Source organism: Phyllobates terribilis, unplaced genomic scaffold (assembly GCF_046119375.1).
Source record: "Phyllobates terribilis strain yellow unplaced genomic scaffold, ASM4611937v1 Scaffold_1__5_contigs__length_1240528914, whole genome shotgun sequence".
Classification (NCBI taxonomy): domain Eukaryota; kingdom Metazoa; phylum Chordata; class Amphibia; order Anura; family Dendrobatidae; genus Phyllobates; species Phyllobates terribilis.
In genome coordinates this window covers 572,932,804-573,076,982 of record NW_027362761.1, presented here as the reverse complement: position 1 = coordinate 573,076,982, position 144,179 = coordinate 572,932,804, and the positions used below count along the sequence as shown (strand labels likewise).

The 144,179-nt window shown below is 47.4% G+C and overlaps 2 protein-coding genes across 5 annotated transcripts; one reads left to right on the top strand and one right to left on the bottom strand.

The window, feature by feature from the left end:
* Positions 1-32,239: 32,239 nt before the first annotated feature.
* MBD2 (methyl-CpG binding domain protein 2) lies at positions 32,240-92,111 on the bottom strand. Of its 2 annotated transcripts, none has more exons than XM_073681293.1 (7): positions 91,873-92,111; positions 83,172-83,331; positions 77,686-77,823; positions 70,498-70,588; positions 67,961-68,138; positions 61,990-62,119; positions 32,240-32,382 (listed from the first exon to the last, which is right to left on the bottom strand). In XM_073681293.1, exons 1-6 carry the CDS (start codon positions 91,980-91,982, stop codon positions 62,002-62,004), a joined length of 795 nt encoding a protein of 264 aa, XP_073537394.1. In that variant the 5' UTR covers positions 91,983-92,111; the 3' UTR covers positions 32,240-32,382; positions 61,990-62,001. The 2 variants fall into 2 exon arrangements, with proteins under 2 accessions (XP_073537394.1, XP_073537384.1); XM_073681283.1 differs by lacking the exon at positions 32,240-32,382 and adding an exon at positions 60,680-60,911.
* A 25,918-nt stretch (positions 92,112-118,029) lies between these two features.
* On the top strand, positions 118,030-140,111 carry POLI (DNA polymerase iota). Of its 3 annotated transcripts, none has more exons than XM_073681265.1 (10): positions 118,030-118,267; positions 118,525-118,635; positions 121,667-121,831; positions 122,518-122,664; positions 123,348-123,584; positions 123,899-124,077; positions 124,727-124,818; positions 132,512-132,645; positions 137,820-138,037; positions 139,375-140,111. In XM_073681265.1, the coding sequence occupies exons 1-10, from the start codon at positions 118,192-118,194 to the stop codon at positions 140,032-140,034; spliced, it is 2,019 nt and encodes a 672-aa protein (XP_073537366.1). In that variant the 5' UTR covers positions 118,030-118,191; the 3' UTR covers positions 140,035-140,111. The 3 variants fall into 3 exon arrangements, with proteins under 3 accessions (XP_073537366.1, XP_073537374.1, XP_073537378.1); XM_073681273.1 differs by having other exon boundaries at positions 118,031-118,261; XM_073681277.1 differs by lacking the exon at positions 118,030-118,267 and adding an exon at positions 118,316-118,396.
* Positions 140,112-144,179: the final 4,068 nt, after the last annotated feature.

Below are 144,179 nucleotides of genomic sequence, written 5' to 3'. Positions count from 1 at the left end.
TTCCTGCTTTTTTGTACAACACAAAAGAATTGTATGTGGCCACCTGAAACAAATAAATAACCAACTTTTTATACCAGGTATAGGACTTTCTTGATACCTGGTATGGCTGTAGAACCTGGTCTGCAAGGTCCACACCCCCCATGTGTTTGTTGTAGTCAATGACTGACACAGGTTTTTGCTTCGGAGTGGTGGATCCTAGTTCTACAGTGGCCCTTGTGGCATCTGTGTGGATCGAGCTGAGGACAAAAATATCCCTCTTATCCCTATATTTCAGGGCAAGCAGCTCTCCGTTGCGTACAGCCCCTGACTGCCCCTTTTGGAACTTTAGTTGACCAATGGCTGTGGAAACCCCTGACTGTTTTTACGAATGGTCCCACAAGCCCCGATGTTGTGTTCAACCAGACTTTTAAATAGGGGTATGCTGGTGTAATAATTGTCCACATATAGATTGTAGCCTTATTGAAAAAATGGACTTATCAGCTCCCAAACAATTTTTCCAGATGTCCCCAGATAAGTAGGGCATCCTGGTGGGTTTAGTTGGCTATCTTTCCCCTCGTATATGCGAAAAGCGGATGTGTATCCGGTTGAACTTTCGCACATTTTATAGATCATTATTCCAAACCTTGCCCTTTTAGATGGGATAAATTGCTTGAGGTGCAGTCTTCCTGCACCTCTTCCTGAATTTTACAAGGGACTCATCTATAGAAATATTTTGTGTTGGGGTGTAGAGCTTTAAGAATTTTTCTGACAAATTTTCAATGATGGGTCTAATTTTATATAACCTGTCATGTTCTGGGGCATTTCTGGGCAGGCATTGACTATTGTCGTTAAAATGCCAAAACCGCATGAGCATTTCATAACGGGTCCTAGGCAGAACGACTGAAAACATAGGGGTGGCTTGAACAGGGTGGTTGGACCAGTAGGATCGAATGCTCGGTTTTTTAACAAGCCCCATGGCAAATGTAAGTCCTAAAAAAATTTTTATTTCCGGGACATTAGTTGGTGTCCATAAATTTGCCCTAGCATAGTAAGATCGGGGATTCTGGCTTATGAATTGGGATGCATATAAATTTGTTTGCACGACAATATGCTCTAGCAAGCTGTCTGTAAAAAACAAATTAAAAAAATGAATTGGTCCAAAATCTTCCACCTCCACATTTATACCAGGAGTGGCGTTGAAATCAGGGCTGAATGGAGCAGCCGAATCCGAAGCCTCCCATCTGGGAAATGCTAGATCATGTGGCAAAGCCCCTTGTACACTGGCGTGCGCCAATTCACTAGTAGCAGGGACAGCGCTTGTACTGGGCAGTGTTCCCTGATTTGGAGACGTTTCTCCAGTAGAGCTATTTGCCCCTATTGCTGTACTGGTCCTTGGGCTTGAGGATGGACCAGAATCACTGCTCATTTCTGAGCTCTCAGTGTCACCGCTACCAAAGCCCTCAAAATCCATATCTCCATCTGAGATTGCACTGTCATCACTATCAGAACACAGCAGGGCATACACCTCCTCTGCGGTATAAGTCTGACGGGCCATTTTATTTTTATATTTTTTGACTGGACTGAACGGACCGGACTGAACGGACGGGACCGGACTGGACTGACCGGACTGACAGGACTGACCGGACTGACAGGACTGACCAGACTGATAGGACTGACCGGACTGACAGGACTGACTGACTGACAGGACTGACTGACTGACTGACTGGATTGATCTGACAGGACAGACTGATCTGACAGGACAGACTGATCTGACAGGACTGACTGACTGACTGATCTGACAGGACTGACTGACTGGACTGACCGATCTGACAGGACTGACTGATCTGACAGGACTGACTGACTGACAGGACTGACTGATCTGACAGGACTGACTGACTGACAGGACTGACTGATCTGACAGGACTGACTGACTGGACTGACTGATCTGACAAGACTGACTGACTGACAGGACTGACTGACTGACTGATCTGACAGGACTGACTGATCTGACAGGACTGACGGACTGACTGATCTGACAGGACTGACAGGACTGACGGACTGACTGATCTGACAGGACTGACTGACTGACTGACTGATCTGACAGGACTGACTGATCTGACAGGACTGACGGACTGACTGATCTGACAGGACTGACTGATCTGACAGGACTGACGGACTAACTGATCTGACAGGACTGACTGACTGACAGGACTGACTGATCTGACAGGACTGACTGACTGACAGGACTGACTGACCTGACAGGACTGACTGACTGACTGATCTGACAGGACTGACTGACTGACAGGTCTGACAGGACTGACTGATCTGACAGGACTGACTGACTGACTGATCTGACAGGACTGACTGACTGACAGGTCTGACAGGACTGACTGATCTGACAGGACTGACTGACTGACTGATCTGACAGGACTGACAGATCTGACAGGACTGACTGATCTGACAGGACTGACTGATCTGACAGGACTGACTAACCCTAACTCTTACTTTCTTTTTTATTTTATTTTTTTCAATTTTACAGTGGCAATGCTGACAGCTCTTGTCACACTGTTTCTCCTCTGCTCTCTCACTGAGATCGGAGGAGAAACAGTGTTCTATCAGCCAGATCGCCCGGGAAAGTTTGTTGCTAAAACAAACTTCCCTGTTGATCTCTCTGATTGGCTGGTGTGACGCTGACATCATCGAGACCTGAGCCAATCAGGTCTCGATGATGTCAGAGGTCACAGCACCGGGATCCACGCCGCTCCTGAGGTATGTGGGGGGTCCCGATCGCCGACCACCGGCTGTCACTATCTTTTAAATGCTGCGATCGCTATGGATCGCGGCATCTAGAAGATAGGAACAGGTTAACATCATGGGGACCTGATCCAATCAGGTCCCCATGATGCCACATGTCAGAGCTATCGCTCTGAACCGGTACCGCAGCGCTAGCAGGACCCTGGGGGTCCTGAGCGCTGCGGGACCACCCACCGTTTTTAAACGTCGGCGCTGCACAGAGCCCAGCAAGCGCCGATGTTTATGTACAGTGGGCGGTCGGGAACCGGTTAAAGACCTTCAACAAATATGGAGTGTTGATTAGATATGGATTGATGGAGGTTCACAGTGAGATCCCAGAGTAAGTAAAACAAACCACGAAATACAAAATAAAGAATTAGGTACGTACTGTTAGAGAATATGCCGCCTACTTCCTAAAAAGAAACAGAAGATAGATGTAGAGTAAAGAACATAAACAGCAAAGAGATAAACCCTAGCTGGTCTTTCACTAACTGGCATAAATAGTGGCAATATTGCTGGACATCCAAATGAGACTAACACCAGCAGGAAATACCAGCAAGGAGAAAGTATATAAAACCGCATCCGAAAGGTGATAGGGCAGACAAATGTGTAAATGAAAACACCTGTTACCCAAAACAAACTGAAGCAAGGATAACAGAAACTACCCGGAGAAAAGGTGTATCTGCTGTGACTCGGCGACCCCAAAGAACAGGCTAAAGGGTTCGAACCCAGATGCATGACAGTGAGTCTATCTGCTCTTAAAGGGAACCTATCAGCATAGAATGACTGTTCAAACCAAGTACTAGTGACTGGTGCTTTATTGTGGGGCCAAATTTTTAAGTGCAACATCTCACCTGCTTGTTTTCCCTCTCTCTCCACACCACCCCTCTTATTTGATTGACAGCTATGGCTTCTTAGTGACACAGAAGGGAGAAGATAGATGGAAACAAAGCAAATGGGAACGTGCAATGAAATGTTTGGCCACAGCATGATGCACCAGTGTCTGTACTTGGTTTAATCAGACATTCTGTGCTGACAGAGTCCCTTTAAGAAGGTTTCAATGGAGAAGCTTTGCGCTGGCTACTCCAACTATTGGCTCTTACAGATGCCCTTGTCTTTACCCTTTAACTCTTGTATAGGGATGAGTACTTGCACAGGGTCCCTGGGTTGAGTGCTCAAAGTAGTCGCTGGCCGATGGAGGTGGCTGGCAGAAATGGTCAGGTCACCAGGTCAGAAGTAGGAGGGCAGACAAGAAACAAAATGAAAGACAGAAAAATAGTAACAAAACAGGCAGAGATCAGAAAGGAAATAATTTCAATAGGAACTGGAATAGAGAAGTCAACCAGGGCTAGTAAAAGTATAACTGGCAACTCCCAGCAGTAAGCTGAGAGGTTTAGTAGGGTGTGGTGCCATGCCATTTTTTGGTTGTGCGTTTTTGTTGACCTTTTTAATGCCTCTTTATGGGTCAATAACGTTTATTGACATTGTAGGAATAAAATATCAGCTATAAAGTGCTTGATAGCAAACATTATATACCAAAATATAGTATAACTGGCATGACGTTTTCAGGAATGGCAAAATAAGTACATAGGCAGTTATTCATCAACTATATGCTGCAAGTAAGAAAACACAAATGTAGAAATCCCAAAGACATTAAATCAGCTAGTGAAGAAAATCTCCAGATGAAGCAGAAAGTGAAACAAAAAGATAAATATAGTAAAGAGAAGACAAGAAAGAGTAGTGGTCAAACTCTGCAGCTCCGCCAAGACGTGAAGACCTTCTAATAGCTCAGAATTCGGGGGACGGTGAGCAAGATGGTGACTCCAGACCGGAGCTTCACTTCATACCAATCTGCACCTGATTCCACAGATGTTACGACTCCATGAACACAATGCTGCGGCTCTACTAATTAACAGGTGGTAATTAGAAATTCCACATACGTGGTGATTTGCGTGTAATAATGCCAGGCTTTCATATCACCTTTGTGATTAATTATTATTTACTATCACATTAACATTTCCCTGTTCAGAGCTGCACTCGTGGCGCTGCCGTCTTGGAGCGGTCGCTGGTGAATACTCTTTTATTTCCATACTGGCTCGTACTTAATTACATTTTTTACCCTTGATGATATCAGGTGGATATTTTTAGTTTATGTACAAGTGTCTATCACTGTATTGCGGATTCTATTTTAACCCCTTCTTGGTTCCCACGCTGTGCCGTACCGGTTTAGTGCTGCACAGAGCCAGATGTGTACCGCGCAGGCAGGCAGGAGCAGCTCGCTCTCCATGGTGGTGGCTGTCTGCCTAGAAAGAAGTATGTTTATAGCTAAAATTAATATAATAGGTCTGAAAACAGTAACGCTCATTAAAGGGGTTGTCCAGTATAGTTATGTTTTGGTAGATAGGTCATCAATATTATATGGGTGGGGGGTAGGTACCTCCAATGATAAGCTGATACCTGGAGTCAAGTCGTAGTTTCCTACTTGGGTACTCCCAGGATGTCTTGATGGCTGCAGTTCCATTGTACAGCGATGAAGCTTCATCTATATACAGCCAGTAATGTATGAATATATCGTATGGAAATCTGCGGTGATGAAATGCCGCCGTAAACTTTCCTCTCTGCGGCTTGTAATGAGGACAATGAATTTATGGCCGACATCCTGCCCTTGAACTTGGGGTCTATGCAAAACTCTGACAATGATATTGTGCTTCGAGAGTAGATCATGTTTACAGCGTGGTGACATCCCGCTGTGCCAGGAGGGAAAATCCCATCAATAACCTGGATATCGGGTGAAGCAATGCAGCGCAGGCTCAAGGAGCAGATGTAACTCGTGTTATTCATTGCCGCGATGTCTTATACTGCAGGAAGACTGGTATCAGTGCAGGCAGGAGCCAGGTGTACCCAATATTCACAACTTCTCGGAGGTTATAGCAGGGAAATAAGTGTCTAAGGAGTAACATTTCTCTTTGTGGAGAGTGACATGCCTGACATGCCAGTGTAAGGAGACTTGTAGGCTACGCAATGCGCCTCTGGGAAATTACCAGTGTAAGGAGACTTGTTGGCCCATGCAATGCTACTCTGGGAAATTACCAGTGTAAGGAGAATTGTAGGCCATGAAATGCTACTCTGGGAAATTAAATACGTAAATTACCTCTTCAGAGAGTAAGGGGACTGGGACTCTAGTGCCACCTATAAGAAAACGTAGTAGGCAGAGCACAAAGCGCGTTGCAAAACAATGTCACCATATGCCACATGTATTCAAAAATCACTTACGGCACCTCAGTCTCCTTTTATCACACTCCAAAACTAATCTATTCCCCATCATACTGTGTGTGAGGGCGATGGGGAAATCATACTGTGTGTGAGGGTGGTGGAGACATCATACTGTGTGCGAGGGCGGTGGGGACATCATATTTTGTGCGAGGGCGGTGGGGACATCATACTGTGTGCGAGGGCGGTCGGGACATCATACTGTGTGTGAGGGCCATCAGCACATCATACTGTGTGTGAGGGCCATCGGCAAATCATACTGTGTGTGAGAGCTGTAGGGACATCATACTGTGTGTAAGGGCCATCATACTGTGTAGGAGCATCATACTTTGTTGGGGTGCTGTGGGGGGCATTATACAGTGTTGGAGGTACTGTGGGAACATCATACTGTTTTGGGGGCTCTCTGGTAGCATCATAATTTATTGGGGTTACTGTGGGAGCATCATACTTGGTGGGGGAACTGTGGGGACATCATATTGTGCATGTTAGGGGTACCTTTGAGGAATTCAATGTGAGTATGGGATGCATTTTTTTTCAAAAAGGCTATCGTAATAGGTGGGGGGCTGCTATGAGGGTAAAATTACTGTGTCAAAATATATGCCCCTCTCCCTATCTTTAAAGATTGGGAAATGCGTTCCATGATATCCATGATCTTGATGGCTGCACATAAAAGTAGAAATAGATAGTCACTCAGTGGTGAAATATCACAAAGGTCTGCAGTCCAGTCAATGTCCAAATATCCGGTCAGGTTACATCCATTACTTTCTGGTAACCACTTTGAAATACATGGTTACTTTCTGATATGATTCTGTTTCTGCCATTCCTGTCCATCTGACTTCGCAATAAGACCTTTCTGCATAAGACGCCTACTGCTGCTGCAATGTGGTGTTTTCTAGCTGTTATAATGTATATCCTATTGCCTTCCTGTACGGATTGTTATTTGGCAGTAAATTACTTTGGTTGTTCATCGTCTTCAAGTAGTCGGTCCCCATAGGAGACTTCATTGGTTTTGCATCTTTGAATCCGATAGTTTCAATTACTTCTTGTGCTTTTCATTCAGCAGAAAACCGCAGTCTTCCTCTCTCACAATCTGAATTTCCAGGTAATGATTTATGTTTCCAAGATCTTTGGTCACAAAATTCCGGTTTAGGGGTCTGTCGAGTTCCTGTTTCATCACATTGTTTTTCAAAACAGACTAAAAGATTGTACCCAATACATGAGCACAAATATCCATCCATCAGTCTCTTCATGTAGAATTGGGGTCTGTCTTACTCCCCTGAAAGTCCCTATTTGTTAGCACGTCATTTATTTGGATACTGTAGCCTCTCGCTTTAGACCATAGACAATAAAGTTTCCATACTGTCCGGTCTTAATTTATCCTTGACTCTTGGTGGTTGTTCCATGTAAATGTCTTCTGATAAATCACCATTGTTATGGATTAGATGTTTTCTTGCTAGCGAAGAGGTGCTCATATATGCAGGAGAAGATAATGGCCCCTAGCCAGACTGGATGTCTCCAGTCCATACCAGGGACATTACATGGCACAATGCAATAGTTCCATGCCATATCTAGAATAATCCGACGTCAACTTAATCCACGGATATATCTGTGACCGGGGGTCATAATTGCTTCTGTGGTTCCAAGCGCCAGGATTTTCAACCTTGGGAAACCACAAAAATGTAATGTCAACTTTAATGATGGGTATATCATAGTCATGTTTTGTGTGTCTAGGATGGTGAAAGTATGCTTGTGATTATGTCATATTATTACACTAGGAGGTTTCTGTGTGAAAATGTAACACAAATTAGAATTATGTCCTGCACCAATTTTTCATTGTATACAATTAGCCGTTTTCCTCTCACCTGATCATGAGGACGGATGGGGATGGGACCAATTAAAACCTCACATCCAGGAAAAACTCATTGTCAGACCTATGAGACACAAAACAAATTGTAGACCTGTCCAAATTTCTGTGGCGATGCCTGAACAAGTTCCTTTCTTCTCTGATATTTATCTATTAGCTCGGTCCTTACAAATTATAATGTTCGGTCCGCCTCAGGCCTTGACTCTAGTCCAAGTTTTAGCAATTAATTTTCCAGAGCAGCATCATAAGAGACCGTGACTGTTGTGTAGGGATGAACCAACTGGCCAAACTTAATTGTGCTCATTATTATTATTTTCTATTAATTTTTATTGCTTGATAATGTCACAAAAGATGTGGGAAAGACTAGTGCAACACAAAGGGAAGAGGGAAAGGGAGCCCAGACGCTGGGGAAAGGGGGAAGTGGAGACCTCCTAGTCTGGTCTAGTGTCACCCTGTCTCAACTATCGATCCTATATTGGCTTTTCACCAATCACTGCACGCATGCCTCGCCCTGTCTTTCCCTGGCGTATGGTTAAGGCAAGGGAACGGAGGAGATGAGCACTAGTCGATCTCACTAAACACTATAGACAACAAGGGTAGACAAACATGGGGAAATTGCTTAGCTTTAGAAGACTCAGAAAAATGCGCACACGTCCTCAAGCTCCAGAGAGGACGAAGTACTGCTCTTGCTAAGCCTTCACAAGTAGATGAATATCGGTGGCACCTCCCTCTCAGACACACCAGGTATTTATACACCCTGGCCAGGGAGTTAATTAACCAGAGGGAGGTAGCCGCTGGGTCCTAGAGGCAGCCTCTAAGAAGATGTCTGTAATGCCAAACGTAGAGATCTTCTGCAACCATCTGCAGGTTGACTGTCTGTCACCTCTGACACACCGTTGACAGTACCGCCCCTCTACGAGTGGCCTCCAGACACTCCGGACCGGGTTAAGAGGTGGAGAATGAGGAGCGAACCAATTTGGGAGCGTTCACCTCTGATGCTGAAACCCACATCCTCTCCTCTGGACCATAGCCTTTCCAGTGCACCAAGTATTGTAGAGAACGACGTTGGAGATGAGAATCTACAATCCTCGAAATCTGGAACTCCAGATTACCATCAACCATTACTGCAAGAGGGGGTAGAGGTGAGGGCTCAAGAAGTTCCACATACTTTTTAAGTAAGAACCTATGGAAAACGTTGTGAACCTTAAGGGCCTGAGATCATTCAAGCTGAAATGATGCTGGGTTAATAACAGCAGTTATTTTATAGGGACCAATAAACCTAGGTCCTAGCTTCCAAGAAGGAACTTCAATCTTATATTCCTGGTAGACAACCACACAAAGTCATTCACATTCAGGTCCGGACCTGGCAAGCGTTTTCTGTCAGACATATGCTTATACCTGTCTCCCATGGTCTTTAAATTACTCAGAACACCCTGCCATACCGAGGAGAGTGACGAAGCAAACCGTTCCTCCTCAGGAACTCCTGAAGCTCCTCCCTCACTAAAGGTACCAAACTGTGAAGGATAACCGTATGCACTGAAGAAAGATTACCTGTCAGTGAATTCTTGACAATAATTATTAATGGCAAATTCTGCCAGCGGTAAGTAGGATGCCCAATATTCCTGATTTTCAGAGACAAAACACCTCTTCACCAATCGCCGCACGTGTGTCTCGCCCTGTCTCTCTGGAGTATGGCTAAGGCTAGAAAACGGAGTAGATGAGCACTAGTCGATCTCACTAAACACTATAGACAACAAGGGTAGACAAACAGGGGGAAATTTCTTAGCTTTAGACGACTCCAGACAAATGCGCACACGTCCTCAAGCTCCAGAGAGGACGAAGTACTGCTCTTGCTAAGCCTTCACAAGTAGTAATGAATATCGCCGGCACCTCCCTCTCAGACACAACAGGTATTTATACACCCAGGCCAGGGAGTTAATTAGCCAGAGGGAGGTAGCTGCTGGGTCCTAGAGGCAGCCTCCAAGAAGATGTCTGTAATGCCAAATGTAGAGATCTCCTGCAACCAACTGCAGGGCGACTGTCTGTCACCTCTGACACACCCGTGACAGATATTGAGCAGAGCTAAGTATGTCGACCAACAGCTACTGCTAATACAGGTTACGATAGGGCTTATTGTAACTTGTATTCTTATTTTTAGCACATAATCACTAGCATAGAATTTAGTTTTACTTTAATTTACATTTTATACATTTGATAAAAAGCAGTGAATTATACTGCTCCTGCTATTCAGCCCTTGTACCTTGATCAACAGCTCCCATCACCATATAATTCCCCCACAGTCCCCCCACACAGAATGATGTCCCCACACATTATGAGGTCCCTACAAATCCCCCCATGCAGTATGATGTCACCACAAAGCCCCCCGCACAGTATGATGTACCCACAAATCCCCCCCACACAATATTATGTCCCAACTTGTGATACCGCAATTTCCTCCGGGATAAATAAAGTATATCTTATCTTATCTTATCTTATCTTAACTCAGTTCTCCACAGAGTACGTCTCCCCACACAACCCCTCAAACATTATGATGTTCCCAAAAAGCCCACCACAAAGTATGATGTCTCCACAAAGCTCCCCACACTATATGATGTCCCCACAAAGCCTCTCACAGTGTGGTGTTCCCACAAAGCCTCGCACACTGTATAGTGTTCACACAAAGCCTCTTACACAGTATCATGTCCTTATAAAGCCCCCACACAGTATAATGTCCCCACAAAGCTCCCTACACAATATGATGTCCCCACAAAGCCTCGCACACAGTGTGATGGTCCCACAAAGCCTCTCACACAGTATAGTGTTCCCACAAAGCCTCTTTCACAGTATGATGTCCCCACAAAGCCCCCCCACAGTATGATGTCCCCGCAAAGTTCTTTACACAGTATGATAGCCCCAGTTTTTCCCAAAAGTCCTAACAATTTAAAAAAATATAACTACTCACCTAACTCTGTTCCCCCACTACTCCGGTCTCCACTGTGTACTTAGGAGCAGCAGTCGCAATTACTGTTTTTAGACGCACAGGCTCAATGGTGGATGAGGGAGATGATGGCTCATTGTTCCATCATTGTATTCACTGGCATTTACATTCGGTGAACACAATGATACCAGTGAAATACTAAAGTACTGGTGAAATTGAGACAATGGGCAGAAAGTGGTCGCGTGGTGCGGGATGCCACTGTTGCCAGCCCTTTGGCTGTTCTGGTCTGCGGGTCCATGGGCTGCACCATGCCCTTGTGTCACCCCAGGCCTGGATGCCACAAATTATTAAAGGCTGTGTCTGAGAGCAGGAGGGAGGTTCCCTGGTCAGGGACCATTAGCATGCAGCACCTCCTGTCCCAGGCCAGTAGGGGGAGCAGGCTGCCCCTATAAAAGCTGGAACTGGGGCAGGGTTAGGGAGACCAGAACCCACTTCTGAAGTGTCCAGAAGGGTTCTCAGAGAAAAGGGACAGGTCAGCAGCAGCTGAGGAGTCCGTGAGGCAGAGGAGAGACTGCAAGCCAGGGACAGAGGCGACGAGAGCCGGTCCTGGCTGAGAGAAGTACACAACCGGACATTGGGGTCCGAGGCTGCCAGGGTTGCAAGCCCAGCAGCAGAGAACCAACCCACGAGGGATTTCAGGTCCCTTGGCCTAAGAAGCCTGGAGGCTCCGCCATACAGAGGGACCAGTACAGCAGGAGAAAGCAAAAGGTACCTAAGGCCCGAGTCGCAAGCCATACAGGCAAAGTACACGGCCAGCTCAGGGATGTGGGCTATTACACCACGAAGAGGGGGATAGTCAGAAAGAGCATAGAGAGAACAGTAGGCCTACACACTCACCCTGACCAGTGGAGCTCGCCCGAATGCTCTCAGACACCCAGGCCCATTCCTAACCGGTACTCCTGTTGGGTCAGTAATAACATCTGCAATAAAGACCCTGGACTGTTTGAAGCGGACTCTGAACTCTTACTATTGCGGCCTGCACTATCACCCCCAGCATCCACCTACACTGCCCTGAGGCTACACTCATCCCGTGGGGAGTTATCCTACCCCTGTGCTGCACACTAACACCAGCCTCAGCGGTCTGCCTAGCAGCGGCGGTTATCCCTGACCGCAATCCACGGGTGGCGTAGTCAGACATTCAAAACACTGATAAATAGACTGCCACCATTTGGTCTGACCACACTGAGCCACGGGATCGGGTTACCACTACTACCCCTAGCATCGTACAGAAGCCTGGTTCCGGGTACCCCACGGCCCAGGGGGCGAGTCGCCCTACTGTATTTATCATTGCTCGGTATGAGTCCGGTAAACTGCATAGCTATATGGCTGCAACATGGCTGTCTTTTATATCCTGACCCACTGATCTCAGTTGTTCAGTTACTTCCAGCATTGCATTTACAGTAGTCCTCCTGCATATCCTTTTTTTATGGAGTATAATTCGGTACAGTTTCCTTAGCAGATATAACTTTCTATTTAATTGGATTTCTCGTGCAGCTTTTGCAGTGAATCCTAGATGCCTTTAGTTGTGTTCTCACTTCTTATATGGATCCGTTTCTCATCATCTTCTACTAATAAGATTAGAACGTCTCTTGCCGACCTGTGCTTTTTGTCCCTTTGTTGATTCTTAGTCTTAATCTAACTCCTTAATGACCTATTACGTAGGTTTTTATTACAGGCCCGGACCTGAGCGTGCTTCATGTGCAACAGACGCCGACAGTGTTACATAAATGACATCTACTTACAACAGCCGCGATCGACGCTTACTCTGATCGCAGTGGTTTAACCGCTTAAATGCTGCTGTTAGTCTCTGACGGTGGCATTTAAATGACGCCGTTGCTCCCATAGTTTCCCCTCATCGCGACGCTATCATGGGTAAGTTATCGGGGGGCATCCTTAAGGGTCCCGCAACTGCTATTTGTGTCTTCCTAGGAAAATCTCAGCTACAGGCTATGCTCCTTAGGGGAATTGCGAATTTCAACGCAAGTTCAATTTCCCTAAGGAGGCTAAAAATTAAAATTAAAAAAAAAAAAGGTTTTAAAAAGTATAAAAAAAGAATTTAAAAATGTATAACTTTCCCCCTACAAAGAAATTACAAAGTAAGCATATTTGTTTTCATCGTTCTCAAAAAAAAATCAACTTATCAAAGTATAAAATTATTTAAACCATACGATAAACGTCAACAAGTAAAAAGAAAAAATGGAAAGCTAGAATTGCCGTTTTTCGGTTACCACGCTTCAAAATAAAAGGCAATAGAAAGCAATGAAAATGTCATATGTAACCTAAAAATTGTATCAATAAAAACTGTAGCTTAGCATGTAAAAATCAAGCCCTTGTGGACTCAAAATAGAAAAGTTATGGGTCTGAAAAAATAGTGACGCAAACAAATTTATTTTATTTTTTTGTACAAAGTTTGGATTGCAGTAATTGAACTGACCTGGAGAATCATGTTCATGATCAGGCCACTTTTGCTATAGAAAAAAACACTGTAAAAATAAAACCCTCCAAACATAGCGGAATTTTGTTTTTTTAAGTCTCAATTTCACAGCACTTGGATTTTTTTTTACCATTTTTCAGTACATTATATGGTAAAGTGAATGGTCCCATTAGAAACTAAAACTCGTCATGCAAAAAGAAAGCCCTCATGCAGCTATGTCAATAGAAAAATAAATACGTTATGTCTCTTGGAAAAAAAGAAGAAAAAATGAAAAATTCGTACGTAATTAAGAGGTTAATTGTCATTATTCAGTTTTGTCACTGTAAATTTAAGCTCTGAGCTGCTGGCCATTTCCATTCTCTTCTTTGTAGGTATATACAGGAAATGAGAACCTCTGTAAGATTCCTTATTAGTGATGAGCGAGCATTAAAATGCTCGGGTGCTCGTTGCTCGGGTCGAGCACATTGGAATACTCGGGAGCTCGACCCACAGTAACGAGCCCAATGTAAGTCTATGGGAAACTTGAGCATTTTTCCGACGGCTCCCCCCGGCGGTCTGCAGAGGGCCTAAAAATTGCCCAAATCTATGGGAACAACATAGGGAAGACCTCTGGAAGCATTTCTGACTTCCAGGTCACTTCTGTCAACAACGTTGTCAGAGGTATTACGCCACCTTTACCGATTCACAATAAAACATACAAAAACCAAACCAAAATGGATTTTCCTGAGAAAAATGTTAAGGAACATCCTTTCCAGGGTAATGACTTGTATATAAAGCAAATAAATATACAAAAACAAAAATGCTCCTCCACATCTTGGGCTATGTTCAAATGTAGCGTTTTTGATGCGTTTTTGCACTTTTGTATTGCTTTCAACGGTGAAAAATACATTCACCGGTAAATGTCATTTTAACGTTTTACTACCTTATCTGGCCATGTGGTGTGTGAGAAATCATCAGACACATCGTGTTTCATTTATGAACGAGGAACTCTGAAAGTCATAAAGACTATTTTTATAGGGTTATTAGGCGGCCCTTACTATTCTTAAAGGGCCAGCAGTTGGCTATGCTTTGTTGTTCCCATTATTAAAGAGTGTGTCTCCTATACTGTTATTGCATATGCAGTAACTGCAAGGGCTGCCAAAAATTTGGACGCACTCCAATACCCCTTTGAAGAGACATAGATGAGGGCCTTAGTAAAAAAAAATTGCCCATTATAAAGCAGTGGGTTTCCTATAGTGGTAATGCCCATGCAGTGACTGCAAGGGCTGCCAAAATTTAGGAAAAACCCCAATACCAATTTAAAGACACAGAGCTGGGCCACAGTAAAAACATGTTCAAATTAGAAAGGAGCGGGTCTGTTATACAGTTATAGGGTATGCAGGGAGTCCAACGGCTGCCAAAATTTAGGAAAAACCCCAATACCAATTTAAAGACACAGAGCTGGGCTACAGTAACGACATGTTCCCATTAGAAAGGAGGGGGTCTCCCATACTGTTCTTACTTATGAAGTGACTGCAACGGCTGCCAAAAATTTGGAGGAACTGCAATGTCCCTTGCAAGAGATGTAGAGGTCGGAGGGCCTCCTGAAAACAATGTTCTCATTATTAGGAAGTGTGTCTCCCATACTGTTTGCCTATGCAGTGAATGCAACAGCTGCCAAGAATATAGAGGAACTCCAATGCCCATTGCTAGAGACGTAGAGGTCGGAGGGCCTCCTGAAAACAATGTTTCCATTGTTAGGAAGTGGGTCTCCCATACTGTTTGCCTATGCAGTGAATGCAACGGCTGTCAAAAATTTGGAGGAACTCGAATGCCCCTTGCAAGAGACGTAGGTATGGTGATATGGTAGATATGGTCGTGATATGGTGGTGGAGGATGAGGATGAGGAGAAGGAGGAGGACAAGAGCAAATGGACAAAAACAGGAAGCGCATACCCATGTCTAGGTGTGAAGACAGATGTGCATGGGAATAGAATTAGACCTCCCAAAAAAAAGACACTGTATTTGAGTTTATGTTACGCTGCTATCATTCGGTGGTGTTGAGAAGTCTGGCCCAATCCAGCCCTTGTTCATTTTTATAAGAGTCAGCCTATCAGCATTTTCAGTTGACAGGCAGATGCGCCTATCGGTTATAATTCCACAAGCGGCACTAAAAACTCACTCTAACAAAGCGCTAGCGGCAGGGCTGGTCAGGACCTCCAAGACGTAGAGAGCCAGTTCATGCCACCGTATCCAGCTTGGATACCGAATAATTTTAAGGCACAGAGGAATCACGGAGGATGTTGGTACGGTCGGCAAGGTACTCCCTCAGCATCTTCCGAAACTTTTCCCTCCTTGTGAGAATACCCCGCGCCTCAGGGCCTGTGCGATGGGAGGGTCTGAGAAAACTGTCCCAGGTTTCCCCTGCCTCTGCTGGATTCAAGTTGTGTCTCTCTCGCCTGTACTCCTTGGTTGTCCAACGAACTGTGACCTCTGCCATCAGCATTTTCAGATGGGAATTTGTTTAATAATTCCGCAACAAGGACCTTCTGGTACTGCCCCATTAGGCCTGTCCGGCAAGGGAATAAGAGACAGAAAGTTTTCCTAGTAGCATGGGTCTAGAAGTGTCACCAACCAGTAATGACTGTCACCCAAAATTTGGACAATGCGATGGTCTCGGGAAAGGCAGCGTAACATAAACTCAGCCAAGCGTGCCAGACTACTAACAGGCAAGACTTCCATGTCCTCACCAAGAGGACAACTGACCATGCTGTACTCCTAATCCTCCTCCTCCTCCCTGTAATCAGGCCATCCACGCTGAACAAACGGTATGACAGTTACCCAGGCAGTACCGTCTATAGCACAGGAAACTAGCTCCTGTTCTTCCTCCTCCTCCTACTCTTCCTCATTGTCACCCAGTCCACATTGGGATGAAATGAGGCTGGGATTTGTGGAGTCACCCTGTATGGTTCCTTGCTCCATCTCATCGTGCTCCGCCTGCAATACATCCTCTTTAATTGTGAGCAGAGAGCGTTTCAGAAGACAGAGAAGCGGGATGTTGACGCTAAATATGGCGTAATCATCATCTTGGTGGAGTCCTCAAAGTTTTGGAGGATGGTACATAGGTCTGACATCCATGCCCACTCCTGAGGTCTTATGTGTGGAGTCTGACCTGAATACCGACGGCCTTGTTGATGTTGGTAGTCAACAACTGCACTCTTCTGCTCACAAATCCTTCACAACATCTGCAGTGTAGAGTTCCAACGCGTGGGAACATCGCACACCAGTCTGTGAGCTGGAAGCTGCAAATGCTACTGAAGCACGGCAAGGGCGGCGGAAGCTGTAGCTGACTTTCTAAAATGGGCATACACGGCGTACTTTGACAAGCATATCCGGGTAGGTTTGGAGAAACTGCTGAACTACGACGTTAAGCACATGGGCCAGGCATGGTACGTGTGTGAGCTTGCCTCGCCTCAGAGCCGCCACCAGTTTCTGGCCATTGTCACACACAACCATGCCTGGCTGTATGGTCAGCAGTGTCAGCCACAGATCTGCCTGCTCTTTCAGAGCTGTCCACAACTCTTCAGCAATGTGCGGTTTGTCACCTAAGCATATTCATCTGTTGCTACTTGGTAGAGGCAGTGCTGCAGTGCTTCCAGCTTCTGACTGATGTGGTCAATTTGGAGATGGAGGCTGAAGAGGAGGTTCTGGAGCTTTAGAATGTGGGGGCAACCTTGATTGACCCAGGGCCCACAATCCTCGGCGTCGGGAGGATGTGTTCCATCCCAAGGTCCAACTGGGTCCTGTCTTCCACTATATTAACCCAGTGTGCCATCAGCGAGATGTACCGTCCCTGCCCACAAGCACTTGTCCACATGTCCTTTCCCTGTAACTGCGTTGTTGAGTGCATGGCTAATGTTGTGGGACACGTGCGCACACCAGGAGAAATAGTGGCGGCTGGGGACCGACTACCGAGGGGCTGGCCCCCACCATCAGGTTGCGGAAAGCTTCCGTCTCCACGAGACTAAAGTCAACATTTGGAGCGCAAGCATTCTCAAAATGTGTGAATTTAGTAGTGTGGCCTGTGGAGCGTTGGCTGCGTTTTTGCACTTGCATTCCAAGAACTGGGGTAGGGACAACTGAACGCTGCGTTGGGACAAGGACGTGGACGTGCATGCTGATGGTGCTAGTTGAGAATGTGCAATAACACGTGAAGGGCAGGAGGCATCTTCGCATGCGCTGTGGACAGGGGATTGGCGTGCATGCACAACAGCGAAAGAAGCAGTGGTGCTACCTGCAGACAATGGTTCTGGACCTTGGGGTTCGGCCCACTTAGTCGGGTGCTTTGCTGCCATGTGCCTGATCATGCTGGTGGTGGTCAGGCTGCTAGTTTTGCTACCCCTGCTGATGCTGGCCTGGCAGGTGGTGCAAATGGGCATTTTTGGTGTTATCTGCAGAATCTTTAAAAAACAACCAGACTTGGGAAGACCTAACAGTTGTACTGGCAACTTCCGTCGCGCTAGCGTTACGGTAAACACTTTCCCGCCTTGTGTCTGCGGCCACCACACTGCTTCTTCCTACCTGTTGTGGTGCTACGCCTTCCTCCCCATGAATGCTGCTGTCCTCGCTCTGTATGTCCCCCTGCCAGGTTGAGTCAGTTACTATATCATCCACCACCTCGTCTTCCACTTCTGCTCCCTGGTCCTCCTCCTCCTCCTGACTTTCTGGCAATTATGTCTCATCATCATCATCCACCTCCTGCGACAGTAATTGCACTTTCCCACCGTTGCCTTCGTGTGATGGTGGCTGCTCAAATATTTGGACATCGCTACATGCGTTCTCCTCTTGACTTGCTTGAAGCTGGCAGGGCGAGAGGCCCGAATCTACAAATGGAAAAGTGAACAGCTCTTCTGAGTGTTCAAGTGTGGGATCAGTTGTCTCCAGGCCCTTGGCATGATGGGAGGAAGGAGGATCAGAGTGAGGAATATGCGGTCCAGACTACCTATACTAACTAGAAATAAGCAAATCTCTCCCTAGCTCTGCAGCAGCTCTCCCTACACTGTCTGATTCCGGAGTGACTGTGACGAGCATGGCGGCGCCCGGTCTTATATAGACCTGATGACGCTGTGCGGCCAGCCAATCACTGTAATGCCCACAACCAACATGGCTGCGGCATTACAGTATGTGGCAGGCAATCCCTGCATGTTCATTGGCCCTCTAAAGATCGCCAAACATGCAGGGAGGGGACCCGAGCTCCCGCCGAGCAACCCCGGAAATACTCACCAAGCTTGTCGAGCACAGTGATGCTCGGGCGAGTACCGAGTAGTGGCGAGCACGTTCACTCATCACTATTCCTTATATATGTCCATACTTCCCAATTGTCCTGGATGTAATGCGACAGTCACAAATTGGGGGAAATGGCCCACTGACAGGGGGGATGTATCACAATGTACTAGTGCAATGTGACTGTAAAAAAAGAGCATTATGACTGTTTAATACAGTCTGTGGTTCACAATTAAAGCGGCCTACCATGTAACAGGATGTGGGTTTGGTGAGGACCAAACTATAATGTATCTCAAGGATAGGTTGATGCAAATTGTTAAATTAAAAAGTAAAGTCCCCCCCCCCGTCCAAAATATAAGATTTTGTTTCTCAGAAATACTTATTATTACATGTTAAAGGGTTTATCCAGGCTAGGAACAAAAGTCTTCAGGCTCTCTAAGTGACTGGAGACTGCTGAATTGTGACATTGTGCGGTGTGCATCCTGTCACGATTCCCCGGTATCGCTGGTGTGAGCGGGCAGTCACATGCTGCATGTGTGCGCTTTACATACTTAGACATATTTATTCATCACTTTCTAACTTTGTCTTTATGTGGCCAGGGGAGAATTAAATGGTAAAGGGGGGTGCCTAGGGGTGTGGTGAACAGCGTGGCATAACCCCAAACTAGTCCCCTAAATACAATCCCCAGATCCCGAAAATAAATACAATCCCCCAAAATAAATACAAACCCCACACCAGATCCCTAAAATAAATACAATCCCCACACCAGACCCCTAAAATAATTACAAACCCCAGAACAGATCCCTAAAATAAATACAAACCCCAGATCAGACCCTTAAAAAAATTACAAATCCCATACCAGACCCCTAAAATAATTACAAATCCCATACCAGACCCCTAAAATAATTACAAACCCCAGACCAGACCCCTAAAATAATTACAAACCCCAGACCAGACCCCTAAAATAATTACAAATCCCATACCAGACCCCTAAAATAATTGCAAACCCCAGACCAGACCCCTAAAATAATTACAAATCCCAGACCAAACCAAAACCAAAACAGTTTAAAAAAAGTTGTTGGAAGGTGAGGAGGAAAAATCAAACGCAAGGAGGCGCCCAAAGGCCCGCATAAACCTGGAGCCGGTCCTGACTAGAGGCAGACGGGACAGCTGTCATGGAGGCCGTCAGCACAACTTTCTACAGACTCTGAATTGATTATTAATCTGAAATTTTATATAAAGTTAACTTAAATCTCCCCCTCACACCACTCTGCCCCTCCCACCCCCTTTATTCTTTTCTGCCTGTTTGTCACAGTGGGTTTGCAATTGGTTCCAAGAACCAGGAAGCTCAGAATGAACAATTTCCTGCTTCCTAACTCCAAAGGATAGAAAAAAAATGCTGGCACAGCTAATCCAGACTCCTAGCAGTCCTTGTGAAGCTTCTCAGTGACACAAATTAATACCCATTTTATGGCCTTCACACAGTATGATGCCTCATTGCTTCTTCACACAGTATGTTGCCCCCACACATACATATATCCTGATTTTCCCTTTCACACACAGTACTTAGCCCCCCACAATCACCCCCACACAGCATGATGCCCTCACAATGCCGCTCACACAGATAGTATGTTTCTCGCTAAGTCCCCCCACACAATATGATGCCCTACAGTCCCCACACACATAGTATGATGTCCTCACAGTCCCTCCCACACACCCACACATTATAATGCTCACACAATCCCTACACACACAGTATGATGACCCCAACCACTGACAGCATGATTCTCCCACAGTCCCTACACACACACAGTTTGATGACAATAGTCCCCCCACGTAGACAGTATGATGAACCCACACACAGTATGATGTTCCCACAGTCCCCAGATACAGACAGTGTGATGGTCCCATTATCCCTCCACACACAGTATAATTCTCCCATAGTTCACATACGCACACAGTATGATTCCCCCACAGTCCTTCCCACACAGTGTGATGCACCCACACACAGTATGATGCCCCCACTGATACCCCCAGACATACATACATTATGATGCTACCTCAGGCACTACACACAGTATGATGCCAACAGTCCCCCTACACAGTATGATGCCCCCAACCACACACAGTATGATGCTCCTACAGGCCCTATGCACAGAGTATGATGCCAATAGTCCCCCCAAATAGACAGTATGATGCCCCCACACACAGTATGATGTTCCCACAGTCCTCCCATACAGACAGTATGTTGCCCCCCTCCACACAGTATGATGCCTCCATTATCCTCCCACACACAGTATAATGTTCCCATACGCACACAGTATGATGCCCCCACAGTCCCTCCCACACACAGTATGATGCCCCCACAGCCCCCCACACAAACACAATTTGATTTCCCAAAAATGCCCCCCACACGGTGTTATGCCTTAACTATGTTCCCCCACACACAAAAAAAAATAGTCACCTTGCCCAGTTCCCACATAGAGCAAAGCAAATGGCTGTGCTGTGCTGTGGAAATCCTGGTGTGACAAGTGTAATGCAGTGACAGCATAGCACCTCCTGTATGCAATATTCTCACCTTCAGTGATCTTCTGATCAATTCTCATGGAGTCTCTGTCTGCATTAACCCTTTGCACTTGCAGTGTTGCACACTGCATGCACGGTCTCGTACATTGAGCATATGGAACATGTAGAAAAAGTGATGGAAGCAGCCGTCCGTCCCCCTCCCCCATAGGGCAGTATACTATAACCCCTATGTAAATAAGTAATGCAGCATTAAATAATGAACGCCGCATACTCCAGACACATGGAAATAACTCAAATCTTTTTTCTCCACTGTTTGCTCCTTCTCTCCAATGAATTGACAACGTGAATAATTTTTCAAGTGTGTAGAAAGATAAAAAAAAAACGGTCCAAGCGATAAGTTGTATTACATTTTGGATGTGAACCAAAAAAGGAAAATATCATATATCCCCGTAACGGAGTCAGTTCTCTAGACAGTAAATGTGGGATTTTTGTAATACATCCTTGTTACTGTTTTCGCTTATTTTTAGCTCATTTTTAATGGGAAGTGTATAAGATAAATATTTACATTTTTGGAAACCATCAGCAAGCTGCTGTTGGCAGATCTTACCATGGCTTTTTATGGCTTATGTACTGTAATAAGAACTAGTCCTACACATTACCAAGTGTAAAAATAAATAAATAAACACTGATTCTTGGAAACCATCAGCAAGCTGCTGTTCAAAGATCTTAAGCCTTCCTGTGACTTGTGTACCGTAACAAAAAATGTAACCTAATGCATTAAAGGGGTTGTCCACTACTTTATATTACCCCCCCCCCCCCCAATGTATCCCCCCGGGGGCCCTAAGACTTTTTGTAAATGCCTTCCATTGCAGATACTGCCTGTGAGCGGGGCTATCGGTGGCTGCTCACAGACATCACGTGACCCCGCGCTGACGTCACGACAAGTGAGGCATGATTGAGCGCTGGGGTCCCCACCGTGGCTGCTGGGTTGTGGGCGGGGTTACCCCCGCGTCACACCCAGCAACCACCGCGTGCTTTCCCAAATGAATGGGGAGAGGCAGAGCGCTCGGTGGATGCCGGCTGTGATGGGGGGGTAACCTCACCCACAGCCTGGCATCCACCGTGGAACCAGGAAGAAAAAGACCCCCGGCTGCTGCCAGCACTTGTCGTGACATCAGCAGATGTCAGCGCCGGCTGCAGCTGGGGGTCACGTGATGCCTGTGAGTGGCCAGTGATAGCGCCTCTCCCAGGTAGTAAATGCAACACAAGGTATTTACAAAAACCCATAAGGGCCCCGGGGGGGGGGGGGGTAGTCTAAAGTAGTGGACAACCCCTTCAACTTGTAAATAACAGTGATCATCATCTAAATGGTATACGGTAATTAATGCATGATTTCCGAATCCTGGATTGGTTTTCTCTCTGCCCTTTTAAAAGAAAAGATCCATCAACAGCAATTTGCTTATGGTTTAAAAAAATCTATATTTTCCCCGTAATGTGACAACAAACAGATGAAAATTAATAAAAACAAGCTAAATTAAAAAAAAGACATGCTACAACATATATGGTAGGGTTTTTTGTGCCAAAGACCCCCATTTCACCCCCTCCTGTAAAGATTATGAAGGGCTTCATAGGAGACTGATTTTAACTATACACTGCAATACTGTGGTATTACAGTATATAGTATAAACAATCAGACAATTGCCGATTCAAGTAAAAAAATATATATATATATATATATATATATATATATATATATATATATATATATATATATATATATATAATATACTAGATGGTGGCCTGATTCTAACGCATCGGGTATTCTAGAAAATGTATGCGGCCAGCCGCGACCAATCAGCAGAGCGGTGTTTAAATTTGGCGCCAAGATCGCTGATTGGTCGCGGCCGGCGGCCAATCAGCAGAGCGGTGTTTAAGTTTGGCGCCAATATCGCTGATAGTTCGCTGATTGGTGCCGGCCGCGACCAGTATTAGTGAGGAACGGGGAGCGTCGAACCGTGTTAGTGAGGAACGGAGAGCGTGTTTAAATTTGGCGCCAAAATCAGCAAACTGTATTAGTGAGGACCAGGGAGCGGCGCTGCCCTCGCGGGTACTTCCGCTGCGAGTAGCCAGGAGATGACCGGCTAGCGCCAGTCATCTCCCGGCTGCTCGCAGCAGAAGTATCCTGACCGGCGGCGCCGCTCCCCGGTCCTCCCTTCACACTTGCCATCGGGAGATCAGCGGCCCTAGCCCCTGATCTCTCAACGGTAGCCGCATGGAGGTCAGCGGCGCCGCCGGTCGGGGTACTTATGCTGCGAGCAGCCGGGAGATGACCGGCTAGCGCCGGTCATCTCCCGGCTGCATCGCCGCTGACCTCCATGCGGCAGATGAGCCGCTAACGGCCACCATCTTGTTCTGAATTCCGCGTCGCTCATTGGCCGCGGCCGGACCAATCAGCGACGCGGGATTTCCTGGACAGACAGACGGGATAAGACGATTATATATATTAGATATATCTGATCTCATTGATCAGCAAGTTATCTCCTATTCTGCGATTAGTGAACAGCTTCATATTTGGGGAGTAACCATTAAATGATACTCCCCACCACATATTAAAATAAAATCCCACACATGCATCTATGTTGTATAAATATACACAGTTTACCAAAATTAACCGTAACCACCCCCATCCCAAAAAATCTAGAGCACAGCTGCGAGACTTTGCCAAATTAATACATAACCAGTTGATCTTTGCCACAAGTGTAACACAACCAGATTCACACAAACCAGTGGTCGACTGTCAGCCATCTCTCTATGCAATCGCACCCTGAAGTACATCACACCCCAGCAGGGCCGGAGTGGCCATCTGGCAAATGGTAGAAGGGCCTGTCTGGTTGTGGGCCTCCTTGTCTGCAACATTGTTATCAGAATCTGCATCCTCAAGACTAGTGTTGAGCGAATTTGCTCGGCATTTCAAATTCGTGTTCATGTAAGGGGTTCCGACGTATTCGCGACAAAAAAATCGGCTCCGCCCATGAACATCCCTAATTTGCCACGCTGTCACGCAGATGACACATGCTGTTAACAGTTGTGATGTTGCACAAAGTCGCTGGCTCCATCATTTACCCCAGCAGGCCGTGGGTGTCCCTTCTATCTGTGACCTGCCTGAGGCCAGCACCAAGCAGGGAACATCGGTGGTGCAATGACGTCACTGCATCACGCCACCAGCATCCATGGCGAGAATGAATGGAAGAGGAGACGGAGGATGTGGTGTCTGGATTAGGTGAGCATAGGGATTTTTTAATTATTGGGGTGAGGTGGACCATTACACTATATAGGGCGCTGTGAGTTGGACCATCATATTTTTTATTATAGAACCATTTATTCCATGGCGCTTTAAATGTGAAAAGTGGTATACATAATAAAAAAACAGTACAATAATCTTAAAAAATACAATTCACCGACTTGAGCAGGAGGAGCGAGGACCCTGCCCGCGAGGGCTCACAGTCTACAAGGAATGGGTGAGGATACAGTAGGTGAGGGCAGAGCTGGTCGTGCAGCGGTATGGTGGAGCGGTGGTTACTGCAGGTTGTAGGCTTGTCGGAAGAGGTGGGTCTTCAGGTTCCTTTTGATGGTTTCCACGGTAGCAGAGAGTCTGATATGTTGGGGTAGAGAGTTCCAGAGTAGGGGGGGATGCACGGGAGAAATCTTGTATGCGATTGTGGGAAGAGGAGATTAGAGGGAAGTAGAGAAAAAGATCCTGTGAGGATCGGAGGTTGTGTGCAGGTAAATACCGAGAGACTAGGTCACAGATGTATGGAGGAGACAGATTGTGGATTTCTTTGTATGCCAAGGTCAGGGTTTTGAACCAGAGGGAGACCACAGAGCAGGAGGTTGCAGTAGTCGAGGCGGGAGATGATGAGGGCGTGCACTAGTGTTTTTGCAGATTCGTGGTTGAGGAATGTGCGATCCTGGAGATATTTCTTAGTTGGAGTCGGCAGGAAGTGAAAAAGGCTTGGATATGTGGTTTGAAGGAGAGATCAGAGTCCAGGGTTACCCTGAGGCAGAGAGCTTACCGGACTGGGTAGAGTGAGCAGCCATTGACTTTGATAGGTCAGTTGGGGGGGTTGAGTGAGATGGGGAAAAGATTATGAATTCTGTTTTATCCGTGTTAAGTTTTAGAAATCTAGCAGAGAAGGATGAAATAGCAGACAGACATTGTGGGATTCTGGTTAGTAAGGATGAGATATCAGGTCCAGAGAGGTAAATCTGGGAGTCATCAGCATAGAGGTGATACTGAAAGCCGTGAGACTATCAGCTGTCCCAGCCCAATGATGGTACCCCCAACAGCCCCCCCCCCCCCACATAGTATGACGTTTCACCTCAAAGCCCCCTATATAATATGATGGTACCATAGTATATAAGGTGCTGTGGGTTGAACCACCATAATATATAGTTTACTGTTGGGGGGACCACCATACTACATAGGGGGCTGTTGGGAGGTGGTGGACAATATACTGTGTGGAGGTCTATGGGGAACATTATACTATGTTGGGGACTGTGGTGATCATCATACTGTATGGGATAGTTATGGGGGACAATATACTCTATGGGGGTTATGGGGTCCTCGTACAGGGGGCTGTGGTGGACATCACACTTTACATATGGGGCTATGGGGGGACCTTCATATGGTATTGGGGCTATAAGGGATCTTCATAGTGTATGGGGAATCAGGGGCGTACATTGAAATTATGGGGCCCCATAGCAGAAGTTATAATTGGGCCCCCCCAACACCTTCATATTTGGCGAGGTCAAAGAAGAGCATATCTCACAATTTTGCAGCCCTTACAAAGTCATTTTCCTCTGATTGAAGCCCCCTAGACTGCCCCATCATTGTCTCCATAAAATATGATGCCAACTATAGTGTACCCCCGAAACACAGTATGATACCCCCACAGTGAATTCTTCCACAGTTACTCTCCATACGCAAGGTATGATGACCCTATTGTACCCCCCTCCCCCGGCAAAGTATGGTGACCCCAACACAGCATGATGCACCAACTGTGACCGCCACACAGCTCTCCATACAGTATAATGGCCCCCACTCCCCTCCACTCAGTATGATGGCCCCAATACAATCATCCACACTGTACAATGGCCAGCACCCAGCCCTCCAAACAGCATACTGACCCCCACGAAGCCTTCTACACAGTGTTATGGACCCCACAAAAACCTTCACACTGCATAATTGCTTGTATACAATATAATGCCCCCCACATAGACCTGCTGCTGCAAAATTATAATTCCCTTCCCTACACAGTCCTTCAAACAGTATAATGGGCCGCGCGCAGCCCTCCATGCGGAATAATGGGCCCCGCGCAGCCCTCCATGCGGAATAAAGGGCCCCGCGCAGCCCTCCATGCGGAATAAAGGGCCCCGCGCAGCCCTCCATGCGGAATAATGGGCCCCGCGCAGCCCTCCATGGGGAATAATGGGCCCCGCGCAGCCCTCCATGGGGAATAACGGGCCCCGCGCAGCCCTCCATGGGGAATAACGGGCCCCGCGCAGCCCTCCATGGGGAATAACGGGCCCCGCGCAGCCCTCCATGGGGAATAACGGGCCCCGCGCAGCCCTCCATGGGGAATAATGGGCCCCGCGCAGCCCTCCATGGGGAATAATGGGCCCCGCGCAGCCCTCCATGGGGAATAATGGGCCCCGCGCAGCCCTCCATGGGGAATAATGGGCCCCGCGCAGCCCTCCATGGGGAATAATGGGCCCCACGCAGCCCTCCATGGGGAATAATGGGCCCCACGCAGCCCTCCATGGGGAATAATGGGCCCCACGCAGCCCTCCATGGGGAATAATGGGCCCCACGCAGCCCTCCATGGGGAATAATGGGCCCCACGCAGCCCTCCATGGGGAATAACGGGCCCCACGCAGCCCTCCATGGGGAATAACGGGCCCCACGCAGCCCTCCATGCGGCATAACGGGCCCCACGCAGCCCTCCATGCGGCATAACGGGCCCCACGCAGCCCTCCATGCGGCATAACGGGCCCCACGCAGCCCTCCATGCGGCATAACGGGCCCCACGCAGCCCTCCATGCGGCATAACGGGCCCCACGCAGCCCTCCATGCGGCATAACGGGCCCCACGCAGCCCTCCATGCGGCATAACGGGCCCCACGCAGCCCTCCATGCGGCATAACGGGCCCCACGCAGCCCTCCATGCGGCATAACGGGCCCCACGCAGCCCTCCATGCGGCATAACGGGCCCCACGCAGCCCTCCATGCGGCATAACGGGCCCCACGCAGCCCTCCATGCGGCATAACGGGCCCCACGCAGCCCTCCATGCGGCATAACGGGCCCCACGCAGCCCTCCATGCGGCATAACGGGCCCCACGCAGCCCTCCATGCGGCATAACGGGCCCCACGCAGCCCTCCATGCGGCATAACGGGCCCCACGCAGCCCTCCATGCGGCATAACGGGCCCCACGCAGCCCTCCATGCGGCATAACGGGCCCCACACAGCCCTCCATGCGGCATAACGGGCCCCACACAGCCCTCCATGCGGCATAACGGGCCCCACACAGCCCTCCATGCGGCATAACGGGCCCCACACAGCCCTCCATGCGGCATAACGGGCCCCACACAGCCCTCCATGCGGCATAACGGGCCCCACACAGCCCTCCATGCGGCATAACGGGCCCCACACAGCCCTCCATGCGGCATAACGGGCCCCACACAGCCCTCCATGCGGCATAACGGGCCCCACACAGCCCTCCATGCGGCATAACGGGCCCCACACAGCCCTCCATGCGGCATAACGGGCCCCACACAGCCCTCCATGCGGCATAACGGGCCCCACACAGCCCTCCATGCGGCATAACGGGCCCCACACAGCCCTCCATGCGGCATAACGGGCCCCACACAGCCCTCCATGCGGCATAACGGGCCCCACACAGCCCTCCATGCGGCATAACGGGCCCCACACAGCCCTCCATGCGGCATAACGGGCCCCACACAGCCCTCCATGCGGCATAACGGGCCCCACACAGCCCTCCATGCGGCATAACGGGCCCCACACAGCCCTCCATGCGGCATAACGGGCCCCACACAGCCCTCCATGCGGCATAACGGGCCCCACACAGCCCTCCATGCGGCATAACGGGCCCCACACAGCCCTCCATGCGGCATAACGGGCCCCACACAGCCCTCCATGCGGCATAACGGGCCCCACACAGCCCTCCATGCGGCATAACGGGCCCCACACAGCCCTCCATGCGGCATAACGGGCCCCACACAGCCCTCCATGCGGCATAACGGGCCCCACACAGCCCTCCATGCGGCATAACGGGCCCCACACAGCCCTCCATGCGGCATAACGGGCCCCACACAGCCCTCCATGCGGCATAACGGGCCCCACACAGCCCTCCATGCGGCATAACGGGCCCCACACAGCCCTCCATGCGGCATAACGGGCCCCACACAGCCCTCCATGCGGCATAACGGGCCCCACACAGCCCTCCATGCGGCATAACGGGCCCCACACAGCCCTCCATGCGGCATAACGGGCCCCACACAGCCCTCCATGCGGCATAACGGGCCCCACACAGCCCTCCATGCGGCATAACGGGCCCCACACAGCCCTCCATGCGGCATAACGGGCCCCACACAGCCCTCCATGCGGCATAACGGGCCCCACACAGCCCTCCATGCGGCATAACGGGCCCCACACAGCCCTCCATGCGGCATAACGGGCCCCACACAGCCCTCCATGCGGCATAACGGGCCCCACACAGCCCTCCATGCGGCATAACGGGCCCCACACAGCCCTCCATGCGGCATAACGGGCCCCACACAGCCCTCCATGCGGCATAACGGGCCCCACACAGCCCTCCATGCGGCATAACGGGCCCCACACAGCCCTCCATGCGGCATAACGGGCCCCACACAGCCCTCCATGCGGAATAACGGGCCCCACACAGCCCTCCATGCGGAATAACGGGCCCCACACAGCCCTCCATGCGGAATAATGGGCCCCACACAGCCCTCCATGCGGAGTAATGGGCCCCACACAGCCCTCCATGCGGAGTAATGGGCCCCACACAGCCCTCCATGCGGAGTAATGGGCCCCACACAGCCCTCCATGCGGAGTAATGGGCCCCACACAGCCCTCCATACGGAATAATGGGCCCCACACAGCCCTCCATACGGAATAATGGGCCCCACACAGCCCTCCATACAGAATAATGGGCCCCACACAGCCCTCCATACAGAATAATGGGCCCCACACAGCCCTCCATACAGAATAATGGGCCCCACACAGCCCTCCATACAGAATAATGGGCCCCACACAGCCCTCCATACAGAATAATGGGCCCCACACAGCCCTCCATACAGAATAATGGGCCCCACACAGCCCTCCATACAGAATAATGGGCCCCACACAGCCCTCCATACAGAATAATGGGCCCCACACAGCCCTCCATACAGAATAATGGGCCCCACACAGCCCTCCATACAGAATAATGGGCCCCACACAGCCCTCCATACAGAATAATGGGCCCCACACAGCCCTCCATACAGAATAATGGGCCCCACACAGCCCTCCATACAGAATAATGGGCCCCACACAGCCCTCCATACAGAATAATGGGCCCCACACAGCCCTCCATACAGAATAATGGGCCCCACACAGCCCTCCATACAGAATAATGGGCCCCACACAGCCCTCCATACAGAATAATGGGCCCCACACAGCCCTCCATACAGAATAATGGGCCCCACACAGCCCTCCATACAGAATAATGGGCCCCACACAGCCCTCCATACAGAATAATGGGCCCCACACAGCCCTCCATACAGAATAATGGGCCCCACACAGCCCTCCATACAGAATAATGGGCCCCACACAGCCCTCCATACAGAATAATGGGCCCCACACAGCCCTCCATACAGAATAATGGGCCCCACACAGCCCTCCATACAGAATAATGGGCCCCACACAGCCCTCCATACAGAATAATGGGCCCCACACAGCCCTCCATACAGAATAATGGGCCCCAAATAGCCCTCCATACAGAATAATGGGCCCCACATAGCCCTCCATACAGAATAATGGGCCCCACATAGCCCTCCATACAGAATAATGGGCCCCACATAGCCCTCCATACAGAATAATGGGCCCCACATAGCCCTCCATACAGAATAATGGGCCCCACATAGCCCTCCATACAGAATAATGGGCCCACATAGCCCTCCATACAGAATAATGGGCCCCACATAGCCTTCCATATAGAATAATGGGCCCCACATAGCCTTCCATATAGAATAATGGGCCCCACCTAGCCTTCCATATAGAATAATGGGCCCCACATAGCCCTCCATACAGAATAATGGGCCCCACATAGCCCTCCATACAGAATAATGGGCCCCACATAGCCCTCCATACAGAATAATGGGCCCCACATAGCCCTCCATACAGAATAATGGGCCCCACATGGCCCTCCATACAGAATAATGGGCCCCACATGGCCCTCCATACAGAATAATGGGCCCCACATAGCCCTCCATACAGAATAATGGGCCCAACATAGCCCTCCATACAGAATAATGGGCCCAACATAGCCCTCCATACAGAATAATGGGCCCCACATAGCCCTCCATACAGAATAATGGGCCCCACATAGCCCTCCATACAGAATAATGGGCCCAACATAGCCCTCCATACAGAATAATGGGCCCCACATGGCCCTCCATACAGAATAATGGGCCCCACATGGCCCTCCATACAGAATAATGGGCCCCACATGGCCCTCCATACAGAATAATGGGCCCCACATAGCCCTCCATACAGAATAATGGGCCCCACATAGCCCTCCATACAGAATAATGGGCCCACATAGCCCTCCATACAGAATAATGGGCCCCACATAGCCTTCCATATAGAATAATGGGCCCCACCTAGCCTTCCATATAGAATAATGGGCCCCACATAGCCCTCCATACAGAATAATGGGCCCCACATAGCCCTCCATACAGAATAATGGGCCCCACATAGCCCTCCATACAGAATAATGGGCCCCACATAGCCCTCCATACAGAATAATGGGCCCCACATGGCCCTCCATACAGAATAATGGGCCCCACATGGCCCTCCATACAGAATAATGGGCCCCACATAGCCCTCCATACAGAATAATGGGCCCCACATGGCCCTCCATACAGAATAATGGGCCCCACATGGCCCTCCATACAGAATAATGGGCCCCACATAGCCCTCCATACAGAATAATGGGCCCAACATAGCCCTCCATACAGAATAATGGGCCCAACATAGCCCTCCATACAGAATAATGGGCCCCACATAGCCCTCCATACAGAATAATGGGCCCCACATAGCCCTCCATACAGAATAATGGGCCCCACATAGCCCTCCATACAGAATAATGGGCCCCACATAGCCCTCCATACAGAATAATGGGCCCCACATAGCCCTCCATACAGAATAATGGGCCCCACATAGCCCTCCATACAGAATAATGGGCCCCACATAGCCCTCCATACAGAATAATGGGCCCCACATAGCCCTCCATACAGAATAATGGGCCCCACATAGCCCTCCATACAGAATAATGGGCCCCACATAGCCCTCCATACAGAATAATGGCCCTACGTAGTCCTCCATACAGAATAATGGCCCCACATAGTGCTCCATACAGAATAATGGGCCCCACATTGTCCTCCATACAGAAGAATGGGCCAGGACCTGAATGCCGATACAGTTGACTGTACGATGCAGGGGAGCCTGGTGCTGGAGCTGGCACAACGGTACTCCTGACTCATGGGCCCCATTGCGGCTGTGTGGTCTGCCATCATTGCCGGTAAGCCACTGTATCTGTCGGTCTGTCTTGTATCGATCTATCCTCCGCAATCACGGAACATGAAAATAACTATTAAAATCTCTGCAGGATGTCAGACAGTCACAACTAATCAGCAGGGTTCTCTTTGGAAAATCCACTCCCGGTGTGCCAGTGTAGCAGCCGTTGTCCCTTTAATTGTTGCAGGGGGGAGACCCCCTCACACTGATATCTGCCTGTGTCTATAATAAGAATGCCATCATGTAAGATCTGCACTTGATTCCATCCTCTTGTTGTTGATGATGATGGTCTTCAGCTCCTCGAGTGCTTACCATTTCCTGGCTGCTGCACCCACGCTGTCCGATTCTCTGCGGCACTTTCATGAAAAGATCATGGTGGTCTGGAACGAATGCAAAGGAAAAGGGAAAATGAATGACAACAATCCTCGAGAACGTCACTGCTGAGAACCTGCACAGTACATAAAAGGTGCCCCAGCGAGGTAGTCGTGGGCGAGCTGTGGGCCCTGCTCTCTCTGGCACCCTACAGACAATGTGTGTCCTCCCTCTGATGTGTGGCCGTGTATGTGGTGCTCTCCACTTACTTCAGACCATCCGATCGCGGCTGTCTCCAGGCATTTCTCTTCTGGGAAAAGAGCAGCAATAAATTCAGAGGACACAAGGTTTTTAACCATAACTGGTACTTTACTTGGGGAAGAGGAATATGTAAAATATTTACAGGCAGATATAATGGATAAGGCCCGACAGGTTATCATCTCCCTCACAGGTGCTGGCAACATCTTCAGCCTTGGGTCTCTCTTTAAGTGAAGCATCTCTGTGACTCTAATCTCTAGTCCAAGAGAATCTTCCTCACCAGCGACAGTATATCCGGATCCTAGATCTCCTCCACGTCTTAGCCTGGAGTCCTATCTTCCTCCTCTGCTGCCTGCAGACTGAAAGTGCCCTGGGTCCTCAATAACTCCGTTGAGTTTCTCCGGCCGGCTAACAGGACTCTTGCATAGGGAGATATTTACTCTGGTGATCCTACTGCCTGAGGGTACAGAGTTCCCGTCTACCCTAGCAGCCACTATATTAGGCTGTCCGCAAGGTTCACTGTACAAACTGACTTTTTCTGGAAACTCACCACCCTCTATGGGCTGTCCTTTTACTCAATTAACTCCTCACTATCACCCTACTAGCAGACTCTTACTAACAGCTTTATCCGACAGTGGCATCTTGTGGCTGGTTACAAGTACCGCAGCCCACAAGGAATTATGTTAAACTAAGCTCTAGCCATACTCAATGTCTGACCATGGCACCAAGTTCCCCCTCTACTCTACGGACTGGACCACTGCAGCTAATCCCTTAGCTTGGTCTAACAACAGTTCAGAGAGGTCTAACTACGGGAACATTTTTTTTTTAACTACTTCAGTGCCAAAAGGAAGGTTACATCCTTCCTCACTATTATATACACACATATATGGTCTGCATCTATGGTGGTGATATCAATCTTAGTACAGAGTTTTTGGTGAAACTAGTTGCCCAAGCTTGAAGTTAAAAGTCTGCAGTGACTATATGACTGTGGACTTCTGAATCCTCACAGAGCTCAAGTGCTGTGAGGATTCTCCGGCGCTGGCCCTGGGAGTTGGTGATCATGTGCAGTGGCGTAACTTGGACAGCATGGGCCCTAATGCAAAAGCTCTAATGGGGCCCCCAATTATTGCAAGCCGTTATTAGCATTGGTCTTTTCATATAGGCAAAAGGGACTTTTGAGGCCCCCTAGGCTCCAGGGCCCGGGTGTGATTGCAGCCCTCGCACCTACTGGAGTTATGCCCCTAATCATGTGACTGCAAGTATGAAATTTGCATACATGTGGTCACGTGCCAACTAGATGTGCACATCCTCACTCAATACAAGTGAAATTAGCAAAGCGGAATACAATTAGTCAGAATGGGGCCGGAGGTGTGAAAATCGCATACATCTGGTCACAGCATACAGCTTGGACCTCCAGTACATCACTCCTCAGGCCCTGTATACAGCCTCCATCTGCAGTACATTGCTCCTCAGCACCTAAATACAGCCTTCATCTGCAGTACATGCTAATCACAGCCTCCATCTGCAGTACGTCACTGCTTAGCACCTGTACACAGCCTGCATCTTCAGTACATTGCACCTTAGCCCCTATATACAGCCTCCACTTGCAGTAAATCACTCCTCAGACCCAGTATACGGCCTCCATTTGCAGTACATTGGTCCTCAGCACCTAAATACAGCCTCCATCTGCAGTACATCACTCCTCAGACCATCTGTACAGCCTCCATGTGCAGTACATCACTGCTTAGCACCTGTATACTGCCTACATCTTCAGTACATTGCACCTTAGCCCCTATATACAGCCTCCACTTGCAGTACATTGCTCCTCAGCCCATGTATACAGCCTATATTTGCAGTACATTGCACCTTAGCTCCTAAATACACAGCTTTCATCTGCAGTACATCGCTCCTCAGCCTATGTTTACAGCCTCCATCCGCAGTACATCACTCCTCAGCCCATGTTTACAGTCTCCATCTGCAGTACATCACTCCTCAGCCCATGTTTACAGTCTCCATCTGCAGTACATCGCTCCTCAGCCTATGTTTACAGCCTCGATCTGCAGTACATCACTCCTCAGCCCATGTTTACAGTCTCCATCTGCAGTACATCACTCCTCAGCCCATGTTTACAGTCTCCATCTGCAGTACATCACTCCTCAGCCCATGTTTACAGTCTCCATCTGCAGTACATCGCTCCTCAGCCTACGTTTACAGCCTCCATCTGCAGTACATCACTCCTAAGCCCATGTTTAGTCTCCATCAGCATTATATCGCTCCTCAGTCCACGTGTACAGCCTCCATGCGCAGTATATCGCTCCTCAGCCCATGTAAACAGCTTCCTATGCAGTACATGCTCCTTAGCCCCTGTATACAGCCTCTCTCTGTAATATATGCACCTCGGCCCCATTATACAGCCTCGTTCTGCAGTACGTCACTACTCAGTCTCTGTATACAGTCTCCATGTGCAGCTCATTTAATCTCTTCATCCCTCGCTCCTCTACGGCAGATAGGAAGAGGCATGTCATCAGATTTGCGTAGCGTGCGCACACACAACTCTCCCTTATGTGGCCAGAAATGTAAAGGTACAGCACTGGGGAGTCACATGACAGCTACGAGTTGTCACTAGGAGACCGGCTGGGGGTAATTTTACCCTCTACCCCCTGGCAAAGCCCATCACTGGTTGTTAATGGTCATCTGAGGAAAGTTCTGTCATTGAATTAACTCGGGAAAATCATCAAGATCCACTGCTGGCAGCTTCTATGTAATCACCAACCAATGACGTCCCAGACGTGCTCGATGGGAGACAAGTCCGGAGACGCTGCATCCATGGGAGCACGTTAGGCAATGCAGACTGCTCAGTGGCCCAGGCAACATACGGCCTGGTGTTGCTAAAACTAGGTGGCCACTGGTTCCTGGCAGCAGTATTGAGGGGTTGTGTGAGTGCAATAAGTGAGTGTTGTTTTTTTTAATTTTAGCACCACCAGAGACCTATTTTTAATATATTTATAAATAGTGGATAACCCCTTTAATTTTTTATCGCAGCTACTTTATGAAGCGGGCATTGTAGCCTGAGCATCCTTTCTTTCAGACTGCTCTTGCCATGTGAGACTGTTATTTGAATACTCCAGTAGACATTACGTGGCACTGTATAGCAGTATTATGTACATGGAAATTGCAAGAAAATCTACCGAAAGCCCCATTTTCTAGCAAACCAGCTCTGAATTTGGAATACTTCCTTTCGCCAATGGTGGCGCTTCACAGGAATTGAATACAGTCTACTGGGCTCCCCCCACCAATTACCGATGAATACTGGGGACCCTTCTAACAATAAGATTGCATAAAACTTCTAAAATCCCCAGGAACCGGCTTCATGTCGGAGCTCACAAATGCGTCCGCTGACAAGTAGACACATTTTATAGGATTGCAGATGAAGGTTGTAAACGTTATGGCCGCCCGTGAAATCCATACAGATTGAAGATGGCTGTCGTGATACTGACCAGATGTTTCAGAGTCCTATCCGAAGCTGTAAACTAGGCGAGGCTGCAGCGGAGAGGCACGAAACATTAACTCCTTATGGCGTAAGAAAATCTAGAACAAATCTCATTGTATAAAATCAACAATCCATAAGGCTGTTACACTGACTGTCCGCACTCTACGCACAGAAATGAGTACAAGTGACCAGAAAGGGTAAATACCAGTGCCTCTCACTAAATTAGAATATCATCAAAAAGCTAATTTCAGTTCTTCAATACAAAAAGTGAAACTCAAACAATTGTGCTCAAAAGTTTACATACCCCGGCAGAATTTGGGCTTTCTTGGCCTTGTTTCAGAGAAAATGAATGATAACAAAAAAGCTTTTTCTCCACTCATGGTTATTGGTTGGGTGAAGCCATTTATTGTCAAACTATTGTGTTTTCTCTTTTTAAATCTAAATGACAACCAAACACATCCAAATGACCCTGATCAAAAGTTCACATACCCCAGTTCTTAATACCGTGTATTGCCCCCTCTAACATCAATGACAGCTTGAAGTCTTTTGTGGTAGTTGTGGATGAGGTTCTTTATTTTCTCAGATGGTAAAGCTGCCCATTCTTCTTGGCAAAAAGCCTCCAGTTCCTGTAAATTCCTGGCCTGTCTAGCATGAACTGTGCTTGAGATCTCCCCAGAGTGGCTCAATGATATTGAGGTCAGGAGACTGAGACGGCCACTCCAGAACATTCACTTTGTTCTGCTGTAGCCAATGAGAGGTCGACTTGGCCTTGTGTTTTGGATCGTTGTCATGTTGGAACGTCCAAGTACATCCCATGCGCAGCTTCATCACTGATGAGTGCAAATGTGCCTCCAGTATTTGCGGATAACGTGCTGCATTCATCTTTCCTTAAACATTTACCAAGTTTCCTGTGTCTTTGTAGCTCACACATCCCCAAAACATCAGCGATCCACCTGTGTGCTTTACTGTAGGAATGATGTTCCTTTCATCATAGGTCTTGCTGACCTCTCTCCAAATGTAACATTTATGGTTGTGGCCAAAAAGTTAAATTTTGGTCTCATCACTCCAAATTACTTTGTTCCAGAAGTTTTGAGGCTTGTCTCTGTGCTGTTTGGCGTATTGTAGGCGAGATATTTTGTGACATTTGCGCAATAATGGATTTCTTCTGGCGACTCGACCATGCAGCCCATTTTTCTTCAAGTGCCTCCTTATTGTGCATCTTGAAACAGCCACACCGCTAGTTTTCAGAGAGCCCTGAATTTAAGCTGATGTTATTTGTAGGTTTTTCTTGGCATCCCGAACAATTTTCCTGGCAGTTGTGGCCGACATTTTTGTTGGTCTACCTGACCGTGGTTTGGTTTTGACAGAGCCCCTGATTTTCCATTTGTTAATCACTGTTTGAACGCTGCTGACTGGCATTATCAATTCCGTGGATTTTTTTTTATCTCTTTCCTGTGTTATACAGTTCAACTACCTTTTCCCGTAGATACGTTGACAATTCTTTTGCTTTCCCCATGACTCACAATCCAGAAACATCAGTGGCTGGATGAAAGATGCAAGAGTTTGTCTGGATCTCAGAAACTCACTCAGCTTTTATTCACACACTGATTACAAACAAACAGGTCACAGGTGAGGATGTTACCTTTAGTAGCCATTCAAACCCATTTGTGTCAAATTCTGTCCATGTTATCAGGCCATGGTATGTGAACTTTTGATCAGGGTCATTTGGATGTTTTTGGATGTCATTAAGATTTAAAAAGAGAAAACACAGTAGTTTGACAATAAATGGCTTCACCCAACCAATAACCATGAGTGGAGAAAAAGTAATCATTCATATTCTCTGAAACAAGGACAAGAAAGGAAAAATTCTGCCGGGATATGTAAACTTTTGAGCATAACTGTATTATATAAAGTCAGTACAGAGTGATCTATTTCAAGTGTTTATTTCTGTTAATGTTGATGATTATGGCTTACAGCCAATGAAAACACAAAAGTCATTATCTCAGTAAATTATAATAATTAACAAAAAACACCTACAAAACGCTTCCTAAGCGTTTAAAAAGGTCCCTTTGTCTGTTTCAGTAGGCAACCATGGGGAAGACTGCTGACTTGACAGATGTCCAGAAAGCAGTCATTGACACACTCCGCAAGGAGGGTAAGCCACAAAAGCTCATTGCTAAAGAAGCTGGCTGTTCACAGTGCTGTATCCAAGCATATTAATGGAAAGTTAAGTGGTAGAAAAAGGTTCACAAGCAACCGAGATAACCACAGCCTTGAAAGGATTGTTAAGAAAAGGCCATTCAAAAATTTGGGGGAGATTCACAAGGAGTGGACTGCTGCTGGAGTCACTGCTTCAAGAGCCACCACACACTGACGTATCCAGGACACGGGCTACAAGTGTCGCATTCCTTGTGTCAAGTCACTCATGACCAATAGAGAACGGCACAAGCGTCTTACCTGGGCCAAGGAGAAAAAGACCTGGACTGTTCTCAGTGATCCAAGGTGTTTTCAGATGAAAGTAAATTTTGCATTTAATTTGGAAATCAAGGTCCCAGAGTCTGGAGGAAGAGTGGAGAGGCCACAATCCAAGCTACTGGAGGTCTAGTGTGAAGTCTCCACAATCAGTGATGGTTTGGGGAGCCGTGTCATCTGCTGGTGGAGGTCCACAGTGTTTTATCAAGACCAAAGTCAGCGCAGCCGTCTACCAGGAGATTTTTAGAGTAAAGGTATTGTCAAGAGGAAGATGAGATACACCAGACCCAACAATGCAGACGAGCTGAAGGCTGCTATCAAAGCCACCTGGGCTTCCATAACACCTCAGCAGTGCCACAGGCTGATCACCTCCATGCCACATTGCCGCATTGATGCAGTAATTGATGCAAAAGGAGCCCGACCAAGTATTGAGGGCATTTACTGAACATACATTTCAGTAGGACAACATTTCGGATTTTAAAAATATTTTTCAGGCTGTTATAAAGTATTCTAATTTACTGAGATAATGACTTTTGTGTTTTCATTGGCTGTAAGCCATAATCATCAACATTAACAGAAATAATCACATGAAATAGATCACTCTGTGTGTAATGACTCTATATAATATAGGAGCTTCACTTTTTGTATTGAAGAACTGAAATAAATTTAATTATTCTAATTTAGTGAGAAGCACTTGTATGTTCAAAATATGACTAGAGCTTTTATTATTAGACCAGTGGTACAGCCACCTTTACAAAATACCATCAAAACCAGAAATATTGGGCAAAAACCCTTTTTTAACACATTGGGACTCATATCTGTAAGAGGCAGTATTATAGTAGTTATAATCTTGTATATAGGGAGCAGTATTATAGTAGTTATAATCTTGTATATAGGGAGCAGTATTATAGTAGTTATATTCTTGTACATAGGGGCAGTATTATAGTAGTTATATTCTTGTACATAGGGAGCAGTATTATAGTAGTTATATTCTTGTACATAGGGGCAGTATTATAGTAGTTATATTCTTGTACATAGGGGCAGTATTATAGTAGTTATATTCTTGTACATACGGAGCAGTATTATAGTAGTTATATTCTTGTACATAGGGGCAGTATTATAGTAGTTATATTCTTGTACATAGGGAGCAGTATTATAGTAGTTATATTCTTGTACATAGGGAGCAGTATTATAGTAGTTATATTCTTCTACATAGGGGCAGTATTATAGTAGTTATATTCTTGTACATAGGGAGCAGTATTATAGTAGTTATATTCTTGTACATAGGGGCAGTATTATAGTAGTTATATTCTTGTACATAGGAGCAGTATTATAGTAGTTATATTCTTGTACATAGGGGGCAGTATTATACTAGTTATATTCTTGTATATAGGAGCAGTATTATAGTAGTTATATTCTTGTACATAGGGGCAGTATTATAGTAGTTATATTCTTGTACATAGGGGCAGTATTATAGTAGTTATATTCTTGTACATAGGAGCAGCATTATAGTAGTTATATTCTTGTATATAGGGAGCAGTACTATAGTAGTTATATTCTTGTACATAGGTGGCAGTATTATAGTAGTTATATTCTTGTACATAGGAGCAGTATTATAGTGGCTATATTCTTGTACATAGGGGGCAGTATTATAGTAGTTATATTCTTGTACATAGGGGGCAGTATTATAGTAGTTATATTCTTGTACATAGGGAGCAGTATTATAGTAGTTATATTCTTGTACATAGGAGCAGCAGTATTATAGTAGTTATATTCATGTACATAGGAGCAGTATTATAGTAGTTATATTCTTGTACATAGGGAGCAGTATTATAGTAGTTATATTCATGTATATAGGGACAGTATTATAGTAGTTATATTCTTCTACATAGGGGCAGTATTATAGTAGTTATATTCTTGTACATAGGGAGCAGTATTATAGTAGTTATATTCTTGTACATAGGGGCAGTATTATAGTAGTTATATTCTTGTACATAGGGGCAGTATTATAGTAGTTATATTCTTGTACATAGGAGCAGCATTATAGTAGTTATATTCTTGTATATAGGGAGCAGTACTATAGTAGTTATATTCTTGTACATAGGTGGCAGTATTATAGTAGTTATATTCTTGTACATAGGAGCAGTATTATAGTGGCTATATTCTTGTACATAGGGGGCAGTATTATAGTAGTTATATTCTTGTACATAGGGAGCAGTATTATAGTAGTTATATTCTTGTACATAGGGAGCAGTATTATAGTAGTTATATTCTTGTACATAGGAGCAGCAGTATTATAGTAGTTATATTCTTGTACATAGGGGCAGTATTATAGTAGTTATATTCTTGTACATAGGGAGCAGTATTATAGTAGTTATATTCATGTATATAGGGACAGTATTATAGTAGTTATATTCTTCTACATAGGGGCAGTATTATAGTAGTTATATTCTTGTACATAGGGAGCAGTATTATAGTAGTTATATTCTTGTACATAGGGGCAGTATTATAGTAGTTATATTCTTGTACATAGGAGCAGTATTATAGTAGTTATATTCTTGTACATAGGGGGCAGTATTATACTAGTTATATTCTTGTATATAGGAGCAGTATTATAGTAGTTATATTCTTGTACATAGGGGCAGTATTATAGTAGTTATATTCTTGTACATAGGGGCAGTATTATAGTAGTTATATTCTTGTACATAGGAGCAGCATTATAGTAGTTATATTCTTGTATATAGGGAGCAGTACTATAGTAGTTATATTCTTGTACATAGGTGGCAGTATTATAGTAGTTATATTCTTGTACATAGGAGCAGTATTATAGTGGCTATATTCTTGTACATAGGGGGCAGTATTATAGTAGTTATATTCTTGTACATAGGGGGCAGTATTATAGTAGTTATATTCTTGTACATAGGGAGCAGTATTATAGTAGTTATATTCTTGTACATAGGAGCAGCAGTATTATAGTAGTTATATTCATGTACATAGGAGCAGTATTATAGTGGCTATATTCTTGTACATAGGGAGCAGTATTATAGTAGTTATATTCTTGTACATAGGGAGCAGTATTATAGTAGTTATAATCTTGTATATAGGGAGCAGTATTATAGTAGTTATATTCTTGTACATAGGGGCAGTATTATAGTAGTTATATTCTTGTACATAGGAGCAGTATTATAGTAGTTATATTCATGTATATAGGGACAGTATTATAGTAGTTATATTCTTGTACATAGGAGCAGTATTATAGTAGTTATATTCTTGTACATAGGGGGCAGTATTATACTAGCTATATTCTTGTATATAGGAGCAGTATTATAGTAGTTATATTCTTGTACATAGGAGCAGTATTATAGTAGTTATATTCTTGTATATAGGGAGCAGTATTATAGTAGTTATAATCTTGTATATAGGGAGCAGTATTATAGTAGTTATAATCTTGTATATAGGGAGCAGTATTATAGTAGTTATAATCTTGTATATAGGGAGCAGTATTATAGTAGTTATAATCTTGTATATAGGGAGCAGTATTATAGTAGTTATATTCTTGTACATAGGAGCAGTATTATAGTAGTTATATTCTTGTACATAGGGGGCAGTATTATACTAGTTATATTCTTGTATATAGGAGCAGTATTATAGTAGTTATATTCTTGTACATAGGAGCAGTATTATAGTAGTTATATTCTTGTATATAGGGAGCAGTACTATAGTAGTTATATTCTTGTACATAGGTGGCAGTATTATAGTAGTTATATTCTTGTACATAGGAGCAGTATTATAGTGGCTATATTCTTGTACATAGGGGCAGTATTATAGTAGTTATATTCTTGTACATAGGGGGCAGTAATATAGTAGTTATATTCTTGTACATAGGGAGCAGTATTATAGTAGTTATATTCTTGTACATAGGGAGCAGTATTATAGTAGTTATAATCTTGTATATAGGGAGCAGTATTATAGTAGTTATATTCTTGTACATAGGAGCAGTATTATAGTAGTTATATTCATGTATATAGGGACAGTATTATAGTAGCTATATTCTTGTACATAGGGGGCAGTATTCTAGTAATAATATTCTTGTACATAGGGGGCAGTATTATAGTAGTTATATTCTTGTACATAGGGGGCAGTATTATAGTAGTTATATTCTTGTATATAGGGGGCAGTATTATAGTAGTTATATTCTTGTACATATGAGACAGTATTATAGTAGATATATTCTTGTACATAGGGGCAGTATTATAGTAATAATATTCTTGTACATAGGGGGCAGTATTATAGTAGTTATATTCTTGTACATAGGGGGCAGTATTATAGTAGTTATATTCTTGTACATAGGGGGCAGTATTATAGTAGTTATATTCTTGTACATAGGGGGCAGTATTATAGTAGTTATATTCTTGTACATAGGGGGCAGTATTATAGTAGTTATATTCTTGTACATAGGGGGCAGTATTATAGTAGTTATATTCTTGTACATAGGGGGCAGTATTATAGTAATATTCTTGTATATAGGGGCAGTATTATAGTAGTTATATTCTTGTACATAGGGGCAGTATTATAGTAGTTATATTCTTGTACATAGGAGGCAGTATTATAGTAGTTATATTCTTGTACATAGGAGGCAGTATTATAGTAGATATATTCTTGTACATAGGAGGCAGTATTATAGTAGATATATTCTTGTACATAGGAGGCAGTATTATAGTAGATATATTCTTGTACATAGGAGCAGTATTATAGTAGTTATATTCTTGTACATGGGGGGCAGTATTATAGTAGTTATATTCTTGTACATAGGGGCAGTATTATAGTAGTTATATTCTTGTACATAGGGGGCAGTATTATAGTAGTTATATTCTTGTACATAGGGGCAGTATTATAGTAGTTATATTCTTGTACATAGGAGGCAGTATTATAGTAGTTACATTCTTGTACATAGGAGCAGTATTATAGTAGTTATATTCTTGTACATAGGGGCAGTATTATAGTAGTTATATTCTTGTACATAGGGGCAGTATTTTAGTAGTTATATTCTTGTACATAGTGGGCAGTAATATAGTAGTTATATTCTTGTACATAGGAGCAGTATTATAGTAGCTATATTCTTGTACATAGGGGCAGTATTATAGTAGTTATATTCTTGTACATAGGGGCAGTATTATAGTAGTTATATTCTTGTACATAGGGGGCAGTAATATAGTAGTTATATTCTTGTACATAGGGGGCAGTATAATAGTAGTTATATTCTTGTACATAGGAGCAGTATTATAGTAGTTATATTCTTGTAGATAGGAGAAGTGTTATACACTGCTCAAAAAAATAAAGGGAACACTTAAACAACAGAATATAACTCCAAGGAAATCAAACTTCTGTGAAATCAAACTGTCCACTTAGGAAGCAACACTGATTGACAATCAATTTCACATGCTGTTGTGCAAATGGAATAGACAATAGATGGAAATTATTGGCAATTATCAAGACACCCTCAAGAAAGGAGTGGTTCTGCTGGTGGGGACCACAGACCACATCTCAGTACCAATGCTTTCTGGCTGATGTTTTGGTCACTTTTGAATGTTGGTTGTGCTTTCACACTTGTGGTAGCATGAGACGGACTCTACAACCCACAGAAGTTGCTCAGGTAGTGCAGCTCATCCAGGATGGCACATCAATGCGAGCTGTGGCAAGAAGGTTTGCTGTGTCTGTCAGCGTAGTGTCCAGAGGCTGGAGGCGCTACCAGGAGACAGGCCAGTACACCAGGAGACGTGGAGGGGGCCGTAGGAGGGCAACAACCCAACAGCAGGACAGCTACCTCCAACTTTGTGCAAGGAGGAACAGGAGGAGCATGTGGCACCCTGCTACTACAGGTACCACAGGACCCAAAAGGGTGCATGGAAGGACTTCTCCACAAGAGGCCCTCACTACAAACAGACACCTCCACCCTTCCACCTCATACCACCAGAGGGAGCCCTGTTAGGGATATATAAACTGGAGGGTGGAGTTAGTCGGTCAGTTAGCAAGTCAGAGTGTGCTGACACTCAGAGCAGTAAAGACGCAGTACGTCTGCTGCTGTACCGAGGGCCTCCGAGTGTGGCCGAGGCAAGGAGAGAGGAGTTAAGGGGGCAGAGGAGCATCTGAAGCTCGCCCCAGGTCGCAAGCCGGACACCGGGTCCGCGCCTACAGGGTTCTCTACACCCAGTAGGGACAACCAGCATACCAGGAGGCTTCCAGACCCCTGGTCATCCTGAAGCTACCATCAATTACAGGACTAGGAACCATGAAGGCCCGGCGTCCAGGGATAGTGGATGCCAGAGAAAAGTCCTACTACCAAGCAGTCAGGTGAGAGAGCAAAACAACGTAGAAGCTAGGTCAAGTTCCAGGCCGGCCAGAAGCTTAGAGAGAGGAAGACACGGACCAGGAGGCCTACAACCCGCTCACTGGGGAGAGTTCTGAAGTGCACCCTTCCTATTAAGTACCCTGGACCCTACTTGCCGTTACACCAGTAAAGGTACTGAAGCGAATCCCCTGTGTGCGTGTCCGTCATTCCCCCTGACCCGACCACCTCTCACCTGCATCCCTTCCATCAACCCTGCCCCGGGGGCCCGCTCCACCTGTGGGGAGCAGAAACATCCCAGCTGCCATTCCATCACCCCCGGAGGTCTGCAGCAGCGCCGGTAACCATTACCGGAAATCACAGGTGGCGTCACGAGACAAACTGTTAACAAAAACCCCCTTTTTAAAGAGTGACCGCAGAGTACGGGCCCAGGAGCAGACTGCTGTGACATCCTACAAATAAGGTAAAGGCCCAGGTACCGAGTTCCCCCCCATATCAACCCTGGGCGAGTCAAGCACTGCCAGAGCCCTGCAAAATGACCTCCAGCAGGCCACAAATGTGCATGTGTCTGCACAAAAGGTTAGAAACCGACTCCATGAGGGTGGTATGAGGGCCCGACGTCCACAGATGGGGGTTGTGCTCACAGTCCAACACCGTGCAGGACGCTTGGCATTTGCCACAGAACACCAGGATCGGCAAAGTCGCCCCTGGCGCCCTGTGCTCTTCACAGATGAAAGCAGGTTCACACTGAGCACATGTGACAGACGTGACAGAGTCTGGAGAAGTCGTGGAGAGCGATCTGCTGCCTGCAACATCCTTCAGCATGGCCGGTTTGGCAGTGGGTCAGTAATGGTGTGGGGTGGCATTTCTTTGGAGGGCCGCGAAGCCCTCCATGTGCTCGCCAGAGGTAGCCTGACTGCCATTAGGTACCGAGATGAGATCCTCAGACCCCTTGTGAGACCATATGCTGGTGCTGCTGGCCCTGGGTTCCTCCTAATGCAGGACAATGCCAGACCTCATGTGGCTGGAGTGTGTCAGCAGTTCCTGCAATATGAAGGCATTGAAGCTGTGGACTGGCCCGCCCGTTCCCCAGACCTGAATCCGATTGAGCACATCAGGGACATCATGTCTCGCTCCATCCACCAACGTCACGTTGCACCACAGACTGTCCAGGAGTTGGCGGATGCTTTAGTCCAGGTCTGGGAGGAGATCCCACAGGAGACCATCCGCAACCTCATCAGGAGCATGCCCAGGCGTTGTAGGGAGGTCATACAGGCACGTGGAGGCCACACACAATACTGAGCCTCATTGTGACTTGTTTTAAGGACATTACATCAAAGTCGGATCAGCCTGTAGTGTGTTCTTCCACTTTAATTTTGGGGGTGACTCCAAATCCAGGCCTCCATTGGTTAATAAATGTGATTTCCATTGATGATTTTTGTGTGACTTTGTTGTCAGCACATTCAACTTTGTACAGAACAAAGTATTCAATGAGAATATTTCATTCATTCAGATCTAGGATGTGTTATTTGAGTGTTCCCTTTATTTTTTTGAGCAGTGTAGTAAATTAAATCGAGATGACAACTTTTGTCATAAAATACAGGAAGGGACCTTTACAAGTCAAATGATTCTCATCTTCTGATGAAAGCAGCGGAGGACACATTAATGCTTTAACATTATACAATGCTCCCACCTAGAGGACAAATAATGCAATACTGGTAAAAAAAAAAAAGTGAAATAAAAGTGGAGCACTCTGCTAAAAGAAAAGTGATACAACAAATACAGTAGAGCTTTTCTGCAGTACAATGCAGATGGTTCTGTAAAGTAATTGACCCCATCTCAGTCTTGTCCATTATTAAAGGTGGCTTGCAGCATACAGCATATTTTCCCGTCACTGTCCGATTACCTAATTAAATTTCACAGCCAGATTAAACACTAAGCGATGAAGAGCGGACGTTTAGTAGAAGAGTCGCAGGGTTCTGTTTTTACCATCTGTTCCTTACAAGTGTCCACTTTGATAGTGACCTGCAGCCACTCACTAGGAAAACTTTAAAGCATTTATCCCAGTTTTGATGGCGAATAAAAAAAAAAAAAAAAAAAAAAAAGGGAAAAGCTGTACTTTTGATGGTCGATCAAGAGTCGGTGCTTCAGCTTAGAGGGGAAGAGGCTTTGAATGGGCTTTTTCTGTGATGCTGGAGCTCCGTATAATGACTGCAGAGGACAGATGGACCAGTGCAGAACAGGAAAATCTACCGCCACACTCAGTACAGCAAGTTCCATTCTGTACAGAGTTTGTTTGTCAAGATGTCGGAATGATGAAGTGTCCTCCATCATTAGAATAAGATCAATCTAAAAAGTTTTCAACTTTTTTTTTTTTTTGGAGTAAATCCTAATCACCCCCAACTGAGAAGTTCTACAGTTTCTAATATATTCATCATTCTTTTTGAACCTTTTCTTTAAAAGTAAAAAAAAAAAAGTTTGGATTTTAGCCATTTCTATTTTGGGTTTAAATTCATTATGGTATATGCATTTTTTTTTTTTTTGGTTAGTCATTTTTCAGAGGTTCGCCCAACAATGTGGGCGCAGTTTTCATTATTCAGGATGTTCATGAATCGAGACTTTTCAAAATGACTAAATATTTTACGCATCCAGGATTTTAACGTAGAACAAAATCTGTGGGGTTTTTTTTGGGTGCAGCAGAAAAGCAACGCACAACATTTTTAAGCTTAGTGAGTGAAGAAATGATGCAACCTTTTTACTGTAAACAGGTGCAAAACAAAAAGGCATATTAGTTTTCCCTAAATTCAAACATACTGCGGCATTTTCATTAATTTGGTGCAAAATTCACCCACACAAAAAAAATTAATCCATTTTTTTTAAGGCCTTAATGTTTCATTTTCTCATCATCTGCTGGCTGACAGTGAATAGGAACATTAAAATCCAGAGTGTAAAAATGAGTAGACATAATGAGAATAGTGGAGGCTACAGAGCGATTGCATTCAGTGTAGATTATATTCTAACTGCTAAATACTTCAGCAAGACAAATCTCTCTTCTTCACAAATCTAGTTCAGGATTCACAGCTACACTGCTCAGTAATGCTGTACAATGTCCCCCATGCTGCTGCTGCTTCATAGACAGGAGAGCAGGAATCCCTCAGAGGGGAAAAATACAAGTCAGAAGCACCAAGGTTACTTACTGGTAGCTGGTTTTTCCAGAGCCCATGACAGTACACCCGAGAGGAGATCCACCCACGAAGAACAGGAAACTTACTGAAATAAAAGGGCATCACTTCTCCCCTGCATCAGTTGGATCACAGAACATGAGAAAACCTCCAAACATTATAAACATAACCAACACCAATTCACCCAAATTTAAAGTGAACACCAATAGTGTGAAAAAGGGGGGGGGGATATATACAGGTGCTGTCATGGGTTTTGGAAAATCTGGCTACTGGTAGGTAATCTTGGTGTTTTCCCTTCACCCATGATAGCACACCCGAGAGATTTATGGAGAAATTAAACACCTTAAGTAGAGATGACCGCTTGCAGTACCCTTTCACCAAAGGTTAAGTCAGCGGAGGATAGATCTAGTCTGTGGTGCCTAAAGAAAGTAGAGGGTGAGGATCAAGTTGAAACCTTACAAATCTGATCAATAGATACCTCCACTTTCACTGCCCAGAAAGCTGCCACAGCTCTGGTGAAGTGAGTTTTGATGCCCTCAGGAACTGGAGCACCACTAGCAGGGTGGGCTAAACTAATAGCTATGATCCACCCTGCTATAGTACTATTTAATACCTTATACCCCCCTTTCAGGTACCCTGAAAGGCTACAAATAAGGACCGGATTTTCCTCCACTGACTAGTTATAGACATGTACTCTATCAATGTTCTTCTAACACTGAGATGATGAAACTTTTCTTCTCCTGAATTTCTAGGGTTTTTACAGGAGGAGGGCAGGATAATCTGTTGACTTCTATGAAATTTTAAGGCTACCCTTGGGGATGAGGGCTGGATCAGATCGTAATACAATCCTATCCTCATACTTGCGTTTATTGAAAGGGCCTGAATATCACTCCCCCTATGGGTCGACGTTAGTGCTACAAATATTATTGCTTTTCAGTTAAGATCCTTAACAGATAAATCCTGTAAAGGATGGATCAAATGGATCTTTGGTTAATATTTCCAGTACTAAATTTAGGTCCTATGGGGCAACCCTTGGAATTGGGATGGCTCTGGATCTGTCACTGGGTTTTATAAACCACAATATCCATTTATTGGCTGTGAGATAATAATTGTATAATGCACCCAAGGCTGAAACTTAAACCTTGAGGGTATTGGTAGCTAACCCTAGCTTAAACCCCCTCTGGAGAAATTCTAGGATGGAGCTGATTGGAGCATTATTTCCCAAAGACTTTCCTGAAAACTCAAAAAATCTTTCCATGTTCTGCCATAAACCTTTGTTGTTATAGGTTTCCAACTCTTCAATAAAGTAGAAACTAAACCTGGAGAAAAACCGTTTGGCTGTGTGCCCACAATGCGTTTTCTAAGAGTTTCCGCAGCGGCAATTCCGCTGCAGAAAAGCTTAGTCGAAGTACTGCCATGTTCCCCAATGATAATCCACATGTGTTGTGCACATGCTGCGGAAATTTCCGCTGCGGATTATCATTGCGGAAAAAAACGCAGCACTACCAATTATTTTGCGGAACCGCTGCGTTTTCGCCGCCATTGATTTGCATTGGAACTCATGGAATCCGCATCACTGCATCTGTACATGCAGAATCCATGCGTTTCAATGTGCGGATGGTATCCGGGTTTGGAGAAGAGGAGACTCTCCTCCGGACCCGGGTACAATAGAACCTGTAAAAAAAAAATGAATAAAATAAATATTATACTTACCTTCTGATGGCCCCTCCGAGTCCTTGTCTCGGCTTGCCGGCAGCTCGCGGTAGACTAAAGGAAATAGTCTTTTATTGCTGCAGAGACGGGGGCTAATATCTTGTCCTTTTTCACTTTGGGTAAAAGTTTGAAGTTCAGAGTTTAGGATGAGGCCTAGGAATGACTATTTTTACTGGACTTAGTTTTGACATCTTCCAATTGTGTTGCACAGTGCTCCTTTGATTTCACCACTATCGGGAAGTCATCTAGGTAAGGAATAATAATGGTGTTCCGGACTCTAAGGTAGGCAGTCATCTCAGCTATTACCTTGGTGAAGATTCTTGGAGTCACAAACAGAATGGAAGAACTGTGAATTGATAATACCTTATTTCTTCTTGTATGTACAGTGGGAAAATAAGTATTTGATACACTGCTGATTTTGCAAGTTTTCCAACCTACAAAGAATGGAGAGGTCTGTAATTTTTATCGTAGCTATACTTCACCTGTGAGAGACAAAATCTTAAAAAAAAATCCAGAAAATCATTGTATTATTTTTACATAATTTGCATTTTATTGCATGAAATAAGTATTTGATACAATAGAAAAACAGAACTTAATATTTGGTACAGAAACCTTTGTTTGCAATTACAGAGGTCAGACATTTCCTATAGTTCTTGACCAGGTTTGCACACACTGCAGCAGGGATTTTGACCCACTCCTCCATACAGATCTTCTCCAGATTTTTCAGGTTTCGAGGCTCTCACTGGGCAACATTGAGTTTCAGCTCCCTCCTAAGATTTTCTATTGGGTTCAGGTCTGGAGACTGGCTAGGCCACTCCAGGACCTTTAAATACTTCTTACAGAGCCACTCAGTTGCACTGTCTGTGTATTTTGGGTCATCGTCATGCTGAATGACCCAGCCATGACTCGTCCTCAAAGATCTTTCTGAGGAAAGGAGGTTGTTGGCCAAAATCTCATGATACATGACCCCATGCATCCTCCCTTCAATACAGTGCAGTCATCCTGTCCCCTTTGCATAAAAGCACCCACAAAGTATGATGTTTCCCCCACCATGCTTCACGGTTGGGATGGTGTTCTTGAAGTTATTACTTATCCTTCTTCCTCCAAACACAGCGATTGGAGCAGATACCAAAAAGTTCTATTTTAGTCTCATATGACCACATGACCTTCTCCCATGCCTCCTCTGGATCATCCAGATGGTCATTGGTAAACTTCAAACGGGCATGGACATGTGTTGGCATGAGCAGGGGGACCTTGCGTGCCCTGCAGGATTTTAACCCATGACGGCGTAGTATGCTACTAATGCCAATGTTTGAGACTGTTACAAAAACAGGGAACGGAAAGGGAGAGTCAGCTCACCAGTATTCAGTCCATCAAGTTGTCTTCACAAAGTTCTCGCAGGGAGCAGCTCTGGTTCGGGTCAATATAGATGCACACGAAAAAGATATTCTCCAGCGATGGACAAAATAGAAATGATCTTTATTTAGTCCAATAAAAGCATGTAAATTCGAACTAGACAAGTTGTAACCACCATAAATTAATCCCAGTAACCATTATCACCAGTCAAATCGACGCGTTTCGACTCGAGTCTTAATCATGATCTGATTAAGAGTCGAAATGTGTTGACTTGATTGGTGATAATGGTTACAACTTGTCTAGTTCGAATTTACATGCTTTTATTGGACTAAATAAAGATCATTTCGATTTTATCCATCGCTGGAGAATATCTTTTTCATGTTTGAGACTGTGGTCCCAGCTCTCTTCAGGCCATTGACCAGGTCCTCCTGTGTAGTTCTGGGCTGATTTCTGACCTTTCTCAGAATCCTTACCCCACGAAGAGAGATCTTGCATGGAGTCCAAGACTGAAGAAGATTGACAGTCATCTTGTGTTTCTTCCATTTTCAAATAATTGTGCCTTCTCTCCAAGCTGCTTGTCCATTGTCCTGTAACACATGTCTGCAATTTTGTCCCTGGTGTCCTTAGACAGCTCTTTTGTCTTGGTTGGAGTGTGATTGAGTGTGTGGACAGGTGTCTTTAATACAAGTAAAAAGTTCAAACAGGTGCAATTAATACAGGTAATGAGTGCAGAGTAGGAAGGCTTCTTAAAGAAAGACTAACAGGTCTGTGAGAGCCAGAATCCTTGCTGATTGGTAGTTGATCAAATACTTATTTCATGCTATAAAATGAAATTTAATTATTTAAAAATCATACAATGTGATTTTCTAGATTTTAATATTCTGTCTCTCCCAGCTGAAGTGTACCTACGATAAAAATTACAGACCTCTCCATTCTTTGTAGGTGGGAAAACTTGCAAAATCGGCAGTTTATCAAATACTTATTTTCCCCACTGGGAAAGGAGACTCAAGAACAAGTTTTGGTGGTGTCGCCACATAACGCGGGACGTTCTGAGACGTTGCGCCTGCTCCAAATTAAATCTAAATACGTGCACAGTAGAGCCACGCTGATACATTGAGCATCAGGGCAGGTCTCTATTTTCAACATAACAGTCATGCATGGTAACAATATAATTGGCTCAGCTCATCTCGAAATATGTGCTGGCATTAGCATACATACATCTCATCGGCTAAAGGTAATTCTGTCTACACCCTGCTATACAGTCTAGGCGTGTCTCTCACTTAGGTTTCATTTCTCAATTATGTCTTCTCTAAGTCCGTTAGACAAAGATATTCCTAAGGGGGATTCATTATCACAAAACACACATACTGGCTCAAACTCAATCTTGGAAAGCAGGAGAGAATATCCAAAATAAAGTCAAGATAGATAAAATATAAATTCTGCTCCCAGTGGTTTAGATGAATCGGGATGCGATAGTATGCATCCTTTAAGTCTATGACCGCCATGAAGCAATTGTGAAAAAGTTTTATGGCCGTGCTTATTGACTCCATTTTGAAGATCTGGTATTTTATCCATCGGTTTAGGTTCTTCAAGTTGATGATGGTTCTGAACGAGCAGTCTATTTTTATATATAAAAAAAAAAAAGGGGGCGAGGATAAAATCCCCTTCCTTTTTCTTCTCCCGAAACCTTGTACAAGACCTGTTTCCCCATCAAGCCCAAGACCTCAGTCTCTAAAGCTAAATGTTCCTCTGATGGCCTCCTAGGGGCTGTCACTATGAAGGTCTGACGGGACAATTGACAAAAATCTATCCTTAGACTTATTTTTTATTATGTCCAGAATCCAGCTGTTAGAGGCGATGTTTTCCCAGGCCTGGATGAAGAGGGAAAGCCTTCCCGATACTTGTAGATTGGAGTCATTGAGAAGAAGATTATTTGGTTCCTGAAGAGGGACTTCTGAACATACAGTACAGACCAAAAGTTTGGACACGCCTTCTCATTTAAAGATTTTTCTGTATTTTCATGACTATGAAAATTGTACATTCACACTGAAGGCATCAAAACTATGAATTAACACATGTGGAATTATATACTTAACAAAAAAGTGTGAAACAACTGAAAATATGTCTTATATTCTGGGTTCTTCAAAGTAGCCACCTTTTGCTTTGATGACTGCTTTGCACACTCTTGGCATTCTCTTGATGAGCTTCAAGAGGTAGTCACCGGAAATGGTCTTCCAACTATCTTGAAGGAGTTCCCAGAGATGCTTAGCACTTGTTGGCCCTTTTGCCTTCACTCTGCGGTCCAGCTCACCCCAAACCATCTCGATTGGGTTCAGGTCTGGTGACTGTGGGGGCCAGGTCATCTGGCGTAGCACCCCATCACTCTCCTTCTTGGTCAAATAGCCCTTACACAGCCTGGAGGTGTGTTTGTGGTCATTGTCCTGTTGAAAAATAAATGATGGTCCAACTAAATGCAAACCGGATGGAATAGCATGCCGCTGCACGATGCTGTGGTAGCCATGCTGGTTCAGTATGCCTTCAATTTTGAATAAATCCCCAACAGTGTCACCAGCAAAGCACCCCCACACCATCACACCTCCTCCTCCATGCTTCACAGTGGGAACCAGGCATGTAGAGTCCATCCGTTCACCTTTTCTCCGTCGCACAAAGACACGGTGGTTGGAACCAAAGATCTCAAATTTGGACTCATCAGACCAAAGCACATATTTCCACTGGTCTAATGTCCATTCCTTGTGTTCTTTAGCCCAAACAAGTCTCTTCTGCTTGTTGCCTGTCCTTAGCAGTGGTTTCCTAGCAGCTATTTTACCATGAAGGCCTGCTACACAAAGTCTCCTCTTAACAGTTGTTGAAGAGATGTGTCGGCTACTAGAACTCTGTGTGGCATTGACCTGGTCTCTAATCTGAGCTGCTATTAACCTGCGATTTCTGAGGCTGGTGACTCAGGATAAACTTATCCTCAGAAGCAGAGGTGACTCTTGATCTTCCTTTCCTGGTGCGGTCCTCATGTGAGCCAGTTTCTTTGTAGCGCTTGATGGCTTTGCAACTGCACTTGGGGACACTTTCAAAGTTTTCCCAATTTTTCGGACTGACTGACCTTCATTTCTTAAAGTAATGATGGGCACTCGTTTTTCTTTACTTAGAATTTGTATTATGGCAAGAAAAAAGCAGCTAACAGTCTATTCAGTAAGACTATCAGCTGTGTATCCACCTGACTTCTGCACAACACAACTGATGGTCCCAACCCCATCTATAAGCCAAGAAATCCCACTTATTAAACCTGACAGGGCACACCTGTGAAGTGAAAACCATTTCCGGTGACTACTTCTTGAAGCTCATCAAGAGAATGCCAAGAGTGTGCAAAGCAGTCATCAAAGCAAAAGATGGCTACTTTGAAGAACCTAGAATATAAGACATATTTCCAGTTGTTTCACACTTTTTTGTTAAGTATATAATTCCACATGTGTTAATTCATAGTTTTGATGCCTTCAGTGTGAATGTACAATTTTCATAGTCATGAAAATACAGAAAAATCTTTAAATGAGAAGGTGTGTCCAAACTTTTGGTCTGTACTGTAAATCCGGTTTCTTTTCTATTCCTGGACTCCCATTTTCTTCTCTCACCAGGAGGACATCCTCTATTATATAATTTCCTCCGAAAGGACTTCTTCTATCTTGCTATGAAAAAAACGGGAAAGTCCTTCTCATCTCCAGCTTTTCTAAAATATCATCCAATTTCTTCCCAAATAAGAATTGGCCATCGCACAGGATAGGAGCACAGTTTCTTAGACTGGACGTCTCCTGGACAACCTTTAAGCCACAAGGCCTGTCTAGCCGCATTTGACAAGCCTGCAGACCTAGCCGCTAGTCTTACTAAATCTGCATATGTTTCTGCTAAAAATGCCGCAGCTCCTTGTAATAATGGCAAATTAACTAGAATTTTATCCCTTGGGGTTTTATCACTCAGCTGCTCCTCCACTTGTTGTAGCCAAATCATTAGGAAACGGGTGGTACAGGTTACGGAAATTGCCGATTTCAATACCCTTGCCATGGCTTCCCACGTGTGTCTCAGATACCCACCTGCTTTTTTATCTAGAGGGTCTCTTCGCATACCAGAATCTTCAAAGGGTAGAGACAATCTTTTTGAGGACTTTGATACTGCTCCGTCAATCCTAGGGCCTTTGTCCTAAAGCTCTGAATCTTTCTCCTCAAAAGGAAGATGAGGGTAAAAGCACTTTTTTTTTGTTTTTTTTTCCATTCCCTGTTAAGTGCCTGCATCTTACTATTAACAGGGAAGGTACATTTCTTCCTTTGCTCTAAACCCCCGAAACAGCACATCTAGGGTTTTAGTAATCTTCTCTTTTAAGCCCATCGTTGTCCTAACAGCTTTGACCAAGTTGTCCCCTTCTTCCACCGTGAAACATGGTCTGCCCCCTATGTTACCACCTGAGGAAGAAGATTCACTCTGATGTTCCCCTTTTGATAATGGGGAAACGTCAGATTCAGAAGAGTCTTCCCTAGATTTCCTCTTCCATTTTTTCAATAGGGATTTCAGGGAGCCTTTCACCTCTGCTCGGATGACAGATCTAAGGTTTGGGGTGAAGTCAGGGGTCTCCTCATAATTGTCTTCTGAATACAGGCTGAACAGAGACTTTTCTGCCAGTCATCTGTGACCCGGATTTTACATAGCGCACTTTCCCTATTCCTCTTGGTGCTAGCTATTTTAGGCCTTCCCTAGTGATTAAAAAAAAAAACAAGGGAGCCTATTACAATGGTGACATTCAAGTAAATCACTCATCACCCGCTGTCGCTTTAAGGGTAGCAGCTTAGGAAGCTGTTCTGGGATGCATGTTATTTCTTTGGACACCGAGAAGTCCAGAGACGCTCTGCTCCTCTGACTTGAACTACTGGCCCTTTTGCTGTCTCCACGCTGCTGGTGATGAGCCGGCTGCTGTTGCTGATCCTCCATGATACCTCAGGAACGAGAGCTGGAGCGTGAGCCCTCTGTTCCCAATTTATATGGAATCCACGGTGTCTCCTTCGGTTTCCCTTCTGGTCAGCTGCCTCCCCTGTGAGAGTCCACCAGGGCGCGCCATCTTCCAGCTCACCCAGTTCAGTGATGCCAGCATAGCGCGCCATCTTTCCCAGCACGCCCCCTCTGACGTCACGCGGGCACACCCAATCCCAGCGTGCCTTGCACCCATGATGTCAATGGAGCGCGCCGTCACTTCCTACTCACCCCCGCCACTTCCAGCATGCTCTCACAGACTGGGGTGGTGTGATGGCTGGAGACATGCGAGGCATCTTGTCCCCGCTGTCCGTACGTACAACTGAGATTCCACCATGGACCAAGGACCTGAAGGCCGAAGCTACAGGCATGCAGCCTGCTCTTCTGAACGTCGGAAAGAGTCTTCTTTTTTTATTCACCGCTTGCCTTCAGCAATAGGTTCCCATCAAGGACAGGAAACCAACTGATGCAGGGGAGAGGTACCGTCCTTTAATTTCAGTAGGTTTCCTGTCCTTGGTGGGTGGATCCCCTCTCACGTGTGCTGTCATGGGTGAAGGGAAAATATTATTCATGTACACACACAACGGCTCATTCAAGAATCACCAGAAATGACAGGTACGCTTTAAAAGTAATCATTTTTTATAATTCTCCAATGAAAAAATTGTTTTTAACAACTGCGAAATGTAAAATTATTATTAAATAAAGTCAGGAATTGAGTCAGGAAGGAATATGGAGCTATTAGCATCTGCCCCATTGGGTTTTTGCCTTTTTCTGGAGCAAGATGTTAGGATATAGGTTGAACTTCGACTTCTTTCAACCTATGACACATGCATGCAACTTCAATGTTTCCCTATGAAGGGGGAGAAAGCTACAAAGAAATCGCAATCTTTTACAAAATCTCCGAGTGCCAAGTGCCGATGGGGTTGATGAGTAAATGGACAATGTGCGGCAACGCTAAGGCATTTCAGTACATAGTGCAAGTTATCACACAGGCTCAAGTGTCCTAGGTGGAACACTAAACTTTAGTAAACCCATTCCAAACATAAAAGTGCACTTTATGATCGGAATTTTACATTTAGTATCGCCACGTTTGTAAGAGTATTTAACCCGTATATCAGGGGTGCACAACATTTTTTTAGTCCAACTTCCACAATGCCAAACTGAACCAATCCCAAGGGCCGCAAAAAATGTAAAGGGGTACTTACATGAATGTATCACCAGAAAGAAGTTTTGATTATTTGATGAGGATTTAGAAAGATTCTGCTGTTTCTGCGCCACAAAAAAAGTGTGAACATACGCTAGCTTACACTGTGTTTTTGGAGCAGAATCTCACCAAATCCTCCTCAATCTCAAAACTCTAAATTGAAGATTTTTAAGTGTTAACATAGTCATGAAACACATTTTGTATTGCTACATGTGTAAAATATCAGAACCACCATCAGCACATGAATGCAGCACCAGAACTACCGTCAGTACATGAATGCAGCAGCGCCAGAGCCACCATCAGAACATGAATGCAGCGCGAGAACCACCGTCCGTACATGAATGCAGCGCCAAAGCCACCATCAGTACATGAATAAATCATCAAGCTGAGGCCACGTTCACATGTTCAGTTTTTTGTCAGTATTTTACATCAGTACTTGTAAGCCAAAACCAGGAGTGGGTGAAAAATGCAGAAGTGGTGCTTATGTTTCTATTATACTTTTCCTCCGACTGCCCCACTCCTGGTTTTGGCTTACGAATACTGATGTACAATAGTGACCAAATACTGATTGTGTGAGTGTTGTCTTAGATCACTTGTCAGGTCAGACCCATGTACAATTGTATCGCATGAATCTACAACTCCCAGTATGTGTAACAATAGTGAGGAGATACTGGGAGTTGTTGTTAACAGTCATCAGACTGTGGACCATACAGGAAGCACAGTACAGATGAGCCCGTCAGTAACACAAACAGTTACATATACAGTTAGGTCCATATATATTTGGACAGAGACAACATTTTTCTAATTTTGGTTCGAGACATTACCACAATGAATTTTAAACAAAACAATTCAGATGCAGTTGAAGTTCAGACGTTCAGCTTTCATTTGAGGGTATCCACATTAAAATTGGATGAAGGGTTTAGGAGTTTCAGCTCCTTAACATGTGCCACCCTGTTTTTAAAGGGACCAAAAGTAATTGGACAATTGACTCCAAGGCTATTTCATTAACAGGTGTGGGCAATCCCTTCGTTATGTCATTCTCAATTAAGCAGATAAAAGGCCTGGAGTTGATTTGAGGTGTGGTGCTTGCATTTGGAAGGTTTTGCTGTGAAGTAAACATGCGGTCAAAGGAGCTCTCCATGCAGGTGAAACAAGCCATCCTTAAGCTGCAAAAACAGAAAAAACCCATCCGAGAAATTGATACAATATTAGGAGTGGCAAAATCTACAGTTTGGTACATCCTGAGAAAGAAAGAAAGCACTGGTGAACTCATCAATGCAAAAAGACCTGGGCGCCCACGGAAGACAACAGTGGTGGATGATCGCAGAATAATCTCCATGATGAAGAAAAACCCCTTCACAACAGCCAAGCAAGTGAACAACACTCTCCAGGAGGTAGGCGTATCAATATCCAAATCTACCATAAAGAGAAGACTGCATGAAAGTAAATGCAGAGGGTTCACTGCATGGTGCAAGCCACTCATAACCATCAAGAATAAAAAGGCTAGACTGGACTTTGCTAAAAAACATCTAAAAAAGCCAGCACAGTTCTGGAAGAACATTCTTTAGACGGATGAAACCATGATCAACCTCTACCAGAATGATGGAAAGAGAAAAATATGGCGAAGGCGTGGTACAGCTCATGATCCAAAGCACACCACATCATCTGTAAAACACGGCGGAGGCAGTGTGATGGCTTGGGCATGCATGGCTGCCAGTGGCACTGGGTCACTAGTGTTTATTGATGATGTGACACAGGACAGAAGCAGCCAAATGAATTCTGATGTATTCAGAGCCATACTGTGTGCTCAGATCCAGCCAAATGCAGCCAAACTGATTGGTCGTCGTTTCAATCTACAGATGGACAATGACCCAAAACATAAAGCCAAAGCAACCCAGGAGTTTATTAAAGCAAAGAAGTGGAATATTCTTGAATGGCCAAGTCAGTCACCTGATCTCAACCTAATTGAGCATGCATTTCACTTGTTAAAGACTAAACTTCAGACAGAAAGGCCCACAAACAAACAGCAACTGAAAACCACCGCAGTGAAGGCCTGGCAGAGCATCAAAAAGGAGGAAACACAGCGTCTGGTGATGCCCATGAGTTCAAGACTTCAAGCAGTCATTGCCAACAAAGGGTTTTCAACCAAGTACTAGAAATGAACATTTTATTTACAATTATTTAATCTGTCCAATTACTTTTGGTCCCTTTAAAAACAGGGTGGCACATGTTAAGGAGCTGAAACTCCTAAACCCTTCATCCAATTTTAATGTGGATACCCTCAAATGAAAGCTGAAAGTCTGAACTTCAACTGCATCTGAATTGTTTTGTTTAAAATTCATTGTGGTAATGTCTAGAACCAAAATTAGAAAAATGTAGTCTCTGTCCAAATATATATGGACCTAACTGTAGATATTCTCTGATTGAAGTTGTTCCCATCCCTTTTGTCTCCATGAAGTTCATACCCAGAGCTCGTCTCTGCAGACTTTCCTCTTCTCAGTCTTCAGCAGAACTTCTGACATGGTGCCCTTAAAAATAAGAGTATCATTTTACTGCCCCATAAATCTAAATATCTCCTATGCTGTGCCTCTATAATAAATTCCCCCCTTGCACCCTGCCCCTCGCCAGAAAATATCCCCCTCGCACACTGCCTCTCGCCAGAAAATATCCCCCTCGCACCCTGCCCCTCGTCAAAAAATATCCCCCTCGCACACTGCCCCTCGCCAAAAAATATCCCCCTCGCACCCTGCCCCTCGTCAAAAAATATCCCCCTCGCACACTGCCCCTCGCCAGAAAATATCCCCCTCGCCAAAAAATATTCCCCTTGCACCCTGCCCCTCACCAAAAAATATCCCCCTCGCACACTGCCCCTCGCCAAAAAATATCCCCCTAGCACCCTGCCCCTCGCCCAAAAATATCCCCCTCGCACACTGCCCCTCGCCAAAAAATATCCCCCTAGCACCCTGCCCCTCGCCCAAAAATATCCCCCTCGCACACTGCCCCTCGCCAAAATATCCCATGGCACATCAGCTCTCCCGTTGGTGACCGTAGAGGAACAAGTAAGGTGAAGACCAGGTGCGGAATCATCATTGCATAGAAATTCTTTATTTTTTTTAGATTTAAATATATAAGATCCCGATAATCTTACACGTACGTCTCTGAGGTATAAAAAGGGATTTAAATAACTTGGAAATTACTATAAACGTCCATCAAAATTTCAAAAGAAATAGACACGTCATGGCTTTATATCAAGAATAAAATAAAATCTGCTGGTGACACCGGCAGACCGTGGACCTGATGCATAAAAACGGAGGCTGGATTAATGTTAATATCACTTTACATTTAAAAAGTCAAAAAAATAAAATAAAAATAGCTCTGTTCCATCATAATATAGATATATACATCAAAAGTACAAAGTCTAGCAAGGCATTGCATCGATGCGATTAAACAAATAATAATAATAATAATAAAAAGTCCTATAGAAATGTGCATATGTCTTTATTGGAAGCTCAGACCCAGGAATTGCACTTCTTGATAAATAGTCGCAGTACCTGAAAAAATATATATATATTTATTGAAAAATTCAAATAACATTAAGAAGTGCGTTTGACCAAAGTATCAATGAGGAGACAACAAAAACACAAAAAAAAAAAATAATTAAAGTTTTTTTATTCACCTACTGGACTGGTGGGTGCGGCTCCTCCACAATTATTACTGTGTTCCCCGCCAGTCTCTGCATCCACATCTCAATCTCAAAACTCTAAAATGTTCCTGTGCTGAGATAATCTTATAAATGTGCCCCTGCTGTGTACTGTGTAATGGCTGTGTCTGACCATGTACAGAATATGGTCTGATCATACCACAGCTCCTGGGCAGGAAGCAAAAGAGTATACAGACAGGACGGCAGGGGATCGCAGCTGATTCTTTTGTGAGATAAAACATTTCCCTGCCTGTTTTTAAACAATGTTTTAGCTCACAAAAAGAATCAGCTGTGATCCCCTGCTGTAATGTCTGTATACTCTGTTGCTTCCTCCCCTGCCCAGGAGATGTGGTATGATCAGACCATGTTCCTGTACAGTCAGACACAGCCATTACACAGTACACAGCAGGGGAACATTTATAAGATTATCTCAGCACAGGGACATTTTATTTAAACACATCCAATTGAGCAAATTATTATTATTACAAGACCTATTAATTAAAATAAACTTTGTCAGTGGGAAAAATCCCTTTAAGTTTTTAAGTAGTGGGCAACACATTTTAACAGGTGATGACAATTTTAACCTATTTAAACAGAAAACCACCATTAGGGTGAGATCTAGAGCCCTAGATCTCTTAAGTACAGTGAGCTCCCCCTAGTGGTGGCTTTAGGCAGCCAGAATTATTAGCTGGATACTTGCACGTGTTACAGTAAAGGAGGAGATTAGGGGCCCAGGACGCGTATAAACTGACTTATGTTATAAAGATTAATCAACACAATTCCAGAGGAGTCCTGAAGGTCAGAAGACAAACACTAACATTTTGTGTGACGTTAGGTGAAGACATGGTTTGTTAATTGGTGCGGGGCCGCCTGGAGCGCGGATTACTAGACTGAGGTGCTGAAGACACAGACACGTTTCATGCTCTTACCTAAAGACAAAGTTATGTTTCCAGATCATTTTCTGTGTCACTTGTGGTCTCAGAGCTTCGTGCCAATATGTCAGCCATTAACGCCTCTTCTAATTTCTTTCTAACGTGCTGTACTCGCTCTTCTTGTTTTCTAGAATATTAAAAAAAAGGTTACAAGGAAAAATGCTGACTAATGGAGCGGCACCTCCATCTTCTATGTCACTCAACAGAAATTCAATGCAAGTACTTTTAAAATGATCCTAAAGTAAGCGTCCCCCTGTTAATTGTCAATATATAGGTACATTACTTATCCTTTATTATACTCCATAGCTGCACTCACTATTCTGCTGGTGCAGTCACTGTGTACATACATTACATTACTGATCCTGTACTGATCCTGAGTTACATCCTGTATTATACTCCAGAGCTGCACTCACTATTCTGCTGGTGCAGTCACTGTGTACATACATTACATTACTGATCCTGTACTGATCCTGAGTTACATACTGTATTATACTCCAGAGCTGCACTCACTATTCTGCTGGTGCAGTCACTGTGTACATACATTACATTACTGATCCTGTACTGATCCTGAGTTACATACTGTATTATACTCCAGAGCTGCACTCACTATTCTGCTGGTGCAGTCTCTGTGTACATACATTACATTACTGATCCTGAGTTACATCCTGTATTATACTCCAGAGCTGCACTCACTATTCTGCTGGTGCAGTCACTGTGTACATACATTACATTACTTATCCTGTACTGATCCTGAGTTACATCCTGTATTATACTCCAGAGCGGCACTCACTATTCTGCTGGTGCAGTCACTGTGTACATACATTACATTACTGATCCTGAGTTACATCCTGTATTATACTCCAGAGCTGCACTCACTATTCTGCTGGTGCAGTCACTGTGTACATACATTACATTACTGATCCTGAGTTACATACTGTATTATACTCCAGAGCGGCACTCACTATTCTGCTGGTGCAGTCACTGTGTACATACATTACATTACTGATCCTGTACTGATCCTGAGTTACATCCTGTATTATACTCCAGAGCTGCACTCACTATTCTGCTGGTGCAGTCACTGTGTACATACATTACATTACTGATCCTGTACTGATCCTGAGTTACATACTGTATTATACTCCAGAGCTGCACTCACTATTCTGCTGGTGCAGTCACTGTGCACATACATTACATTACTGATCCTGTACTGATCCTGAGTTACATCCTGTATTATACTCCAGAGCTGCACTCACTATTCTGCTGGTGCAGTCTCTGTGTACATACATTACATTACTGATCCTGAGTTACACCCTGTATTATACTCCAGAGCTGCACTCACTATTCTGCTGGTGCAGTCACTGTGTACATACATTACATTACTGATCCTGAGTTACATCCTGTATTATACTCCAGAGCTGCACTCACTATTCTGCTGGTGGAGTCACTGTGTACATATATTTTATATTATACAAGCCATGGGGCTAGAGAAGCAAACGCTACAGAGTCTGAATCAGTAGGAAGTGCCAAAGATATGATCTCATAGCCAGCAGAATTGTAAACACAGCTGTGGAGCAAAAACTCAGACTATGAAGGTACCAGTATTGCTAACACTATAATTCATCATACATGAACCTCGGCTCCTATGTTCTATCATCACTAAACCGCAGCCGTCAGACTGTATAACGATTAGCACAGAAGTGTGAGGATCTGTATCTCAGCTGTGCAGCACCTCGGGTACATGCAGAGAGCGCACAGACGGCTAAGATCCTCCATCAGTCACTCACAGTCTGAACTCCGGAGCTGTAACTCCAGGGACGACTCCGGAGGACTTGGCAGAACAGGAGGCACAAAACAGCACCTTGAAGCGAGATTTGCAGCGCTGGACGAGCTCCATTAACTTATTGATTAGGCGGCTGCCTGCATTAAATACTAATGAGCAGAGGCTCCACAAACTGCTTCGCGCCACAGTCCCGGCCGCAGTGAGGAGGCCAGCGATGCTGCATGGAGACCCGCAGGGGGCGCTATACCGCGAGCCTGAGGAGTAATTACACCACGAGACCTGCTGCCATTTTGGTGGGAAGGAGCAGGATTTTCTTCCTGTGCTTTCAGCCATTGTATTATGCAGTTTCTCCTCAGTAGATGTACGGGGGGCTTGCGTTTGGCAGAATGAAGAATAATGTTGGCGCTAATGTGGAGAACTTATAAATTAGTAATTCATGTGCAGAGCATCAACACCAACCGCCACCTGCAGCCTCCTAAACTCTCAAAGAGTCTTCCTCCAGCATTAAGGATACAGGATCTAATATATCAGAACATACTGGAAAGGGGGCATCCACCGGCCGGCCAACGAGGGAGGGCGCAACCGGCCAACGAGGTATCAAGCAATCGTCGTCCCCACTCAGTCTACGTGCCCACTCTGCTGCACTGAGAGATAAAGAAGGCAAATTGAGTGATCGAGCGGAATATGGTGGGGATGGGGGGGGGGGGGGGGATCGAGTGATCGGCAGGGATACAGGGCGGAGGGTTGAGCAATCAGTTAACCAGTTAACACATAGGGGACAGAGGGGAGGGAGTGAGGATCGAGAAATCGGCTGAGTACAGGGGGCATTAGGTTCAGCGATAGTGGAAGTGAGGGAGGATCGAGCAATCGACTGGAGAATGGCAGGGGCAGGACGATCGAGCAATCGACTGGAGAATGGCAGGGGCAGGACGATCGAGCAATCGACTGGAGAATGGCAGGGGCAGGACGATCGAACAATCGACTGGAGAATGGCAGGGGCAGGACGATCGAGCAATCGACTGGAGAATGGCAGGGGCAGGACGATCGAGCAATCGACTGGAGAATGGCAGGGGCAGGACGATCGAGCAATCGACTGGAGAATGGCAGGGGCAGGACGATCGAGCAATCGACTGGAGAATGGCAGGGGCAGGACGATCGAGCAATCGACTGGAGAATGGCAGGGGCAGGACGATCGAGCAATCGGCCAGGGTATGGGGGAGGGGGTGAGGGAGGATCGAGCAATCGGCCAGGGTATGGGGGAGGGGGTGAGGGAGGATCGAGCAATCGGCCAGGGTATGGGGGAGGGGGTGAGGGAGGATCGAGCAATCGGCCAGGGTATGGGGGAGGGGGTGAGGGAGGATCGAGCAATCGGCCAGGGTATGGGGGAGGGGGTGAGGGAGGATCGAGCAATCGGCCAGGGTATGGGGGGTGAGGGAGGATCGAGCAATCGGCCAGGGTATGGGGGAGGGGGTGAGGGAGGATCGAGCAATCGGCCAGGGTATGGGGGGTGAGGGAGGATCGAGCAATCGGCCAGGGTATGGGGGAGAGAGGGAGGATCGAGCAATCAGCAGGGGTATGGGGGGAAGGGTGTATGGGAGGGGTGGGGGGAGAGTGAGGCTCGAGCAATCAGCCAGGCTATGCGGGAGGTGAGGGAGGATCGAGCAATCAGCCGGAGCATGGGGGGGGGTGAAGGGTGTATGGGGGGAGAGTGAGGCTCGAGCAAGCAGTCAGGGTATGGGGTGGGGGGGTAGGGAGGATCGAGCAATCAGCCAGAGTATGGGGGGGGGGGGGGGGAGCGTGTATGGGGGGGTGGGGGGAGAGTGAGGCTCAAGCAATCAGCCAGGCTATGCGGGAGGTGAGGGAGGATCGAGCAATCAGCCGGAGCATGGGGGGGGGTGAAGGGTGTATGGGGGGAGAGTGAGGCTCGAGCAAGCAGTCAGGGTATGGGGTGGGGGGGTAGGGAGGATCGAGCAATCAGCCAGAGTATGGGGGGGGGGGGAAGCGTGTATGGGGGGGTGGGGGGAGAGTGAGGCTCGAGCAATCAGCCAGGCTATGCGGGAGGTGAGGGAGGATCGAGCAATCATCAGGAGCATGGGGGGGGGGGTGAAGGGTGTATGGGGGGGGGAGAGTGAGGCTCGAGCAAGCAGCCAGGGTATGGGGTGGTGGGGTAGGGAGGATCGAGCAATCAGCCAGGGTATGGGGGGGGGGGGTGAGGGAGGATCGAGTAATCAGCCAGAGAATGGGGGAGGTTAGGGAAGATCAAGTGATCAGCCAGGGTTATGGGGGGAGGGAGGATGGAGAAACGTTGCTGCACGCTGCGATGGACAGTAGCGAGGGCCGCCGTATTGCTGCAGGCATTGTGCACGTGTCCTTTTGCTTAGACTAGGACACTGGTGGTAGAGTCTCCACGCCCGATGTCAGATCAGGTAGAATACACTGCAGATCTGCAGACTATCGCAGTTTAGGGGGGCACAGTACGTATCACTAACCCCCATTACAAGGAGCAGAAGTTTGTTCTTCATAAATCCGTCGCTCCTCGCTGTGTGGATTCCTCGGCCTGACATGGGAAATCTATATTTATTTCGCGCAGTAATCGCTCTTATTTAGAGGACACCGGGGAGATTTTCTCCCTCGACCCAAAAGCATTTTTACAGCCTTTTTATTGCCCTCTCAGCTTATCCGACATGAAGCGGTGAATCCAGCGGTGCTGCAGTAATGCAGCCGCACTCTCCGTATTCGCAGGACATAAATCTGACAACTTTCTTACACAAGAAGAACTGACGGAACAACTGGATGATGCCCCCGAGATCCTTAACACAAAGCGCCCGGCACAGAAGATGTATCATCCGCTCCCAGGGCACCGACACTGCGCAGGCGGCTCCTGCTGGGCTAGCGGCTCTCAGCATCACTGACCCTCACTGTTCTCTTTGGCAATTCTAGGTATAATGGAAATTTACACCCCGATATTGGGAAAATAGTATAGGATCGTTCTCTTTCTATAGTTAATGGAGCAGCATAAAGGGGGATTTATTGCTTTGTATATCGCCAATCAATGTAAAAAAGAATCACTGCAGGATATTAATGCGCCAGAGCGGCCCGGCCCCCAGACAGCCGGGAGACAGGGCGCCAGAGCGGCCCGGCCCCCAGACAGCCGGGAGACAGGGCGCCAGAGCGGCCCGGCCCCCAGACAGCCGGGAGACAGGGCGCCAGAGCGGCCCGGCCCCCAGACAGCCGGGAGACAGGGCGCCAGAGCGGCCCGGCCCCCAGACAGCCGGGAGACAGGGCGCCAGAGCGGCCCGGCCCCCAGACAGCCGGGAGACAGGGCGCCAGAGCGGCCCGGCCCCCAGACAGCCGGGAGACAGGGCGCCAGAGCGGCCCGGACCCCAGACAGCCAGGAGATGGGCCGCTCTAGCGCCCTGAACCCCAGAAAGCCGGAGGGTGACAAGTGAATTTGCTGATGACCGTAACGATTTTTAGATCCATATAACACATGTGTCGGTGAATTAATGAGTGGGAATGAGCTGGACAGAATAACTCACGTCTGCCACCTAGTGGCCGTTCGGCAGAAAATACGCCCGTACTAAATATTTCACACTACAATGAAGAATGTACTGTGGACACGAGACCTCCATGGAGAAGCATATATGCAGTAAATAATGGGGGCTTTTCTTCTCTTTAACCACTTACTGCCATGGCCAATTTTAGTTTTCGCACTTTGTTTCTTCTTGCCCTTCTTCCTATTTTTCCAGCACACAGCGGTGGGAGGTTCTTGTATTTTTGTGGGATCAGTTGTATTTCTTAACACCATTTATTTTACCCTGCACTGAAAAACAAACTCCAACTAAAGTGGGGGAAAAAAACAATGCAATTCTGCCATTGCTTTTTAGGTTTGGTTTTCACGACGTTCATTGTTGAAAGATGACGGGGAAACATGAAGATCGGGATGATCGCAGTGATACCAACCTCTTAGGTTTTTTTGTTTTTCCATTTTTTGACGACCGGAAAACGGCAATTACTTCAGAGTTTACCATAAGGGTTATAGAATTACAGATTCCGCTTAGGAGTCGCCCGGACCCCGGGAGCTCAGCACTCGTCCCCTGCAGCCCCCCTTGGGGCTCTTTCCCCTTATCCAGATGGACATTACACTGATGAGACATTTCAGCACCTTCCTCAGGCGCCGGCTCTTACCGGATATCCTCATCTGTGACTATAAAAGCTTTACACAGCGGCTGCAATGTGTTTAGCCAGACGGACGGATTTTTCTCTACGGCTGCAGAAAGCTGTCCTGTGATTGGTGCCGAGCTGGTGTGCAAGGCGCTGGCAATGGCGGCAAGCAGGGTGTCCTCATTGTTTCCTGGCCCGACACCTACAGCGAGGAAAGAAGCAAAATGGTTCGAAAATCTGTTCATGTATTGCAATTATTAGTGTGCGATTCAGCCCTGAAAATCATAAGGACACGTGACTTTGAAGATGACTTTGGTGTCACCATAATCGAACGGAGCCACATAATGCCAATGTCATTTATACTGCACAGAGGATACTTCAAGGGAGAGGGAGAGGGAGAGAGGGGGAGGCAGAAGGAGAAAGAAAGACACCTGGCCGGCTTTCCACTTTCCATAGAGAGAGTCAGAGGCCCAGCCCCGCTTTCCACTTTCCATAGAGAGAGTCAGAGGCCCGGCCGCGCTTTCCATAGAGGGAGAGAGTCAGAGGCCCGGCCGCGCTTTCCATAGAGGGAGAGAGTCAGAGGCCCGGCCGCGCTTTTCATAGAGGGAGAGAGTCAGAGGCCCGGCCCCGCTTTCCATAGAGGGAGAGAGTCAGAGGCCCGGCCCCGCTTTTCATAGAGGGAGAGAGTCAGAGGCCCGGCCCCGCTTTCCATAGAGGGAGAGAGTCAGAGGCCCGGCCGCGCTTTCCATAGAGGGAGAGAGTCAGAGGCCCGGCCGCGCTTTCCATAGAGGGAGAGAGTCAGAGGCCCGGCCCCGCTTTCCATAGAGGGAGAGAGTCAGAGGCCCGGCCCCGCTTTCCATAGAGGGAGAGAGTCAGAGGCCCGGCCGCGCTTTCCATAGAGGGAGAGAGTCAGAGGCCCGGCCGCGCTTTCCATAGAGGGAGAGAGTCAGAGGCCCGGCCGCGCTTTCCATAGAGGGAGAGAGTCAGAGGCCCGGCCCCGCTTTCCATAGAGGGAGAGAGTCAGAGGCCCGGCCGCGCTTTCCATAGAGGGAGAGAGTCAGAGGCCCGGCCGCGCTTTCCATAGAGGGAGAGAGTCAGAGGCCCGGCCGCGCTTTCCATAGAGGGAGAGAGTCAGAGGCCCGGCCGCGCTTTCCATAGAGGGAGAGAGTCAGAGGCCCGGCCGCGCTTTCCATAGAGGGAGAGAGTCAGAGGCCCGGCCGCGCTTTCCATAGAGGGAGAAAGAGAGAGACAGAGGCCCGGCCCCGCTTTCCATTGAGGGAGAGAGTCAGAGGCCCGGCCCCGCTTTCCATAGAGGGAGAGAGTCAGAGGCCCGGCCCCGCTTTCCATAGAGGGAGAGAGTCAGAGGCCCGGCCCCGCTTTCCATAGAGGGAGAGAGTCAGAGGCCCGGCCCCGCTTTCCATAGAGGGAGAGAGTCAGAGGCCCGGCCCCGCTTTCCATAGAGGGAGAGAGTCAGAGGCCCGGCCCCGCTTTCCATAGAGGGAGAGAGTCAGAGGCCCGGCCCCGCTTTCCATAGAGGGAGAGAGTCAGAGGCCCGGCCCCGCTTTCCGTAGAGAGAGAAAGAGAGAGACAGAGGCCCGGCCCCGCTTTCCATTGAGGGAGAGAGTCAGAGGCCCGGCCCCGCTTTCCGTAGAGAGAGAAAGAGAGAGACAGAGGCCCGGCCCCGCTTTCCATTGAGGGAGAGAGTCAGAGGCCCGGCCGCGCTTTCCATAGAGAGAGAAAGAGAGAGACAGAGGCCCAGCCCCGCTTTCCATCGAGGGAGAGAGTCAGAGGCCCGGCCCCGCTTTCCATAGAGGGAGAGAGTCAGAGGCCCGGCCCCGCTTTCCATAGAGGGAGACAGATGCCTGGCCCCGCTTTCCGTAGAGAGACAGAGGCCCAGCCCCGCTTTCCATAGAGGGAGACAGAGGCCCGGCCCCGCTTTCCGTAGAGAAATATATGGCCTGTAGGAAGTCATAAGAACCACCCCTATTTCTTATCTCTCGGTGTCTCTGCTGCTAGAGGTGGATTACACTTTACAACAGGCAGTGGAAAGCAAGTTATGTAGAAGAGAGACACTAAGTGGTTGCCATTTGGGAGGGATTTGTTGGGGGGGTAAGATTACATAATAAAAGTGATTTGCAAATTGTATGTGACATCTTCTATGAGATGAGATTACGTTTTCTGAAGGTAAGGACATAGTCCCACAAGCATTTAGCGCCTATAACTCCCCTATCAGCATCTGATCATACCAGAAGGAACAGGAAAACAAGGTCTACAGTCCTGGGAATGGATGGGCATCTCAGTGATCAGAAATTTACCAATCTATGAATAATCCCGTCTCCACATATACACCAATACCCATTGAAAAATCAATAAATAACGTTCTGCAGCACTGATCTCCTCTGTTCCTACGTCACCAGAATCTTTGCTCTGGTTTTCGCCTGCAAGTAAGAAATGGCTGGAATCACTGAGTTTTCAGAGTCAAAGCCAGAAACTGCATAATAAAAATATAAGGAAATCTTGGCTGAATCCAGCCCTGGGGGTCTGACCCGCTGCAGACTCACCTTGTAAACCTTTAGGAAGCTCCATGGAGTTTATCACTTGCTCCGTTACATCTGAGGCACTTAGTCCTTCTAACCTCTTCTCCCAGAAAAGCTGAAAGAAAAAAAAACAACATATTTAGCCACATGATAGGCCATAAATGCTTCAAGGTGGCGGGTATCACTTCTGGGACCTGCACCAGTCTCCAGACCCAGGGGGTCCCATCCCCCGCCCGACTCATGGTATCGCACAGCTCTCGATCTCTCGCTAGGATCATCTTTTCTTATAACTCTGCTTTGTGCCGCTCCTCTGCTGTCCCATCTGGAAATGGAGAAAACTGACAACTAGGCGTTACCACATTTGTCCAAGGCGTGTGTCCCTCGGAAAAAAACACCTCAAATCATTTCATAGCTTTTTTTTTTTTTTTTTTTTTTAAGAATAAGAGTTGCGTAACTGCGAATACTTTGTTTGTATATATGTTATTTCATTCATCTTCATTGCAGCTTTCAAAGTCTTGGGTGCGTGCAGGATTCCTAAAGATGAAGTTTCTGTGGAGTTAAGCTCCCCCTAGTGGTGATGACTATGTCTGGGGTCGTACGATGGATCGGGCTCGTGTCGCCCTCAGGTCACTCGCTGATATACGAGAATTTGCTACTTCCGCCTCGGCTTCTCCACCACACAGGAAATTAGCGGGTGTCAGTATAAAGCTCTGACTTCCTGCCACGGGATTTATTAACACTTTACTGACAGGTCGCTGAGAAAACAGATGAACATCTAAAGGGTTTTCCAGAAAGCTCATGACAGAGGCCATAAGTGTGTGACAGCCCCAACTCCCCCCATTAACATGGCTGGCTCCAAACTCTTCCAGCTAACATCTAAGTGTTCCCGGATCCTTATCTCCCCTCCACCCGAGGGTCTGCCATCCTGAACAGATCAAGGTGAGAAAATAAACTTTAAAAACCCGGCCAGGAACCATAGCCACAGACCAGACTAGTGCCCGGTCGGCTCTTCCCAGAGCTGTAAGAGGTGAGGATACGTCTCTCCGTTTGCACACAGGGAGAGACCCATCAATCACCCACAGCAGGACTGGGAAGAGCCGGCCAAGGACAGCGCCGGACTATCGGATCTTTAAAGTTTATTCTCTATGAAAAGTTCCAACTTTAAAGAGGAAAAATATATATACCTGGCTGCAATGGTGTAGCCAGGCTCTGATTCATTTGGGCAGCATGAGTCAGATAACTGGTTCCCTTTAAATCTATGTAAGTGGATAAACAGCAGTGATAGGAGCTAGATCCCGGTTGCTGCTGTTAGATGGATGAGCCGGCCGTAAAACACAGCAGGCACCTGGCCAGCTTCTGAGCTTGCTCCATACTCCCACTCTCTCTAGGACATACTAGACGACATTTCTGACCACAAAAGACAGACTGGGCGACTTCCAGTTCGAAGAAGTCCCTTCCACCAGTCAGAAGACTGATTAGATGAGAGGTCAACAGTTCTGATGCAGTAAGAGACCATCTGCGTGGGATAAGGGACGGGTAAGCAACACTGCCTTCTATATTTTACAACCTTTTACAACCATCCCTCCGCTCAGGCAAATTTTTGAAACTGTCACAAAAAAACCCTTTTAAAACCATAGGTTTTTGTTTGGTTTTTTTTGTTGCGTTGTATGCAGAGATCTACTCAGAGTTACAGACTCCACCAGCTCCGGCGGATTTAAATAAAAAAAACACTAAGGTTACTTACCGGTAGCCGGTTTTTCCTGAACCCATGACAGCACACCTTGAGAGAGGGATCCGCCCCACCAAGGACAGGAAACCGTCTGAAATAAAAGGGCGGTACCTCTCCCTCGCTTCAGTTGGATTACAGAGCATTGAGAGGACCTCCAGAAAAGGTTAGACACATAACCAACACCTAATAATTATATATATTATATATATATATATATATATATTTTTTTTTTTTTTTTTTTTTTTTTTTCTTCTTCACCCAAAACGTAAGGTGCTCACAAGGGTATGAGGAAGAAAGACAGGGGGGGGGGGGGAAACTACAGGTGCTGTCATGGGTTCAGGAAAAACCGGCTACCGGTAAGTAACCTTGGAGTTTTCCCCTCACCCATGACAGCACACCTTGAGAGAATTTTGGAGAATATGAGCACCCTAGGGAGGGGCCACCGCCTGAAGTACCCTTCTCCTAAAGGTGAGGTCAGAGGAGGCTAGATCCAACCTATAGTGCTTGTAGAAGGTGGATGGTGCAGACCAAGTAGCAGCTTTACATATCTGCTCTCTCTGCCCAGGAGGTTGCGACAGCTCTGGTGGAATTAGCTTTAACACCGTCCGGTGCCGGAACACCTGTAGATATGCAAGCTAGACAAATGGCCTCCCTAAGCCACCTAGAAATAGTCCCCTTTGTCACCACGTGACCTTTCCTACTCCCCTGAAAGGCCAGAAACAAGGAGCGGTCCTTCCTCCACTGACTAGTCATGTCTATGTACTGTAGTAAAGCCCTTCTAACATCTAGATTGTGGAATCTAACCTCCTCGGGGTTTTTTGGGTTACTGCAGAATGAGGGAAGCACAATCTCTTGATTACAGTGGAATCTGGAAACTACTTTCGGAAGGTATGGTGGATCTGTACGTAAGACGACCCAGTCATCATGAATTTGGGTGTATGGGGGATCAACAGAAAGGGCCTGCAGGTCACTCACCCTACAGGCCGATGTTAGGGCTACCAGGAGAATGGTTTTGAGGGTGAGGAACTTTGGAGAGATAACCTGCAGGGGTTCAAATGGGTCGCCAGAGTGCGTTTAAAACCAAATTCAGGTCCCAGCGAGGGACTCAGAGCCCAAACTGGCTTAGCTCTGGAACAGGATTTAATGAATCTAGAGACCCACATGTTTCCCGCCAGGTTGCAATTAGAGAGCGCCCCTAGGGCGGACACCTGAACTTTAAGTGTTTCCGTAGCTATAACCAGATCACGTTCCTTCTGTAAACACTCTTGGACATCTTTAATTGGAGGTTTATCCGACAACGGGGAGTCTAGAAAATCCAGGAATTTTCCCCAGATTCTGCTATAAATCTTAGCTGTTATGGGCTTCCTACTACCCAATAGGTTGGAAACTAGGCCTGGTGAAAACCCCCTATTGTTCAGTGACAACTTCTCAAATTCCAAGCGGCCAGATGGAAACCTTTGACTTGTGCATGGAACATCGGCCCCTGGATGAGAAGGTCCGGCCTGTCCGGCAGAACCCAGGGATCCGAGACCGACATTAGGTGAAGCAGGGAGAACCAGGGTCTTTTTGGCCAAAAGGGGGCTATTAGAATTATCCTTGCCCCCTCCTCCCGAATTTTCCTCACAAGTGCCGGGATCATTACTATCGGTGGAAAAGCGTAGGCCTTCCTGAACTTCCAGGGTATGTGGAGAGCGTCTACAGCATAGGGATTCTCTGTTGGATCTAGTTAACAGAATCTCTCCACCTTCCTGTTCGCCTGGTGGCGAACAAATCTATGTCCGGTGACCCCCATAGCTGGATAATCTGTTGGAAGACTATCGGATTTAGAGGCCACTCTCCCTGTCTTAAAGTGTGGCGACTGAGGAAATCTGCCCTTGAATTTTCTACCCCCCGGATGTAAAAAGCACTGAGGGATAGGAGATGCTCTTCTGCTAGATGCAGGATTCTGTTTGCCACTACCATAAGGGAGCGAGATCTTGTTCCTCCCTGGTGATATATATAAGCTACTGTCGTCCGATTGTCGGACCTGATCTGGACATGGCGACCCTGTGGGGAAGGAAGCCTAGCAGGGATTTCTCCACTGCCAAAAGCTCTTTTAGGTTCGATGATGTCCCTATCTCGTGACGTAGCCAGAGCCCCTGAACCGAGAGATCTGCTAGATGACCCCCCTGGCCGGAGCCACTTGCATCTGTTGTAATTGTATGGTCGACTGGTCTGGACCACGGCAAGCCTGAGGTCAGATTTTCCCTGTAGGTCCACCATGAGAGGGAGTCTACCGTCTCCAAGGAAAGAGATAGTCTTTTTTCTAAATGTCCGTTGAAGGATTTTTGCGCTGACAGGACCTCCCACTGAAGAAGCCTCATATGACCTTGGGCCCATTTGACTGACGGGAGACAAGACGTCAAGGAGCCCAATAGGGACATTGCTCCTCTCAAGGACATGACTGGAGGCTTTATGGCCCTTGAGACCAGGCTGATTATTTTGCAAACCTCGTCTTCCGGCAGGAATCAGGCTTGGAGTTGGGATTTAGGGTCAAGCCCAGAAACATCTGAGTCCTTGAGGGGGATAGTTTTGATTTTTTAATATTTATCAACCATCCTAGCTGATGTAAGGCTGTCCTGACCTCTAAAAGTTGAGAGGAACAGTGGTCCTCCGATTTCCCTATTACCAGAAAGTCGTCCAGGTAGGAAACGATCACCACGTTTTTGATTCGGAGAAAAGCTATAACGTTTGTAAACACTCTCGGTGCTATCGAGAGGCCAAAAGGTAGGGCAGTAAACTGGAATAGGGCTACCCTTAGGTACTTCTGGTAGTCTGGATGGATTGGGACATGATAATAGGCATCTTTTAAGTCGATAACTGCCATGAAACAATTGTGGTATAGGAGTTTTACTACAGAGTTCACCGATTCCATTTTGAAAGTTTGGTTCTCTATCAGCTGATTTAGACTTTTGAGGTTGATAATGGTCCTTAAGGACCCATTTTTTTTTTTTTTAATCACAAATAGGGGGGAATAAAATCCCCGTCCCCATTGAGAACCTGGAACTTCGTGAAGGACCTGCTTTTGTTGACTAAATCTAGCACCTCCGACTCTAGGGCTACCTGCTCCTCCCTGGACTTCCTCCTGGAGGTGATCATGAAGGTTCGGTGGGGGACTTGACTGAAGCGTATCTTTAGGTCATTCTTTATGATACTTAACACCCAGGGATTTGAAGTAATGGCTTCCCAAGCTGGGATAAAATGGGAAAGCCTTCCCCCGACCTCTAGCCCTGCGTCATTGGGGAGATTTTTTGGTACTGGAGGATGGCCCCCCCAAACATGTAACCAGTCTTTTTTAGATCTGGGCTCCCATCTTTTCCTTTCTCCCGGAGGGCGACCTCAGTTAAATTTTTTCCTCCGAAAGTAGGACCTTTTAGTGTCCCCCGTGAACCCTGGGAAACCTCTCTTCCTGTCGCCAGCCTTCTCCAAAAGGCTCATCCAGTTTTTGGCCAAACTAGAGTTTACCATCACAAGGAAGGGAACAAAGTTTATGTTTAGACTGCAGGTCTCCTGGGCAACCCTTGAGCCACAGGGCTCATCTGGCATCGTTAGATAAGTTAGCAGACCGGGCAGAAAGTTTAACCAAATCCGCTGAGGAGTCGGCAATGACAGCGGACGCTGCCTGTGGTAAAGGTAGATTGGAGAGGATTTTATCTCTGGGTATCTTTTGATCCTTGAGCTGGTCTTCTAATTGTTGAAGCCACACCATGAGTGACCTAGCGACACAAGTGCCTGCTACCGCTGGCTTCAGGCCCCCTGCCGCTGCTTCCCAGGTGTGACGCAGGAAGGAATCTGCCTTCTTATCTAGAGCATCCTTTAGACTACCCGAGTCTTCCAGGGGTGGGGACGATTTTTTGGATGATCGGGCGACAGACCCGTCAACTTTAGGAATTTTATCCCAGGACCCAGAGACAGTATCCTCGAAGGGGTACCTTCTTTTAGAGGAAGAGGGCAACACTCCCGATTTCTCAGGCTTCCTCCATTCCCGGTGTATAAGGGTCTGAATTTTAGGATTCACTGGAAAGGAGCGTCTCTTTTTCCTCCAGGCCTGCAAACATAATGTCTTCCATGGACCTGGCTGCCTTCTCCTCCCTCAACCCCATGGTAGATCTGACCACTCTGACCAACTTGTCCGTATCCTCAATAGGAAAACAGGGCCTACCACGGTCTGATGAAGAGGAGGATGATGAATCACTGAGGCATGGATCCTCTGACTGGGAGGATGAATCATAGTCGGAGGAGATATCCTTATGGGATCTCTTTTTCCCCTTAAGTAAGCCTTTTAGGGAATCTTGAACCTCTGTACGGATTAAGGACCTCAAATTAGAAGCAAAATCCGGGGTGCTCTCCACTATGGTTTGGTTAATACAGCTAGCACAAAGTGGTTTCTGCCAATCTATGGAAAGGGGGACTTGACATAAGGAATAAACCCTGTGCTTCTGTTTGGCGCTACTCTTCTTAGGTTCCGGATTTGGAGGCTGTGGCGGGACATAAGATGAATCCCTTCCGGATGGCCCTGAAGCGTCCGACACCTTAAATCCTCCTGCTGCCGCTACGGTTGCTGGAGCGGCTGTCCGTGCGAGAGGCGTCCGACTGCTTCTTCCGCTGGCATTGTTGAGATGGAGGGGTCAGCTGCTGCTGCTCCTGGCTGTCCTGGTCTGCCATAGCTGCTAAACCACAAGCATGAGTATAGGCAGCGTTTGACCAGGACAACACGCCCAACCTTAAATAGGGCACATCTGGAACCTCCTCCGGATCAGGTGTCCTCCCCCCTCCTGACGCCCACCGGCCGAGGTTTCAAAAGCCGGCCAGCAAGCGCTTACAGGGCACCGCCATGATGGATCTGGGTGCCGCCCCCTGACGTCATCGGGTACGCCTCTCCCAGCGTGCACCGCGCCGTGACGTCAGGCTCGTCGCTCCCGGAAGACGCCGCTCCCGGCGCGTGGCCAGCCAGGAGCCTGCGGCAGGGAGAGGACAGCGCAACGGTCTGCGGGAAGCCGGGGCCCTCCTCACCGCCTGCGCACGCTCGGACACGGCTCCAGGGAACCGCGGATGGCGCTTCTGGAACCTGGAACCCGGTGCACAGGCTGGTGCCCACTCTTCCACACTGGAACAGGCCCAGGTAAGTATGGCACATCTTCTTTTCAGACAGGTTCCCATCAAAGACAGGAAACCAACTGAAGCGAGGGAGAGGTACCACCCTTTTATTTCAGACGGTTTCCTGTCCTTGGTGGGACGGATCCCTCTCTCAAGGTGTGCTGTCATGGGTGAGGGGAAGATATATATTTTAAAAAATTATCCAGAGTATTTTGGACCTAAAAAGCGATTAAGACAGAAAAAGCCTGGACTCACAGCAACACTTCTTAGTAGTAGTGAAGTTAGATCTCATGATCCTAATAGATCCCATTGATGGCACGCTCATTACCCCTTGTCCCCCGGCTTACCTGACGAGGCTGTTCAATCACCCGCTGGGGGTCCGATCGGACCTTATTGTTGGGATGGTTAGTTATTTTAGTCACCGGCTGCTTGAAGATGGACGCGGTCTGACGGATGGGCAATGTCGTGTTCAAGTCTGGTTTGGACTGTTATCGAAAGAAAAAAAAAAAAAACAATTCAGTTGTCAAAGAAAAGTAAAACATTCCATAATTACAAGTGTCGTGAACATTTCTCTAAAGTAAAGCTGCTCCGTCATTCAGGGGATATTCCTGGTTTTAATGCAAAAAGATTTTTATAATGGATTGTAAAAGTATTATACAATTCTCTTGCACACTACATTTTAATTTATTTTTATACATTTTTTTTTATTGTTTTTTTTTTTTCCTGAAACGAACAATTGTAATTCCAACTCCATGATTGCAAGTAGAGATACTGAAAACGGTGAATACAGTTATGGTTTGCAGAACTTTTTATGATAAAATTATGCTGAAACTGGAAAACTTCTTTAAAGACTTTCTGCACCGTTTCCTCACAAGTAAATTATTTTAAACATTTGTTTGCGGACACGTTTAGTTAAAAAAAAATGTACTTCTATTCTGCAATCTTCATTCCCTCACTCAGTATCACACACTCACATATACAGTTTACAACTTGCTCATGATTCCAGATCTTATTCAACTGGGAGTGTCCCTGCCAGTAATACATGCTAGATGTGAAGTCCGTGTTCAGGGTTCTCTTCACTAGCTCTTATGTATCAGCACTTCTTCCTTCCTGGAGTAATTTCCCCTTCTACAGCTCATCAGTATCATAGTGTTTTTTTTTTTAACTTTCTACAGGCAGTGTGATCTACTGACAACCTGGCAGCTTTTGATAGGGCTTCCAGCAACAGACTATGTGCAAGTCACTCCGCTTAGTAGGTCTTAGAGGTACCCTGGGTCTTCTCCCTCTAACCCCTATACAACAATATGGACTTACAACAGGACCCCTATTGTTGGCCCCCAAAGTTGACTGACTGGGTCAAAGTCAGAGAGGGCAGGTACTAAACAAAATAAGGAAGCAGGGACAAGATAGGGAACATTGCCGAGGTCAGAACCAGGAAGACAGAGCCAGAAGAAAAACTGTCAGGCAAGCAGAAGGTGAAGCCAACAGGTATCAAGCAAGCCAGGCTAAGTAACAAACATATAGCTGGCACCTTTCATCAGACTACTGGGAGTTTAAACATGGTGTGGTGTTGTTACATAGAATACACTAGGGAGCTAATTACACCTGCCGACTAGCTGGTCTTCAGATACACACACATTGTCTGGGCAGCTCAAGTCCCAGCTACACCAAATCGCTTGTACGTGCCCGTGTCAACCAGTGATGTTGGAATTGCCACTAACTTCATCAGTAGCGCCATCTGCAGAATAAGTGCGGCGCCACCTGGACAAAGAGGGAGACCAGATAAGGAGGCAACATCTACTCACCCCTGTAAACTTGGGTGCTTTCCTCCCCATATACAGCCTTTGTGATCAACCCTCCCTAAAAACTTAGATGCTTTTTCCATTCTGATTTGCAGCATACAGTTACCTCCATTTCCAGCTCTTATCTCTAACACTGAGTAAGAGCCAGAAAGCAGTCATAGGCAGAAGAGCTGGTGAAGGGCTTACACATTCTGCAACTTTCAAGCTTTCATTACAATTTTCTATCACTTTGTTGCTGCATTTACGAATAGAATGAGAAATGCAAAATTCAGTGTCTAAAATAGTGGTCTCTGGAAAAAAGCAGCCATGTTAATCAAATGCCGGACCACCCCTTAAAGTCACAAGTCTAACACTTATTCCTGGTTACAGGTGAAAGCCGTCCCCTGCTGTGACATAAGTCAGTGGCAGAGCTGACTGGCAGCAGATCTCCCGAACTGCTTCCGCTGCATCACAGGAGCGGGAAGGCAGCAAGAAGAAGCCACTGCTGCAGATTAGGGACCACCCTGCCTCCATCAATAGTCTGCTGGTGGTCCTTAAAGGAGAATTTAGAAACAATTATCCAGTTAAAACTTTTCTAAGAACCCAACCAGTACCCATCACATATCACAGCATGTCTGAAAGCAGAAGGCCCCTCCAGCGCTCCTTGTCCAGAGGTAACAAAAACTTATCAGAGGCCAAGTCTCAGCACCAATAATCCTACATAACTAAAATCTTGTTTGTGGGTTTTTGTCACCTTCCCCCAAAAACAGAAGAAGCTGCTCAGCGAAATGTAGCAGCAAAACCAGCGCCCTAAAAACCACAAAGAGAAGAGTCGCTCTGGTGAGAAACAGGTGCACATATAGCGTGATGGAGGCAACGCTGCTACCGCTCCCCAACTCATCTGTCCTCAGCCGATGTACTGGAGCTCAACAGCAAGTAACAGCAACCGCAGCCAGGGGGCAGGTCTGACCCCCAAGTGCACTGATCACTGTACACCGTGACTGCACCAGCAGAATAGGGAGTGCAGCTCTGGAGGATAATAAAGGATGTAACTCAGGATCAGTACAGGATCAGTAATGTAATGTATGTACACAGTGACTGCACCAGCAGAATAGTGAGTGCAGCTCTGGAGTATAATACAGGATGTAACTCAGGATCAGTAATGTAATGTATGTACACTGTGACTGCACCAGCAGAATAGTGAGTGCAGCTCTGGAGTATAATACAGGAGGTAACTCAGGATCAGTAATGTAATGTATGTACACAGTGACTGCACCAGCAGAATAGTGAGTGCAGCTCTGGAGTATAATACAGGATGTAACTCAGGATCAGTAATGTAATGTATGTACACAGTGACTGCACCAGCAGAATAGTGAGTGCAGCTCTGGAGTATAATACAGGATGTAACTCAGGATCAGTAATGTAATGTATGTACGCAGTGACTGCACCAGCAGAATAGTGAGTGCAGCTCTGGAGTATAATACTGGATGTAACTCAGGATCAGTACAGGATCAGTAATGTAATGTATGTGCACAGTGACTCCACCAGCAGAATAGTGAGTGCAGCTCTGGAGTATAATACTGGGTGTAACTCAGGATCAGTAATGTAATGTATGTGCACAGTGACTCCACCAGCAGAATAGTGAGTGCAGCTCTAGAGTATAATACAGGATGTAACTCAGGATCAGTACACGATCAGTAATGCAATGTATGTAAACTGAGACTGCACCAGCAGAATAGGGAGTGCAGCTCTGGAGTATAATACAAGATGTAACTCAGGATCAGTACAGGATTGGTAATGTAATGTATGTACGCAGTGACTGCACCAGCTGAATAGTGAGTGCAGCTCTGGAGTATAATACAGGATGTAACTCAGGATCAGTACAGGATTGGTAATGTAATGCATGTACGCAGTGACTGCACCAGCAGAATAGGGAGTGCAGCTCTGGAGTATAATACAGGATGTAACTCAGGATCAGTACAGGATCAGTAATGTAGTGTATGTACACAGTGACTCCACCAGCAGAATAGTGAGTGCAGCTCTGGAGTATAATACAGGATGTAACTCAGGATCAGTACAGGATCAGTAATGGAATGTATGTACACCGTGACTGCACCAGCAGAATAGTGAGTGCAGCTCTGGAGGATAATACAGGATGTAACTGAGGATCAGTACAGGATCAGTAATGTAATGTATGTACACAGTGACTGCACCAGCAGAATAGTGAGTGCAGCTCTGGAGTATACAGGATGTAACTCAGGATCAGTACAAGATCAGTAATGTAATGTATGTACACAGTGACTGCACCAGCAGAATAGTGAGTGCAGCTCTGGGGTATAACTCAGGATCAGTACAGGATCAGTAATGTAATGTATGTACATAGTGACTCCACCAGCAGAATAGTGAGTGCAGCTCTGGGGTATAACTCAGGATCAGTAATGTGAAACCAAGAAAATTATGTGAGGTGTAAACTTCTGCACTGACTCCAGTAACAGTAGGAATACTACGAAGAATATATCACAGTAATATATGGTGCATAAATGTCTACAATAATCAGTTTTTCTACCGTCATCACTGATTAGTCCATAGTCAGTACAGTCATCGCTTCAGTCATCCCATAGGGGGCGATGCAGAAATGTCTTCAGTCAGGACTGTACAGGAAGAGCTGTATAGATGTGTGGTGTTCATCTTACTGGAACGAGCCGTGTGTGCACAGGACGGCGTGTCTGCGCTCAGCTGCGCTCCTCACTGGTGCAGAACGAGACATAATATGGTGGCAGGTAAAGTATACAGCAGGGAATGTATAGTCTACAACCGCGGTGTCACGTATGGTGCATGTAATGTGTATACAGTATATACTAAAGGATGGCACAGCAGAGGAAACGGAGGGAACACAGCCGCGCTGTTCTGGAGTTAGAACCAATATTAATTACTGATAAGAATCCACAATTAGTAAGAAACTTAGAGCGACCCTCATTTTTATCTCAAATCAATACTACAAGTGAAAATAAGAAACTTTGTAATATATCAGAGAAATTTGCTTCTTTCTCCTCCCAAACTGATATTTCACTCAACTCAGGGGTAAAATCTGTAGAGTCTGTATTCAGTGACAGATTTTCTCATTACTGAGATAGGAGATGACAGTTGGTGCTTATAAAGTTCTATGGAGGGGGAGGAGCTCCTTTAATAACAGCACTCAATGCCAGTCTGCTGCAACAAAAGCCAATAAGAAATTGTCTTGCATGAGGAAAGCCATAAATTTACAGAAAAGGGAGAGAAAAGAAAGCCGCTCCCCAATTCTTCCCCACCCATTCCAGATATCAGGAGACCCCATACACATTACATTGTTTACAGGTTGACTTTAACACTTTCATAACTGGGTGATTTTTTATTATTTTGTGTTTATGTTCTTTCCTCCCATTCTTACATAACTTTTTTTTTATTTTTCAGTCAAAATCTTACCACTGTGTATAAAACACTGCAAGCCTTCCTATCTGGATGACTACTCATGCAGAACACAGTTTATCGTCCGACAAGTTTTTTTTTGCATCTCTTAACTTCCGGACCGTCCATAAACTATTAACGTCCGGGGTGGTCCATGTTCTAAAAAGTCACTGCATAGTAGAGCAGCTGCAACAGAGAGGAGTCGGCAGTCAGACACAGCCAGACCCCGCATAGGAAAGGCACTGACTGTTTATTACCCTCATTGCCTTCTCGATAGCTATATACACAGCACTGAACAAGCTCTGTGTATACTGTCATATGAAGCGCTAATGGTGCTTCCTCCTCCGGACCCAATGGTCATGTGATTGCTGGCTGTAGCGAGAGAGCAGGACCTGCTGGGTCTTAGACTTAGTCAGTTCTCCTATTCAGCCAGGAATTTCCCCTGTAAACTGGGACTAATATACCAGCCCCAATTACAGGGGAAATCAGGTAAAAAAAAATATATAAGCAAATTAGTAAAATCCTGATACCCTCGACTGTACTCCCTGCCAGTTAGGGTGCGTGCTCATTTGTGGACATCTCACTTGGGTCATGAAAATATCACGAACCTTCGATTGGTTGAGAGCTTCATTTCGCAGTCTTTGTTTGTTCTTCTGCAATTTGCTGGGCATAGTCTTTCCCGTCCTGAAGTCGAAGCTGCTGAGGTCGACAGTATTGCCCAGGTACCTCGCCAGCTGGGGCTTGCTCCTGAACTTCTTCCCGCTTGGACTAGAAAGAAGAAAACAATTACATAAGTATGGGTCCATCCAAACCGGGGGAGGGGGACTGATCCTACTACTCTACAGACGTAATAGCAGATAAAAGCCTTCATCACCGGATGGTGCATCACGCGCCTTCCTTCTGCAAAAGCAAGTTAGGGGTCCCAGGCAGGGAGGACGGGACAGGCATAGCTTTGACGGCCCGATGCATAAACAAGACAGATGTGATGAACCAGACGCGTTTCGGGCCTCTCTGCACTAAGTGAAAGTTGCAATTTACTGACGGCAAGCAGTGATCTTGAAAACACCTGCAATTGTTGCAAAAAATTCTTCAAAATGGCAAACGCAGTTTCATGAATTTTGCACAAAATGAAGAATGCACTTTCCTTTCGCTTTTTTACTATATTTGTGTTTTTAATTTTTTAAAGGAGCAAAAAAAAGTCACACGTTCCGTTAAAAAACATCAGACGTATATCTAACAATAGCAAAAAAAAAAAAAGTTCTGGCGTGCAAATAAAGTAAATTAAAGGGGGAAAAAAAAAAAGAACATTCTTGGGGAGGGGACCGGAACACATTTGCAAGAGTCCCCGACTGTGCTGTGTCCACAGCAAATAGCAAGCAATAGTGTCTAGGTGACTCTATGCAAAGGACAGATTATTTATAGGGGTATAGTTGCCGAGACCCTCTACTAATCTCAAAAATAGCGGACCCAAATTCCCCTTTGTAATTGAAGTGTTAAGGTACCGTCACATTTAGCGACGCTGCAGAAATCCCGACAACGATACGACCTGTCAGGGATCGTTGCTGCGTCGCTATGTGGTCGCTGGTGAGATGTCAAACAGGCAGGCTCACCAACGATCAGGGGAGCAGCGACATCGTGGAAAGAATCTTTCCTGCTCCTGGTTACGAGCCTGCTGAAGCAAGAGCAGGCTGGTAACCATGATAAACAGCGGGTTACTAGGGGCACACGAGCACCTAGTAACCCGCTGTTTATCATGGTTACCACTCTGCTATGGTGAGCTGGAGGTTACCGCTCACCCTAGCAGAGTGGTAACCATGATAAACAGCGGGTTACTAAGTGCGCGTGTGCCCCTAGTAACCCGCTGTTTATCATGGTTACCAGCCTGATCGCTGCTCCCGCTGGTCACACACAGCGATGTGTGCTGATCAGCAGGAGGGCAACAACCAAAAAAAGGTCCAGGACACTCTGCAGAGATCAACGACCTCACAGTAGGGGCCTGATCGCTGCAAAGTGTCACACATAGCAACATCGCTGGTGAGGTCGCTGTTGCGTCACTAAAACCTTGACTTAGCAGCGATCTCGCTAGCGATCTCGCTATGTGAGACGGGGGCTTTAATGAGCACATGCTCACTACTGCTCCTCCAGACCCATAAGGGATTATTGGCCCCTCTTTCTCCGGATCAGTGGGGACCTAAGCAGGTGGACCAACAAAGAACATACATTTGTCATCTATATTGTGTATATGGGATATTTGTTGTTAATGGGACAATCCATGAACAAAACCCTACAGGGTCACAAATGACCTATTGGGTAAATTAAGTCTTTATTTAGCATTTATCATATAAAAAAAAAAATCTTGAAATGTTGCAGTTTTCACTCTCAGCCTCACTAGACTAGTTCTGTAGATACCACTTTTCAGCAGTCTCGTTATCATCGCAGGCAGGATTACAATGGAAGGTAACACCTCTATGAAAGATGTAACATCCACACCTGGTGATGTCACCGCTCAGCTCCTCTCCTCTCCTGTACATTGACCTCTGCGCAGTTCACGGAGCCTTCGTCACCTCCAGCCTAGTTTCCAATGCCCAGGGAGCAAATCTCTCCAGCAATGAAGTGTACATTCATGTGTCCAACCCTTTTGCAGCCCAACTAGTGGCCCCCAGCAATTACTGCAGAAACTACATTGATAAGAGCAGTTCTGCATTATCAATGTAGTTTCTGATGTTGAGATCACGATCGTGTGAGGTACCCAAAAACTGCAGCTTATGGGTACGGTGCAACACGGCCACGTCAAGGCAGAGCAGACTGCAAAGACACGGAGACGGGTAACAGGATGCAACATCGTTTGTACTCATGAGATGGACGCTCAAGCACCGACAGTCCGGGAAGTATCTGCCAGTCCTAACAAATGTTCAGCAGATTCCCCAAAATGTCTGCATGTGATATAGCAATTGTCAGATCCTCAGCGCCACGTTCATCCACATATAATTTGTGCTTGCATGTAGCACATTACAGCCCCATGGCATACCCCCCAAAATCTGAAACCTCACCCAGATCTAACAAGGGCTGCCCACAAATCCATAATGTTGGAGAACATCTGCATGAGTCCTTCTCCCCTTAACCGTTTTGCACCCCCCTCCCACTGCTCCTAATAATAAAGGGGTCATAGCGCTACCTCCTCTTCCAAGTATTTCCTGCACAATGGCGCAAACATGCAGGATGACACCAGTAAGGGCACCACGCTGACTTTCTCAGCTATTTTTGGAGCATCAATAGAAGCCAATGACTAGAGCCACCTCTCCACTGACAGCGTCCGCAGGGTAGGGGACCACCGGTCTCTACATAAGTGCAGGTCTCAGAGGTGGGACCAACATCTAGAAGACATCCTGGGGGAGCGTTGAGATTAAAGTATTCCTTTAAAGGTGCCCATATACATTAAAGTCTGCCAAACCCATCTGCTAATTTGGGAGGGTGGGGTTCAACTTTGTAATGTATGGTGGAGCTGTTTCTATACCGAGTATGGGCGCGCGATGGACTGGGCGCGCGGATGCCACAGATGATTTGCAGTGGCATCTTCCTTTCTACATTATAAAACACATGCACGCTCAGCCGAATTGAGGGTGCATGTGTACTGGGGAGTCAGGAGCAATAATTGAGGCCAAAGAAACAACTATCTAAAGTCTATTGGCATATAAGTTTCCTCAAATTGCAAGTTACCCCCTATCAATAGGACAGGGGAGGACTTGCTGATGGCTGGGAGTCTGACCACTGGGACCTGCGGTGATCCCAAGAATGGGACCCCCATCTCCAACAGCTGAACATACGTACCTGCTCTATTCAAGACAGCGCTCTGTAGAGCTCTGTTCTCAGGATCGGTGGGGGTCACAGTGGATAGTGGAAAACTTGTGATTTTGAGAACTTCTTTGGGAAAGCACGGTGCCCCTTTTTTTTTTTCCTGCACAACGGCGCCCCGCAGCCACCCTGCTGTGAAGGGAACTGCAGCAGAGTCCTCATCATTGTGAGGATCGTAGCGGTCCCAGAGGTCAGACCTCCACCCACAGTGCAATGATGGTATATCCCTACCAACGAGCCACCAATTCACAAGATGGGCGTGTCCCTTTAAGGACGGACAGTGTACCACACATTCTTTGCTTTTTACTGAGCCAGTTTCACAGCAGAGAAATCGAAAAGCTCCGTCTGATCATCATCACCGCAGGGTGAGAAAGGAGAAAAGAACCCATGAGGCCGGTGATCGTCCCGGAAGTGATCGTCTCCGCAGACACCGCGCTCTGGAATTACTACTTTACTGCACGATTTCCTCATGCAACGCCCCGACCAGCTCAGCCATTAACCCCTCACCGCCCGGCTGAGCTCTTCTGCTGAAAGGGGATGTGCACACTGACTTTATGAAGCAAAAAAAAAACTCCAAATTTTGAGAGAATTTGCGCTCAAAAAAAAATCTCAACAAAAAGTGCTCAGTGTGCACATGAGCCTACTGGATAAGGCCCTCTAGGTCAGCATTCTCTCTATGGGGGCACAGCAGAGACGCCCCACGTGATATCCAAGTTCTTATGACGATCTGTCCTTGTTGTGACAATGTCCCGGGGGAGGGGGGGGGGGTTTGAGACCCTTCTATTCCAAACAGAAAAGAAATGACAATGCCCTTTATTACGGCCAGACCTCACCCACAACGGGGCATTTAGAGAGGGTCCTGAAAAAAGGACCCGCACTGATCCATTAAAGGAGTCGTTTTCCAGCGCCCTTCACTTCCACATCGATGATGGTTTGCTCGGCTGTCAGGCATCGTGCAGCTAGGCGGTGGAAAGACCTGCCAACACGGGGGAATTAGCCCAAAGTCCACCGATGCGTCCTATGGTGGCATACGGATGCCCGGGAGACCAGTCAATGATCAGCACAAGTGGAAGAAGGTGCAGCTGAGCAGCCATAGGCAGTCCGATGTTACACACGCAAGATCAGACGCTGCCCTGGACTAAAGTCTCTGACGTCACAAGGCTAGAAAATGATCCCGAGCAGGGAGCTGTGTAAATGGACCACACCCGGCCATAAATCCACCCGCAGTCCAGGCTACGCCCCGTCCTGTGACTCATTCACCCTGTCACTGTCACACTATATCTGATACGTTAAATATGGCCCCTAGATGAGGGCCGGCCACCCCACCAGGGAACCAGATCACCCTAATGCAAGCTTGTGTGTAGCTTTAAGGGAAATTTCCTTTAGGCTCCTTAAAGAGATTATCCACTGCCTCTTACGTCCACATCGGGAGGCGAGAGGAGCTACTGATGACGGGCACATGCAAAGTATCAGACAGGGGCACAAGACCTGGCAAAAGGCCGGCAAATCTCACATCAGCACCGCCTCTTACCTCCCAATGCAGGTGGGCGAGGTGCTGGATAGACATTTAAAATTGGCCGTCCAGGCGCAGTCTCAAGTTTGGGGACATACCACTGCTCGCTGGACGGTACAGCTCAGATAAGCGCACGCTCATGTGTACGGGGGGCCTGGAAGGATAGCGGTCAGCAGAGTGCATGCTCATGTGTACGGGGGGCCTGGAAGGATAGCGGTCAGCAGAGTGCATGCTCATGTGTACGGGGGGCCTGGAAGGATAGCGAACAGCATGGGGGGATGAGGGGGGTCTGGAGGGATAGCTGTCATCAGCGGGAATATTCATTCATGTGCACGGGGGAGGGGGCTCCAAGGGATAGCGGTCAGCATAGCGAATGTTCATGTGTACGGGGGGGGGGGGGGGGGGGTCGGCAAGAAAGAGGTCAACAGAGTACATGCTCATGTGTATGGGGGCCTGGAAGGATAGTGGTCAAATAAGCAAGCATTCATGTGTATAGGGGGGCCTAGAGGGATAGTGGTCAGATAAGAGAGCATTCATGTGTATTGGTGTAAAAGGGGGGTATTAGAGATCGCTGTCAGCAGAGTGAGTGTTCATGTGTATGGGGGCATCAGAAGAGATAGTAAACAGCTGAGTGAGCATTCATGGGGGTCTGGGAGAGAGAACGGTTATACCAGCGACCAATAATGTGAATGGGGGTTCAGCAACAAAGCGGTCAGAGAAGCGAACATACATGTGTTCCGGGGGGGGGGGCCTGGAGGGATAGTGGTCAGATAAGCGAGCATTCATGTGTATAGGGGGAGCCTGGAGGGATAGTGGTCAGATAAGCGAGCATTCATCTGTATAGGGGGGGCCTAAAGGGATAGTGGTCAGATAAGCGAGCATTCATCTGTATAGGGGGGGCCTAAAGGGATAGTGGTCAGATAAGCTAGCATTCATGTGTATAGGGGGGTCCTAAAGGGATAGTGGTCAGATAAGCGAGCATTCATGTGTATAGGGGGGGCCTGGAGGGATAGTGGTCAGATAAGCGAGCATTCATGTGTATAGGGGGGGCCTGGAGGGATAGTGGTCAGATAAGCGAGCATTCATGTGTATAGGGGGGGGCCTAAAGGGATAGTGGTCAGATAAGCGAGCATTCATGTGTATAGGGGGGGCCTAAAGGGATAGCGGTCAGATAAGCGAGCATTCATGTGTATAGGGGGGGCCTGGAGGGATAGTGGTCAGATAAGCGAGCATTCATGTGTATAGGGGGGGCCTAAAGGGATAGTGGTCAGATAAGCGAGCATTCATGTGTATAGGGGGGGCCTAAAGGGATAGCGGTCAGATAAGCGAGCATTCATGTGTATAGGGGGGGCCTGGAGGGATAGTGGTCAGATAAGCGAGCATTCATGTGTATAGGGGGGGCCTAAAGGGATAGCGGTCAGATAAGCGAGCATTCATGTGTATAGGGGGGGCCTGGAGGGATAGTGGTCAGATAAGCGAGCATTCATGTGTATAGGGGGGGCCTAAAGGGATAGTGGTCAGATAAGCGAGCATTCATGTGTATAGGGGGGGCCTAAAGGGATAGCGGTCAGATAAGCGAGCATTCATGTATACAGTTGCGGACATTCATGTGTACGTGGGGAGGGGGTTCAGAGAGATAGCTGTTGGATAAACGAGCATTTATGTGTACAGTGGGGTACGGAGAGAGCTGTCAGCAGAGTGAGTGTTCACGTGTACAGGGCCGGAGGGATAGCTGTCAGACAAGCGAGCATTCATGTGTATTGGGGTGAAGGTGGGTATTAGAGATCGCTGTCAGCAGAGTGAGTGTTCATGTGTATGGGGGAGTCAGGAGAGATAGAAACAGCTGAGTGAGCATTCATGGGGTCTGGGAGAGAGAACGGTCATAACAGCGACCAATCATGTGTATGAGGGTCCAGAGACAAAGCGAGCACTTGTGTGTGGCGGTGGAGAGCTAGCTGGCTGATGGAGTATGTGTGTATGCGGGAATTAGGGGTCAGGAGAGAGCGCCGTCAGATGAGAGAGCGTCCATGTGTACGGGTGCGGTCCAGAGAGTGACGCCAGAGTTCTTCTGAATTGGGAAGTTGAGAGCGAGCGTTTATCTATATAGGGGTCTGGAGAGGTAGCGGTCAGATGTCAGTATACTTGTGCGGGGGGGGGCTGGAGAGAACGGTCAGCGGAGCTGGCATTCATGCTTATGGGGGACCTAAGAGATCGCTGTCAGCAGAGCGAGAGTTCAGGTGTACAGGGGGAGAGACACTCGTCCATGTGTGTATGGGGGGGTCCGGCAGACATCGCTGTCAGGTGAGTCAGCACTCATCTATCACAGCAGTATGGTCAGGTTTAGTGTGCAGCTGCATCTCCCCACACTGACCACTAGGGGCGCCCCCAAATAAAAAGTTCTGAAACTTTCTAATAATGGGGAGGAAATAATAATCAGGTTTTATCAGATCTCTGCTCACGATCAACAGCTGGAAAAGCACCATTGTGTCCTCTCAGGACAGTTTGCTACAATGTATCAGTCTGGAGGCCTCATCTACACTGGATACAACTGTAACAATTGTGCTCAGATTTCACCTACATCCTGATTCCAAAATCCACCCATGTGAACACAGACTTAGCACCAACTGTCCAGTGTAATCACAGAGGCCATCGGGCGCCATTAGTGACCATCAGCTGTCCGAAAACCTCTTATACTGCTCCGAGGACAAAACCATCCAAAGTAGGTGTGAATGAGACCTAAACTGCAGGGCAGACTCATCATTAAATTTGTGTCTTTTTTTTTTTTTGCGATTTTTTTTTCACTTTTATTTTCTGTTGGCCGTGTGGGCGGGGTTAGCTAGTTCCAGATATTTTTGGCCTATTTCATCATTTGCAACTTTTTAACAAAGTTGATTTTTTATTTTATTTTTTTGATACAATTACACTCCTCTAACCCTCACAGGTGGTGGAAGAGTATTTGTAGCTTTTTTTTATTTTTTTTGTAATTTTTTTTCTTTTGCACAGTGGAATCTTATAAAGGATTCTGAGACTTTAAATTCCAAGACGGCACAAAAACAAGAAAACCGATCCAATAAAAGCGGCTGGATGGATTTAAAATTCAACAGCACAAAAAAATAAAATAAAATAAAAATATAATAATAAACAAATAAATGTATAATAAAATAAAAATCATCAAATAATAAAAATAAATTTAAATAATAATAATAATATACAAGACGTATTAAAAGGTTAAAAAAAATGTAAATAATTTTAAAAAATAAAAATTGGAGCAAGTGATGAGAAGCTTTTTTTTTTCCCCAGCCGCAGTCTTGCGTCCAAAACCGGCTGCCACAGAGTATCGGCCTGGAGGCTGAACCACGGCTGCAAGAGTTAAATTAACTGTTTGGTTTTGCCCGTGTTTTCTTAAATATCCTAATTCATCATTTGAAAATTTTGGAAAAAAAAATAAAAAAAATTTTTTTTGGGGGGGGGTGGGGTTAGAGGGGTGCGTGCGATATCACAATACAAGAATCTAAAAAAAAAAAAAGGCACAAAAAATAGAAATAAATTGCAACATTTAAAATGCGACAGCTATAAAATAAATAAAAATAAAACGTAAATCGGAGGAGCCCTTAACGTTTCCGTTCACTGACGGCTGGCGGCGATCTGGAGAATAGTGAGAAACCGCAACACAAAGTTTATTGGAAAGTTAGAAAACTTTTCGCTATGCCTTTAACCCTTTGCGGACATTTGACAACCATCTCCTCGCTGCTGCGGGTCATGTGACGCCTCCTGCGATTTCAGTCCGGTTTACGACTCGTAAAATAAAAATAAAAAATATTTAAAAAATAAATAAATAAGGATCATGTGACCTGTCCTGTAAGTAGCCCAGTTTGTAGCCCCCGGCCGGCTCTGCTGTCACTCACACGCGCCCCCGCTCCTGTCATGCCCGCTGCTGCCCTCACCTGAAGTAGTAGACATCGCTCTTGCCGGCGCTCAGCCCGGACTTTCTGATCACCTCCTCCTTCTTCCACCCCGGCGGCAGCGCCGGACAGTCCATCCTCCTCTTCTCCATGGACCGGCTCGTCTCCCTACACCATCGCCCCGCAGCCGCTCTCTGCTGCCCCCCGCCGCGCACTGCGCCCTCTGCTGGCGGCAGCGCGATTCTCTTCCGCAATTTAGTACCGGCGTGAGCAGCGGAAGGATATACCAGAGCAGGAAACCGGTCTGATGACAGCAACTTCATTTAACCCTTTACTCGCGAACAAAAAAAAGTAGTCCGCTGTTTATGTTCTAAAAGGAGGCGTCCATTCACTTAACGAGGTTTATTTTGTTAATATAAGGTTTTTTATATAAGTCCAAAACACTTCGGAAAGGCCTTGCTGACTCACTGCGGTTTTTAATGCGTTTTTTCCTCCCTCTCAGTATTTTACACTAAGCAAATTAATGACATTTTTAATATCTCATTCACACGGTGCAGTTTTTTTCTTCTAGCGTTTGTCAATTATTTTCAGAACCGAGGTCAAAATGGCTTGAAAAAAAAAAAAGCACATAAAAAATTATGAGGAACGTAATTGTGATTTTATGGTAAAAGCTTGTGTTTTCCATGCAGAAAAAAATCCTTCTATTCCAAAACTTAAAAGTATTCAATTTTTAATGATTTTATTTTTTTCATTGAAATTTTTTTTATTGAATTTATTTTATTTATCTTATTGAATTTATTTTATTTATCTTTTATTGAATTTATTTTAATTTATCTTATTGAATTTATTTTATTTATCTTTTATTGAATTTATTTTATTTATTATTGAATTTTTTTGTTTATTTAAATTTTTTATTGAATTTATTTTATTTTTTATTGAATTTTTTTATTGAATTTATTTTATTGAAATTTTTTTATTGCATTTATTTTTTTATCTTATGTTTATTTTTTTTATATTTTTTATTGTATTTATTTTTATTTTTTACTGTAATTATTTTTTATTTATTTTTTATTTTATTTATTTAATTATAATTATCTTATTTGTTGGTTCCTCTCCAAAATCCTTCTCGAAAACTTTTTTTTTATTTATTCTTGTGGGAAATCCACTTTACTTCTCACATAATTATTTTTCTGAGGGTTTCCCCCCCATGTCAGGTTTTGAAAAACTTCTGGTGTAAAAAAAAAAAGTTCCTGTCTCTTCTAGGAATCTGCTCCAAACCGGGCACCGACCAATCAAAAGGCTGCAAATATAGAAAACTTCAAGAAGAAAAAAAAAAATCATTACAATTGCATAAGGAAAATAAATGACCCCAGAGGACGTGTTCACACAGTGTTCTTGTTACTTTTTTTTCTGCTCCTCTGCTTTTTTGGTGCAAATTTGAAGCAGCGATTTTTTTTTTTTTTTATTTTACACAAAACTTTTGATTTTACACTTAACATGCAATTGTGAAGCTTACTGGGGGGAAAAAAGGCAGCAAAAAAATTGAAGTTCAATGGTGTCTTGAAATGCACAGTGGACAGGAGTTTTCATGAAATCACATCCACTTTGCTTGAGCAATTAAACAGCAGATTAACTAGGCAAAAAATACAGTATTTACATTACATGGGATCAAGGCCAAAAACTCCCCAAAAAAAAACAGCAATTTCTGCTTGAAAAAACTTTTTTTTGAAAGCTGAAAAAGAAACTCCATGAAAACTCAGCCTAAGTTCACACTAAATTGGGATTTTTCTGCCTGTAAAATCCACATCTAATGAAAAGCTTATTATAAGGGACGTCTCAACACTGAGTGGTTTTTGGCGAGCGCTTCCGCTGCAAAAACCTATTAAAAAAAAAAAAAAAAGACCTGCATTGCAAACACATTTTGCCGCGATTTTTGTGCTGAAAAAAATGCTCCATTTTTGAGAAGTTTTTTTTATTTGTTTTTTTAACCCATTTTGAGTGGACTGCACCCTATTTGGATCAGATTCCATCAGGAGGCTCATCGTAGAAGTGGCAAGCATTTTTTTCCCCTTTTCCACCAGGTGTTTGAAAAACCTCAAAAACTTAAAAAAAAAAAAAAAAAAAAAAAAAAAAAAAAAAGCACTCAAAATTCCTCATATGAACAGCAAACTAGATTTCACATAGATATGAATTAGAAAGTTTTCCAGGTGGTTTTTAAAGAAAGATTTTGGATTTTTTTTCTCCACTTATATTAAGATTATTGCACCCTTTCAGACAACTGTGTCTGGATTGGACGGATACCTCAGCGCCCCTAGAACTGCACCCCAAAATCCATTTTACTTGACTGCACAAACATAGGGGCATTCTAAGGGGCATTCTCACACTAGGCATTTTTTCAGCAGCAAAACCTGATCTCTTGGCAGGAAAGAAGCTGTGTTAAAAATGCAGGTTTTGGTGCGTTTTTCAGGATCCCAAAGTTCAGCTTTGCTTCCACCACAGAAACATGAACACAGGTCATCAATTCAAGACATATGTGAAACCATATTAATCAGAATTTCAAATGTAACAATGGGGGGAGGTCACTAATTTAATTAAACTGTCCTTATCCAAACTGCCATCTCAGGTGACCAAGACAAGATGGTAAAAAAAATCACAAAAATAATTGAGTTTCACATACTGCTGTATTTGCTTTTTTTCACTAAAAACGCAGCAAAACCTGATAGCTATGGTCACACTAGGCTTTTTTTTTTCCCGGCCCATTACTTTCAATGAGTAAAAAACGCTGAAAGAAATGAAATGCTCTATTGTGCAAAAAAAAAACATGCAAAGCAAAAAATACTGAGGACAAGAAAACCAATGCGTGTGCATGAGATTTCTGAAAGCTCAAAGACTTTGCTGGTACTGTAAAACGCAGCTGAAAATTTGCATAAAAAAACACCAAGTGTGAACATAGCCTTTAACTCTGTTTTATGGGATTATCTCCACAGTAGTCACATTGTGGAGCGCTCTCATTAGCAGCAGTGGGGTCTTCCGCACACACCATCTGTTGGGCATTGACAAGAACCCACCAGAGAAATCCCACAATCTGCATTATATACAAACATGGACACTATGGGACAGACACTGCATTACTGCCATGTAGACCTTACTCGTACCACAGGGTGACCGTTCTGTGATGGGACCCAAACCATCTCTGTCAGTCAAACCTCTCCCCAACCTCACAGCTGACAAATTTAAAGGGCAGGTGGGGTCCAGCACTAATTAGAAGCAGGATGGGGGGAGGAGATCAGCCAAATAGGGAGAACATCACCACCTACACTACAAAAAAAACACTGGCCAGCACCTCCGGACAGAATAAAGCAAGTGTGAACAGGTGCGAGCTGCTGAGACTGAACCACATACAAACCAAAGAATACGGCAGCCACGCTCAGATGTCCGTGTACGGAGCGGCTGCGGGGCTACTCACTGAGAACTTGGCAGTCTCATATACTCCTGACCTGGGAGTGGTCAGGAGCCCCCCGGCCGGTCCGTGTATCACGTCACGTATGGCTGAACGAGGCTTTAGGTTTTGTGCACACTGAGTTTTTCTGAGTTCAAAAACGCCAATTTTTTATTTTTTTTTTACAGTGAAAAGGCTCCTTGTTTGGGAAAGTTTTGATGGGACGGTGCCAAGTTTGGAGCTGAATTTATCTAGAGCCGCTGCGGGGAAGTGACAGGAACTTTATTTATTTTTTTTTATCATCAAGTGTTTTCGAAAATCTGAAAAATGATGAAAAGACTGAAAGTACGAGCAGGAAAGAGGTTTTCCAATAGAAATGAGAGCATTTTTTTTTTGGGGGGGGGCAATTTTTTTTTTTCTCAGGCAGTTTTAGTTTTCTTGCTGAGCGGAAACTCAGTGTTTTAGAAGAGTTTTTGTATTTGGAGAGTTTCTGGTCAGTTTCTGCTCCAAAAACTCACTGTGCACATATCGCGAGAATGTTTTTTAAAGGGGTTGTCCAGGCTTAGGGCTCAAGTCTGCGATCACTCTATGTGACTGATGACTTATGAATCCTCACAGCGCGCCTCAGGGCGGTCACTCCTTCCAGCTTCGGTGAGGAGTAACAGTTGTCTCTGACCTTGGATGACGACCACCGATCAGGGGACCTTCTTCTTTGTAACAGTCTGAAGTCTTTTGCCTTTTGGGACAACATACCTGTCCCCCATGTTTTATGGTAGAGAATACAATTCCCCATGTTTTATCTTAAGGAATACATGAGGATGGGACTGGTCCTCCTCTGATTGCTGGTGAGATGGGAGGTAGAAGTGGTGGCCAAGCGTTTATCCCCCTGGTCTTCAGCACTGAGTACATAGGTATGCAGGTACATCACCATGTTGGCTCCCACTAACCAAACCTCACCCAACACCAGTCCCGAAGTCACCGTGTGCACAGTCCTCCAGACATTGGAGGAGAGGAGCCATTTTTATGCCAACATAACCATCATCACTTCTTCTCATAAAGGTTGGGGGTGTGTAGTTTTAAGTTGGGGTCCTCCCCTCTGCCGCCCAATGACATCAGTTGAGGGTCGGTCCCTGAGGTTCTTCTACTTTTCAATGTTTCTTTATGTAGGAAAATCTAAACTATTAGAAAATGAAAAGTTCTAAAATAACTTCTGTTTCACTTCTTGAACATTTCTTAAGATCTCCCCTTGCCGTCATAGACTAGTAATATTTCTAATCACATCTGGTGTCCAAATGTCTGAAAGCTGAGACTTTGTTACAATTGCATCCAGTGTTCATTATGATCTGTGTGTGTGGTCTTATAGCAGGAGAGCAGCTGTTACATTGTATCAGTGACCAGAAACCTAATCATAAAATGTATCAACCTGGATCCCGGACTATTCAACCTGATAATGACCGAGCAGCGTAAATTAACGGTGTCCATCCCGGGGCTTTGTAGATTTACTGGGGCTAAATCTCCTACTCCAGCAATGGAGAATAAAGGGACTCTGGGGGAAAAGACAGAAAATGACTGATCCTTAGGATAAGCAATCAATGAGGGTCGAACGTCCGCTGCCCACCACATGTCAGCGATTTGCTGTCAGATGATCGCCCATATACAGAGCCAGCACCGCACGCTCTGCAGGGCTTATTCTTAGGAACTGAGGCTCAGCTCCCATTCACTTCAATAGTAGCTGAGCAGCAGAACCCTATGGATAGGTCATCAGTATACACGTCCTGACAACCCCTATACATTTTCAGGGAGCTTCATGAATTGGAATGCATTGAGCTCCCCCTAGTGGTGGCTTTAGATGGATTTTTTTTTTATATATATATATAATTTTATCTCAGGCTGTGTAAACGTACGCTGCGGATCTGGGGCTGTCTTTTTAGGAACCTCCATAAATATGTATTCCTCTGAGTGGTGGGCTACGCCTAGATGGGCTCATGCATTTCTATGATCCCATATACCTCCAGCCTCATGAACGGTACTGATCTCCACCAAAGAAGCAAAGATCTCGGCTGAGCACTTCTGCCCCTTAATGTCAACCATTGTGGGGTCAAAGAATGGGGACCCATACTGATAAAAACATCTACCACGTCACCATGCCGCAGTTACTTTTTAAGCTTTTCTAACTTAACACAGTGGTCAGCAGAAGGGTTATTTGGCAGACCGCCATTTCTCCAGGAAAGGATGGGGCATGTTCAAATCTATCTGTCCAATCCTTCTCTCGCCAACATCTGCCATTGGTAAACAGTCCGGACATCCTTGTACACACCAGATGGTTGGACGATTGTGGCGTAATGAGAGTGTTGGGGCTGACGTTCCTCTGACATATACGGCCATTTTACACCTAATGACGCTGCCTGGAATCCTGCGATCGTCATAGCAGAATGATTGGCCGATCCCGGTGACTCGATCTGCAGCCGTTTACACCGAACCCAGAGGAACAATAGAAGCCGACATCAAAGAGCCCGCCGCTTCCCTCGTCTGATGAGTGGATCCCACATGAGACCTACGAGGGGCATGTCTGGTCCTGCTCGTGGAGATGCCTGCGGCTGGGGATGTGCACGGGGCTCGTTGCTGCCGGCTGCACATGGGAAGCCATGATGTACAGGTTATGTCTTGCAAGGATTAGGGATAATGGGATAATAGATGTGAAGTCGCCAGAGACACCGTGCCAAGATGGGAACATCAAGCAAACGTGCTGTGCCACGAGTCCAATATATGGTTAAAGCAGGGGCGGACATATCATTGGGGCAAACTGTGCAGCCGCATAGGGGCCTGAGAGCTAAGGGGGCCACTAATACCCCCAAAGCAGGTGGAATTGTGCAATATGATGACCTCTTGGACTGAAAAAGTCATTATATTGTAGCATTTCATGGGTGCACTGAGTTCTCCTCCTCCTGCGCTGGTCATTATAATGTGGTATTACATGGGTGCACTGAGTCCTCCTCCTCCTGTGCTGGTCATTATAATGTGATATTACAGGGATGCACTGAGTCCTCCTCCTACGCTGGCAGACGTGTCATTATAATGTGATATTACATGGGTGCACTGAGTCCTCCTCCTCCTGCGCTGGTCATTATAATCTGGTATTACAGGGGAGCACTGAGTCCTCCTCCTCCTGCGCTGGTCATTATAATGTGGTATTACAGGGGTGCACTGAGTCCTCCTCCTCCTGCGCTGGCAGATGGGTCATTATAATGTGATATTATATGAGTGCAGAGTCCTCCTCCTCCTGCGCTGGCAGATGGGTCATTATAATGTGATATTACAGGGGTGCACTGAGTCCTCCTCCTGCGCTGGCAGATGGGTCACTATAATGTGATATTACAGGGGTGCACTGAGTCCTCCTCCTCCTGCTCTGGTCATTATAATGTGGTATTACAGGGGTGCACTGAGTCCTCCTCCTCCTGTGCTGGTCATTATAATGTGATATTACAGGGGTGCACTGAGTCCTCCTCCTATGCTGGCAGACGTGTCATTATAATGTGATATTACATGGGTGCACTGAGTCCTCCTCCTCCTGCTCTGGTCATTATAATCTGGTATTACAGGGGAGCACTGAGTCCTCCTCCTCCTGTGCTGGTCATTATAATGTGATATTACATGGGTGCACTGAGTCCTCCTCCTCCTGTGCTGGCAGACGTGTCATTATAATGTGATATTACATGGGTGCACTGAGTCCTCCTCCTCCTGCGCTGGTCATTATAATGTGATATTACATGGGTGCACTGAGTCCTCCTCCTCCTGTGCTGGTCATTATAATGTGATATTACATGGGTGCACTGAGTCCTCCTCCTCCTGTGCTGGTCATTATAATGTGATATTACATGGGTGCACTGAGTCCTCCTCCTCCTGCGCTGGCAGACGTGTCATTATAATGTGATATTACATGGGTGCACTGAGTCCTCCTCCTCCTGCACTGGTCATTATAATCTGGTATTACAGGGGAGCACTGAGTCCTCCTCCTCCTGCGCTGGTCATTATAATGTGGTATTACAGGGGTGCACTGAGTCCTCCTCCTCCTGCGCTGGCAGATGGGTCTTTATAATGTGATATTACAGGGGTGCACTGAGTCCTCCTCCTCCTGCTCTGGTCATTATAATGTGGTATTACAGGGATGCACTGAGTCCTCCTCCTCCTGCGCTGGCGGACGGTCATTATAATGTGGTATTACATGGGTGCACTGAGTCCTCCTCTTCCTGCGCTGGTCCTTAGAATGTGGTATTACAGTGGTGCACTGAGTCCTCCTCCTCCAGCACTGACAGACTGGTCATTATAATGTGGTATTACATGAGTGCACTGAGTCCTCCTCCTCCTGCGCTGGCAGACTGGTCATTATAATGTGATATTATATGGGTGCACTGAGTCCTCCTCCTCCTGTGCTGGTCATTATAATGTGGTATTACATGGGTGCACTGACTCCTCCTCCTCCTACTCCGCTGGCAGACCGGTCATTATAATGTGATATTACAGGGGTGCACTGATTCCTCCTCCTCCTGTGCTGGTCATTATAATGTGGTATTACAGCGTTGCACTGAGTCCTCCTCCTCTTGCACTGGTTATTATAATGTGATATTACAGGGGTGCACTGAGTCCTCCTCCTCCTGCGCTGGCGGACGGTCATTATAATGTGATATTACAGGGGTGCACTGAGTCCTCCTCCTCCTGTGCTGGTCATTATAATGTGGTATTATGTGGGTGCACTGAGTCCTCCTCTTCCTGCACTGGTCATTATAATCTGGTATTACAGGGGTGCACTGAGTCCTCCTCCTCCTGCGCTGGTCATTATAATCTGGTATTACAGGGGAGCACTGAGTCCTCCTCCTCCTGCGCTGGTCATTATAATGTGGTATTACATGGGTGCACTGACTCCTCCTCCTCCTACTCCGCTGGCAGACCGGTCATTATAATGTGATATTACAGGGGTGCACTGATTCCTCCTCCTCCTGTGCTGGTCATTATAATGTGGTATTACAGCGTTGCACTGAGTCCTCCTCCTCTTGCACTGGTTATTATAATGTGATATTACAGGGGTGCACTGAGTCCTCCTCCTCCTGCGCTGGCGGACGGTCATTATAATGTGATATTACAGGGGTGCACTGAGTCCTCCTCCTCCTGTGCTGGTCATTATAATGTGGTATTATGTGGGTGCACTGAGTCCTCCTCCTCCTGCGCTGGTCATTATAATGTGGTATTACAGGGGTGCACTGAGTCCTCCTCCTCCTGCGCTGGTCATTATAATCTGGTATTACAGGGGAGCACTGAGTCCTCCTCCTCCTGCGCTGGTCATTATAATGTGGTATTACAGGGGTGCACTGAGTCCTCCTCCTCCTGCGCTGGCAGATGGGTCTTTATAATGTGATATTATATGAGTGCACTGAGTCCTCCTCCTCCTGCGCTGGCAGATGGGTCATTATAATGTGATATTACAGGGGTGCACTGAGTCCTCCTCCTCCTGCGCTGGCAGATGGGTCACTATAATGTGATATTACAGGGGTGCACTGATTCCTCCTCTTCCTGCACTGGTCATTATAATCTGGTATTACAGGGGAGCACTGAGTCCTCCTCCTCCTGCACTGGTCATTATAATGTGATATTACATGGGTGCACTGAGTCCTCCTCCTCCTGCGCTGGCAGATGGGTCTTTATAATGTGATATTATATGAGTGCACTGAGTCCTCCTCCTCCTGCGCTGGCAGATGGGTCATTATAATGTGATATTACAGGGGTGCACTGAGTCCTCCTCCTGCGCTGGCAGATGGGTCACTATAATGTGATATTACAGGGGTGCACTGAGTCCTCCTCCTCCTGCTCTGGTCATTATAATGTGGTATTACAGGGGTGCACTGAGTCCTCCTCCTCCTGTGCTGGTCATTATAATGTGATATTACAGGGGTGCACTGAGTCCTCCTCCTATGCTGGCAGACGTGTTATTATAATGTGATATTACATGGGTGCACTGAGTCCTCCTCCTCCTGCTCTGGTCATTATAATCTGGTATTACAGGGGAGCACTGAGTCCTCCTCCTCCTGTGCTGGTCATTATAATGTGATATTACATGGGTGCACTGAGTCCTCCTCCTCCTGTGCTGGCAGACGTGTCATTATAATGTGATATTACATGGGTGCACTGAGTCCTCCTCCTCCTGCGCTGGTCATTATAATGTGATATTACATGAGTGCACTGAGTCCTCCTCCTCCTGTGCTGGTCATTATAATGTGATATTACATGGGTGCACTGAGTCCTCCTCCTCCTGCGCTGGCAGACGTGTCATTATAATGTGATATTACATGGGTGCACTGAGTCCTCCTCCTCCTGCACTGGTCATTATAATCTGGTATTACAGGGGAGCACTGAGTCCTCCTCCTCCTGCGCTGGTCATTATAATGTGGTATTACAGGGGTGCACTGAGTCCTCCTCCTCCTGCGCTGGCAGATGGGTCTTTATAATGTGATATTATATGAGTGCACGGAGTCCTCCTCCTCCTGCGCTGGCAGATGGGTCATTATAATGTGATATTACAGGGGTGCACTGAGTCCTCCTCCTCCTGCTCTGGTCATTATAATGTGGTATTACAGGGATGCACTGAGTCCTCCTCCTTCTGCGCTGGCGGACGGTCATTATAATGTGGTATTACATGGGTGCACTGAGTCCTCCTCCTCCAGCACTGACAGACTGGTCATTATAATGTGGTATTACATGAGTGCACTGAGTCCTCCTCCTCCTGCGCTGGCAGACTGGTCATTATAATGTGATATTATATGGGTGCACTGAGTCCTCCTCCTCCTGTGCTGGTCATTATAATGTGGTATTACATGGGTGCACTGACTCCTCCTCCTCCTACTCCGCTGGCAGACCGGTCATTATAATGTGATATTACAGGGGTGCACTGATTCCTCCTCCTCCTGTGCTGGTCATTATAATGTGGTATTACAGCGTTGCACTGAGTCCTCCTCCTCTTGCACTGGTTATTATAATGTGATATTACAGGGGTGCACTGAGTCCTCCTCCTCCTGCGCTGGCGGACGGTCATTATAATGTGATATTACAGGGGTGCACTGAGTCCTCCTCCTCCTGTGCTGGTCATTATAATGTGGTATTATGTGGGTGCACTGAGTCCTCCTCTTCCTGCACTGGTCATTATAATCTGGTATTACAGGGGAGCACTGAGTCCTCCTCCTCCTGCGCTGGCGGACGGCATTATAATGTGATATTACAGGGGTGCACTGAGTCCTCCTCCTCCTGCGCTGGTCATTATAATGTGGTATTACAGGGGTGCACTGAGTCCTCCTCCTCCTGCACTGGTCATTATAATCTGGTATTACAGGGGAGCACTGAGTCCTCCTCCTCCTGCGCTGGTCATTATAATGTGGTATTACAGGGGTGCACTGAGTCCTCCTCCTCCTGCGCTGACAGATGGGTCTTTATAATGTGATATTATATGAGTGCACGGAGTCCTCCTCCTCCTGCGCTGGCAGATGGGTCATTATAATGTGATATTACAGGGGTGCACTGAGTCCTCCTCCTCCTGCTCTGGTCATTATAATGTGGTATTACAGGGATGCACTGAGTCCTCCTCCTTCTGCGCTGGCGGACGGTCATTATAATATGGTATTACATGGGTGCACTGAGTCCTCCTCTTCCTGCGCTGGTCCTTAGAATGTGGTATTACAGTGGTGCACTGAGTCCTCCTCCTCCAGCACTGACAGACTGGTCATTATAATGTGGTATTACATGAGTGCACTGAGTCCTCCTCCTCCTGCGCTGGCAGACTGGTCATTATAATGTGATATTATATGGGTGCACTGAGTCCTCCTCCTCCTGTGCTGGTCATTATAATGTGGTATTACATGGGTGCACTGACTCCTCCTCCTCCTACTCCGCTGGCAGACCGGTCATTATAATGTGATATTACAGGGGTGCACTGATTCCTCCTCCTCCTGTGCTGGTCATTATAATGTGGTATTACAGCGTTGCACTGAGTCCTCCTCCTCTTGCACTGGTTATTATAATGTGATATTACAGGGGTGCACTGAGTCCTCCTCCTCCTGCGCTGGCGGACGGTCATTATAATGTGATATTACAGGGGTGCACTGAGTCCTCCTCCTCCTGTGCTGGTCATTATAATGTGGTATTATGTGGGTGCACTGAGTCCTCCTCTTCCTGCACTGGTCATTATAATCTGGTATTACAGGGGAGCACTGAGTCCTCCTCCTCCTGCGCTGGCGGACGGCATTATAATGTGATATTACAGGGGTGCACTGAGTCCTCCTCCTCCTGCGCTGGTCATTATAATGTGGTATTACAGGGGTGCACTGAGTCCTCCTCCTCCTGCGCTGGTCATTATAATCTGGTATTACAGGGGAGCACTGAGTCCTCCTCCTCCTGCGCTGGTCATTATAATGTGGTATTACAGGGGTGCACTGAGTCCTCATCCTCCTGCGCTGGCAGATGGGTCTTTATAATGTGATATTATATGAGTGCACTGAGTCCTCCTCCTCCTGCGCTGGCAGATGGGTCATTATAATGTGATATTACAGGGGTGCACTGAGTCCTCCTCCTCCTGCGCTGGCAGATGGGTCACTATAATGTGATATTACAGGGGTGCACTGATTCCTCCTCTTCCTGCACTGGTCATTATAATCTGGTATTACAGGGGAGCACTGAGTCCTCCTCCTCCTGCGCTGGTCATTATAATGTGATATTACATGGGTGCACTGAGTCCTCCTCCTCCTGCGCTGGCGGACGGTCATTATAATGTGATATTACAGGGGTGCACTGAGTCCTCCTCCTCCTGTGCTGGTCATTATAATGTGGTATTATGTGGGTGCACTGAGTCCTCCTCCTCCTGCGCTGGGAAACGGGTCATTATAATGTGGTATTAGGCTATGTGCCGACGTTGCAGAAATGAAGCAGAAAATTTCTGCTTCATTTCTGCATGTCCTTTCCCGGAAAAACGCTTGCGGAATTTGGCAAGTATTTTTCGCGCGTTTTAGAAGCGTTTTGGACATGCGGAATTGCCTTGCGTTTTTTATTGCATTGACAAGGCAATTCCGCATGCGTATCCGCAAAATTAATGGACATGCTACGGATTTTTGAGCGCATCAAAAACGCTGCGGAAAAATCCGCAGCATGGGCATTGAAATTGCGGATTCTCATTGGGGACCATGGGGGGCGGATTACCAAGCGCTTCACAAGCGTTTACGCTGCGGAAATTCCACAGCATATACGCTTGTAAAACGCTACGTGGGCACATACCCTTACATGGGTGCACTGAGATCTCCTCCTCCTGCGCTGGTCATTATAATATGGTATTACATAGGTGCACTGCGTCCTCCTCCTCCTGCGCTGGCAGACGGGTCATTATAATGTGGTATTACATGGGTGCACTGCGTCCTCCTCCTTCTGCGCTGGTCATTGTAATGTGGTATTACAGGGGTGCACTGAGTCCTCCTCCTCCTGCACTGGTTATTATAATGTGGTATTACAGGGGTGCACTGAGTCCTCCTCCTCCTCCTGTGCTGGCAATTGGGTCATTATAACGTGCCCCCTGCAATAACTACATACTTTCCAAAAAGTTGCTAAAAGTTAGAACTTTTTTTAATTGACCATAAAAAGTCATTACAATTGGCCGCAAACCTTCCTTTTCTGGTTTTGCAGCGTCTGGAAAATTCTAATGATCTCATATATATATAAAAAAAAAAAAGGAGCCGGGTTTATTGCAGGTGTCATAAACTCTTAACCCTTTCTCTAGCAGATACCAAATATTCTTCTCCTATAGCTTTTGCTTCCTCTGCTTTTCTTTTTCTTGCATAATCCTCTGTAATATTTGAGGATTTACAGCACTACTTACTCCAGGGAATGTAATCTCTCATCATTTTATGAACGGCCTTGTAAGCCGGACGGTCTAATGAGGATGTCACTAAATCTTACTTTGTAACTATTTTCTGCAACTTTGAAACTTTGACTATAGTTTGAATGTAGTTCAGAAACTTTTGAAACTTTGTGAACTACATTCAAACTTTTGATCGTTTTGTGCAGACAGATCCTATACAAACATATACTGTATATCTCCATGGTCACAGACTACAAACAAACCCTGAGTAGTCTGATCCTGTACAGTAGTATAGTTCTCGCCAACCTGTCGGGATTCTATTAATTAAGCAAGAAGTGGAGGACTTGTGACTGCAGAATCAGACTGTACAACAATTTTTGTGCAACCTCTTGAGTTTGCAACATTTCTGACAATCATGCACCAGAATTGTACCAAAAACTGTTGGATGAATCGGAGCTAATACGTTTGTGATATGTTACCAGGGAAGCAGCATGATGTAGGGGCTGAGACCCTGATGTCAGGGTGTCAATTACTGCTCTGCATGGTGCAGTTTCCTTATTTTCTCTGCTGCAGATCTAGCAGCTCTCTGATTGCTGAGCTCTGTATCACCCCACCCACACCCCTGATTGGCTGCTTTCTGTGTGCACTGTGTATAGGCAGAAAGTTGACAATCAGTGGTCGGGCACAAGACACTGAATCCTGCAGTGATAATCTCCTGCTGATAAAATACTGATCTTTTTGAAACAACAACAAGCAGCCCAGTTCACTGGAATCAGGTTCTCAGATTAGGTGCAGATTCTCTTTGATTGTGGACTGTTTGGTTTCTCATTGATTTCAGTGGTCACTACAATATAATATTGTATTTCGGAAGGGCAAGAGTGTTGGATATGCAACAGCTTCCCATGACACTGACAGTGGGTTTTGAACAACCCCTAAAGGTGTTGATAGTCATTTTTTCCTGTGCACCAATCGATCCATGAAGCTGCCTACGTAAAGTGAAGGACTACAAACTGTGGACTTAATTATCAATAATGATTGGATATCATGTTCATGTTACTAGTATTTCCCCTCTACAGGCTCCATCTCTAATAGTCTACTGTCTCTGAATCAGAGGATGGAGACTAGCTGCTATGATGTCTCCCATACACAGCACATACAGGCATGAGGAATTCATGCTCCCCTGTCTTGATGTAGCACATGTTCAGAAGTAGAAGCAGCATGGAAGACATCATACTGCAATATTGAGCAGTGTAGCTGTGAATCCAGCACTGGTGTGAGATAAACACTAGAGAGCAGCAGCATAAAGGTCATTATACAGCAGTACTGAACAGCATACATGTTAATTCAGCACTTGTGTCAGAAACAATAGAGAGCAGCACGGAGGACATTATACAGAAGTACTGAACAATGTGGATGTGAATCCAGCACCGATGTGAGATGCACACTAGAAAGCAGCACGATGGACATTATACAATAGTACTGAGTAGTAGAGCTGCGAATCCAGCACTGGTGTGAGATAAACACTAGAGAGCAGCAACATGGAGGACATTATACAGCAGTACACACTAGAAAGCAGCACGATGGACATTATACAATAGTACTGAGTAGTAGAGCTGCGAATCCAGCACTGGTGTGAGATAAACACTAGAGAGAAGCAGCACGGAGGACATTATACAGAAGTACTGAACAGTGTAGATGTAAATCCAGCACTGGTGTGAGAAACACGAGAAAGCAGCAGCACGGAGGACATTATACAGCAGTATTGAGCAGTGTAGTTGTGAATCCAGCACTGGTGTGAGAAACTACTAGAGAGCAGAAGCAGGGAGGACATTATACAGCAGTAGTGAGCAGTGTAGCCGTGAATCCAGCTTTGTGGTAAGATAAACACTTAGTTTCATAGTTTTTAAGGTTGAAGGTAGACTTAAGTCCATCAAGTTCAACCTATAGGCTAACATGTTGATCCAGAGGAAGACTAAAATGCCGTGGGATAGACACTACTAACACCATATTAGTGGAAAAATTCTATCCCAACTCCACATACGGTAATCAGACTAGATCCCTGGATCAACGTCCATCACAGAATCTAGTGCCCATAACCTGTAATATTATATTTTTCAAGAAAGGCATAGAGGCTTACTAAAAAGCTGCATCACCATTCGTTCCTGTGTGTTTCTTTCTCTCGCTTTCTGTTCTCTTCTCCATAGACTGCAATCGACAGCTGTAATGTGATCCCTCAGTAAGCTGACAGTCCATCTTGTCTTGACCAAGATATATTTTAGCAGGTTTTTTCATAAGTGGCTCATAAGTGGAGAAAGAAGCGTATTTATTTAATACTGTACATTACAAAGTTTTGTATATTCGCTATTAATTTATGCAAAATCAGTGAACATTTAACCCTTTGAGTGTAGTATGCTTTCATTCCAGCAACCTATAAATGATATCGGACAAGGATATACGGTAGGCAGCATTTGTTAATTGTAGCCTGGAATTACAGATTGCACGGGAGTTGAAATGTTGATTTTCTTATCACATTCAGATTGTTGCTGTTTTGTAATGACGCCACAGGATTCCCAGGGTGGAATAGGGGTTCATGGGGCCGGAAGGACATGTCCTCCAACATTCCTCCATTTAATAGTGATCTAACGGCCAGCTCAGAAAATCAAAGGCAGGAAACACCATTGCTGCGGGGGTCTCCACCGGGAGGAGCCTGGCTCCGAATCCCGTCACACCCAAGAGCCGATTACAGATGATATTGGCAGCCTTCATAAAGATGGCGTTCTTAGGTGGTGGGACCAGGAGGGGTTCAGACAGGGATCTATTGGCGCTAAAAGTTGATGACATATTAAAAAAGTTTAAAAAGAAATGTAATCTAAGGGTTAACTTGGCTCCACTTCCCTGTACGACACTTCTCTATGACGTTGAGAGGCTTTACTGGTGACGGGAGCGAAAGAGTTAACAACACCAAATTACCAAATCACATGCTCGCCTTCCGTCACACTTCCCGTAAAACTTCCCTGCTCTTGACCGCCAGAACTATCTCTTTGGCCTCCAGCCCTCGGTGACTCACTCTGCAGTTATGCAATATCACGCAAAACTTTTTTTTACACCTTTTATAAAAAAAAAAAAAAAAATTCCCTAAGGCTATAAAATGCTTCGACTCCGACCCGAGCAGGAAATGAAGGGTTAAATATCTCTGGCGGAGTTTGCCGTTCTTTCCTATAGCACACGTTGTTCTGCCAGATCAGAGAGGTCAGGGCGGTGCGTCCTCGGCATTAGTCATGGAGGATGCCATTTATTTTTTCTTTCTATGATGTGGCAGGCTGTTAGAGTAATTCTTCAAAAACTTTACACTGTGTGAGTGACGTAGCGCACCCCCCCCCCTCCCGGCCAGATCAACCTGCACCCTCCTCCTTCTACCTCACTATCTGGGGTCCTGCATTCTCTCCCTGCAGGGGGCATCACACATTGCCGTATGATGAGTGTATGTGATTTTATTACAGCACTGTATGGCGGCATTTGTCTGTGCATTATGTTGCAGGTCAGGGCTTTATCTCTTCACAGGAAGCGAGGGTGGAGCTTTATCTTTCTGCAGGAAGTGAGGTCAGGGCTTTATCTTTCTCCTGGAAGTGAGGTCAGGGCTTTATCTTTATACAGGAAGAGAGGGCGTGGTTTTATTTTTATACAGGAAGTGAGAGTGGGGCTTTATCTTTCTACAGGAAGTGAGGGTATGGCTTTATCTTTCTATAGGAAGAGAGGGCGTGGCTTTATCTTTATACAGGAAGTGAGGGTGGGGCTTTATCTTTCTATAGGAAGTGAGGGCGTGGCTTTATTTTTACATAGGAAGTGAGAGTGGGGCTTTATCTTTCTCCAGGAAGTGAGGATGGGGCTTTATCATTGTACAGGAAGAGAAGGTGGGGCTTTATCTTTCTACAGGAAGTGAGGGTGGGGCTTTATCTTTCTCCAGGAAGTGAGGATGGGGCTTTATCATTATACAGGAAGTGAAGGTGGGGCTTTATCTTTATAAAGGAAGTGAGTGTGGGGCTTTATCTTTCTACAGGAAGTGAGGATGGGGCTTTATCTTTCTACAGGAAGTGAGGTGGGGCTTTATCTTTATAAAGAAAGTGAGTGTGGGGCTTTATCTTTCTACAGGAAGTGAGGATGGGGCTTTATCTTTCTACAGGAAGTGAGGGTGGGGCTTTATCTTTATAAAGAAAGTGAGGGTGGGGCTTTATCTTTCTACAGGAAGTGAGGATGGGGCTTTATCTTTATAAAGGAAGTGAGGGTGGGGCTTTATCTTTCTACAGGAAGTGAGGATGGGGCTCTATCTTTCTCCAGGAATTGAGGATGGGGCTTTATCTTTCTACAGAAAGTGAGGGTGGGGCTTTATCTTTTACAGTAAAGGAGGGTCTTTGACTCTACCGGCAGTAAGGGTGGTGCTTTGACTTTTTACAGGAAGTAAGGACAAGGCATTGTTTTTTTAAATGAAGTTTAGGGCAAGTCTTTGTCTTACTATAAGTGGAGACGGGGCTGTTTCTTTATGGAAGTAGGGGCAGGTCTCTATATAGGAAATGGGGCGGGTCTTTATCTCTCTATAGGAAGTAGGGGGTGGGTTTTTGTTTCCTTATAGAAAGTGGGACCTAATCTTTGTCTCTCTGCTCCTGCTCTCCTGTCTCTCAAACAGCAGACTGGCATAAGAGAGACGATTCTCAGTTCAGGGCAGGCAAGCCAGTGGGCAAGGGTAAGAGAAGTGCATGCTGGGAAACAAGGTAAAGTAAGTTGTAAGTTCCAGCACCTAAATGCTGGCAGAATACTGATAAAGAGGAACTCTCCACTAAATCATAGTGGATAACACAGTATGAGAATTGGGGCAGTACCTGGACAAATTAGACTGGTATGTTCCCCAAAAGCAGTTTTACCATTTTGTGAGGGAGGAAGAGAACAAGACTATGCCTTTCCACAAGTTTTGTGAAAATGGAGAGGTACACTATAATTAACTTCAACAACAGCTCCAAAATATCTGGATTTCCAGAATATGCAAATCTGCAGCCACGTAGAGGCAGCATCTCTTGTAAGGGGATAAATGAGTGAGGAGACACACACAGTAATGACTAAATCGGGTGTCTGCAAGTGAACATTGCCATCTGCTGACCGGAGATGATTATAAAACAGAAACAGAGAGAATTACATTAGTAGGAACTGAATAGCGAAGTAAACGTCCCCTGAGGGAAAAGATTAGAAGAGATACCAGGTCAGGTGACAGCTATAGCGCAGTTAACAATTATATAAAGCTTGGGAAGGCAGAGAAGGGGAGGATTCGGCAGCTGGTTTTGTAGCAGGACAGACATGTGAGCAGAGGAGTTGGCTTATAGCTGCCATTACCAGAAACAAAACTCGAGTGAAGACCCAAGAGACTAGGTCTGAGTGAAGACCCAAGAGACTAGATCCGAGTGAAGACTCGAGAGACCAGACCCGAGTGAAGACCTTAGTGACCAGACCCGAGAGACCAGACCCCAGTGAAGACCCGAGAGACCAGATCCAGGTGAAGACCTGAGTGAAGACCATAGTGAAGATTTGTGTGAAGACCTGAGGGACCAGACCCGAGTGAAGAACCAAGAGATCATACCCGCAGACAAGAGACCTGAGTTTGGAGAACCGAGTCGTATGAGCAGTGCCAGAGCCGGGAGTGGCGACCAAGCTGCAGAAGAGGGACATTCGTGTGAGCTTCAACCCCCGGTGTAAAAGTACAGTACAGAGAGGCCATGCTTCAAGAAAGGGAGGCAGCCAGCTTGTCGGGTGTGCCAAGTGACTCATCGATATGGGACTTGCGGCCTAACGGGAAGTAACATAGACTACTGTCGGGGTCTGTACAGAGCTTCATATTGCTTAGGGAGTGACGACGGTGACTGGTCCATTAGTGGCAATGACGTACCCTAGGTCGAGGACCAAGGCTTAGTTGACAACAGTAGTTGCTCAATGGTGATTATAGAACGACAGCCTGTAAATAACATTATATAAAAATATATATTAATTTGTGTTAGTTAAATAGTTGTTGATTAAGTATCACTGTCTCCTCATTCTCTGCACTATGGCATCCACGTACCCGTGAAAACTCTGTCATACACGTGGGTGGTGAACGTGGATCAGGGATCCACTGTGCCATGGGGCCGGGGTTACCTAGGAGGGGTGTAGCTGAGCGGCTACCTGGTTTTCACTGAAGCTCCTGATGGTGTAGTCAGACTTGAGCTTTAGGGCGCTCCTAGGCAGTGCCCGGTACTGCAGCTGCCGAACCCAAAGGAGAAGAACCCAGTCATGGTCACGGACTCAGAGTCACAGGCAGGATTAGAATCGGAACCTGTTCAGACAGTACGATTCAGAATCACAGGACAGTTGCGGCTTTAGAGTACAGATATCGCCTACGCAGCTACAGAGTTCAGGTACCGCCAGTGCGGGTTCAGGTACCGCGGGTGTGTCTTCAGGATTCAGGTACCGCCAGAGCGGCTTCAGAGTAATGTAAACTCTGGAACACGGGAACAGCTTCAGGATAACAAACTACCTTTAAGATTAGGACGGGGACCTGGTAACATACAGTTGCACACACAAGAGTTGTAGGGAAACTACAGGGGTTGCTCAGGCACCTCCCAACTGGGAAGGGTGCCTTTTATACTAGATGCCTCCCAGCTATTAAGTGAAGGCATTTTCAAGGTACGCACTACCCCTTTAAGAACAGGGGAGCGCTTGCACTAGGCTTTCCACTGGGAAGCCTGTGCAGTGTGCACGGAAAGCAGGAGACGGGGAGCTCACTGGGTGGCCGGGGAGGTGAGTGTGTCGATGTCCCTGCATGGACAGAGAAGAGGGACTATGCAGGGGCACCGGCATTAGTGTTACACTCACCCCATCAAAAATATACACAATAAGCTTTCTGCTACAGACTTGCAAAAACTAGTATGACTTCGTAAAACCATCCCCCAAAGTGGGCGTTTGGGGGCATTTCTGGGGACTTTGGGGTGAGCCAGGGTATTCCTGGGGACAAGGGTTTTGTTTCCCAAATTTTGCGCTGCAACTGTTGTTAAACACAGAAAAGGAACTAAATAAATAATTCCTAGTAATAGGTGATTACACAGTGGAGATCAGGGTAGAGAAACAGAAAAGCAGGAGAATATGCAATGTTTAATCCAATATACTGGATCTTTTCCCAAACAGACACATAATCTGTGATAGAGACAAGATTTGGATAATTGGGTTCCTGGGAATTATGGAACTCGTGTAGCAGGAAAATTCACTCCGAGAATACGATTAGTCACATGAGGCAAGACCAGACGTCTCCAGGCATCACAGCACTGTGGGAGTGGGAGCTCCACCCGAGACGCTGCCACCACTACAGTCTGTGGCTGGCTGACAGTCATTGGGGGAAATGACTTCAGAATGCAGAGCCATGTGTACTATCACACTATGTATATACAGGAGGCTTTTGTTTTCTCATTTGATAAGTAAAATAATTTGATATGCATGTCGTCACAAGCAGGGGGATCTCACTGCATATGAATACAGACACCACTAGGGGGAGCTCACTGCATACAGTTTTATACATCCACCACTAGAGGGAGCTCACTATAGATAGATTTATATACTTGCCACTAGGGGGAGTTCACTACATACAGATTCATACAGACACCACTACAGTGTACTCGCTATGTATGTATTTATACACTAGGAGAAGCTCATTACAGACATCCCTGAGGGCGCTCACTATATACAGATTATACAGTCACCACTAGAGGGAGCTGAATACATATCATTTTATACAGCCACTAGTAAAGGGAGCTCATGGCATATGGATTTATTCATCCTCCAGCAGGGGGAGCTCACTGCATATGAATTAATACTGAAACCACTAGGGGGAGCTCACTACATATAGATATTTACAGCCACCACTAGGGAGAGATCACTACATATAGATTTATATAATCACCAGTGTATAACAACCGGCCCCTCTGCCCCCTGGTGTATAACATCCGGCCCTCCGCTCCCCAGTGTATAACATCTGGCCCCTCCGCTCCCCAGTGTATAACATCCGGCTCCTCCGCCCCCTGGTATATAACATCCGGCCCCTCTGCCCCCTGGTGTATAACATCCGGCCCCTCCGCTCCCCAGTGTATAACATCCGGCCCCTCTGCCCCCAGTGTATAACATCCGGCCCCTCCGCTCCCCAGTGTATAACCTCCGGCCCCTCTGCCCCTAGTGTATAACATCTGGCCCCTCCGCTCCCCAGTGTATAACATCCGGCCCCTCCGCTCCCCAGTGTATAACATCCGGCCCCTCCGCTCCCCAGTGTATAACATCCGGCCCCTCCGCTCCCCAGTGTATAACATCCGGCCCCTCTGCCCCCAGTGTATAACATCCGGCCCCTCCGCTCCCCAGTGTATAACATCCGGCCCCTATGCCCCCAGTGTATAACATCCGGCCCCTCCGCTCCCCAGTGTATAACATCCGGCCCCTCCGCTCCCCAGTGTATAACATCCGGCCCCTCCGCTCCCCAGTGTATAACATCCGGCCCCTCCACTCCCCAGTGTATAACATCCGGCCCCTCCGCTCCCCAGTGTATAACATCCGGCCCCTCTGCCCCCAGTGTATAACATCCAGCCCCTCCGCTCCCCGGTGTATAACATCCGGCCCCTCTGCCCCCAGTGTATAACATCTGGCCCCTCCGCTCCCCAGTGTATAACATCCGGCCCCTCTGCCCCCAGTGTATAACATCTGGCCTCTCCGCTCCCCAGTGTATAACATCCAGCCCCTCACCACCCAGTGTATAACCTCCAGCCCCTCTGCCCCCAGTGTATAACATCTGGCCCCTCACCACTCAGTGTATAACATCTGGCCCCGTAGACCCCTGGTGTATAACCTCCGGCCCCTCTGCCCCCAGTGTATAACATCTGGCCCCTCCGCTCCCCAGTGTATAACATCCGGCCCCTTCGCTCCCCAGTGTATAACATCCGGCCCCTCCGCTCCCCAGTGTATAACATCCGGCCCCTCCGCTCCCCAGTGTATAACATCCGGCCCCTCGCCCCCCGGTGTATAACATCCGACTCCTCTCCCCCCCTGGATGTATAACATCCAGCCCCTCACCCCCCCGTGTATAACATCCGGCCCCTCTGCCCCCAGTGTACAACATCTGGCCCCTCCGCTCCCCAGTGTATAACATCCGGCCCCTCCGCTCCCCAGTGTATAACATCCGGCCCCTCTGCCCCCAGTGTACAACATCTGGCCCCTCCGCTCCCCAGTGTATAACATCCGGCCCCTCCGCTCCCCAGTGTATAACATCTGGCCCCTCTGCCCCCAGTGTATAACATCCAGCCCCTTCTCTCCCCAGTGTATAACATCCAGCCCCTCCGCTCCCCAGTGTATAACATCCGGCCCCTCTGCCCCCAGTGTATAACATCCGGCCCCTCCGCTCCCCAGTGTATAACTTCCGGCCCCTCTGCCCCCTGGTGTATAACATCCGGCCCCTCCGCTCCCCAGTGTATAACATCCGGCCCCTTTGCCCCCAGTGTATAACATCCGGCCCCTCCGCTCCCCAGTGTATAACATCCGGCCCCTCCGCTCCCCAGTGTATAACATCCGGCCCCTCTGCCCCCAGTGTATAACATCCGGCCCCTCCGCTCCCCAGTGTATAACATCCGGCCCCTCCGCTCCCCAGTGTATAACATCCGGCCCCTCCGCTCCCCAGTGTATAACATCCGGCCCCTCCGCTCCCCAGTGTATAACATCCGGCCCCTCCGCTCCCCAGTGTATAACATCCGGCCCCTCCGCTCCCCAGTGTATAACATCCGGCCCCTCCGCTCCCCAGTGTATAACATCCGGCCCCTCTGCCCCCAGTGTATAACATCCGGCCCCTCCGCTCCCCAGTGTATAACATCCGGCCCCTCTGCCCCCAGTGTATAACATCTGGCCCCTCCGCTCCCCAGTGTATAACATCCGGCCCCTCCGCTCCCCAGTGTATAACATCCGGCCCCTCCGCTCCCCAGTGTATAACATCCGGCCCCTCCGCTCCCCAGTGTATAACATCCGGCCCCTCGCCCCCCGGTGTATAACATCCGACTCCTCTCCCCCCCTGGATGTATAACATCCAGCCCCTCACCCCCCCGTGTATAACATCCGGCCCCTCTGCCCCCAGTGTATAACATCTGGCCCCTCCGCTCCCCAGTGTATAACATCCGGCCCCTCCGCTCCCCAGTGTATAACATCCGGCCCCTCTGCCCCCAGTGTATAACATCCGGCCCCTCCGCTCCCCAGTGTATAACATCCGTCCCCTCCGCTCCCCAGTGTATAACTTCCGGCCCCTCTGCCCCCTGGTGTATAACATCCGGCCCCTCCGCTCCCCAGTGTATAACATCCGGCCCCTCTGCCCCCAGTGTATAACATCCGGCCCCTCCGCTCCCCAGTGTATAACATCCGGCCCCTCCGCTCCCCAGTGTATAACATCCGGCCCCTCCGCTCCCCAGTGTATAACATCCGGCCCCTCCGCTCCCCAGTGTATAACATCCGGCCCCTCCGCTCCCCAGTGTATAACATCCGGCCCCTCCGCTCCCCAGTGTATAACATCCGGCCCCTCTGCCCCCAGTGTATAACATCCGGCCCCTCCGCTCCCCAGTGTATAACATCCAGCCCCTCACCACCCAGTGTATAACCTCCAGCCCCTCTGCCTCCAGTGTATAACATCTGGCCCCTCTGCTCCCCAGTGTATAACATCCGGCCCCTCACCACCAAGTGTATAACATCTGGCCCCGTAGACCCCTGGTGTATAACCTCCGGCCCCTCTGCCCCTAGTGTATAACATCTGGCCCCTCCGCTCCCCAGTGTATAACATCCGGCCCCTCCGCTCCCCAGTGTATAACATCCGGCCCCTCCGCTCCCCAGTGTATAACATCCAGCCCCTCGCCCCCCGGTGTATAACATCCGACTCCTCTTCCCCCCTGGATGTATAACATCCAGCCCCTCACCCCCCCGTGTATAACATCCGGCCCCTCTGCCCCCAGTGTATAACATCTGGCCCCTCTGCCCCCAGTGTATAACATCCGGCCCCTCCGCTCCCCAGTGTATAACATCCGGCCCCTCCGCTCCCCAGTGTATAACATCCGGCCCCTCCGCTCCCCAGTGTATAACATCCGGCCCCTCTGCCCCCAGTGTATAACATCCGGCCCCTCCGCTCCCCAGTGTATAACATCCGGCCCCTCCGCTCCCCAGTGTATAACATCCGGCCCCTCCGCTCCCCAGTGTATAACATCCGGGCCCTCGCCCCCAGTGTATAACATCCGGCCCCTCCGCTCCCCAGTGTATAACATCCGGCCCCTCCGCTCCCCAGTGTATAACATCCGGCCCCTCCGCTCCCCAGTGTATAACATCCGGGCCCTCGCCCCCAGTGTATAACATCCGGCCCCTCCGCTCCCCAGTGTATAACATCCGGCCCCTCCGCTCCCCAGTGTATAACATCCGGCCCCTCCGCTCCCCAGTGTATAACATCCGGCCCCTCCGCTCCCCAGTGTATAACATCCGGCCCCTCCGCTCCCCAGTGTATAACATCCGGGCCCTCGCCCCCAGTGTATAACATCCGGCCCCTCCGCTCCCCAGTGTATAACATTCGGCCCCTCCGCTCCCCAGTGTATAACATCCGGCCCCTCGCCCCCCGGTGTATCACATCCGGCCCCGTAGACCCATCCGGCCCCGTAGACCCCTGGTGTATAACCTCCGGCCCACCACCATGCCGTCTGCCTTTCCTAACATGTGACAGAGCGGCCGGTGGTGCAGAGCTCCCTGATACCAGCGCGGTCCTGTAATAGGAGCCACCGGGGTAACAAGTCTGTTCCTGACATTTCTTCCTCCTGAATCTTCCCCCATCACCTGTCAGTGATATTATTGAGAAGTAGAAGGAACCGCAGCAACTCGGACACGAAATGGAGACCCTGTAACATTACAGAGCGCGGGGGGCCGAGTGCTGAGGAGCAGAGGGCAAAAAAGTCACCATCGCTCTGCTGACCCCATAACTTCAGAGTCCAGACCTCCTCTGGTATCAGCACAAACACTGCGCCCCCCGCCAGCAGCTTCATAGCCGAGCAGCTGCATGCAGCCGTACATCACCAAGCACAATCCGAGCGTCGGATGGAGTGGTGTAAAGCCGCCATCACTGGATTCTGGAGGAGACGTGTTCTGTGCAGTGACGGATCACACATCTCTTTGTGCGTCTGATGGAGGAGTCTGGGTTTGGTGAAGGAGAATGTTCCCCCTGACTGAATTGTGTACAGATGGTGGAGGAGGATAATGCTCTGGGCTGTTATCAGGGGGCGACTCGTCTGCCGACCATCGGAATCCAGCATGACTGTGATGGTGTTATAATGGCAGCAGGGGGCGCCCTGACGGGTTTGGACTCCATGGATCAGTAATGATACGATATGTTGCTGTATTACAGGTTATTCTACAGGGAGAGCAATGGAAGTTGTAAAAAAAAAAAAGAAATGACATTTTCATCTCACCGACCTTTTCCTGCAATGTAAAGGGAAAAAAAGGCCCGGATTCAGTATAATAAAGTTGTATGGGCCAAAAGAAAAGGAAGATTCAAGCCCCAAAAAATGATCACAATTGCAACTATACTGAAAAGCAAAAAAAGAAAAGTTATAGTTCTCGAAAAAGTGGAACAGATAAGATAGATGATAATAATAATTATATAATAATAATACATTGATGGCATGAATGATTTTCTATGTGCACAGCGCCATCTCCTGGTATTACTCGGCCCTGCAGTTAGCGCCGTCTCCTGGTATTACTCGGCACTGCAGTTATCGCCACCTCCTGGTATTACTCGGCACTGCAGTTATCGCCACCTCCTGGTATTACTCGGCACTGCAGTTGGCGCCCTCTGGTGGCTGTACGGGGAGTAGCAGGCGGAGGTGACGTGTCGCGGTGCAGGCCGCTCCGGTGCTCGCTGCTCCCGCCGGTTTTCCCGCTGTCAGACCCGGGACATTTCCCTCTTCGGTCTCCGCAGTGCAGGATGGAGTCACCGCGGGAAGAGGAGGAGGATGAGACGGAGTGGCGGAGCCAGGAGGCGGCGGCGGGTGCAGGTAACGGTAATCATAGGCGGGTGCAGCGCCCCCTGCTGCTCGCAGGATTCTCGCTGTTTTTTTCTGGATGACCCGTGCACATTGCAGCGGAGCCGCAGCTGTGAAGCGTTTCCTCTCCGCAGGTGGCCGGGGCCGGTAATGCAGGAAGCAGAATAGAAAGTTTATGAAAAGTTGTTGGATTTTTTCTCCCACGTTTAACCCTTAGTGGTGCTGACGTCCTATAATCTCGGTATCTAGGATTCTGACTGTTGCTTTTCCCGCAGCCCCCCGGCCCTCGGCTGCAGACCCCCGGCTGATCGTGCACCTGGACATGGACTGCTTCTACGCTCAGGTAGAAATGATCCGGAACCCGGCGCTGAGGGAGAGGCCTCTGGGTAATTGTCAGCAATGTGCGACCGCGCAGGGTGGTCAGCCGGCAGGTGGAGGTGACCGGCCCCTTACGGGGGGCGCTGTGTGTGACCGGCGTTGTACGGGGGGCGCTGTGTGACCGGCGTTGTGCGGGGGGCGCTGTGTGTGACCGGCGTTGTGCGGGGGGGGCGCTGTGTGTGACCGGCGTTGTACGGGGGGCGCTGTGTGTGACCGGCGTTGTACGGGGGGCGCTGTGTGTGACCGGCGTTGTACGGGGGGCGCTGTGTGTGACCGGCGTTGTACGGGGGGCGCTGTGTGTGACCGGCGTTGTACGGGGGGCGCTGTGTGTGACCGGCGTTGTGCGGAGGGCGCTGCGTGACCGGCGTTGTACGGGGGGCGCTGTGTGTGACCGGCGTTGTACGGGGGGCGCTGTGTGTGACCGGCGTTGTACGGAGGGCGCTGTGTGTGACCGGCGTTGTACGGAGGGCGCTGTGTGTGACCGGCGTTGTGCGGGGGGGCGCTGTGTGTGACCGGCGTTGTACGGAGGGCGCTGTGTGTGACCGGCGTTGTGCGGGGGGGCGCTGTGTGTGACCGGCGTTGTGCGGGGGGGCGCTGTGTGTGACCGGCGTTGTGCGGGGGGCGCTGTGTGTGACCGGCGTTGTGCGGGGGGCGCTGTGTGTGACCGCCGTTGTACGGGGGGTGCTGTGTGTGACCGGCGTTGTGCGGAGGGTGCTGTGTGACCGGCGTTGTGCGGGGGGCGCTGTGTGTGACCGGCGTTGTGCGGGGGGGGGCTGTGTGTGACCGGCGTTGTGCGGGGGGGCGCTGTGTGTGACCGGCGTTGTGCGGGGGGGCGCTGTGTGTGACCGGCGTTGTGCGGGGGGCGCTGTGTGTGACCGGCGTTGTGCGGGGGGCGCTGTGTGTGACCGGCGTTGTGCGGGGGGGCGCTGTGTGTGACCGGCGTTGTGCGGGGGGCGCTGTGTGTGACCGGCGTTGTGCGGGGGGCGCTGTGTGTGACCGGCGTTGTGCGGGGGGCGCTGTGTGTGACCGGCGTTGTGCGGGGGGGCGCTGTGTGTGACCGGCGTTGTGCGGGGGGCGCTGTGTGTGACCGGCGCTGTGTATGACCGGCGTTGTACGGGGGGCGCTGTGTGTGACCGGCGTTGTGCGGAGGGTGCTGTGTGTGACCGGCGTTGTGCGGGGGGGCGCTGTGTGTGACCGGCCCTGTGCGGGGGGGCGCTGTGTGTGACCGGCCCTGTGTGGGGGGCGCTGTGTGTGACCGGCGTTGTACGGGGGGGCGCTGTGTGTGACCGGCGTTGTGCGGGGGGCGCTGTGTGTGACCGGCGTTGTGCGGGGGGCGCTGTGTGTGACCGGCGTTGTGCGGGGGGCGCTGTGTGTGACCGGCGTTGTACGGGGGGGCGCTGTGTGTGACCGGCGTTGTACGGGGGGCGCTGTGTGTGACCGGCGTTGTACGGGGGGGCGCTGTGTGTGACCGGCCCTGTGCGGGGGGGCGCTGTGTGTGACCGGCGTTGTGCGGAGGGTGCTGTGTGACCGGCGTTGTACGGGGGGGTGCTGTGTGTGACCGGCCCTGTGCGGGGGGGCGCTGTGTGTGACCGGCGTTGTACGGGGGGGTGCTGTGTGTGACCGGCCCTGTGCGGGGGGGCGCTGTGTGTGACCGGCGTTGTGCGGAGGGTGCTGTGTGACCGGCGTTGTACGGGGGGGCGCTGTGTGTGACCGGCCCTGTGCGGGGGGGCGCTGTGTGTGACCGGCGTTGTGCGGAGGGTGCTGTGTGACCGGCGTTGTGCGGAGGGTGCTGTGTGACCGGCGTTGTACGAGGGGCGCTGTGTGTGACCGGCGTTGTGCGGGGGGCGCTGTGTGTGACCGGCGCTGTGTGTGACCGGCGTTGTGCGGGGGGCGCTGTGTGTGACCGGCGTTGTGCGGGGGGCGCTGTGTGTGACCGGCGTTGTGCGGGGGGTGCTGTGTGTGACCGGCGCTGTGTGTGACCGGCGTTGTGCGGAGGGCGCTGTGTGTGACCGGCGTTGTGCGGGGGGGCGCTGTGTGTAACCGGCCCTGTGCGGGGGGCGCTGTGTGTGACCGGCGTTGTGCGGGGGGCGCTGTGTGTGACCGGCGTTGTGCGGGGGGCGCTGTGTGTGACCGGCGTTGTGCGGGGGGCGCTGTGTGTGACCGGCGTTGTGCGGGGGGTGCTGTGTGTGACCGGCGCTGTGTGTGACCGGCGTTGTGCGGAGGGCGCTGTGTGTGACCAGCGTTGTGCGGGGGGGCGCTGTGTGTAACCGGCCCTGTGCGGGGGGGCGGTGTGTGTGACCGGCGTTGTGCGGGGGGTGCTGTGTGTGACCGGCGCTGTGTGTGACCGGCGTTGTGCGGAGGGCGCTGTGTGTGACCGGCCCTGTGCGGGGGGGCGCTGTGTGTAACCGGCCCTGTGCGGGGGGGCGCTGTGTGTGACCGGCGTTGTGCGGGGGGCGCTGTGTGTGACCGGCGTTGTACGGGGGGGCGCTGTGTGTGACCGGCGTTGTGCGGGGGGCGCTGTGTGTGACCGGCGTTGTGCGGGGGGCGCTGTGTGTGACCGGTGTTGTACGGGGGGCGCTGTGTGTGACCGGCGTTGTGCGGAGGGTGCTGTGTGACCGGCGTTGTACGGGGGGGCGCTGTGTGTGACCGGCCCTGTGCGGGGGGGCGCTGTGTGTGACCGGCGTTGTGCGGAGGGTGCTGTGTGACCGGCGTTGTACGGGGGGGTGCTGTGTGTGACCGGCCCTGTGCGGGGGGGCGCTGTGTGTGACCGGCGTTGTGCGTAGGGTGCTGTGTGACCGGCGTTGTACGGGGGGGCGCTGTGTGTGACCGGCCCTGTGCGGGGGGGCGCTGTGTGTGACCGGCGTTGTACGAGGGGCGCTGTGTGTGACCGGCGTTGTGCGGGGGGCGCTGTGTGTGACCGGCGTTGTGCGGGGGGGCGCTGTGTGTGACCGGCGTTGTGCGGGGGGGTGCGCTCTGGGTGCCCTCACAGTTCCTAATCCTCCTCCTCATTAACCCTCTGACGTCTGGCTCACTTTTCAGGCGTCCAGCAGAAAAACATCCTCGTCACCTGTAACTATGTGGCCAGAGAATTCGGTGTGAGTAAATGTATGTCCATCCGAGAAGCGAGGGAGCGATGTCCGCAGCTCGTCCTGGTCAGCGGGGAGGACCTGACGCCCTACAGGGAGATGTCCTACAGGGTCACAGGTGACTGCAGGGACGGTGGTGGTCAGGGGTCAGGAGTGTATGGCCCAGGGGGCATCTGCCATATGTGGAGCCCACCTCATACAGCCGCCGTGGACATTTCGGGAATTAATTATTTCCATTTATTTAAAAATAAAAAAAACTTTAAAAAAAAAAAACTACAAATGCTCAAAAAAACTGCAAAACACAACCAAGAAAAACGTCATTGTATTTTAATTCACCTTTTTTCCTCATTTTTAAATATTTCTATTTTCTTAATATATACAATTTGTTTTTACATTTTTTTTTTTTGTTTTGTAAATAAAAAAATAAATGAATGAATGAATCCTTTTTCTTTATGTATATAGTTATATAAAGAAAAAATAAATAGAATTTTATTTATTTTTTTTTAATTAAATATAACTTATCTTTTTTTCTTTTTTATTATTTTTTTTTTAAAAAATTCTTAATCTTGTAAGGCAATTTGATCCTGTGATCACTCAAAGGCTTTTTTTTTTTTTTGCACTATTACCGTCGATTGTGTGCTGATCTGATATGAAGCCCACCCGCAGACATGAGGACCTTCAGTAGGTCTCTAGTTGGCACGTACCATCGGCGCCCCCCGCAGTCACACCTTGGGGCGTCCATCCTTCTGTGTCTGAGATGATAAATGCCGGATTCGGTCACGGTCGACCTTCGTTTCCTCCCAGATCTGTTGGAGGAGTTCGGTCCGCAGGTGGAGCGGCTCGGCTTCGATGAGAACTTCATTGACATCACAGAGCTGGTGGATAAGAGGCTGCGAGACCCTCAGGGGGACAGAGCGATGGAGGCGTCCGGTCACGTGTACAATGATCAAGGTGGGGAACGTTTGTCGGCTCAGTCTTAAGTGATTGGGAGCTGTAATACCGGCCACGGCCACTACTATATATGGGGCACTGCGTAGGGTAAATAATCCAATCCCTATTCTAAGGATCTGTCATCCATAGTCCACTTTTAAGCCATTTTTTTTTTTCCTTATTCATGTATTTTAGGATAAAAGCAATTTCTGCAGTTGGGTTTGATTAAAAAAAAAATGTTGGCTTTTCCAGGCCTTGCTTTCCTACACATTCAGCTTTGATATGGTCTGCGGTGATAAATCAGCTGAGAGAAGCTTAGAAAAAGACGGATTAAAGGCTCACAAGCGGAGTTCACTGATGGATCCTCAGTTAACTCATTCTGCATCCAGCAATACAGTGCAAACACAAGAGGCCGTAGAAGGCGAACGGCGCGAACGTTTTTAAGAAACCAAGTAGCAAAGAAAGATTTGTAGCCACAAAAAAAATGCATTTAAAGGGGATGTCAGCTGATGATATAAGTTCAAAAGAGGCTGTAGGAGGCAAACGGTGCAACATTTTTTAATAAAACCCAATTGCAAAAATGATTTTTAGACCCAAATACATGTATTTAAATTAAAAAAAAAATAAAAATTGTCACCAACCCCTTTAAATTTTTGAAAAACACATTAAAAGGGATTTTTTTTTTTTTTTTCATTTATTCGTAGTTGTGAACCCCGGTGATTGGACTCACCAGCGTTACATCGTGGGCTCTCAGGTGGCAGCGGACATCCGGGCGGCGGTGCACAGCAGGCTGGGGATGACGGGCTGTGCCGGGGTGGCATCTAATAAACTGCTCTCCAAACTCGTCTCAGGGACCTTCAAGCCAAATCAACAAACCACTCTCCTTCCCGAGAGCTGCGGCCATTTAATCAACGGCCTCAATCACGTCCATAAGATTCCAGGTGAGTCCACCGGGGTCCGCTTATAGTCATTCCTTCGTTTCGGCTCTTGGAAAAAGGAGAGGAAAAGTGAGAAGGCAAAAACTATAATTGTCCTCTCCATTAAGGAGTTAATTATTACAATGTAATCTCCCTGACGGAGCGCTGTCGCCCTCTGGTGTTGGTTTTCAGTTACTACAACGAAAGTTGGGCAACCATTAAAATCCAGCAGGAAGCGCTCTTACGTCTGATGTGTGATGTTATTTCTCACGATGAGTGTTGTTATATTCTCCATTTCGGACGCTTTACTTTAACGTCATTGTCTTCATTACGTGCAGGAATCGGATATAAAACCGCCCAGCGTCTGGAAGCTTTAGGGTTAAGCAGCGTCATTTCTCTGCAGTCTTGTCCGGTCGCGATCCTGGAGAAGGAGTTGGGAGCCACACTTGCTCATCGCATCCAGGCGCTCAGCAGAGGAGAGGACAGTTCGCCGGTCACATCATCAGGACCTCCGCAGGTAGAGGAATGTGTTGTGTCGTATGGCTGCACACAGTGTAGCCCCCCAATATTGCAGTGTAAGGGGTGTATGACCATGCATAATCTGTGACTCAGTGGCATCTTATTTTATCCACACCCTGCATCCTGGGCTCGTATTATTGCAACCCTGGGCCGGCGTCCCTTGCAACCCTGGGCCGGCGTCCCTTGCAGCCCTGGGCCGGCGTCCCTTGCAGCCCTGGGCCGGCGTCCCTTGCAGCCCTGGGCCGGCGTCCCTTGCAGCCCTGGGCCGGCGTCCCTTGCAGCCCTGGGCCGGCGTCCCTTGCAGCCCTGGGCCGGCGTCCCTTGCAGCCCTGGGCCGGCGTCCCCTGCAGCCCTGGGCCGGCGTCCCTTGCAGCCCTGAGGTCACACCCCGCGTAATCCTGACCTCACATTTCTTGTGGTGATTGAAGATTTTCATTTTAGAATATGTAGTTTATTGGGTGTTTAGAGTTGAACACAAATATTCACAAGCCCCTGATCCAACGATCTCCTCTTTTGATTAATCGGCCCGGCACCACATCGTGCCTGTGTTGTGTTGCAACGATGACTTCACATCAGACCGGCAATTTCGGCTCCATCTTATTTGCCATTTTTTAATTTCTGATCTCTTCTTTCGTCTTGGTTTTTAGTCTCTTAGTGAAGAAGATTCATTCAAGAATTGTTGCACGATCTCTGATGTGAAAACTAAACTAGAAGAACTGCTGCGACTTTTACTGCATCGGTGAGTGGAGGCGACACGGACACCGTCCGCAGGTCACCGCTTCCTCCCATAATACAGGCCGGACCCACGGGGGGCTGTAAATAATGGGCCTCATTGGTATCACTGAGTTAGGGTTTTCAGAAAGGGAATAGTGTATGTGACCAGGTGATTGCTTCTAATCCAGAGGGTGGCGCTCTAATCTGGGGCGTTCTCTACCACTAGAATATATTCGCTATACAGATGGTTGGGGAGATCCACCTGTTACTGCAGCGAGGGGTGAAATAAAGACCCCCTAACGGAACATGACTGTGAGAAATTTGGCTTTGTCTTTGCCATGTTTTAACCTAAAAACACCCCCAAAAAAAAAAATTTGGCCCAGCAAATGTTGAAAACGAACACATAAAGGGATAAAACAAAGTCCGGCACAATTTTCGTCCTTATAGCTGACAACCATTTGCTTCTGGTTTACTAAAATCACCAGGAAAATGGCCTCACAACAACCAGACAGAAACAATTACACTTTTTAAAAAAAAAGCAAAACTTTTGGTCGCCACTGTAGGTCTAAAGCTGAAGATACAAATAGAATTAAAATATATATATATTAAAACAAATTCTAATCACCCCTCTTCGTTAAAAATAAAGAAATTTAAAAAGGAAAAAAAATAAGACTATTCGGTGTCTGTAAAAGGCCAATTTAGAAAAATCGATAAATTGTTTAACCGGTACCTAAAAAAAAAAAAAAAAAAAAAAAAAAAGGGGAAATCGGCAATAAAACAATGTATTTAAATGTTGATATGCTCCCACTAGTGTTGAGCGAGCACTAAAATGCTCGGGTGCTCGAAGCTCTGGCCGAGCTCACTGTGATACTCAGGTGCTCGACCCGAGCAACAAGCCCAATGTTAGTCTATGGGAGACCCGTGCATTTTTGCGGCGGCACCCCCAGCAGTCTGTAGAAAGCCTAAAAGGTGCCCAAAACGATAGTGACAGTGCTCAAAAGACATAAGGACAGCATGGGGATCGCCCCAGGAAGCATTTCTGACCCCCAGGTCACAGCTGTCAACAACGTGGTCAGAGGTATTAAGCCACTTTTACGGCGTCACAAGAAAACGTTCAAAAACTAAACTGAAACTGCTTTCCTGTGAAATATGTTAAGGAACATCCTTTCCAAGGTAAAGACTTGTGTATAAGGTAAAATAGATAACCAAAAACAAAAATACTCCTCCACACCTTGGGCTATGTTCACAAGTAGCATTTTTTATGCGTTTTTGCACTTCTGTATTGCTTTCAACCGTGAAAAATACATTCACCGGGAAATGTCATTTTAACATTTTACAACCTTATCTGGCCATGTGCTGTGTGACACATGCATACAGTGCTGAAAAGACATGGGAACTGCATGGGGAAGACCCCTGGAAGCATCTCTGACACCCAGGTCACTGCCTAAAAGTGTGCCCATCAGAAGTGATCCTTGCCGCATCAGAAGATGCAGACTTGCAACTATCCCCTTGCAAGTTCTTGTCCCAGGGCAGTGTTCAATTGTACCTCCCCCATTCCTTGCAATGCAAGCGCAAGTATGCAACCTGCCACCCACCCACCCCCAGGCTGCAATAGCATACTGCTTGCTTGCTTAGGCATGTGGAGGCAGACGCCAGCCACCATATCATGGCTGCGTCGGCGGCCTGGTATCTATACTCAGTCCCCAGCCGCCCGGCGGCCGGGTGTCCTCACGCGGTCCCGAGCCGCCTTGGGGCGGCCGGGTGTCCATAAACGGTCCCCAGCCGCCCCTATTTCTCCGCTGAACTTCCCCCACACTTTTCTTAGCCCGGCCTGCTTTAGGGCAGCATTGGACGAGCCCACCAGAGAACCAGACTCCTCCGGTGGGCCCTGGCTTCTCCATCAGGGGAGTTGAGAGTGCCAAGGTGAGGAGCATGATGATGATGATGATAGAAGTTAGCATCTGCTTTGTTTTCTTGGAATGCAAGCGTAAGTGTGCAGCCTGCCACCCACCCACCCCAGGCTGCAATACCATACTGCTAGCTTGATTGCACTTCAAATTGGGCCTTTTAGGCATGTGGAGGCGGAATCTGGCCACCACGTCATGGCTGCGTCGGCGGCCTGGTATCCATACTCAGTCCCCAGCCGCCCGGGTGCCGGGTGTCCACGCTCGGTCCCCAGCCGCCCCTATTTGAAGGACAGCCTAACCACAAACACATGGACAAGTGAATGTGGCCAGGGATGGTCCATCTCAGGCCTTCACACTGGGTTAATATTGTGGAAGCCGGGACACAGTTGGACACTGGGATGCAACACGTCCTCCAGACATGGAGGATTGCGGGTCCTGGGTCAATCAGGCTTCAACACAAAGTTCAGAAAGTAGACTGCAGCAGTCGTCGGCCTCCTACACAACGAGTAAATTATTCATGATCATGAGGCCATCCATCTCCTTAGCTTTCTGTTCCTTGGAATGCAAGCGCAGGTATGTAGTAGCGGCTAGGCCTGAGGTGGTCAGCGTTTTGGCGCATATCCTACCTCCTTCGAGGATTGCTGGATGTTTTCATGCTACTATCCCAGTTCTATGACTCCCGTTAAAACAAAGCTTCAGGTGATAAATGATGGCTGAGGTGGTGGCAAAGGAGAAACAGCAGGAGGAACAGGGACCATTCACATCAATATCAGGCCAGTCAACCACATATGTCTTGTAGGATATGTTTCTATACCAAAATGAGCGGTTCGGCTACACAGTTATAGGGCATACAGTGAGTGCAATGCCTGCCAAAAATTTAGAGGGACTTCAATGCCCCTTGGAAGTGACATGGAGGTCAGAGGACCTTAACTAAACCGTTTTTTCCATTTATAGCAACTGGGTCTCCTGTACACTGTTGGCCTAAGCAGTAAATGGAAGGGTTTCCAAAAGTTATGAGGAACTGCAATGCCCCTTGTAACAGACGTGGATTACAGCGTACTAAAAACCTTCTACCCATTATTGGGAACTGGGTCTCCCTTAGTGTTCGCCTATGCATTGTAAAGCAAAAGCTGACTAAAATTAGGAGGAAATGCAATGCCCGTTATAAGAGTCGTGGAGGTTAGAGTTAATTAAAAGCAACATTTCAGTGCCCCTTGGAAGAGCTGTGGAGTTCAGAATGGTTTAACAAGACTGTTTTAATGCCCCTTGGAAGAGACGTGGAGGTTGCCGTAGCTTAACAAGACAGTTTTAATGCCCCTTGGAAGAGACGTGAAGGTCGCAGTAGCTTAACAAGACTGTTTTAATGCCCCTCGGAAGAGACGTGGAGGTCCCAGTAGCTTAACAAGACGGTTTGAATTCCCCTTGGAAAAGTGGTGGAGGTCACAGTAGCTTAACAAGACGGTTTTAATGCCCCTTGGAAGAGATGTGGAGGTCACAGTAGCTTAACAAGACGGTTTTAATGCCCCTCGGAAGAGACGTGGAGGTCCCAGTAGCTTAACAAGACGGTTTTAATGCCCCTTACAAGAGCCATGCAGTACAGCATATTACAAACATTATTCCCATTATTGGGGAGTGGGTCTCCCATAGTCTTTGCCTATGCCTTCCAAGCAAAAGATGACAAAAATAAGGACGGAGGAACTTTCAATAATGGCAACACGGACCACGGTCACCCTGGTGGTATAGTGGTGGTGGAGGCTTAGGATAAGGAGAAGAACATAAAACTGCCAAAATGAGGAAGCTTATACCCATGTGTGGGTGTGAAGCGGTGCATGTGAATACACCTCCCGAAATAACACAGTGGATTTGACTTTGTTACTCTGCTGTCATTTGGTGGTGATGAGAAGTCTGGCCCAATCCAGCCCTTGTTCATTTTGATAAGGGTCAGCATTGTCAGTTGACAGGCGAGTGCGCTTATCAGTTAGAATTCCCCCAGCCGCACTAAAAACACGCTCTGATAACACGCTAGCGGCAGGGCAGGCCAGGACCTCTAAGGCGTACAGAAGCGAGTTCATTCCAAGTGTCCAGCTTGGATACCCAATAATCAAAAGGCACAGAGGAATCACGGAGGACGCTGGTACGGTCGGCAAGGTACTCCCTCACCATCTTTTGAAACTTTCCACTCCTTGTGAGAGTACCCCTCGCCTCAGGGTCTGTCCGAAGGGAGGGTCTGAGAAAACTGTCCCAGAACGTTGACAGTGTTCCCCTGCCTCTGCTGGATTGGAGTTGCGTCTCTCTCGCCTCTACGCCTTGGTTGGGCAACGAACTGTGACCTCTGCCGCTAGCGTGTTCAGATGGGGATTTTTTTTTAACAGTTCTGCAGCAAGGGCCTTCTGGTACTGCCCCATTTTTGTAGACCTCTCCACCTCAGGAATAAGAGAGTGAAAGTTCTCCTTGTAGCGGGGATCTAAAAGTTGCACCAACCAGTAATGACTGTTACCCAACATTTTGACAACGCGAGGGTCACGGTTAAGGCAGCGTAACATAAAGTCAGCCATGCGTGCCAGACTGGTAACGGGCATGACTTCTGTGTCCTCACCAAGATGACGACTGACCATGCTCTCCTCCTCCTTCTCCCCCCTGTCCTCAGGCCACCCACGCTGAACCGATGGTATGACAGTTCTACAGGTACTACCGTCTACAGTGCATGATACAAGCTCCTGTTCTTCCTCCTCCTCCTCCACCTCCTCCTCCTCTCCCTCATTGTCCCCCAATGCACGTTGAGATGAGGCTGGGCTGTGTGTAATCGACCTTTACGGCTTCTTGATCCATCTCATCATACTCTGGCTGCAATGCCTCCTCTTTAATTCTCTGCAGAGAGCGTTGCAAAAGACAGACAAGTGGAATGCTGATGCTAATGATAGCGTCATCGCCACTCACCATCTTGGTGGACTCCTCAAAGTTTGTCAAGATGGTACATATGTCAGACATCCAGGTCCACTCCTGAGGTCTTATGTGTGGAGTCTGACCTGAATATCGACGGCCTTGTTGCCGCTTGTAGTCCACAACTGCTCTCTTCTGCTCACAAATCCTTTGCAACATGTGGAAGGTAGAGTTCCAACGTGTGGGGACATCACACACCAGTCGGTGTGCCGGAAGCTGCAAACGCTGCTGCAACACAGCAAGGGCGGCGGAAGCTGTAGCCGACTTGCGAAAATGAGCTGACAGGCGGCGTACTTTGACGAGCAGATCTGGCAACTCGGGGTGCGATTTAAGAAACCGCTGAACCACGAGGTTAAGCACATGAGCCAGGCATGGTACTTGTGTGATCTCGCCTCGCCTCAGAGCTGCCACCAGGTTACGGCCATTGTCACACATGACCATGCCTGGATGTAGGTTCAGCGGTCTCAGCCACAGATCTGCCTGCTCTTTCACAGTTGTCCACAACTCACAAGCAGTGTGAGGTTTCTCACCTAAGCTTATGAGTTTCAGCACAGCCTGTTGCCGCTTGGCTGAGGCAGTACTGCAAGTGCTTCCAGCTTGTAACTGATGTGGTGATATCTGAGATGGAGGCTGAACATGAGAAGGAAGATATGATGCGCAGGAGCTGTACACTGTGGGGGCAACTCTGACTGACATAGGGCCCGCAATCCTTGGTGTGGGGAGGATGTGTTCCATCCCAAGGTCCGACTGGGTCCCGGCTTCCACTATGTTTACCCAGTGTGCCGTCAGGGAGATGTACCGTCCCTGGCCACAAGCACTTGTCCACATGTCCTTTGTCAGGTTGACTCTCCCAGTAACTGCGTTGTTGAGGGCACGGCAGATGTTTTGGGACACGTGCTCGTGTAGTGCGGGGATGGCACACCGGGCAAAATAGTGTCGGCTGGGGACCAAGGGATGGCCACTGCCATAAGGTTGCAGAAGGATTCCGTCTCCACCAGCCTAAAAGGCAGCATTTCCAGCGCAAGCAGTCGTGAAATGTGCGAATTTAGGACTGTGGCCTGTGGGGCGTTAGCTGCGAATTTCTGCTTTCGTTCAAAGGTCTGGGATATGGACAATTGAACGCTGCGGTGGGACGTGGACGTTGATGCTGTTTCTTGAGAAACTGCCATAACAAGTGAAGACTGAGAGGAGGGGGCATCTTTACATGCAGTATGGACAGGGGATTGCCTTGCACGCACAACAGGGGGTTCTCGTACACTCACAACAGTGGAAGAAGCAGTGGTGACACCCGCTGACATTGGTCGTGGACCCTGGGGTTCGCCCCACAAAGTCGGGTGCTTTGCTGCCATGTGCCTGATCATGCTGGTGGTGGTCAGGCTGGTAGTTTTGTCACCCCTGCTGATGCTGGCCTGGCCGGTGGTACAAATGGCCTTTTTCAGTTATCAGCAGAGTCTTTAAAAAAATTCCAGACTCTGGAAGACCTACCGGTTGAACTGGCAACGTCCCTCGTGTTTGTGTTACGGGGAACTGTTGCCCGCCTTCTGTGTGCGGCCACCACACTGCTTCTTCCTGCCTGTTGGGGTGCTCTGCCTCCCTCCCCCTGTGTGCTGCTGGCCTCACTCTGCATGTCCTCCTGCCACGTTGGGTCAGTTACTAGATCATCCACCACCTCCTCCTCTTCCACTTGCGCACCACGATCCTCCTCCTCACTTCCTGGCAATTGTGTCTCGTCATCGTCCACCTCTTGTGACAAATTGCCAGTGTCGACTTCTTGTGGCCGTGTCTGTTCAAATATTTGGGCATCGCTACATGGGATCTCCTCTTCCACCACTTCAAGCGGAGCAGGCGAGGGGCACAAATATGGAAATGGACCAGTGAACAGCTCTTCAGAGTGTCCAAGTGTGGGATCCAAAAGGTTAATAAGACGGGTATTTGTACAGTGTGAAGGAGGGAAAAAAAAAAAGAGGATTTAGATGAAAAAAAGGGATTTTTCCTGGCCCCTGAGACCAGGGGATAAGTCCAGCAATTTCAGCAACAGGAGCACACAGGACTGTAATGCAGCGTTTGCTGGTATAACCAATGCGTCTCCTATACAGCCTGCCTGCCTGATATCTGGGATGGATATTAGTCCTGAGAAGGACTGTTTGTTTGATCTGGCAGCCTTTACAGACCCTAGACTAACTATTTCGCAGTATATATCTCTCCCTAAATCAGCAGCGCTGTCCCTACACTGTCTAATCCGGAGCGACTGTGTCCAAGATGGCGGCGCCCGGTTTTAAATACTCGAGGTGATGCTGTGCGGCCAGCCAATCACTGTAATGCCCACAACCAACATGGCTGTGGCATTACAGTGATTGGCTGGCAATCCCTGCATGTTCATTGGCTCTGTAAAGAGCGCCAAACATGCAGGGCGGAGACCCGAGCTCCCGCCCGAGTAACCCGGAAATGCTCGGTGCTCGCCGAACATCCCGAGTAGCGTGATGCTTGGGCGAGTACCGAGCAGTGTCGAGCATGTTCGCTCAACACTAGCTCCCACCGTTCCTTTTTTGTGCAAAATAAATAAGAAAATTAAGTTAAAAAAATATAGAAATAGCAAGAAAAAAGAAAAGGAAGAAACACTGCCAGTCTAAACCGGAGCTTTTTACCCCGCCCCTGACCAAAAAGGAAAAAAACCACCATATTTCCAATATAAAACCAAAAGGAATTGTAAAGTAAAAGGAAACAATTGAGATTATAGGATAGTAAAAAATTTTTTTTAAAAAAACACTCTTTTTAAGATAATTATTTGCTGTCAGTGAATGAGAACACCTGTTGACACAATGTTTCCAGCTCAGATTTATGCGTCATTCTATTTAACCGTTTCCTTTCCAGACTGTCCACAGACGGCAGGAGCGCCCACACTCTGCGGCTAACCATTCGCCAGTTCGCACCACCCAATAGATATTTCAACCGGGAAAGTCGCCAGTGTCCTATTCCAATGAACGTGGCTCAAAACATGAACAACGGTAAGAGAACACAATTATCTCTCTCATCACCGGGCCATTTTTCTCTCACTTCATTAGGGGACACAGGAGACCATGAGGTGTGTGCTGATGTCGCTAGGAGGCTGACACTAGGCAAAAAAAGTTAGCTCCTCTTCAGTAGTTTACACCCACCGCCCGGAGCCCAGCTGACCAGTTTTAGCTTAGTGTCAGAAGGAGGCAGACACTGGCCTATTTGCCAAGCTGACCAGTTTTAGCTTAGTGTCAGAAGGAGGCAGACACTGGTCTATTTCTGCCTTGTTGTGTGTTATTAATCTTTTGCTTTTGTTTTTCAGATTCTGCTCTTCAGGGCAACAGGGTGTATCTGCTCACCCTGTCTTCCCACCTAAGAGACCAAGAGAACAATGTGGTCTGATCCCCATCGTACCCTCTCTGGTCTGCGAGGCAGGACCTTGCACCCCTGACACAGCAAGCAGTGCTGAGAGGAAGACGGTCGTCACTCTCCAGTGATTCGCCCCCTGATCAAGGGCCAACAGTCTTCTGTGCTATTCAGGACCATGACGGTGTGGGAACGAGGATGAACCTATCCCAACAACCCAGGTTTAACATTCCTCAGCAGCCCCCATCTGGCTCCAGGCTACTGCCTATGCATAAAACCAGGGAGTCTTGCTCCCACCCTACCCCTATTATCCTTCACTACACCTGCGCTTATTGCAAAAAGAAGTTGCCCACAGGTCAGGTTTATCGGCCCTCTGCCCCAATTGCAGCAACCGCACCATGCACGCCTCACAGGAGCACCCCACCGCCCATGATGAGAGCACCCTTTCCCCATCCCTGAGTGCACTGCTGCTTTATCACAATCAGAGGACCTAACCAAAGTATCCCAGTCCCTAGTACAGGTCCTAGAGCATCTGCCTAACTATCAAGTCGCCAGTTTCTCTGATCGTTCACCGTTTCCCCCCTCAGCATGGCAGATCGCATACAGGGTCTAAGAAGAGGGCACATTCCAGTTCCTCGTCAGGATCCCCCTTACTTTCCACGTTCTCCATGATGGCCTTAGTATCCCACTCCTCCTTTTCTGACCCTCAGATAGCCCCAGGGTCCAAACCACGTTCCGAGTCGGACTCTGATCTTGACCCGGATCAATCCTCCAAACTTTAGAACTTGGTCGACAGCCTCTTATCGGCCGTTAATCAGACTCTTGAGGTCGAAAAGGACAGGTCTCTGACCCAGAATCACTCTGTATCATTCAAAAAAGTGAAACTCCATCCTCTGGTGTGTTTTCCAATCACAAGAAGTTTGATGACATTTTTTCCAAGCAATGGGACCATCCGGAAAAGCGCTTGACAGTTAGGAAGCGTTTGGATATCTTATACTCTTTCGAGCCCGACCTCGACAAATGGGCTCAGTCCCCGATTGTAGACACTCCTGTTTCCCGTCTGTCGGCCAACATCGTCCTTTCTCTCCCAGATGGGTCCTCCCTCAAGAATCCTGCATATAGGCACATTAAAGTCCTAACCAAGTCCGCCTTTGAGGCTGTGGGCGCATCCCTCTACCCCTCCTTCGCTTTCACGTGGGTAGCAAAGTCGGTCTCCGCCTGGGCTAAACTCCGACAGGGCATCCTATCTGGGGCCTCATCCGATAGGCTGGCTAATCTCGTGGACCAGATTGCTCACGCTGACGTGGCATCTAAGAAGTCTCTAGCCAGCCTTCCTTTCCAAGGGTCTCGTCTCTTTTGTCTCTTTGGAACTAAACTGGATCAACTCATCTTGGACGCCACCAGTGGCAAGAGTCTAAACGTCCCCCCACCAGGAGACACCCTCTCTACTTTTGCTCTTTTCGTCCCCCCCCCCCGTCATCTTCCCAATGAGACCGGTCCCCAGTCCAACAGAAAAAAGGAGGCCATCCTTTAAACCCCCCCACCTCCTGGTGCCCATGGGGCCATCAAGCCAAGTCGTCTAGATGACTCCCACCTGGGAATCCTCTCAGTGTGTGTGGCCGCCTTCTTTTCCTGGACGCAAGGTTCTTCGTAGTCGTCGACGTCTGGATCAAAGAGATTGTTACCACTGGTTACAAAATAGAATTTTCTTCTCTCCTTCGTCAACATTTCTTTGAGTCCCTCCCACTCTCCAAGGGTCCAGTGTTACGGTCCCGGGTTCTATCAGGCCATCTCTTCTATACTTTGGGCAGGTGTCATTGTACTGACTCAGGAGTGCTTCTCAGGTTTCTTTTCAAAGCTTTTCGTGGTCCCAAAGGACAGCTCAGCCCTCCCGATCCTGGACCTCGTTTCTAAACCTGCGAGTGCATCCCTCAGGATGGAGTCCCTCCATTCAGTGATTGCTTCTATGGAACTCGAGGAATACCTCCACATTGCAATTTGCATGGGTCATCAGAGATTTTTCTGTTTTGCGGCCGAAGGATCCCACTACCAGTTTACAGCTCTCCCCTTCGGTCTGACCTCAGCGTCCAGAGTTTTCACAAAGCTCGTGGCGGCAGTTATGGCCATTCTTCTCCCTAAGGGGTTTGTAGTCATTCTGTATCTCGTCAATCTCCTGATAAAAGCTCTGTCCTTCCGGGGCTGTTGCGAGAGCCTTCAGATTACTCTCAACACATTTACCCGCCACAGCTGGCTCGTCAACACGGTGAAGTAGTTTCTTAACCCAGTCCATCGCCTAACCTTCCAAGGCATGCTATTCGACACCACTCTCGCCAGGGTCTATCTTCCAGAAGAAAAGATCTCCGCTCTTCTCCTCCTTGGAATTTTCTCACTCAGATGTCCTTCCCCCTGCTCCATTTGACTCTGTGTGAGTGTGCTGGGCAAGATGGTTTCCATAATGGAAGCCATCCCTTTTGCACAGTTCCTCGTTCGCTCCCTCGAGCTGGCCCTCATGTCAGCTTGGGACAAAAGGATCTGCTCCCTGTACTGTTCCATTCTTCTGACTCTTCAAGTGAGACAGTCTCTGGTCTGGTGGAGTCTCCCTTCCTCCATTCGGCATAGGAGATCATTCCTCCCTCTCCGCTGGCAGATTGTCACAACGAATGCCAGCCTCCTCGGATGCGGGGCTATTTTCCTCCGTCACACAGTCCAAGGCCTCTGGGAGTCTTCTCTCCCCATGAACATTCTGTTACTCAGAGCCGTCTACCTATTTTTCCTCCACCGGCAAGATCTGCTAGTGGGTCGCCCAGTATTCATTCAATACAACAATGCCAAGTCCATGATGATTGAGGTCTTTCGGATTCTGGCTTGGACCAGATGACGTGTTCTGGAAATCTCAGCAGTACACATTCCAGGCATCGACAATTGCAGTGTTAACTTCATAAGTCATCAGGACCTCTCCTAAGGCGAGTTTTCCCTTAACACATCCCTGTTCAACCAAATCTGTTAGAGGTGGGGCACTCCGGAAATTGATCTAATGGCGGATAAACCACAAAGTTCCTCGTTTCTTGTCCAGGTCTCATGACCCCCCCCCCCTCTGCAGTCTGATCCAATACCCTGGTCATTCCCTGGTCTCAGTTCCACCTTCCGTACCTGTTTCCACCACTTTCTTTGATTCTGAGACTCATCAAGAAGATCAAGGCGTAAGGGGTACCAGTCAACCTCGTGGCTCCAGACTGGCCGAAAAAAACAGAGCATTGGTAAAAAGAGTTAGTTAACCTGCTCAAAGACATCCCATGGAAACTCCTGGATCACCAAGACCTGCAATCTCAGGGTCCCTACTTCCACCAGAATTCTCAGTCTCTCAATTTAACGGCATAGCTGTTTTCTTGTCTCAGGTCATCAAGACGAGGAAACCCTCATCCTCTTACAATTATCATCGGACTTGAAAAGCCTTCTTCCCCTGGTGTGAGGACAGTCCCACAGCCCCCATATCCTTTTCTCTCTAATCTCTCCTGGCCTTCCTATAATCGGGGCTAGAGTTCAGGTTGTCTCTCAGTACCCTCAAGGGTCAGGTCTCCACACTGTCAATACTGTTCCAACAGAACTTGACCTCACGGTCTCTGATTAAGACCTTCCTTTAGGTTGTTACTCACTTGGTTCCTCCTTATCGTCCCACTGTGGACCTGTGGGACCTTAATAGATTGATAGTCTTTCAGGGACCTCCCTTCAAACGCATTATAGACATCGCCCTCTCCTTTCTCTCCTGGAAAGATTTGTTCTTGGTTGCGATCACGTTTATCAGGCAGGTCTCGGAATTAGCGGCCCTCTCTTGCCGCTCTTCTTTTCTTGTCTTCCACCAAGACAAGATGGTTCCCCGTTTCATCTCAACGAGGACATCGTCCGTCTTCCTACCCGTCCCCTTCCCATCCGTTGGAACAGTCCTGCCACAAGCTGGACCTGATTAGTGCCTTACGATTGTCTTTCTCAAAAACTACATCTCACAGATGTTCTGATTCCTTGTTTTAGATCTCCGAAGGTCGTTGCAAGGGACTCCTGGCCTTCAGATCTACTATCGCTTGCTGGATCGGCTCTGCCATGCTGGAGGCATATCAAGTCAAAAATAGACCACCCCCACCTGGAGTGAGGGCTCATTCCACCCCGCGGTGGGGGCTTCCTGTGCCATTCGCCACCAGACCTTTGCGACCAGGATCTGCTACCTGGTCTTCCCTTCATACATTTTCAAGATTCTACAGGGTGCATACCTACGCCTCAGCTGACGCTAGGCTAGGTAGAAAGGTTCTGCAAACGGTGGTTGTCTGTTGCCCGACTTGAGCTGGGCAATTTTCTTCTGTTTTCTCTCTTGGGACTGCTTTTGGACGTCCCATGGTTACCTGTGTACCCCAATGAAGCGATGGAGCAAGAAGGATTTTGGGTACTCATCGTAAAATCTTTCTCGGAGCCTTCATTGGGGGACACAGCACCTTCCTTTGTTTGTGCCTTCGTTGAGCTTGTTTATGGTTTAGCGTTGCCTCTCCTACTGCTTTCTCACTAACTGATTAACTTCGTGACAGTCGGTGGATGCACCCTGCTGAGGAGGCGCTAACTTATTTTGCTTAGTGTCAGCCTCCTAGCAAAAGCAGAATACACCATGATTACCTGTCACCCCCCCCCATGAAAGCTCAGAGAAGGAGATTTTACAGTGAGTTTTTTAATACTTTTGACTTTTTCCAAGAGTCATACCATTGTTGTTTTTCCACCCATGTGGCCATACGAGGAGGGTTTGTTTGTTTGTGTGCTGAAGCAACGTTTTCTTCTTCAGGATTGGACAGTACCGCGGTCGTCCTCACGCTGATGGAGCTGCTCATGAAACTCTTTCAGAAGATGATTGATGCCAAGTCCCCCTTTCACCTCACTCTGCTGAACATTTGCTTTTCCAACCTCAAAGCTTCAAGGTCCTTGATGTCCTCAAGAAGTTCAATAGGATTTTACCTGACTCAGAAAAAGTCCTTGATGGAAGACGATTGTAGTGTCAGTCGGGTAAGTGAATATGGACCAGCGACACATGGAGAGCTGACACATCCTTTACATACCCCGGGACACATCCTCTATATACTACACCACACGGGACACATCCTCTATATACTACACCACACGGGACACATCCTCTATATACTACACCACGAGACACATCCTCTATATACTACACCACACGGCACACATCCTCTATATACTACACCACACAGGACACATCCTCTACATACTACACCACACGGGACACATCCTCTATATACTACACCACACAGGACACATCCTCTATATACTACACCACACGGGACACATCCTCTATATACTACACCACACGGGACGCATCCTCTATATACTACACCACATGGGTCACATCCTCTATATACTACACCACACGGTACACATCCTCTATATACTACACCACACGGGACGCATCCTCTATATACTACACCACACAGGACACATCCTCTATACACTACACCACACGGGAAACATCCTCTATGTACTGCACCACACGGGACACATCCTCTATATACTACACCACACGGGACACATCCTCTATATACTACACCACACGGAACACATCCTCTATATACTACACCACACGGGACACATCCTCTATATACTACACCACACGGGACGCATCCTCTATATACTACACCACACAGGACACATCCTCTATATACTACACCACACAGGACACATCCTCTATATACTACACCACACAGGACACATCCTATATACACTACACCACACAGGACACATCCTCTATATACTACACCGCACAGGACACATCCTCTATATACTACACCACACGGGACAGATCCTCTATATACTGCACCACACAGGACAGATCCTCTATATACTACATCACACGGGACACATCCTCTATATACTACACCACACGGGACACATCCTCTATATACTACACCACACGGGACACATCCTCTATATACTGCACCACATGGGTCACATCCTCTATATACTACACCACACGGTACACATCCTCTATATACTACACCACACGGTACACATCCTCTATATACTGCACCACACGGGACACATCCTCTATATACTACACCACACGGGACACATCCTCTATATACTGCACCACATGGGTCACATCCTCTATATACTACACCACACGGTACACATCCTCTATATACTACACCACACGGGACACATCCTCTATATACTACACCGCGCGGCACACGTCATCTATATACTACATCTCACAGGACAGCTGACAGATCCATATCTCGTTGCTGGTAACGTTAGGTATTATTGTTTTCTGTTATATATAATATTTATATAATATGTTTTATGTATTTTTTTTTCTTGTGTGTCAGTCTCCAGGATTTGGTTCAATATCTGATTCTGTATTTTCTGGAAAGCCAAGTCCTTCTCCCTTTCTTGTGGCGATGGATGAGTCTTCGCTGTCGCTACCTGAAGACATCGACATGGATGTGTTCAGTCAACTTCCTGAGGACATTAAGAAAGAGATTATCCAAAGTCCACATAGAAGAAGTATTCAGAGGAGCCAACCAGCGACCGCCCCCGGGGGGATAAAACAGTTCTTTAATGGAGGCAATACGGGGAATCGTCTTGTTTCTGCAGGAGACCAGGGGCATTCTCCTCGCACGGTGCTGTCCCTAAGGAAAGACCCTGAAGACACCAGCCTTGCCTCTGGCTCGGTCCCGGCTGCTTCTCCTAGATCCGACTCTGCTTTTCCCCATGGTTCAGAACCAGACATTGCAAACCCAAAGGATTGTGCAGAACCTGAGGATGCCGGCGTCCTGTCTCCTCTTCCTAAAAGCATCGATGTGAATGTATTTTCACAGCTGCCAGCCGAGCTTCAGACAGAACTTATGAGCGAATGGAAGAACCAAAAACTCACTCCCAAAATCCAGGTCAAGAAGTCTCAAGACAAAGCCAAGACCCCAAAAGGTCCAAGACCGAGCGCCTCGTCCCGTCCCAACAACCTGCTGAAGTATTTCAAGCCAAGTTAGATATTATAACCTGTTTATAGCTGTAAATAATGTTTATATGATGAGGACCGTTTGTTATAAAGGTTTTCAATGAAGAAGCCTGAGTGTCCAATTACTTTGAGCTGATGGGGTTGGATTTTCAAGAGGGGAATGTGCTCTTGGGTAATACCCAAAAATTATCACAGTTCATGTTTTATTTCATAATATGTATTTATAGGGGTTAGCGCTGCGTACAGACCTGCAAATGTCCTGCTTGTCTTCTCACAGTCTTAAATTCTGTGTGACTGTGGCCTCCACTAGGGGGAGCTCAGCTCACAGGGACTTTTATAGGAAGTTTTATACTGAAAACTGATAAAATCTATGCACTGTGCTCCCCCTAGTCGTGGTCTCAGAAATACAATATGACTAAAACGGGGGGTGTACAACCAGCGGTCTGTGGGCCACATGTGCCCTGCGATGTCATGCTTTGTGTGGCAGCAATATATTTGTGACTTGTCTCTGTTCAGTTTTCCAAAGTGGAAGTGATGGTTCCATGTGAATGTCGTTCTTTCCATCTTAAATTATGAAGGACATGAATCCGTTTTCCATAACTTTCATAGACTAAAATAAAGTTGCCTGTACTCTGGAGACGCTTTTACTTTGGAGGGAGGCAATGAACATACAGTGTGTTGCAAAAGTATTCACGCCCTTGGCTTTTCGCTTCTTTTGTTACATTACAACCTGTGTTTAAATATTTTTGCAATATATGTGACGCATCAGCACTAAATAGTCTAAGTTGGTGAAGTGAGAAAAATATAGGCTTAAATTAAATTTTATGGGATCAGATAACTAAAAATTGGCATGTGCATATGTATTCACCCCCTTTTACCTGTGTGCAATCTAAGTGTCACATGGTTGTCAGTATATACACTTTACCTTTTCTGAAAGGCCACAGAGGCTGCAACACCATTAAGCAAGAGGCACCACTAACCAAACAACACCATGAAGACCAAGGAGATGTCCAAACAACACCATGAAGACCAAGGAGATGTCCAAACAACACCATGAAGACCAAGGAGATGTCCAAACAACACCATGAAGACCAAGGAGATGTCCAAACAACACCATGAAGACCAAGGAGATGTCCAAACAACACCATGAAGACCAAAGATGTCCAAACAACACCATGAAGACCAAGGAGATGTCCAAACAACACCATGAAGACCAAGGAGATGTCCAAACAACACCATGAAGACCAAGGAGATGTCCAAACAACACCATGAAGACCAAGGAGATGTCCAAACAACACCATGAAGACCAAGGAGATGTCCAAACAACACCATGAAGACCAAGGAGATGTCCAAACAACACCATGAAGACCAAGGAGATGTCCAAACAACACCATGAAGACCAAGGAGATGTCCAAACAACACCATGAAGACCAAGGAGATGTCCAAACTACACCATGAAGACCAAGGAGATGTCCAAACTACACCATGAAGACCAAGGAGATGTCCAAACTACACCATGAAGACCAAGGAGATGTCCAAACTACACCATGAAGACCAAGGAGATGTCCAAACTACACCATGAAGACCAAGGAGATGTCCAAACTACACCATGAAGACCAAGGAGATGTCCAAACAAGTCAGGGACAAAGTTGTTGAGAAGTACAAGTCAGGGTTGGGTTATAAAAATAATATCCCAATATCTGATGATCCCCCGGAGCACCATCAAATCCATTATCATCAAATGGAAAGAACATGGTACCACAACAAACCTGCCAAGAGAGGGTGCCCACCAAAACTCTCAGCCCGGGCAAGGAGGGCATTAATCAGAGGGGCAGCTCAGAGACCAAAGGTAACGAAGGACCTTCAGAGTTCCCAAGCAGAGACTGGAGTATCTGTCCATACAACCACAATAAGCCGTACCCTCCTTGGTGGCCTTTATGGAAGAGTGGGCAGCAAAAAGCCTTTTGTTACACAAATTGTAAGGCTTGTTGGAGTTTGCCAAAAGACATGTGGGAGACTCCACAAATATATGGAGGAAGGTGCTGTGGTCAGATGAGACTAAAAATTTAACTTTTTGGCCACCAAGGTAAACGCTATGTCTGGTGCCAAACCAACACAGCTTATCACCCCAAGAACACCATCCCTACAGTGAAACATGGTGGTGACAACATCATGCTGTGGGGGATGTTTTATGGTAGCAGGGACAGCGAAAATTGTCCGAGTCGAGGGGAAGATGGATGGTGCGAAATACAGGGATATTCTTGAGCAAAACCTATTTCAGCCTGTCAGTGATATGAGACTGGGACGGAGGTTCACCTTCCAACAAGACAATGACAGAAAGCATACTGCTAAAGTAACACTCCAGTGATTTAAGGGGAAACGTGCAAATGTTCTGGAGTGGCCCAGCCAAAGCCCAGACTTTAATCCAATTGAGAATCCGAGGTCAGTCTTGAAGATTGCTTTTCACCAGAGGAAGCCATCTAGCTTGAAAGAGCCGGAGCAGTTTTGTCTTCAGGAATGGACAAAGATGTGGAAAACTCAGAGACTTATCCAAAGCGACTTGCAGCTGTAATTGCCACAAAAGGAGGCTCTACAAAGTACTGACTTTAGGGGGGGTGAATAGTTATGCACACTGAAGTTTTCAGTTATTTTGCCCTATTTGTTGCTTTCTTCACAATAAAAAGAAAACCGAATGTTCACTATTGTAGGCCGATAAAGAGATAAGACATTTCTTCTTACCCTCTGTAGTCAGGAACTTGTACCTTATTGATTAAGACATGTCTGACTGAGCGGATCGATCTGAAAGCATCCCTGCAGTTTTCAGGATAAGCTGTCGTGTGTGTGTGACCATAATGGCCATTGTTTGACTTTTTTCCCCTCTGCAGGCTTTATTTCTCTATCTCTAAATTTTATAATTGTATTCTCTCTGAGCTAGTTGGTGGAAACTAGCTGCTATCATATCACAGCAAACGCAGACATAAGGAATTCCTGCTCTGCTGTCTCTGTGTTTAGAAGAAGCAGCAACATGGAAGGCATTTATGTAGCAGTACTGAGCTGTACAGCTGTGAATGCAGCTCTGGGTGAAAGAAAACACTTACTGGAAAGCAGAAGCAGTCTGTGTACAGTGGGGAAAAAATTTAGTCAGCCACCAATTGTGCAAGTTCTCCCACTTAAAAAGATGAGCGAGGCCTGTCATTGACATCATAGGTAGACCTCAACTATGAGAGACAAAATGAGAAAACAAGTCCTGAAAATCACATTGTCTGATTTGGAAAGAATTTTTTTTCAAATTTTGGTGGAAAATAAGTATTTGGTCAATTACAAACAAGCAAGATTTCTGGCTCTCACAGACCTGTAACTTCTCCTTTAAGAGGCTCCTCTGTACTCCACTCATTACCTGTAGTACTGGCACCTGTTTAAACTTGTAATCAGTATAAAAGTACCTGTCCACAACCTCAAACAGTCACACTCCAAACTCCACTATGGTGAAGATCAAAGAGCTGTCGAAGGACACCAGAAACAAAATTGTAGCCCTGCACCAGGCTGGGAAGACTGAATCTTCAATAGGCAAGCAGCTTGGCGTGATGAAATCAACTGTGGGAGCAATAATTAGAAAATGGAAGACATACAAGACCACTGATAATCTCCTTCGATCTGGGGCTCCACACAATATCTCACCCCGTGGGGTCAAAATGATCTCAAGAACGGTGAGCAAAAATCCCAGAACCACATGGGGGGACCTAGTGAATCACCTGCAGAGAGCTGGGACCAACATTACACAGGATACCATCAGTAACACACTATGCCGCCAGGGACTCAGATCCTGCAGTGCCAGACGTGTCCCCCTGCTTAAGCCATTACATGTCCAGGCCCTACTGAAGTTTGCTAGAGCATTTGGATGATCCAGAAGAATATTGGGAGAATGTCATATGGTCAGATGAAACCAAAGTAGAACTGTCTGGTAGAAACACAACTCGTCGTGTTTGGAGGAGAAAGAATACTGAGTTGCATCCAAAGACCACCATACCTACTGTGAAGCATGGGGGTGGCAATATCATGCTTTGGGGCTGTTTCTCTGCCAAGGGACCAGGACGACTGATCCGTGTACAGGAAAGAATGAATAGGGACGTGTATCGTGAGATTTTGAGTGAAAATCTCCTTCCATCAGCAAGGGCA

Excerpts from the sequence above, each read along its gene's own strand:
- MBD2 (XM_073681293.1), bottom strand. The coding sequence starts at position 91,982 with ATGGAGAAGAGGAGGATGGACTGTCCGGCGCTGCCGCCGGGGTGGAAG. Across the intron at positions 77,824-83,171 it reads AAGCTCTCAACCAATCGAAG|TCCAAACCAGACTTGAACAC; the intron begins GTTCGTGATATT and ends TTTCGATAACAG. Across the intron at positions 62,120-67,960 it reads GTCACAGATGAGGATATCCG|AAAACAAGAAGAGCGAGTAC; the intron begins GTAAGAGCCGGC and ends TTAATATTCTAG.
- POLI (XM_073681265.1), top strand. The coding sequence starts at position 118,192 with ATGGAGTCACCGCGGGAAGAGGAGGAGGATGAGACGGAGTGGCGGAGC. Across the intron at positions 124,078-124,726 it reads CATCATCAGGACCTCCGCAG|TCTCTTAGTGAAGAAGATTC; the intron begins GTAGAGGAATGT and ends CTTGGTTTTTAG. Across the intron at positions 132,646-137,819 it reads GGCTCAAAACATGAACAACG|GATTGGACAGTACCGCGGTC; the intron begins GTAAGAGAACAC and ends TTTCTTCTTCAG.